This window comes from Camellia sinensis, chromosome 9 (assembly GCF_055761805.1).
Source record: "Camellia sinensis isolate YWXY chromosome 9, ASM5576180v1, whole genome shotgun sequence".
Classification (NCBI taxonomy): Eukaryota; Viridiplantae; Streptophyta; class Magnoliopsida; order Ericales; family Theaceae; genus Camellia; species Camellia sinensis.
The window spans coordinates 197,901,832-198,046,010 of record NC_138969.1 but is presented as its reverse complement, the minus strand read 5'-3'; the positions used below and the strand labels follow the sequence as shown (position 1 = coordinate 198,046,010).

The 144,179-nt window shown below is 34.8% G+C and overlaps 7 protein-coding genes, 1 long non-coding RNA gene and 1 pseudogene across 12 annotated transcripts; 6 read left to right on the top strand and 3 right to left on the bottom strand.

Annotated features, from left to right (window-relative positions):
• Nucleotides 1-4,309: 4,309 nt before the first annotated feature.
• Nucleotides 4,310-8,701, top strand: LOC145798955 (uncharacterized). The gene is made up of 4 exons (XR_014340883.1): nt 4,310-4,437; nt 4,524-4,581; nt 8,428-8,504; nt 8,637-8,701. It is a non-coding gene; the product is annotated as an uncharacterized LOC145798955 (long non-coding RNA).
• Nucleotides 8,702-18,665: 9,964 nt separating this feature from the next.
• Nucleotides 18,666-21,484, top strand: LOC145800043 (uncharacterized). The gene is made up of 4 exons (XM_082889704.1): nt 18,666-18,973; nt 20,140-20,307; nt 20,554-20,843; nt 21,291-21,484. Exons 1-4 carry the CDS (start codon nt 18,666-18,668, stop codon nt 21,482-21,484), a joined length of 960 nt encoding a protein of 319 aa, XP_082745830.1.
• Nucleotides 21,485-39,862: 18,378 nt separating this feature from the next.
• LOC114267587 (uncharacterized) lies at nt 39,863-58,365 on the top strand. Of its 3 annotated transcripts, none has more exons than XM_028208644.2 (7): nt 39,863-40,256; nt 41,040-41,335; nt 50,722-50,816; nt 50,892-51,014; nt 51,101-51,919; nt 55,829-56,045; nt 58,008-58,365. In XM_028208644.2, the coding sequence occupies exons 2-7, from the start codon at nt 41,041-41,043 to the stop codon at nt 58,157-58,159; spliced, it is 1,701 nt and encodes a 566-aa protein (XP_028064445.2). In that variant the 5' UTR covers nt 39,863-40,256; nt 41,040; the 3' UTR covers nt 58,160-58,365. The 3 variants fall into 3 exon arrangements, with proteins under 3 accessions (XP_028064445.2, XP_028064436.2, XP_028064451.2); XM_028208635.2 differs by lacking the exon at nt 58,008-58,365 and adding an exon at nt 57,116-57,911; XM_028208650.2 differs by lacking the exons at nt 39,863-40,256; nt 58,008-58,365 and adding exons at nt 48,323-48,390; nt 57,116-57,911.
• A 1,924-nt stretch (nt 58,366-60,289) lies between these two features.
• Nucleotides 60,290-62,031, top strand: LOC114267596 (serine acetyltransferase 1, chloroplastic). Its single transcript, XM_028208656.2, has one exon. It carries the CDS (start codon nt 60,777-60,779, stop codon nt 61,785-61,787), a length of 1,011 nt encoding a protein of 336 aa, XP_028064457.2. The 5' UTR covers nt 60,290-60,776; the 3' UTR covers nt 61,788-62,031.
• A 16,663-nt stretch (nt 62,032-78,694) lies between these two features.
• On the bottom strand, nt 78,695-79,309 carry LOC145800042 (protein FAR1-RELATED SEQUENCE 1-like). Its single transcript, XM_082889703.1, has one exon. The coding sequence runs from the start codon at nt 79,307-79,309 to the stop codon at nt 78,695-78,697; it is 615 nt and encodes a 204-aa protein (XP_082745829.1).
• A 9,628-nt stretch (nt 79,310-88,937) lies between these two features.
• On the bottom strand, nt 88,938-92,302 carry LOC114267153 (uncharacterized). Its single transcript, XM_028208162.2, has 8 exons — nt 92,186-92,302; nt 91,863-91,943; nt 91,643-91,736; nt 90,834-91,415; nt 90,209-90,274; nt 89,813-90,115; nt 89,209-89,684; nt 88,938-89,114 (listed from the first exon to the last, which is right to left on the bottom strand). The coding sequence occupies exons 1-8, from the start codon at nt 92,300-92,302 to the stop codon at nt 88,938-88,940; spliced, it is 1,896 nt and encodes a 631-aa protein (XP_028063963.2).
• A 2,858-nt stretch (nt 92,303-95,160) lies between these two features.
• On the top strand, nt 95,161-98,378 carry LOC114267146 (premnaspirodiene oxygenase-like; annotated as a pseudogene).
• A 3,161-nt stretch (nt 98,379-101,539) lies between these two features.
• Nucleotides 101,540-106,034, top strand: LOC114267581 (uncharacterized). Of its 2 annotated transcripts, XM_082888391.1 has the most exons (5): nt 101,540-102,295; nt 104,461-104,679; nt 104,789-104,887; nt 105,198-105,302; nt 105,443-106,034. In XM_082888391.1, the coding sequence occupies exons 1-5, from the start codon at nt 101,738-101,740 to the stop codon at nt 105,668-105,670; spliced, it is 1,209 nt and encodes a 402-aa protein (XP_082744517.1). In that variant the 5' UTR covers nt 101,540-101,737; the 3' UTR covers nt 105,671-106,034. The 2 variants fall into 2 exon arrangements, with proteins under 2 accessions (XP_082744517.1, XP_082744518.1); XM_082888392.1 differs by lacking the exon at nt 105,198-105,302 and having other exon boundaries at nt 101,614-102,295.
• A 5,885-nt stretch (nt 106,035-111,919) lies between these two features.
• LOC114267568 (protein NAR1) lies at nt 111,920-121,814 on the bottom strand. 2 transcript variants are annotated; one of them, XM_028208607.2, is made up of 11 exons: nt 121,371-121,814; nt 120,910-120,995; nt 120,143-120,296; nt 119,670-119,856; nt 119,238-119,364; nt 114,763-114,919; nt 114,591-114,640; nt 114,338-114,509; nt 113,824-113,950; nt 113,366-113,457; nt 111,920-112,573 (listed from the first exon to the last, which is right to left on the bottom strand). In XM_028208607.2, the coding sequence occupies exons 1-11, from the start codon at nt 121,494-121,496 to the stop codon at nt 112,421-112,423; spliced, it is 1,431 nt and encodes a 476-aa protein (XP_028064408.2). In that variant the 5' UTR covers nt 121,497-121,814; the 3' UTR covers nt 111,920-112,420. The 2 variants fall into 2 exon arrangements, with proteins under 2 accessions (XP_028064408.2, XP_028064411.2); XM_028208610.2 differs by having other exon boundaries at nt 120,910-120,992; nt 121,371-121,809.
• Nucleotides 121,815-144,179: the final 22,365 nt, after the last annotated feature.

Genomic DNA, 144,179 nt, shown 5'->3' with positions numbered 1-144,179 from the left:
TGCAAAAGCATAAGTACTTACCGAGTACTCCAAGCCAAAACAGAAGCTATGTTAGAAATCCATGCATGATCCTAACTATACAAAAATGCCTAATGCAACATATGCAAAAATGCAACTACAATAGGCTCGGCTATTCTACAGATGGCATGTGAAATGCTACAACTAACACATATTCAACTTGGAATTGAAATACGATACAATTAGTATGATGCGCCGAGCCCGGTGCATGCAAAACAGATGAATGATGCAAACATGCAAGCATAAGTATGCTAATTGAAACATGCCCTAATCTAACCATCATAAGCTGTTAAATAAAAGGGAGAAAGACGTGGGGTTGGAAGACATACATCACACGCACACACACTTATTACAGTTGTGTCCTCGCTCGGAGGGTCTGAATAAATAATACAGTCCGAATAATAATTACAGTCTGAATAAGTACAAAACCCTAATTAATTAACAATTTAACTAGGAAAGCAAGTAAATTAGCATGCAAATCTATGGACCACCTCAGCTTTGTTCCGAATGATGAAAGATGCATGCTCGAGTTGCCTTGCGCGGAAATCCATTGCGATGCCCTGATTCGCCTCTGTTTGCAATTAATGCCGGAATACTGTGCAAGGCTTTAGAAAGCTGTTGATTTCTGATTTGCTGCAACAGAGAGCAAGAAAGGGGCACAGCAAAGTATTTTCACATATGTATGCATGATTACTCTTCAGGGAGTGTAGTCCTCGATCCTCGTGCCACCAATCACGCATCTCGATGCATGATGGCCGAGGAGTCAAATTGCACGACTCGATATGAAATGAATGCACATATAAACAAAACAAGACCTAAACTCCATCATGGGTAATCCGGAGTGTCGGCGACCGGGAATTAAGACACGTTCCGTCACTCGGAGTACGAAACGTCCCTCGTTTCCCATGCTTGGGCTAACTCCTATCCCAAACACAATGCAAATGAGATGGCATACACAATGCGACTAACATACAACCTAGCATACGCAATGCTTGATGTAACATGGCATACACAATGCTCTAACATGCAACCTAGCATACGTAAAGGCTATGGACTAAAATGGCATACACAATGCATGATGGACTTACACCAACATGAGTGGACCTCAGCCACACTCACATCAGTGGCCATTAGATGAAAATGAGACAATCGAAATGTGTGCACACATGCACAAATACCAAGGACCGAACCTAAGGCATGGAATGTCACTCTACCAAAGCATGGCAATGATGAAACATTACATGGAATAGCATAAATTACAGCTCTAAAACAACATGAAATATGGTCCCGAAACATACAAATATGGCACACAATGCAAGCTAGGGGGCCCGGGTATCGAAACTAGTGAAGTGCGTTACACTAGAGGTACCCAAAGCAATGCACCAAAGGCAAAACCAACCCCAAAAAAACCCTAGGCAGGTCTGAAACAGTGGGAAAATGGCCTAAAATGATGGCTCGGAATGCAATGAAATGAAGTTCATTCAATGGTCGGCAAGTGAGGCATACAAGCCCGACTCTCAAACGCATTTAAGGAGTGCAAAACATGGCAATATAGCATTTATATAAACTCTGAAATTTGATGAAAAATGGCCCCAAGGCATGAAAATACCTCAGTATATGCAGGGAATGGATCTCAAAATTCAAAGCTAAGCATGGACCTTGAACTACAAGCATGCAAAACTAACATCATTCAAACACAAGACCCAAAAAAAGAGCTAGGGCAGTCCAAAATAAGCACATTATCAATTTAAGGCATAGCCAAAGTATGCTAACATGAGGGCTAAAACAACACGCAACCTAAGCTAGTAAGCATGGTTTACATGGCATGTACATGAAGCATAAGAGAGGTCACCAAACCAGCCAAAAATAGGAACATGATATGTCAAATAAACCCCAAATAACCACTGAAATGCATCCAATGTATGCAAAAATGATGAGCTCCTTTGGAAGGCCATGCAAGGGGTACTCAACACATACAACAAGAACACTTAACATGGCAAAACCAACTCTTGAAATCAATTATGACAGCCCTAAAACTCACCAAATTGGCCCTAAAATGGGTTAAGGAAGCGCGCAATGAAAGGCCCCTTTGAGAGGTCTTGAATGAAATTGTTCTACACATGCATTATAGACATAAAATATGGTCAAAGAGACTCTAGATAGAGCTAAGGCAGACCTTGAAACTCATCAAATTTGGCCTAAAAAGTGACTTCACAACATGCAAATAAGGGGCCCTTTGGAAGGCCAAAAGGGCCAACAAACAAGACAAGGAGAGAGGGGGTCACCCCCTTCTGATTTTAGCTTTCAAAAATACATCTAAGCCACTAAAAATTCACTGGATTTCAGTGGCTAAGAGGCCAAACCAAGACCAATGCAAATGCTCACATGCATAGCTCAAAACATGAGGGAATAAAGCATGAAAGGGGGTAGATGACCCCAAACAAAAAAATTCCCTCAATCAAACTTCAAGAGGGGATCAAAATAAGACCTTTTTTAGTTCATGGAAAATCTTGAAAATGCTTGTAAGTAAGGCTAAGACATCATGCAAAATAAGCCCTAAAAGAGAGATAAAGCATACAAGGATGTAGGAGACCTCAAACAGAAAAGTATCCTTAATCAAACTTCAAGAGGAGCTCAAAATAAGGCACTTTACAGTTTATGAAAAAGTCCATAAATGCTTGCAAATAAGGCTAATCAATGAAGCAAAATAATGCAAGAAAAAGGGAAATGGAGACTTACCCTTGAAGAGCAGGTTTCCAGCAACTTCTGGACAAAGATGAGAGCTCCTTAACCTCTGCAAATCAGCTCCAAGATGCTTGGATGGATGATGGAGGTGTTGTACCAAGGGTTGGTGTGCAAATGGTGCAAGAAAATTAGGGTTTGGAGCTTGGAATAGTGAGCTATGGAGGGAAGTGTGTGTATGCCTCTAACAAACTTGTTGAACCCTTACAAATGAAGACAAGCCTCTCCTTTATATAGAAGAGGCTCTATAGCTTCTCTATGAAGCCTCAAATATCCTTCATATATATGGAGGATGGTCCAAATGTCTCCCAGTTGGCACAGCTGGATTGCATTCAGAGAAGAAGCAGGCCGACCAGTTCAAGTGGCCGGCCGGCCACTCCCCCTGGTCGGCCGACCAGGGGTCAAAAGGTTCAAGGAGAAATGCTGGCTGGCCACCCCAAAAAGGTGGCCTCCCAGATAAGTGCAACACAGCTGTATGGTGGAAAACCAGAAAATGTGACCCATGAGAGAGAAAAACCAGCTTTTTAGCAAGGTTCAAAAGGGTCAAGAAGAATTACTGGTCAGCCTACCCATATTGGTGGCCTCCCAGACGAGCACAACACAATGGTGGTATGAAAAGCTAGAAATTGTGGCTCAAAAGTGAGAAAAACCAGCTTTCTGTTAGAAAAATCGGCTTTAGGAAAGAGAAAAAGAGAAAATTGGTTTCCAAGGGAAAAAGGTGGCCTCCCACCATACTACCACCTCCCTAACAATGAAAATAGGGTCCCTACCAAAAATGGACCAAGACAGATGCAAAACGAGGGTTCGGGGGCCAAAAAGCGCAGTCCGAGGCCCCAAAAACAGGCTGTTAGGCACCGGAAGTGGCGTATGACCACGAAGGTGGTCTCCTGGGCCACAGTGTCCCTCTAAAAGGAGGAAATAAGGTGTGTGCCAAAAATCGGAGCAAACGGAGGTACTTAAGCGGTCCCGAACTGAGGGACACGGCCGATGGCTCCGAAAACCGAAAACTAGGCTCCAAACGGGAAAAATGACCTACGACCACGAAACATAGCCTACGGCCACTGAGAGATGGTCTACGAGACCTCTCCCTCCCTTTAGGAAGAGAAAACAGAGAAAACAGGACCTGATTCGCACATCGAGGCAAAGCACAAAAAAGCCCCGAAGTCCGGAGGCAAGGCTCGCAGTCGAGACGTCGCAACCTCAGAACAAGCACAATATGCAACATCACCGAGCGTAGGGCTGAGCAAGGAATCCGTAAAATCCGTAATCCGATCCGGTCCAGTCCAATCCGATAGGTTTGGATTGGTTTTTTGAATCCGTGGTTCGGTTCCGGATTGAGAATTTCAAAATCCGTAGGCCACGGATCGGTTCCGGATTGAACTCCACGGTTCCGGATTGGAACCGATCCGGACCATCTAGAAATAATCTATATTTTTATACTATATACCTTCCCACACCATATAATTTCTTATATGATATAAATACTAAAATGTAAACCTAATCCAGGTCCAGCAGCCTCACCTCACTCATTCACGCCTCTCACTCTCATCTCAGGTCTCTCTATATCGATGGTGTCTCTCTCTCTTCTCTTTCCCATCTCAGACTGAGTTCTCATCTCTCATCTCTCTCTCTCTCTCAGATCGGTGACCATTTTTGTTTATTTGTCTTCCTCTTTCGGTGAGCTCCTCTCTCTCTCTCTCTCTCTCTCTCTCTCTAACACTCTGAAATAGGTTTAATCTCTAACACTCTGAAATGGTTCCCAGATCATCCATCGCAGATTAGATCGATTGTTTCATGTCATCTACAATGGATTCGGTAAATGTAAGTAGGAGATTTTTTTTTTCTGTTTTTATTTTTATTATGTTTTATGTTTTCATTATGTTTTTATTTAGATCGATTGTTTATGTTTTATGTTTTCATTATGTCACACTCTGAAATGTGATTGTTCGTGTTATTTGGTTTTGTTCTGTTTTATCTCAGACTAAGTTTTCTGTTTTTTTTTTTTTGATCCATTTGAACCCATGATTTATAGCTTGGATTATTAACCTGTTTAGATTGAAAATAAGTAAAAAGAGTAAGGTTCAAATTGATTAAATTAAAAAACTTGGGTTTGTTTTGTCACTAGACTTAAATTCTGGATTTTTTTTTATTTTTTGTAATTACCCCTTATCAATCTAGACTGCTTTTGTTCCAAAAACATTGAATAATTTTTTTCTTCTACACTGGTCATGTGCTATCTTCTTTTGGCCAAGATAAAGCGTCAATTTGAACCTTACTCTTCAAGTCAATGTAATATATTTGAACTTTGGATTAATTATATTAATGATTCTCAAAGTATCTAAATTGTTGTTTAGTCTCTAATTTTTTAATTTTACTAATTTAATTTTCAAATTATAAAATGTGAATTCAAATGGCTCCCAACACTTACACTGTCCAAATTAATTAAAGAAAATGGAGACATTTTTCATATTTTACAAGTGTAGTTGGATGTGTAGAGAAACTAGGTTTGATGGTTTAAAAAACAACTTTACTAAAGGATAAAATTATAATAAAAATAAAATAAAAATGAGTGTAATGAGTTGAGTGCATTTGTGGAAGTAGATTTACCTACTAGTTTGTTAGGATTAAAATTTTAAATTTATGTAGAAACTCACAATATATAAAAAATGACTTCGTTATTTTTGTAAAATTGAGATAACATTACATCCTAACACACAGTTTTCTCTGGATGTGCATCTCTTACTAATAAAATATAAGAATGCTTTTAATTAAAATAGGGACTTGAAATTTATTGATCTATCATAGTTGTTTACTAAGATTGGTGGTAGTTACTGATTCATGATTAATGATTCTGTTCTTAGAATGGGGTAAAAGACCCATTTTGTTTGCTTTGCACCTAAATAAATCATAAAGTATTGATTTATTTATTTCTTTTGTTTGATAGATGTCAAGTACCAGAGACACAAATGATGTAATTGACCTCTCTCATTCTCAATCCGATAAAGAACATGATCCTCAGCCTGAAACTCCTTCAGGTTCAAAGGTATGCCCCTCCTCCTCCTAAGCCAAAAGCTAGACAGTATTCTGAAGTTTGGGAGCATTTTACCAAAATTTTTAAAGAAGGGAGTAAGACTGCTGCATGTGTTAAATGTAATCATTGTAAAGCTTCTTATGCTTGGATTAGTGCAAATGGAACTAGCACTTTGAGAAAACATATTGCAAATTGTCCTAAGTCCCCTCAGAATAAAGAAAATAAAAAACAAAAGACTTTGGCATTTCAATCTGTAACCGAAGGTGAAAAAACTCTTGGAGTTTGGAAATTTGATCAACAAGCATGTAGGGATTCACTTGTTAAAATGGTAATCACTGATGAGTTGCCATTTAGGTTTGTAAAGCGTGAAGGATTCCGTCAATTTTGTAGTGTGATGCAACCTAATTTCAAAAAGTTTTCACGCTTTACAGTAGCAAGGGATATTGTGGATTTATATTGTAGTGAGAAGAAAAAGTTGAAAAATGTGTTGAAGAATGCAAACTATAGACTTTGTCTCACTACGGATTCATGGACATCTCTACAAAATGTTTCATATATGTGCCTAACAGCCCACTTTATTGATAAAGACTGGAATTTGCAAAAAAGAATTCTCAACTTTAGTGTGATTTCTAGTCACAAAGGGGAGGCAATTGGTAAGGCAGTGGAATCATGTTTAGTTGATTGGGGTATAGAGAAGATTAGTACAATCACTGTGGATAATGCAAGTGCAAATGATGTAGCTATTGCATATGTGAAAAGGAAGTTTTCAAAAAACATTGACTCTTTGATTTTAAGGGGTGAGTACTTGCATATGAGGTGTTGTGCCCATATAATTAATTTAATTGTCAAGGATGGGTTAAGTGAAATAAAGGATTCAATAACTCGAATTTGTGATGCGGTGAAGTATGTAAGGAGTTCTCCACAACGAGAGCAATTTTTCAGGACATGTGCTGAAACAGAGAGGGTAACATGTAAAAGCTTGTTGTGTCTAGATGTTCAAACTAGGTGGAACTCCACATATCTAATGCTAGATGTTGCAACAAAGTTTCAAAAAGTATTTGAGAGATTAGAGGATGAGGACCCACATTTCAAACTAGAACTTAATCATGGACCTCCTACCTCTCAAGATTGGGAAGATGCTAATGTTTTTACACAATTTTTGCAAAAGTTTTATGATGCAACTGTTCGCTTGTCTGGTTCTTTGTATGTCACTTCCAACTTGTACTTCACTGAAGTTTGTGGTATAGAAAGTGCCTTAACTGAATGGGGAAAGAGTTTAGATCCTTCTTTGAAAGCCATGGCAATAAAAATGAAGACTAAATTTGACAAGTATTGGGGAAAAATTGAAAAAATAAATATGATGTTATTGATTGCTGTTGTGTTAGATCCTCGTTATAAGTTGAAGTATGTGAGGTTTTGTTATTTTGAAGTTTATCAACCTGTCATGGTGAGTGAGCTCACTCAAAAAGTAAGAGAGACTTTGAATAACATTTTTGATGAGTATAAACAGTTTGAGACAGTTGCTTCATCTTCCAATGAAATGGTTCATGAGGTGGACATTGTTGATCAAGTAAACATTGGTGCAAGTGAGCACCAAGTGTCTCTTATGACAAAATTTCAAAAGCTTTTGGAGGAAGAAGAAGGTGATGGAGGAAAATCAGAAGTAGATAGGTATTTGGAAGAATCTTGTGAAAAGGAAGTTGTAAACTTTGACATCTTAAGTTGGTGGAATACAAATTCTTCAAGATATAAAATTCTTTCTCAAGTTGCTAGGGATATTTTGGCCATTCTTGTTTCTACTGTTGCTTCTGAGTCTACTTTCAGCACAGGAGGTCGTATCCTTGACCAATTTCGTAGTTCTCTTACTCCAAAACTTGTTGAAAGTTTAATTTGTACACAAGATTGGTTGCGTGCTTCGCCATTGCCACTTCAGATGGAAGAAAACTTTGCAGATTTGGAGGACATAGAAAGAGGTAATATAATTCTAATATTCAATTAATCATTTAAATTTCATTCATGTATTGTGTTATTTTTTACTTTAAACTGAAATTAATTTTTTTGCAGCTCTAACCAATGTTAACATAGCTGCTGGAAAGTGATTTGGTTTGCTGGAAATCACCTACTACTACTGCTATTGTGCTGCTGCTGCCACTGCGCTGTTGTGGTGCTTTTGTTTGTCATCCTTAAGTTGTGCTGCTGTCAACATGCCTTTGTTTGTTTATTTGTTTTTGTCTAAAACTACTTTATATCTGTTTGCTTAGAATTTGTGGAAAAGGGAAATGTAATGTCTACTACTATTGAATTTGGTTGTTGTTAATGTGTGTTTTCTTGGAATGGATGATGTAATGTCTACTACTATTGTTGATGTAATGTTTACTACTATTGTTGATGTGTGTTTGCTTGGAATAGATGATGTTTGCTTAGAATGGAGGATGTTTGCTCCACTTTAGAATGGAATGGATGTTGTTTACTTGGAATAGATGTTCACAGGTTTATAGGTTTTCAATATTAGAATGGAGTTGCTATTGGAATGGATGTTTACTTATATAATATTATTTACAGGTTTTCAATAGCTATGTTGCTATTGGAATGGAAATGCTATTGGAATGGATGTTGTTTATTTATATTGTTTACAGGCTGCTATTGGAATGGATGTTGTTTAATTATATTGATTACAGGTTTTCAGCAGCTATGTTGCTATTGGAATGAAAATGTAATGTCTATATTTTTTTTGTTATTTAATTATTTCAATCCGTGGTCCTAAACCGATCCAATCTGTGTTTCAACGGATTGGTTCGGATTGGTTCTACAATTTAAATGGATTGGATTGGTTTTAATTTTTCAGGAACCGTAGATAACGGATTGGTCCTGGTTTTCTCCCAATCCGGACCAATCCGGTCCATGCTCACCCCTAACCGAGCGCTCAGTTGGTGACGTCTGAGTCTTAAGGTCGGTCAAAAATGAGGTGTCTACACTGGTATATAAGATTTTATCATATTTTTTGTGTTAGTGAATGCATCTAGGAACTGATTTATTTGTAATACTTTGCAATACTTTGCAAACGAATGATCCTTTGAACTTCTAGTTCACATTAATTAGTACGAGGATCAAGATGAGATGACATCAAAGTATTCCAAGTGATTTTCGGTGGAGCTTCTGGTTGCGACTTGTCTCCCCCTAATGATAGAAAAATTGTTTCATCAAAATGACAATCCTCAAATCATGTCTTAAACACATCACCAGTTAAAGGTTCTAGATATCTAATGATTGATGAAGAATCAAAACCAATATAAATTTCAAGCCTACGTTGTGGACTCATTTTAGTGCACTGTGAAGGTGCAATAGGAACATAAATCGCGCAACCAAACACTCTAAGGTGACTAACATTTGGCGATTGACCAAATACAAGTTGTAATTGCGAGTACTCATGATATGCAGTTGGTTTGACACAAATCAAAGATGTTGTATGCAATATAGCATAACCCCATGTTAAAATAGGTAATTCGTTTCTCATAAGGAAAAGCCAAGAAATCAACTGAAGTGTAACGCCCCAACCCTTCACATGTCATTAATATTGTCCGTTTTGAGTCACACCCGCACGGATTTGTTCTTCCCAATGGGTCACCCATCTCAAAACTACTCCATCCTAAGTACGCTTAACTAGGGAGTTCTTTTAGGGATTTCACCACCCAACAAAAGGCCTCGATGTTATATAAAGTTATAGGTTTTTACTTTTATAACCTAAGAACTCCCCCTCTATTCCCGATGTGGGACATCGGGACCTTACAATCCACCCCCCTTAAGGCTGCACATCCTCGTGTAGTAACCTGCCAGCTCACAAGCCTGGCCACATGCACCGAGAGACGCCAGGGGCCCATACTCGGTACTTCGAAAAGTCAGCTTTGATACCATTTGTAACGCCCCAACCCTTCAGATGTCATCGATATTGTCCGCTTTGGGCCAAGCCCGCATAGATTTGTTCTTCCCAATGGGTCACCCATCCCAGAACTACTCCAGCCTAAGCACGCTTAACTGGGGAGTTCTACTAGGGATTTCACCACCCAGGAAAAGGCTTCGCTGCTATATAAGGGTCTAGGTTTTTAATTTTATAGCCTAAGAACTCCCCCTTCATTCTCGATGTGGGACATCGGAACCTTACACAAAGTCTCTTAAAGAAAGAATTAACTAAATCATTTTAGGTATGAGTGTGTGCAATAGAGTGTTTAATATCAATCCCAATGGACATGTAATAATTATCAAATGTTTAAGATGTAAATTCACTAGCATTATCAAGATGAATTGTCTTGATAGGATGGTTTGGAAAGTGTGCTCGCAATCTAATTATTTGAGTAAGGAGTTTGGCAAATGCAACAGTACGTGTCAAAAGTAAACAAACATGTGACCATCTGGTTGATGCATCTATTAAAACCATAAAATAACAAAATGGTCCACAAGAAGGGTGTATGGGTCCACATATATCCCATTGAATTCTTTGCAAAAAGGATGGAGATTCAACAATTACTTTTATGGGTGATGGTTTGCTAATTAATTTCCCTTGCGGATAAGAAGAACATGGATAATCACTTGGTAAAAGAATCTTCTGATTTTTTAATGGATGTCCATGTGAAATTTTAATTATTCGACGCATCATTATAGATCCCAAATGCCCGAGTCGGTCATGCCATAGCATAAATATTTTGGGGTTGGAGCACTTCTAGTGCATGACAATATGTGACTCAATTATATTTATTGTCGTATAATATAATCCAAATGAAAATGCATGAAGTTTTTCTAATACTAGCTTCTGGCTAGAATTAGTTGAAGTGATTAATAAATACTCTTCTTGACCTTTATTTATAGTTTCAATATGATAACCATTACGACGTATATATTTGAAACTTAACAGATTTCTTCTGGATCTAGTAGAATACAAAGCTTCATCAATACAAATTTTTGTTCCATTTGGTAACATAATATTGGCTCTTCCAGAGCCCTCAATTAGGTTTGCAGAACCTTAAATTGTATTGACATTAACTTTTGTCAAGATTAATTGTAGAAAATATTTTACATCACGTAAAATTGTGTGTGTGGTTGCACTATTCACTAAACAAATATCATCACCAATCATATTTGAATTAGTCAATGTATCATTATTCTCAAAACGTAAAGTAAGAAAATACAAACTATTAAACCCAAAAATATAAACTTCAAAATCATAATCATAATAGGACAATACATCATGATATCTAGAAAATCAAGTTAATTAGTGTGAACATTTCCATCACCAATTAAATAATCAATTTTTCCTTTAGAATCTTCAAGGAAATCAGAAACATCAAGATGATTAATATCAATGGGTTCATAATGAACTATGAAATGCATCTTAATTCCTTTTCCATTTTCTTTTATCGAGGCTTGATAAAGATCTACCAAATGTTTAGGCGTACAACAGGTACGCGACCAATGCCCTGTCATGCCACCTTGTAACAAGCATTTTCATGATTCTTGGGAGGTTTATTTTGTAAACCTTTTTCCTTTTCTTATGATGTTCCAGAATTATTCCACTTCTGGTGGAATGGCATGGTATTTTTCTAAACATATCCCCCACGGATTCAGTAATTATTTATATCTCGACCACGTCCAAAATCATGACCTCTTCCTCGTTCACGGTTATGAAATGCAACCTCATTCACTTCAGGGAATGGAGTAGAACCGGTTGGGCAGGATAGATGATTTTTCAATAACAATTGATTAGTTTGTTCAACCACAAGAAGGCATGAAATTAGTTCAAAGTACTTTGAAAAACAATGCTCTCTATATTACTACTACAGGAGCACATTATCAACAGGAAATGTAGAGAATGATTTTTCAAGCATATCTTTTTCAATAATTTTTTCTCCACATAATTTTAATCGAGAGATTATTTTAAATAAAGTAGAGTTGTACTCACTAACTGATTTATAATCTTACAACCTCAAGTGTAACCAATCATAATGGGCTCTTGAGAGGATTACGGTCTTCTCCTGCTCATATCTCTCCTTCAAATTATTCTACAAAATTAGTGGATCTTTTACTATGAGGTACTCATTTTTTAATTCTTCTTGGAGATGATCGCGATTGAATATCATTGCATTTACGCAATCCTGCAGGGATGCTTCATTTTCATGTTTTATAGTATCTTCAAGACTCATTGCCTCAAGGTGGATCTTAACATCAAGAATCCATGATAAATAATTTTTTTCAGAAATGTCAAGAGCTGAGAATTCCAATTTTGAAAGATTTGACATTTTACTAAATTTAACAAAAACAATATATTTAGTATCACGTAATATATTAAGAAAAGATAAAAATAGCTTTAGAATTGATTTATACTTACTACTACAACCACCCAGTAGCCTTGTCTTCTCAGTTGGTTAGAATCTCGTGCTGATAATATGTTATAAAACTAAAGGAAATAAAGAAGAAAGAGCCACAATAGAATAAAAGGGAATAAGTGACCAAATGAGAATACTAGAAAGTAAAGGGCCAAAGAAGAATTCTTTCTTTCCTTTCTTTTTCTTTTCTGATGGTTGTCAATTACGATGCATATAGGTTTGCTTTCATAGGCACTGATACATGCATACTAATGAAAACTCCAATTCTAATTACGGCATCACCTTAAACACATAGGAGGGACAAACCTCGTCATATTGTGCAAATTAGTCAAGCAACTTGGGTGAGGTTATCTACATATTACACAACAAAAGCAAAGTTTTAGTTTTGCTACTGAATAGAACATCTATGAATCTAGTAGCCATACATTGACTAGTATGAATAAAAAGATCACATAGAATTCAAGTCCAGAGAATCTTAATTCATAAGCTGTACCATTTATTGTCTATCAAAATGAAAAGTACATATCTTCTCATATTATTCCAATTTCTAAACATTTCTAAGAAGGTTGTGGGTTGATGTTGTGTTCTTCTTAGACATAGATATGCTACAGATAGTTGAGGAGACACACATGTTTCCCATCTAAACACCTATAGTAATGCTACGAATTCAAAAAAATTATCAAAAATTTCACATCAATAACTCATATTCATTTTATATGTGGATCTCATACTTCATCAATTCAATCTCCATTACACAACCCATTTCTAAATACATTCCGGATTCTAAAATTATGAAACCCTAACTTTTTTGAAACACATAAGCAACTGTTTAAAAATATATTAATGTTGTTTATAATTTTTAAGGCCACTCTAAGTAGATGGAGCATACACATTCATCTGCTTGTCCTATTTTTTTTCAACTTTCGATTTGGTGAAGTGACAATATATGAGATGTATATATGTGAGAGAAAGAATAAAACAAAAAGCGTAACTAATGATCCATACCCGAGTGGCTTTAAAAATGTAAATGCAATTATTTCTTAATGAAATTGGAAATCTTCCTTAACAATCTTGTCAAGTGAGTCTAAGGCTTACTTGGGGAATTAAATTAAAAGTTTATTTTTAAATTTTTTTAGAATTTTTTTTTTAAAAAAAAAATGTATAAAAAAAGTAGAGTGATGTGACCTAAAAAAGTCAAAAAATTAAAGAGTTGACTTTTAACTGCATTCCCAAAATAGGCCAAGTCAATGGAAAAAAAGTAACTATTTAGGTCTATTTTGGTATGTAAGAAAAAAGTCATATTATTAATTTATTTAGGTTGTATCACCTCTCTATTTTTTTTCCATGTTTTTCTAAAAAGAGTCAAATTTTTTTATTTTTTATTTTTGGAAGACCCATATGACATTATTTATGTAATGTTCCCAACGGGTTAGATCTATAAATATATTTTTTTGAGTTAATTTTTAAGAGTATATAGTATTAATGTATACATAATCATCCAAAAAATAAAAAAAAAATTACAACCAAAAAATAAAAAAAAAATCTAAGATTTGAGTCTTATAACAAAATAAATCTTGAGTTTTTAATTTTATCAATTTTAACCCGAATCACCAAACCAAACCAAGCCTTAAGTCCCATCAAATGGGGTCAATTTTAACTCTAATCTTTTGATTTATTTTTAGTCTAAACCAATTGCCTATTTTCATTATAAAAAAAAAAAGGCAAAAAATGAGATTTTAATCATTCAATTCAATACTTTGGACATTTTTCATACATCCATATTGAATATAATGACTAAAATATTTATTTCTGTCAATTTAATTTAAGGAAAATAGGCAAATGCTTTAAATTGAAAATAATTTATAAGATTAAGGTTTAAATTGATAAAATTAAAAATTCAGAATTTATTTAATTACAAGGCTCAAATCTTGGAGTTGTTTTTTTTATAATTTCCCTCCAAAATAATAATTTATGGGTAAAATGTTATAATAACACCCACATAGAAACTACCTCTAATCCTTTTATCATATGTTTATTAAATCAAGTGAGAAATAATTTTTTATGAAATTGAAAATTCGTTAAATAAATTTGATAAAAATCTTAAGAAATAAAGCATTGGAGATTTTTTTTTTTTTTTAAATCAAATTTGATGAAAAGAAAATTTTGGGATAAGAGAAAAAAATTTAAAATGATTTTTTGATAAAATGATTAGAGAGCCCGCTACAAAACTCATTTCAATACTTCAATAGTTCATTTTATTTTTAAATTTTGTGTTTCAATATCTAGATCATCCATGAATAAATTAGATTCAATAAATGTAGTACATAATTTTATCATCATTTTTGAATGATAAGTATAATTTTAAAAATAAACTATTATTGGTTTTTTAATCATATGTCTACGATTATCTAATCAATTTGTTTTATTTATATTTTATTAATGATATACACAATAAAACTTAAAATTACCCATAAACTAGACTAGAGCTGAACTAAATCATGCAATCTGAATTGGATTTTATTGGTACAAATTTATTGTCCATATTTTTGCATGCATGGGTGGACCTAGGGCTGCATACAGGTGGCTGCAACCTAGCCCAAAATTTAAAAAATCTGTAGAAATGTTTTTTCCAGCCCAGCCCAGCCCATCCCCAAATAAGGGCCAATAGTTTTTTTTGTTTGTTTTTTAGATAGGCAGCCCAATAGCAGCCCAATACTTACCCAAAAAAATAGATAGGCAGCCTAATAGGTTTGTATTTGTTTAAAGAACAAATTTTCCAAAACAATTCTTACATCTTCCAATAGATAGGCAGTGGCCCTCTTTCCATTGTCTCCAGCAGCCTGCAGCAACTCCATTTTCCTAACATTTTTTGTAAGTGTAATTAACTAATTATTTTATTTCGTTGGTTAAGAATGGATTTGATTAATAATGGTTTTGAAATATTGTCTTTATGCAACAAATATTATATTGCTCTTAGTTTTTTTATGATGCTACCTTGTTCAATGTTCTATATTGCTTTTAGTTTTTGAACTATGAAAGAGTTTTTTTGGACATACATAAAAATAATGAAAGCTTAAATAAAAATTATTGAAGATATATATAAAAACCCTAATATTTAAAATTATTGCGAATATACTTTGGTTTAATATTAAATAGAGCTAAATTTATTTTTTTTTTAAAGTTATAAATAATGGAAGCTCCACCACTAAAAAATGGCAAAACCCTTTTCTCATTCTATCAATCAAAATAGAAGTCTAGAAGTACAACATCTAATGTTGTTGAAACCTCATTTTTTAATGTGTAACCACCTTCCATGCCTCAAGAAAATAAGCTAAGCGAATTTGATTCAACTGTTATTAAACGAGATCCTGGTTTACACTTGCAAATTTGTGAATATCCGGTTAATCAACAGGATGAGATTAGACGAGCTTATGTGAACTTGAGGCCTTATCAACCTAAACTTGAGTATCCTAGGTCCTCATTTGGAAAGCAGAATTGTTGATTCCAACATATTTGGTTTAAATAATTTTCTTGGCTAGAGTATTCTCCTTGAAAGGATAAAACATATTGTTTTTCATGTTTTTTTGTTCGATCAACCAAATAAGTCGATCTGTAACACCCTCCTCTTTGATTACTAGCTAAAGTAGAGGTTACTTTAATTATGTTCCTTTATGTGATTTATCTGCTAAATTGTATGAAAATTATGTGCCATGAAGTATTTGATGCATGTTTTGCGTAACAGATATGGTAGTGTGAGAAAAGACCTGTCTGATTCATTAAATTAAAGACCTGTATGAAAATTAGAAGGTTAACAATTAAATGTTGGACTAGGTGGTTAGAGCCTAATTCACCTTAGCAAGATTAAGTTTGGGTTAAGTTAATTAGACTATAATGGGGATTGAGTTGATTAAGTGAATCGAATTGAATTTAGTTTAAGCTTAAAATTTGATTAAAAGAATATTGGGACTAGCTCATTAATTTAGTGACTCAACTCAACAAAAGAGGAGTATAGGGGGGGAGAGAGAGAGAGAGATGGTGTTTGTTGTAGAGATAACTTAAGAGAGAGCCCTAGAAGTGAAAGAAAGATAAAGGAAAAAGAGAAGTAGGAAAGCTCAAGCCAAATCTTCACCAATTCACGCATCTAAGGTAAGAAACTTTCCTCTAATTTCAAGAATTGAAGTTGTTTACCCATGGAATCATAGGAATTAAGATGAATTGAGAAGTGGGGTAGTGTAAAGTGATGATAGGAACCTTAAAGTGAAGAAGTGAAAGTAGTAAGCTCTCATCCTTGTACTACATGGCATCTTTCATGCTTTATCATTTGCATATTGCATGAGTTTTGGAATTTGAAGAGAAAATTTCAAAGGTTTTAACTTTAACACTCAAACTTTGCATACATAGAGATTGTTCCCTTAAAGTTCATGATTTTGTGGTCTTCATTGAGACTTGAGCCTGCTTTCTTGTTTGAAGTTGGAAGTACTCAATCTATGTGGTTTTGAGGTGTTTTTTAGCCTTCTTTTGTGTCAAATGACAATGGGTTTGGAAAAGGGAAAAGCTTTCATGTTCAGCAAAAATTCGCGCTGGTTTTTTACCCAGACCGCTCGAGCAGCCTAGGCCACCACACAAGCGGCTAACCTTGTTTTGGCCAAAATTGCATTCTAAAGTTTGCCTACACAAGCAGCCAAGGCCACCACTTGTGCTGCCAAAGCCACCGCACGAGCGATTAGACCACCCACGTGCAGCCAACAAGGCCAACCCAGTTTGATTTTTCCTTTATTTTCTCTTACTTCCGGGCCTCCAATTGCATGATTTTCAACTGTTTCCATGTGCATACGCATTGTATGAACACAAGGGGAAAGAATGAATGAGATTGGATTAAAAAATAAGTAACAGATAAGTTAGTGACTAATTAAACAAAAGGACAGTATATTAAACCAATGTGCTTTCATGGGTCTATGTAGGTCAAACCTCGCATCTTAGCCACGTGATATACGGAACTAACTGTGAGTGACAATGTAGTAAAGCTATGTTTGAGTTATACTTCTTTTTGATTATTATTGTTCTTGCTAAAGTTTGATCTACAGTAATATAATTTACTGAATGAATGAGCCCATTCTATGCAATATGCTCACGTGGCCCATGCCCAGAGGTAACAATATCGTGGTTTTATTCATGTGGCCCTTACCCGGGGGTAATAATATTGTGGTCTATATTCACGTGGCCCTTACCCAAGGGTAATAATACCGTGGTCTATGTTCACGTAGCCCTCGCCCGGGGATAATAATAACGTGGCCTATATTCGCGTGGCCCTCGCCTAAAGGTAATAATACCATGGCCGGATGTGTCTGTGATTATGATTGAAAGACTGACATATGTGTCCGTAGATCCATATGATTGCTATGTTTTAACAATCATGCAACTACTATGTGACTTGACTTTAAAATTCAAACGGACATTATTTCTAACCTTTTTACACATTGTTATTCACTGGGCTTTGGCTCACAGTTTGTATCTGTCATGCAGGTGATCTAGCTCAAGAAAGGACTAGAGGGCGTCAACCTACCTTCTAGTTGTCAAGCCAACCATTTTGGGTCTAACTCCAAGGCTTTTGGGTGGTGATGAATTCACCCTTTTGTTCAATGATCACGTGTCTCATATCAAAGATCTTTTGTTTTATGAATATTACATAAGGGAATAATTCCCTAGGTATTGTATATGCTTTTGGTACATGTATATGATATGGTAGTTGATGCTTGTACAGTGATGCATATAGAGTTGTTTATTCACTTTAGTTCCACAGCTCATTAAACGATATTTTGAGATATTAATGGCTTCCGCCAGCCCCTTATACTATTGACTGTTGAGCAGGCCTTGGTAATCTTGGACTACTGGCCGATTACGTCTCTAATCCCGTGGGACGGCGGTTGAATCATGACAGAGTGGTATCGGAACACAAGTTTTACCACACACACACGTCCAAATGAGCTATAGGATGTCCTAGAAAAGAAATTAGGACATTGTATTACATGTGTGAGTGTGTGTGGACTTGATATTGGCATAAATGATATAACTGTGAGGACTACCTTGCTTATGTTTATTATTTCTTGTTTTGATATAGCCAGATGAATGCAAGAAATGTAGATGATTCAGAGTCATCTGGTGCCAGAATAAACAGACTGGAAAGTATGGTAGAAATGTAAATATTGACTGAATCTTTGAGGCAAAAAGAGCAAGTTCTACCTCATTCTCCACTTCTGGTGCAACCGGAACCGATCAAGAATGATGACATCATAGCCTTAACACAAAAGTTTAATAAACTGAAGCCGCCAACCTTCCAAGGAGGTCTTGATCCGTTGAAAGCCGAGGCTTGGATTCTGGAAATAGAAAAGTTGTTTGAGGTTTTTCCTTGTTCAAAGGTACAAAAAGTTTTGTTAGCTACTTTTACTCTTCAAGAGGAAACAAGACGGTGGTGGATGCTAGTCTGAAAGGGTAAAAATTCTATGACGTGGGCTCGATATAAGGAGGTGTTTTATGAAAAATATTTCCCCCAATGTGTCCATGATCGTAAAGTATCGAAGTTTAAGCAGTTAAAGCGGGGTACCATGTCCGTGGCTGAACATGAGGCTAAATTCACGGAGCTTGCTCGGTATGCACCACATATGGTGGACACGGATTATAAGAAGGCTCGCAAGTTTGAAGGCGGACTTGATGTGGAAGTGCTGGACAAGGTGAATGTTCTGCACCTAACAAAGTATGTAGATGTTCTTAATCGCGCTCTCATGGTCGAGGCCAATATTGCAGCATTAAAGTAAGCTAAAGTACTGGTGACTGAGTGGAAGGGAAAAAGACAAGGGTTCAATTTAAAAAAAAGGCCAAACTAATTTCCAGAATAAGAAGCAGAATATAGGGTTAACAACGAGTTCCAATCAAGGAAATAATTCTATACCACCATGCCTGAATGTGGAAGAAAGCACAAAGGGGTGTGCTATAAACTTTCCGGGGCTTGTTTTCCGTGTGGCAAAATAGGCCACATGGTTAAAGACTATCCTCTCTTATCCCAAGGCACAAACAGACCACTAGCAAGCTCGATAGCATCTGTCTCTGTACCGAGATCAACTTCTAAAGTCGCGATAGGAAAAGAAACATTAAGGCAAGGCTGAGTTTTTACTCTTGTGCCAGGAGACGTCCAGAATACAGAGACAATAGTGTCAGGTATACTCCATATCTGTGCCCAGAATGCTTATGTTTTGATTGACTCGGGGTCTACGTATTCGTTTGTTTCATCTACTTTTTCTCGCAAATTAACTAGACCCTTGGAACCGATGAATTCTTTGTTAGCTGTATCATCTCCAAATGGAGGGTCTATGATATGTGCCTATAAATATCCTGGATGTGACATTGTTGTTGGGGATATGCATTTATATATTGATTTGTTGCCCCTGAATATTGATCATTTCGATGTAATTTTGGGGATGGATTAGTTATTGAAATATCATGCGACGATTGACTATGTAACTAAGCAAGTTATTTTGCGTCCACCTAATTTGCCTGAATTTACTTTTAACAATGTTGGTGTTGTGCCTTCCCCGTATTTGATTTCATCTATGAAGGTGTGTAAACTAATGCGAAAATGCTGCAGAGGGTATTTGTGTTATGTGTTGTATACACCTGTTAGTGAGAAACAGAAGGTAGACAATATTCCTATAGTTTGAGATTTCCCAGATGTATTTCCCGATGATTTGCTTGGAGATTTGATTGATAGAGAAATAGAGTTCACTATTGAGATAGTACTGAGTACACAGTCGGTTTCCAAGACTCTGTACCGAATGTCGACCACTTAATTGAAGGAGTTAAAAATTCAATTGCCAGAGTTACTGGATATGAAATTTTTCAGGCCTAGTACCTCACCATGGGGTGCTCCGGTCTCATTCGTGAAAAAAATGATGGCTCATTGAGACTTTGCATTGACTACAGTGAATTGAATAAGGTGATCGTAAAGAACAAATATCCATTACCCTGCATTGACGATCTATTTGACCAATTGCAAGGGGCACAAGTCTTCTCCAAAATTTATCTTCGATCGGAATATCACCAATTGAAAGTCAAGGCGGAAGATGTAGAAAAGACTGCTTTTCGGACAAGGTACGACCACTATGAATTTCTTGTTATGCCCTTCGGAGTAACTAATGCACCTGCTGCATTTATGGATCTAATGAATGGAGTCTTTAAGCCATTCCTAGATGAGTTTGTTGCTGTTTTTATAGACGACATTTTGATTTATTGCAAAAGTCAAGCGAAACATGAACGTCACTTGCGACTTGTTTTGCAAACTTTAAGGGAGAAGAAATTATACGCTAAATTGTCTAAGTGTAAATTCTGACTCGATAGTGTGACATTTTTGGGGCATGTAATCACAAAAGAGGGCATTTCAGTTGATCCGCAAAAGATAGAGGCAGTTGTCAATTGGCCTAGACCGACTAATGTTGCCGAAGTCCGGAGTTTCTTGGGTTTGGCGGGATATTATCGCAGATTTGTAAAAGATTTTTTCAAAATTGCTTTACCGCTTACTCAGTTGACACAGAAAGGGGTACTATTTGATTGGACTGATTTGAGGGAATCAGTTTTTCAAGATTTAAAGACTCGGCTTGTGACTGTCCCAATTCTCACCTTACCCTCAGGTACGGATGGTTTTATTATTTTTAGTGATACGTCTAATAAAGGGTTGGGATGTGTGTTGATGCAAAATGGAAAGGTAATTGCATAAGCTTCCTGTCAACTAAGGCCACACGAAAAGAATTGCCTGACTCATGATTTGGAACTTGCCGCAGTAGTGTTTGCATTGAAAATTTGGCGACATTACCTATATGGGGCAACATGTGAAGTTTATACAGATCACAAGAGTCTCAAGTACTTTTTCACCCAAAAAGCGTTAACTATGAGACAACGACGATGGCTGGAATTAATTAAAGATTATGATTTACAAATCTTGTACCACCCAGGAAAAGTGAATACTGTTGCCGATGTCCTCAGCCGGAAATCAATTGAGAATTTTGCTTGTTTACTCACCGGACAAAGAGAATTGCTCTAAGAAGTAGAAAGACTTGAAGTTAAAATTGTTTTGCAAGAACAAGGCAGGACTTTAGCTGCTATTACTGTGCAACCGGTACTCATTGAGGAGATTAAGGAAAGACAGCAACAAGATGAACTTCTAAAGAAAGTGCTTGATGAAAGAGAATCTAAACTGAGACCGGGTTTCATTTTTGAAAGTGGGGTATTGAAATTTCAAGGGAGCTGTGTATACCCAGTGATATTGACTTGAAGAGACGACTTATGCAAGAAACCCACAGTTCAAAATTTTTCGTTCATCCGGGGAATACGAAAATGTATCAAGACTTGAAACTCAATTTTTGATGGCCGGGAATGAAGAACGACATTGCCGAATTTGTGTCAAAGTGTTTACAATGCCAACAAGTCAAAGCCGAGCATCAATGACTCGTGGGACTGCTTTAGCCACTTCCAATAACAGAGTGGAAATTAGAGCACATCACTGTGGACTTTATTGTTGGACTACCTCGCTCTACAAGGGGTATAGACTCAATTTGGGTTATTGTTGACCGTTTAACAAAATTTGCACATTTCTTACCTGTGAAGACATTTAATAATGCAAATAAATTAGCTACAATCTATATTAATGAAATTGTGAGATTGCACTGAGTTCCTGTGTCCATTGTTTCTGATAGGGATCTGAAATTTATTTCAAGATTTTGGCAAAGCTTGCAGAAGGCACTAGGAACTAAATTGCGACTGTGCAGTGCATATCATATACAAATCGATGGGCAATCTGAAAGGACAATACAAACGTTAGAGGATATGTTACGTATGTGTGTGCTAGACTTCCAAGGAAATTGGGAGACTCATTTGCCCCTAGCCAAATTTGCTTATAACAACAGTTTTCACTTAAGCATTGGTATGGCGCTTTATGAGGCTTTATATGGCAGAAAATATCGGTCACCGATTTGCTAGGCTGAGGTTAGAGATAGACCTTTGTTGGGGCCTGAAATTGTGCAAGAAACAACGGAAAAAGTGAAGTTGATTCATCAATGGTTAAAGATAGCACAAAGCTGGTAGAAAAACTACGCGGATGTGCGTAGACAGGATAAAGAATATGAACTGGGGCGATCACATTTTCATAAAAGTGACACCGATAAAAGGGCAAATTCGTTTTGGAGCCAAGGGCAAGTTAGCACCCCAGTACATTGGGCCTTATGAAATCATTGAGAAGACTAACCCAGTAACGTGTCAAGTGGCACTTCTCCCAAGTATGGAGCACATACATAACGTGTTTCACGTGTCCATGTTATGGGATTATCTTTGAGATCTTTTCATGTGATTGAGCCGACTCACGTCCTTTTGACTGACGATTATACATATGAAGAAAGACCCATTCAAATTGTTAACCGTCGGATCAAGAAATTAAGGAACAAGGAAATACCCTTAGTGAAAGTGGATTGGCAAAATCACGGTGGCATGTATGCAACTAGGGAAAGAGAAGATGATATGAAGCAAAAATACCCAGATCTCTTTCCATTAGACCCTACATTCTTTACGGAAGAAGGTATTTAAGTTTGGAGGACCAAACATCTTAACGGGGGGAGAATGTAACACTCGCCTCTTTGATTACCAGCTAAAGTAGAGGTTACTTTAATTATGTGCCTTTATGTGATTTATCTGCTAAAATGTATGAAAATTATGTGCCATGAAGTGTTTGATGTATGTTTTACATAACATATATGGTCGTGTGAGAAAAGACCTGTCTGATTCGTTAAATCAAAGACTTGTATGAAAATTAGAAGGTTAATAATTAAATGTTGGACTAGGTGGTTAGAGCCTAATTCACCTTAGCAAGATTAAGTTTAGGTTAAGTTAATTAGACTATAATGGGGATTGACTTGATTAAGTGAATTGAATTGAATTTAGTTTAAGCTTAAAATTTGATTAAAAGAATATTGGGACTAGCTCATTAATTTAGTAACTCAACTCAACAAAAGAGGAGTATATGAGAGAGAGAGAGTGGGAGATAGTGTTTGTTGTAGAGATAACTTGAGAGAAAGCCCTAGAAGGGGAAGAAAGATAGAGGAAGAAGAAGAGTAGGAGAGCTCAAGCCAAATCTTCACCAATTCACGCATCTAAGGTAAGAAACTTTCCTCTAATTTCAAGAATTGAAGTTGTTTACCCATGGAATCATTGGAATTAAGATGAATTGAGAAGTAGGGTAGTGTAAAGTGATGATAGGAACCTTAAAGTGAAGAAGTGATAGTAGTAAGCTCCCATCCTTGTACTACATGGCATTTTTCATGCTTCCTCATTTGCATCTTGCATAAGTTTTGGAATTTGAAGAGAAAATTTCAAGGGCTTTAACTTTAACACTCAAACTTTGCATATATAGAGATTGTACCCTTAAAGTTCATGATTTTGTGGTCTTCATTGAGACTTAAGCCTTGCTTTCTTGTTTGAAGTTGGAAGTATTTAATTTATATGGTTTTGAGGTGTTTTTTAGCCTTCTTTTGTGTTAAATGACATTGGGTTTGGCAAAGGGAAAGCTCCATGTTCAGCAAAAATTCACGCTGATTTTTCACCCAAACCGCTCGAGTAGCCTGGGCCACCACACGAGCGACCAACCTTGTTTTGGCCAAAATTGCATTCTGAAGTTCGCTCACTCGTGCGGCCAAGGCCACCGCACGTACGGCCAACATAGCCAGTTCAGTTTTATTTTTCCTCTATTTTCTCTGACTTTTGGGCCTCTAATGGCATGATTTTCAACTGTTTCCATGTATATGCGCATTGTATGAACACAAGGGAAAAGAATGAATGAGATTGGATTAAAAAATAAGTAACGGATCAATAACAGATAAGTTTGTAACTAATTGAACGGAAGGATTGTATATTAAACCATTATGCTTTCATGTGTCTATGTAAGTCAGACGCCGCATCTTAGCCACGTGATGTACGAAACTAACTGTGAGTAACAATGTAGTAAAGCTATGTTTGAGTTATACTTCTTTTTTATTATTATTGTTCTTGTTAAAGTTTGTTATACAGTAATATGATTTACTAAATGAATGAGTCCATTCTATGCAATATGCTCATATGGCCCATGCCCGGGGGTAACAATACCGCAGTTTTATTCATGTGGCCCTTACCCGGGGGTAATAATACCGTGGTCTATATTCACGTGACCCTCGCCCGAACCGTGGCCTATATTCATGTGGCCCTCATCTGGAGGTAATAATACCATGGCCAGATGCGTATGTGATTCTGATTGAAGGACTGACATATACGTCCGTAGATCCATATGATTGCTATGTTTTAATGATCATGCTACTACTATGTGACTTGACTTTAACGTTCAAACGAACATTATTTCTAATCTCTTTACACATTGTTGCTTACTGGGCTTTGGCTCATAGTTTGTATCTGTCATGTAGGTGATCAATCTCAAGAAAGGACTTGAAGGCGCCAACCTACCTTCTAGTTGTCAAGCCAACCATTTTGGGTCTAACTCCAAGGCTTTTGGGTGGTGATGAATTCACCATTTTGTTCAATGATCACGTGTCTCATATCAAAGATCTTTTGTTTTATGAATATTACATAAGGGAATAATTCCCTAGGTATGGTATATGCTTTTGGTACATGTATATGATATGGTAGTGGATGCTTGTACAGTGATGCATACAGAGTTGTTTATTCACTTTAGTTCCACAACTCATTAGACGATGCTTTGAGATATTAATGGCTTCCGCCAATCCCTTATATTATTAACTGTTGAGTAGGCCTTTGGTAATCTTGGACTACTGGCCGGTTACGTCTCTAATCCCGTAGGGCGGGGGTTGGGTCGTGACACGATCAATCATTCTGCGCTTATTGATGAGGGGTTTAACAATTGGAAGAGAGTAAATGATGGATCGAAATGTGTTTTTTTGCTTCATGTCGGATGTATATCTTCATCGCATAGTCATTGCGTTATTAGTCATGACAATTTAAAGAAATTTTCCCAACACATTGAAAGAGTGTTGAATGCGCAATCAATAGAAGAGATTTTGAAGAATCGAACGCGGGTAAAGGCAACAATTGAAACAATTCAAGTACTTGCTTTTCAAGGATTTCGCTTTAGAGGTCATGATGAAAGCTCGACTTCATTGAATCAATTGAATTATTAAAGTTCAAGGCAAGAGGAATGATGCATTTGAGATCATTATATTAAAGAATGCTCCACAAAATGCCAAATACACTTCTCCAAAGATTCAAAAGGAGATTTTGCATGTACTTGCTAGAAAAGTTAGGAATATGACTTTTGATGAAGTTGTAAGAGGTTATTTTTGTATTATTGTTAACAAATCCCAAGACGAGTATAAAAAAGAACAAATGACCCTTATTTTGAGATACGTCAAGAATAATGGTTTGCTAAGGGAACGGTTCTTTGATATTGTGGATGTCAAAAGTACATCTGCATTGACACTTAAAAAAGAGTTATCAAATATCATTTCTTGATTTAATCTCCCTATTCAAAACATGTGTGTTCATGGGTATGATGGTGCTAGCAGTATGCGTGGCGAGTGGAATGGACTTCAAGCTTTATTTCTTAAAGATTGCCCATATGCAGAGTATGTACAATGCTTTGTACATCATCTGCAATTGGCCTTAATTGCTGCAGCAAAAGATGAGCTTAATGTTTGGCAATTTTTTTCTCACTTGAGTCGTATTGTCAATCTTGTTGCTTCTTCTCCTTAGTGAGTTAAAATCTTTTCATAGGAGTGAGGTTGAAAATATGTTGGCTAGTGGTGAGCATCAATCTGGTAAAAGAGCCAATCAAATTGGTACCTTGCATCAAGCTAGAGATACTCGTTGAGCTTGCATTATGACTCTGTTAGAAACTTGATTGATATGTATAAGGCATGTTGTGTAGTTGTTGAAAGTCTCAATAAGAGTACTAATCAACAAATTCACGGACAAGCTAATAGTGTTTACAAAGTAATGAAGAGCTTTGAATTCATATTCGTCTGGCACTTTATGGACAACATTTTGGAAATCGTGAATACACTTTGTCAAGCCTTGCAATAAAAAACTCAAGACATCTTAAATGTGATGAAATTAGTCTCCACAAAAAAAACTCTCCTTAAAAAACTTAGACAAAATGATTGGGATATTTTTCTTACAAATGTGGTGTCATTTTGCAATCGACATAACATTGCTATAAAGAGGGTACAAGTCGTTGTCGTCAACAAGATCACATTACAATTGAGCATCATTATCACTTTGGCATATTCAGCTCTACAATTGATTTTCAATTGATAGAGGTAGAACATAGATTTAGTGATGGGGTAGTGGAACTTCTTTTTCTTAGCTTGGCTTTGGATCCTAGTAGCAATTTTAGATCTTTTAATGTGGATAATATTTGCAATCTTGCAGAGAAATTTTATCCCCAAGATTTCACTTCTCAGGACATCCATGCTTTGAGATGTCAATTAATGCATTATAAGATTGAGTTGTTTGTGATCTCGAGTTTCATAAGATATCTACCCTTGAAGATTTGTGCTGAGAACTATTTGTGATAAGAAAGTTGGAGCATTACACCATGATCTACAAATTGATTCGTCTTGTGTTGACCCTTCTTGTTTCTACGGCGACTATAGAAAGAGCATTTTCAGGTATGAAGCGTGTTAAGACTGACGTTCGCAATTCAATAGGGGATGAGTTTCTTGCCAATTGCATGTCTCTCTACCTTGAATAAGACCTTACTTGAAAATTGATCTAGATTCTGTAATCGATGAATTCGAATCTTTAAAGACTCGTCGAGCACAACTTAGTTAGATTGTTTCTAATAAATAAATTTAGATATTAATCTAGATTATATTTTTAAATTCTCTCCTTTTTTTTATGTGGTTATATTTAAAATATATTGTATAATTTTACCATAATATTAGCCCACCACATCAACGAATCATGGGTCCGCCCTTGCATGGGTGGAAGTGGAGAAGATAAGTAACCATTTAATATGGGAAGGTGTTGATAAAAAGTAAATAACATTCCAATATCAATTAGAAAAATGTTTGGGAGTTCTAATTGAACACTTTTAATTTATTTTTAATGATGTGGAATGGATCCCGCTCACTCCTCATTCTTCCTCTCTCTATTTTTTCTCTTCTAGTTTATTAAATGTCTACATAAGAGTCATAAATTAAGAGATATAACACCATTCTATTTGCCAACCAATATGTTGACATAACTTAAAGGGGAAGACTCTCTCTAGCCCAACTCTGGAATGGAGAGGTGTTGTCCGAGTTGATGGGTTTCATCGAAACCCCCATTTTAATTATTCAAACTATTCATTTTTTAAGATTATTCGTGTATATCATCCAAAAAAAAATTAAATGAATTTGGTAATTGTAATATCTTCATTTTATTGCGTGTATTTTTTTTTTAAAAAAAAGGTTTATTACACTTTATACCCTTAAACTATCGTCAAATTATTTATTTAGCCCTTGAACTATCGATTGAATCTATTTAGTCCCTAAAATATATAAGTCAAAGTCTATTTAGTCCCTAAACTATCAATTATATCTACTAGTTCCCTAAAGTATATAAATCAAAATTTATTTAATCCCTAAAAAGATTACAAAAATAAAATATATGCTCATACGTATTATACATTAGTAAAAGACCCTCCCTAATTAAAATTTTATTACATAAAAAATCTTTTAAATTTTTGTTGTCCTAAAATGTATCTTATTTCATTGTGTGTTTAAATTAATATTAGGGTCTAATTTTTCAATCTTGCCAATAAATTATATGGATATTAGATATACTGAAAAAGTAGAATTAGATAATATAAATAATAATACTTCTCTGCAAATAGTAATAAAATAAAATAATACATCAATTAAGTAATAAAAAGAATTTTTTGAAAAACTTAAAAATAATCAATTAGAAATTATAAACGAAATCTGACATATAATACTAGATAAAAACAAGCACGTGCTTATTGTAAAAGATAAGTAATAAAATACTATAAATAATTATTCTCATCCTTATCCTTATAAAGGAAATTCAATATATGGATTAACACCCACTTTTTAAAGACAAAATAAAAATTAAAGATTTTTTAAAAATAAAATTTTAACTAAATAGGATCTTTTACTAATTTGTAATATTTATGGGCTTATATATTTTTTTGTAATCCTTTTAGGGACTAAATAAGTCTGAATTAAATACTTTAAGTACTTAATGAATTCAATCGATAGTTTAGGAACTAAATAGATTTTGATTTATATACTTTAGGAATCTCATAGACACAATCAATAGTTCAAGAACTAAATAAACATTTTGACAATAGTTTAGTAGTATAAAGTATAAAATCCTTAAAAAAAAATTGAGTGATTTATTTTAAAAAATACACTTATTTTTTTCTTCTTTTTTTTTTTTTTGAGACAAACAAGATAAAATGATGATATAATTATCAAATTGAATTAATTTTTTATTTTTTATTTTTTATTTTTGATAATATACATGTAGAATCCTAAAAATAACATTTGAATCATCAATACGGAACGCGAACACCTTTCCAATCTAGATCTCCACAGGAGAAAATCTTCACCCTAACTTAAATATTACACTTAATTTAGAGTAAGTGACAGCTATTAACATCTATGATGAATGGAAGAGATAACATGAAGTAAATCCTTTGTAGTTAATATTAGGGATGTACACAGTCCGGATTGGTTCGGTTCTGAGAAAATCCAAGAACCGAACCAATCCTAACGGTTCTGTGATTTTGAGAACCAGATCAGACCGTTACACTTGTAAAACCGGACCAGAACCAAACCGAAAAAACAGTTCGGTTTCGGTTTGGTTTACGGTTCCAAAAATTTCTATTTACAAAAACAAATTGTTAATATTAGCAAAATAATTACTCAAACTAATTACATTTAACTCATGATAAAAACTAATAATATTAAGGCATTACTTAATATTACATATCTATATCATCCTAATATCATTAAAATTATAAAAAACCAATTAATAAAAATAAAACTTGATATTATATATATATATATATATCTTTTAAAATTCGGTTCGGTTCGGTTCGAACCGCGGTTTTTTCATAAAATCCATTAACCAAACCGTTTTTACGGTTCTCATATTTCTTAATCCGAAACCGAACCAATTCTTAATAGAACCGAACCAAACCGTACGATTCGGTCTGGTTCGGTCCGGATTACCGGTTTGAACGGATTTTTGAACAGCCCTAGTTAATATACAATTATGCCTCTATTATTGTTCCATAATTCTCCCAATAAGTGTTACTGCACATAGGATCAGACATAGAACGAGACATAGATGCCTCATAAGAAATGAGATCCATATGTATGACTCATCATTTATGAGATATTTGTGTTTAATTTCTGTATTTCTAATATTTGCTATAATTCTCGCTACGCCCACGCCATTAACAAGATCTCCTCACCCACTTATAAATCAAATTTAGGCAATGCTAATGACAATGGCTGTGAGAAATATGTTTGAAATATATACATATTACTTTGAAAAATATGTAAAAATATTTTAAAATGTGTAAAAACTGTTTCAAAATTTTCTTGGTATTAATGGCTTTGATTAGCATAACCATTGCCAAGAGTTCATTATGATTTGAGTGTATTGGCAATTAGACTATTTTAGTTAAAAAATTAAAAAAATATTAATAAAAAAGTTAAATTTTGTCTCTACTTTTATGTCTTTTCATAAAAAGTCAATTAAAATAGTCACTTCCCAAAATAACATGTAAATCATTTATGAAAAATAGTTAATTTGATAATTGTAATCTTATAATTTTGTCATAATTTTCTTTAAAAAAATAAACAGTTCATTTCAAAATCATCCTTAAAGATGAGAAATGTGATAAAATTATACAATTATAATTATCAAATTAATTATTATTATTATTATTATTATTATTATTATTTATGAATGGTTTACATGCAAAATTCTATGAAATTAACCACTGATGAACCCAACAAACAGGAGAAATTTTTTTATGTAACATATACATTATGCGTTTGGACTGATATTATATATTCTTCTACTCGTTATTTATTCTGTAGTAAAAAGTGAGATTGAAATTTAACGTGATCGAACACTCATCTCGAACTAAGCACAAGGAAAATTCTAATCCTCCCTAATTGCGATATTTGTAATATTTGGTTATAAGTTATAATTTAGTTATTAGTTATAATTTAGTTATATAAATTATGGTATTAGTCATGATTTATTGTGATATTGATTATGATATTATTTTAGTTATGATCCAAAAGATCTTTCATTATACTTTTTTATGTAGTGTTTGATTATAATTTTATTTTTTATTTTGACTCTCGTATAATCGAGTTATGGCATAATAAATAAATAAAAAAGTACATAAATAATAAATAAAAAAAGTATATCACATTAACTTGATGACGTACTTAGGCTTTGTTTGAGAATAAGATATTTCAATTAGTTTTTTAACTTTTTAGCTATTTTAACTTGACTAAAAAAATTATGTTTGGAATGATAGTCGATTTTTATTTTTATTTTTTATAGTTAATTTGATTGTTGTGAGAAAAAAAGTTTAATGATTATAGTTTGGATGTAATAATTTATCTTATTAACTATTTTAGTCTATTTTTGTGTTTATTGACTATTTTAACCCAAATTTAACTTCTCAAACATTCCCTTATTACATAAAGGGTTTAGTTTGTTTTCTGTTAGAGATCAAGATTCGACCCATCTAGTTCGTATCACAGACTCACTTTTGGGTTCCGATTTGATGATCTGAACCGTTCACAATTTAGCGTTCGTCGAGTACATAATTCATGCAAACAATCAAGTAGATCATGTAACAAAAATCACATGTTTAGTTTTATATAAACCGTTTATTTTTTCATCGTCTATTTTTTTTTTTTTTTGTATAAAATTGATTCGAACACATAAGTTCTGCTATTCGATCTAAGTGGTTTTTTATATGAATGATATATTTGACAAATCTTAAAATATGAACGATTTGATTAATCAAAATCGGATCAAAAAAATAAATCTATGATACGAACTGAATGAATCAGATCTTTTGCTTTTGAACTGAAGACAAAGTGGACCCTTCCAAGATACGAACATAACTAAACTCAAGAGGTGTGAAAATTGATTGCTGTAATAGACCTCTCAATCTTTGACTTTAGCCAAATTACAACAATCACATGAGAAATGTGCTCTGGCTCACTTGTGTGTGCTATGTAACTGTCTTTCCTTTCTCCTCCGCCTCCTCATCATCATCATCCTTCCACTGTTTGAAGTTTGGACAAATAAAGAGTGCGCAAGAGATCCAAATTAGATCTCATTTGATTAGATTAAAAAATTTAAAAAAAACTAACAAATTTGACCCTATTAATAAAATATTACATTATATATATCAATTATTTATTTTTTCTTTTATGACTATCTATTCAACTAAAAAAATTATTCCAAATATATTTATTTTTTTTACCTTATAAAAATATAAAAAAAAATTACTAAACAAATAAAGTTTCCGAATAGACATTCAATAAAAGTACAGATAGTGAGTGTCAATTTTTGAATCACAAGTCATTCTACCACAATATTCTGCTTTTTGCTAAGTATTTTTTATTTATTTATTTATGTATTTCTAAGGTTGTTTGGAAATATACTATTTTAGTAATTTTTTAATTTTTTGTCTAAAATATGAGGTAAAAAAATTAGTATATTTAAAATGACTTTTTAATTTTTTACAAAAAAATATACAAAAAGTAAGAAGAAAAGAAAATCTTTAATTTTTCAATATAAATTGTTGATTTTTATTTTTTTAATAACTTTTTAACTTTTAAATTAAAGTATTGAATTACCAAGCAATACCTGTAATTAAGCTAGCACATCTTCCACCAATACAAGCTTCTGATTATTATTAGGTCATGTTTGTTTGGCTCTATAGGTGGAGGGATTGGACTATCAATCCTGTGGGCCCTACACAGCTCATGTTCAGTTGACAAAAATAGAATGGGACTAGTAGTCTGGGACTATGAATACTCTCACATAAGAGGATTAGCTTGGCTGGATTTTGGGTGGGATTAAAAAAATAGTGAGGGGATTGAGTCTATTTTATATAAAATTTTTATTTTTTTTTAATTTTATTTTATTTTACCAAATGCACATGTTTGTTTTAATATTTGCTTTATTTTTTTAATATAGAAATAATTTATTTATTTATTTTATATAAAAATAATTTAACAATTTCATCACTAATCATCTCCTATACTATCATCAAAACAAACACATTTTTTTTTTTTTTTTAGATTCATATGAAATAAGAGAAACAAGAGTTCAATAGATATAACAGCAACAAGCCAGAGGGCTAGTCCCTCACTAAACTAACTCTAGTCATGTCATCTATAAACAGGGCAGCAACTTCATCTGGAGGGTTATCAAGGATTACAACATGCTCATTCTGAGACACTCCCATATTGGCTAAATGATCAGCAACTCTGTTACCCTCACGTAGAGTGTGACCAAGAGAGCAGTTAGTCCTCTGCAGCAGGAACTTAGTATCTTCAATGAGGGCCTTATATGGTGAGTTTAGTATCTTCAATGAGGGCCTTATATGGTGAGTTGTGGTTTGGGCCATGAAGGATTTGATTAATGGCCTGCTTAGAGTCTGATTCTAGTTGCACGTCTCTTGTATTTTTCTGGAAGAGAATGGTGAGCCCTCTATATATGGCCCATATTTCTGCCTCTAAGCTCGTACAGTGGCCTAACTTGCCGTAATAACCCCAAATCCAAGTGCCTGTTTCATCTCGCAGCACTCCTCCATAACCTGCTTGGCCTGGGTCTCCCTTTGAGCAGCCATCAGTATTCATTTTGAGTTTACCTGCAAGTGGGAAACACCAATGAATTAATTTGGGTTCTGCAGAATGTGGGCAAAGAGGGGAATGAAAAGCCTCATCAATTTCATGAACACAAGTAAAAATGTTCTTGAGATTGACCTGAATAGGGTTGGAAAGGTTATCAAAAACCAGTTTATTACGATCTTTCCAGATTTGCAAAAGTGCAACAATGAAGACAAGATTCCATTTTTTTCCATGAAGAATATTTTTGTTCTTCATATTCAAAATAACCCAATCAGTTAGAGGCGGTTGATTCCCTTCTTCCCACCAGGTAAGATTTTGAATGTGAGTCCAAATATCTTTAGAGGTAGGGCATTCTCTAAGCAAATGCTTCATGTCTTCACTATGTTGGCCATACCTGGGGCAGATATCAGTTGGGGCAATATGTCTAACAAGACGAAGCTGGTTAGTCAGCAACCTGCCCTTTAAGATCAGCCAAAGGAAACATCTAAGTTTCTGAGGGATCTTAATTTTCCACATCCACTTCCAGTCTCTATTTGTCAGATCAGAATCAGTAATGAAACTAAAGGCCGAGGCTAAAGTGAAGTTACCAGTTTAGGAAGGAACCCAGGTAGGGGCATCAGGGAAAGTAACAAATCTTGGCCTATAAATTTTGAGAATCTCATTGAGGTCTTGTTGACTAACAAGATTGGATAATGCATTAGTGTCCCAATTTCCCTCATCATCAAGGACAGAGCTGACCATAACAGAGTTATCAGCTTGGTAGTTATTGTTGTGTTGAGATAAGGGTTGTTTGCCACACCACCAATCTGTCCAAAAGGATATGTCTTTCTTATTGCCAACAATCCACTTGACACCCTTTCTAAGGACATCTCTGTGTTTGTAGATGCTTCTCCAACAATGTGAAGAATTTTTCTTCATGGGCCAAGTGTATATATTGTGATGTTTCAAATATTTAGAGTGTAGCACTTTACACCAAAGTTTATCTTTTTCACTCAGCATTTTCCAACCAAGTTTAATGAGAAGAGTTGTGTTTTGATCCCTAACCTTCTTAAGAACAAAGCCACCCTCAGCTTTATTTTTGCATGCACTGTCCCAGTTAACCAAATGGACTTTTTTCTGAGTTTCAGTATCTCCCCATAGAAAATTTCTATTAATTCTATCAATGTCATCACAAAGCTGTCTAGGGAGTTCCATTGTTTGCATGGTTTAGAGAGGGATAGTCGAAGTGACGGCTTGAATGAGGGTAGCTCTACCAGCTAAATTGAGAGTTCTAGCTTTCCAACCAGAGAGTCGAGCTTTCATCTTAACAAGGATTTCAGTGAGCAAGTTCTTAGTTATTCTCTGATGAAGTAGAGGGAAACCAAGGTATTTGCCAAGGTTAAAAGTTAAGGGAATGCCACTATGATAACTGAGGGCTTGGGCAACATTTCTAGGAACATTGGGAGAGACAAAGAGTTTAGATTTCAGGAGATTCACTTTTTGGCCTGGCACTTCACAGAATTCAAAGAGGGTATCCAAAATGGTTTCACAATTAGTATGGGTAGCTTGGGCAAACAAGATCAAGTCATCCGTAAAGAGCAAGTGCGAAAGGGAAGGGCTATTTCTAGAAGCCTTAATGCCTTTCCAAGAACCCTTTTTGACTTTAGAGTGTGTCATATTGGACAATCTTTCAATGCAAAGGACAAAAAGATAGGGAGAAAGAGGGTCACCTTGTCTAAGGCCTCTTCTATTATGAACCCCATCAATGATTTCTCCATTCCACAAAATGGATGAGCGCTGATTTGTGACACAGCTCATGATCAACTCTACCCAATCAGGGTTAAGTTTGAACTCAAGTAAAGTGTCTTTGATAAAATCCCAAGATAACCTATCGTAGGCTTTCTCTAAGTCAACTTTAAAAATCATGCCACCACATTTGCCTTTCTTATATCTCAAAGTATGTAGAATCTCTTGGGTGATGATGACGTTATCAGTAGTATTTCTCCCAGGAATAAAACTGCTCTGGTTGGAAGAAACAATATTGTCTAAAAGGGGTCTTGTTCTTCCCACAATGATCTTGGTTATAATCTTACAAGCAACATTATAGAGGCTTATGGGTCTAAATTGTTTCATAGTTTCACGGTTATCAACTTTGGGGATCAACACAATAAGAGTTTCATTAATCTCGGGAGGCACAGTTTTATTGCGAAAACAATTTTTGACAAAATTACACACAGATTGACTGATAGAGTTCCAATACTGCTTATAGAATCTGGCCTGAATCCCATCCTTACCAGGAGCTTTAAATGAGCCAATGTCTTGAACAGCTCTGAGAATATCATAATTGGAAATGGGTTTGAGAAACCCAATATTATCGTCATGGGTAAAGTGAGTTTGAGTTAGGTTAGACCAATAATCCAGATGAGTGGTATCTTCATCATTAAAGAGATTTTGAAAATAGTCAAGGATAACAGCCTTAATTTCATTAGTCTCAGTAATCCAAGAACCATCATTATTTTTAAGGGCATTGATTTTGGTTTTCCTTCTCTTAGAAATAGTGGAGATATGAAAGTAATTGGTATTTCTATCACCAAGCGTAATATGTTTGGCCCTAGATTTCTAAAACCATAAGATTTGTTCTTGTAACAAGGTAGAATTATATTGATTGATGAGATCTCTTTCAAGAGCATAGAGATTGTGGGAAAAATAAGTAGCTAAAGCTTTTTGGATGCCCTTAATCCTAGCAAGGAGGTGTCTTTTTCTTTTGAAAATATTTCCAAAAACTTCTTTGTTCCACTCTTTAACTTTACGAGTGAATTCAATAATAGAATCAAGGAGGTTATTATTCATATCAGACCAGCTGGAGTTCACAATGTTTATGAGGTCCGGATGGGACATCCAAGCCACTTCAAATCTAAAGGGCCTATTAGAGGGATTCAGAGTATGCATACCTTGGGTGTAAATGACAAGTGGTGAATGATCTGAATAGGTACGGGGGAAAACTCTGACGGTGGCTTCTGGAAACATTGTTCTCCATTCTGGGTTGCTGAGAGCTCTGTCAAGTCTCTCCATAGTATTAGCCAAACCTTGCCTATTATTAGTCCAGGTCATCTTGGGACCAGAGCTTCCCAAATCAATCAGATTACAGTTGTTCCTATCTAAGAATTTCTGAGATCTGTTAGAACTCTGAGATGAGGTGAAGCTCCTTCTTTCTCCCTGACTTGCATAGTCATTAAAGTCTCCCGCTACTAACCATGGCTTATCTATGTTGCCTGCCATGTCCTCCAGTTCAGCCCACAGATGCTCCCTCATAACTGGGTTTGGGCTTGCATAAACAGCAGTAAGGACCCATTCTTTGAAACCTTCCTTGTGTATAGTTGCATGAATAGCCTGGGAACTAACTAAGGATGCCCTGACGTTCACTTGGGTTGGGTCCCAGATAATCCATATTCCTCCTACTCTTCCAATGGGATCTACAATGGAAGAGGCTGTGAAGCCTAAACCATTGAAGACGTTACCCATTTTACTGAAGGTCACTTTAGTCTCCATAAGAATAATAATCTCAGGTTTATGGGCACGAATGATTTCCACAAAATTTCTTTTAAAATTATTATTGTCGGCTCCGCGGCAATTCCAAAAAAGTAGGCATAATAAATCCATAGAAAAGTAGTAGAGGGTTGAGTCAGTTATCAGATCCTTAACGATGTATCCTCCTCCGATCTGCCTCCTCTTATCTCATGGAGGCTAACTGGAATGAGTGAAAAGGCTTCAGGTGGGGTTCCTCCCAGTTTGGCTCGACTATCAATTGGATTTGTTCTATCTACCAAGCGAAAGCGACTAGGTGAATTGCTTCGCTCTCTGGTTCTAACAATAGGCTCACATTGTGGGTCTGATTCTGATGTACTGTCACCTCTCGCAATGGTGCCTCTGTGTTCTTACTGTCTTCCCCATCCATTGTTGGTTTCTCCTGGGTCTTGTGGTTTTTTGTCTTGATCTAGTAGTGTTGCTGCCTTGAGAATTGTAGTAGTTTTTCGTATGGTAGCAGCTACAGGGGTCGAGTTAACTTCAACCATGGTTGAGTCGTTTAGACCTAGAGTGTTCTCCAAATATAGATCATGTCAGAAGTAGTCTGGTGCACTTGATTTTCACTGGGTAGATTGTTCACTTTAGCTTGTTCACAGAGTGGATTCTCTGGTGGGAAATCTTTGGCGTGCGATGTTAAGCTCTCCCCCATTGGCTTCCAGATAGACTGATTCCTCACAGATGTGTCTGATTCATTTGCTCTTGTGTGGTTCATCCCTAATTTAGCTTTACCTTTAGAGTCTTTTGCTTGAGTTGGGCCTAATGGGACACTAGGCTCACCTTGGGCCTTATCCACACCAATTTTGTTGGTCTTCTTTCCTCTGCTATTATTAGTTTGGCTGTTATGGCTCCCTTCCAAATATCTAAATGAATTGGGGTTGGTAATTGGGCCAAATGGATCTTGAACCCTCTTGGGTTGGGCTGTTTTCCTATAGCGTTTAGTCACAAGCATCCATGGGCCAAAGACTTCATCTTCAACCCTTTCTTGTTGCAGGTGACCGTTATCCTGCACTGTTCGATTGTCAGAAGTTCCGTTATCGGAAACAGCTAGATTTGCCTCCGCTAGTAAGGCACCCGGTGTCTTAAAACGACAAGCTTCCTTTCTATGGTCAACGCGTCCATAGAGGAAGCAGAATGAATGAAGGGACTCATATTCAATACTGTAAAGCTTGCCTTCCAATATAAATTTTGGCTTTAGAGGTTGGCTAAGATCCATTTCTACACAGATGCGAGCAAACTTTCCTCTTATAGCCATAGCCGTGGTCCAATTCATTTTGAGTGGTTTGCCAATAGCTTTGGCAATCGCAAATAGAACTTTTTCTTGGTAGTATTCAATCAAAAGCTCAGGAAATCGAACCCAAACAGCGGTTGTGGTTTCAAAGACTTCCGATGGTTTAAAGTTTGGCTCCCACATTCTCACAGTTAGATAGTGGTCCATAATGACCCATGGTCCCTCCGTGAATACCTTAGTACAATCTGTCTGTTTAGAGAATTTAAAGAGGAAATAGTTACTTCCAGGTCAATAGCATTAAATTTTCCCTGAAGACCCCAGATAGTTTTGACTCTGGAGCAAAGCATGTTGTAGCCAATGTTTTTCCCCAGCAGTCGAACAATTAGTGCATTTTCCCATGGTTTCTTGATCTTAGCTAGAAGCTTCTTAGGTAGAGAGATTGTGAGAAGTACTCTGAGTTCTGGGTAGATGGCTTGGATCTTAGAGTTACCCTCTTGAACATCATCATCTTCCTCATCTGACGAGAGGATTTCTACTCTACTATCGAAAGCATAAGAACAATTTCTAGTAGTGGCCAGAGCTTCTTTGAAAGTTTTGGTAGGAGGAAGACCCAACACTAGAAGTTGTTGTTCTCCAATATCTGCTCGTGATATCTCCGTATCCATATTAACTGTATTATCCATATTAGTTTCCTCAGATAAATCTGAGTTTTTGATTTTCTTGGTGCTTTTCACCAGATGGTCTTCTTCTTCGGAAGACTTTCCTTGGTTCAGTGGAACTCACAGGTCAATAGGATTTGATGTGGTATTACCGGTGGTATTGCCTGAGGGATAACTCATCTCTAAATTAAACAAACACACTTTTACTTCATCCCTTCACTAACAATTCCTATATTAACAATCTCTTTACTAACAATCATTTCACTAATAATCCCATCCAACCTAATCCGCCAAACAAACGTAACCTTAATGCATTCCCCCCCAACCCAAAGGGGTAAACTATTAATAGGTCCTAATAGTTTGACTTAATTTTTATCAAGTCATATTAAAAATAAGTCTTAGTAAAATTATTGTTAAAAATAATTTTTTTGTGATAATTTTTTACATACGGCGCTAAAAATTGATAATTAGTGACTTTTTTTATCATAATTTTTATAAAATGTCGCTAAAACTCACAATTAATAACTTTTTTTTGATAAAATTTTCTTATAAGACCTATTAAATAATAATCTATTTATTAAGATTCACATGTAAGTGAAAAAAAAAAAAAAAAAAAAGTTATTCTACCCCATGATCAAGATCTCCCTCGTCAAATCAATCCCTAAGGGCTTACTATTTGAATAACATTTCTATTTTTTATTTGAAATTTAAAAATAAAATTCACTAAGGTCTTACTATTTGAATAACATTTCTATTTTTTATTTGAAATTTAAAAATAAAATTTTGTATAGAATATTTATTTTATTTAAAAAAAATGACAACATTATCAAACAAAAAGTTTAAAGAATAATGATACATTTTTTTAATTTTTGAACTGTAATAATATAACAAAAAAAAATTAAAATATTACGGCAAAGTTTGACTAACCTAAAAAAATGAACTTATTTCATCTTTTTATTTTTTTTTGAGTCACATCAATCAATATCTCCTCTCTACTTTTTCTATATATAATATAAAAAAAAATTAAAAAATACACTTATTTAATCTTTCTAAACTTGACCGTATTCGGCTCGGTAGAGTAAGGCCAAGTTTGGCATCTTTCAAAAAATCCAAAAAGTCAAAAAGTCACTATCCTATTTAAGTCACATCATCTCTCTAACACATCACTTCAAACCCAACCCAAATCCAACCCATATTTCATAAAAAGTCAAAAAGTACATTTATTTAGTCTTCCCAAACTTGGCCTAACTCTCCATCATTTTTGAAGTTTAAAATTGAGAGTTCATTTCACGCGTCCAATTAGAGGGACAATGGACTCAACTCAAGTTTATGGTGTGAGTAATATATACACAAGCACTTTGTAATTTACAATTTTCTTGTGTTTCTCTCTTTCCAGTTCTTCCTCACCAGATGTTACTGAGGGGTCACCCAACTCTCCAACCCTGAGTGTGGACTCTCTCTCTGGTTGTCTCATGGCATCTAGTCCCCCTCCTTCTCTCTCCTCTTTTCTCTCTCCTCTCTCTACAATCTTCGTCAGTCTCCCATTCACCTCCAAAAACCGTTACCACAGATAACACAACCCCACAACAACCCAAACAACAAACCAACTGGGCTACTCTGTGGCTCTCTCTCTCTCTCTCTCTCTCTCTCTCTCTCTCTGTGTCAGTCAATCAGATTGTGTTCTTCTCAGTTCAGGTATGAACCATTCGATTCCCTCTTCTGCTTTTAGAGTTCACTTCGAAGTTAAAGCCCTAAGTTTCTATGGTTGTGACCAGTGAATGCTGTTCGAGTCTCTCGGTCGGACTTCGAAGTTAAGCTAAACCCATTTTGTTTTTGACCGGGGTTTCGGTTTTAGAACCCTAGTTTTTACTCTTTCTTTTGATTTTGATTGTTCTTGGTTTTATGTTCTTTTATGTCTGATATACATTTTCTTTTTTCCTCTTTTGGAGGGTTTTAAAAACCTCCTCTTTAGTTCAGAATGATTAATTCCACGACTCTTGAGTTTTACTCAATTTGGGACTCTCTACTTTTTGTGTGTTTTTTTTTTTAGTGATTTGTAAGTTTTATGAGAACCTAGAATTATCTTAGGGCTTCTTGATTTAATGTTATTACTGCCAATCTATAGCTGGGTGAGTTGAACTATGATTGATAATCACTTGAATTGGGCATTTACAGGAAGGGTTTTCTAGAATTTGTGTGGCTTAGACTTGTCCCACACTGCCTTTCTAAGTGGCCCAAGCTTGGTCCATGTACTCTAGAAGCCTCTTCACTCAATGCCAATTGATTTTGGGTTGGATGCCTTCGAAAGGGCTTTCTAGAATTTGTGTGGTTTAGAAATTGTCCCACATTGCCTCTCTAAGCGGCCCAAGCTTGGTCCATATACTCGAGAAGCCCCTCCACTCAAAGCCAATTGATTTTGGATTGGATGCTGCAAAAATTCTAACACTTGTATTCTTTTCTGGTTCTCTTTGTTTTCAGGATGTCTGCGGATACTAATGTTTTTGTGGCTTGGGAAGAGCACATCATCTCCCAGGAGAAAGGAAACCGCATGGTTCACTTCTTCTTGAAGAATGCATCTGGAGATTCAGTCCTTGCTGTTGTTGGGACAGAGAGGAGTATAAGGCACATGATCTATGTTGTTGCAGACGAGTACCTGCAGGCGTATGGGTCCGAGGGATTCATCAATGCCACCACGAAATGGAGAGCTAGACGAGAGGTTGTGGACTGGCTCACATCTATGGTTTCGAAGAATCGCCCAGCATTAGATATTTCAAGTATGTACTGCCCATATCTCAATTCTAGAGATATCATTGCTTTAATTTTCCATTCATCTGTGTTACATGCAAATGAAATTCTAGTCTTATTTTATTGAGTTCATATTTATCATGGAAGTCCATGGTAAGCATTCCACCATTGATTTGTTCTGACCAAATTTGCAACCAGGGAAAAAGACTTGTTCTTGAACCAGCAGTTTAAGAATAAGAATTGCATGGACAATTATGCATTACTATGATAATTCTTTTTACTTGTTTAGTTGGGACACCTGTAATTGTGCAAGTATGAGGTTTAATACTTTGATATACATTGATGGTTGCACATCACTACAAAACGCCATTTTGTTGATTGTTTTGTTACTTTTACGATTAGATCACATACTATTACCCTAGAATTCTTGTATTACTGCAAGGAAAATGGTGGCATTCCATGTTAAAGCTCTTTAATTGATTGTGCTCTCATTTCCATAAGTCTTGAGCTTACCACAGGTCTTCTAATCTAGGCCGTTGGGTCAAAAGGATATCTCCAAGAAAAAGGTAGGGGTTCAAGACCCTTTAACTTCTTAATAGAAGTGTTATTATGATAATGTAATCATGTTTTTGATGATACCAACAGGACAAAAAGCCTCAAGATTTAGTTAGTGCTGAAGTCATTGTATTGTAGATCTACTTTGAAGAAATTGATTGTAAACTATGCATTTTGTTTCAATGTTTCATAAATTGCATTTATTAAATTTATTTTTGTTTATCTTTTTGGAGGATGGGAAAAAATACGGAGTATTGTTTCTTTAATATATCTTTTCACAAAGTATTTAACGCCTTTCCAATTATAATAAGTATAAGGACCCAACTCTAATGCAATGGAAATGATGAATATATAAAAAATTAAGTTCTCCGTCATTGCTATAATAGTATGGTTTGTTTGACCCTTTTGTAATCCTAAGAATTTATATCCTCTTCCCCTTGAGATCTCCCCTTGAAATTAGAAGCGATATCAACGTACATAGCTGCATTTGAACTTGATGCTACAAGCATGCAAGGTTATACTTTCTATCCTTTTTGTCTTTATAACATTGTAGCAAACTCTTTATTATTACCTTATTCTTTTTCACTTCTTGTTTGTATTTCTTAGTCAGTCGTTCTTCTTCTTGTTCCTTACCTTTTCCTTATTTCACTCCCTGAAAACCTAGTTAGCTCAAAATGCTCACTTTTTCAGCTCATCTAGCCCTTTTTAATTTCTCAAAGCTACCCTATCTTGTCTTGTAGGATATGAAATAGTGCGGACGTTTTCTTTCCTTTCCAATCAAATAGACTTTGTTGCAATTGCATGTAATTGGATATAGCTTAGTAGTTAGTAATCAATGAAAATATTTGGATGAATTTATTCTTCCCATATAGAGGGTTTCACTTAGTCAGGATATTCTTCAAATATTTTATCAACTTTTTAAAGTGGAAATCATGCATTGCCATTTTAAACTCGTCACTATCTAAGAAGCTTGGGCACATACACAGACACAATACATGAAAATTTAAAAAAAATCAAGACACAACATGTGGAGGACATGCACAAAATATATAGTTTTTATAAAAATATTATGTTACATATATGAATATTTTATTCAAAGATAATACTAAAAAAAAAAAAAATATCACACTAATTTCTGAAGTTTAAACGAGGAGGGGTTAATAAGTATAAAGCTATATTGGCCTTGTTTGGTTTGTGTTTCTCAAAAAAATTTTGGGAAAAATTCTCTACAAATAAGTTTTCAAAAGTAATCAAACCAAACAAATTTTTCCAATTTTTTTTTCCAAAACTTGTTTGGTTTACAAGTTTTCCAAACAAATCTCTCTCTCATACACATCAAATCAATCACTTTTTTCAAAACCCTCTCTCAAAATAATTTTTCAAAACATCTTTTGAAAAAAAACCAAACCAAACAAATTTTCTTACTTTTTATCTCAAAACATGTTTATCAAATACAAACCAAACAAGCCCATTATGTTTATTTTAGTTGATAAAAAAATATTCTCTTTTGATTATTGAATCTCAAATTATTTTGTTCAAACTTGCAATGTTTTCATTTGTGTCTAAACAATGGACACGCACATGTGTTTCCCTCTAAGTGTCCAAAGCATGTTCAAATTTAATAAATAAATAAATAAAAATACAGATACATGTTTGGATGTTTGTCTACCACATGTCGGGAAGTGTCTAACATGTGTCTGACGTGGGTAGATGTGGTGGTTAACAGTTTATTAACAAGAGAAATCAATTTGGTGATGTTAAGTAGATGTATGGAGTAGTGTGTCAAGTGTGGTACTGGTGGTTGGGGTGAGTTAGGTTAGAAAAATGTGTATTTATTTGTGGCCATGTCCGCACCGTGTTCGTGTTGTGATTTTTTTTGAAAATTACCTTGACAGTGTTCACATTGTTTCATGTGTGTCTGTCCGTTCATGCTTCTTACCAAAATGTTTTGTTCAAGGAACTACCGTTGAGATGATGTGAAAATTGAAATTGCAACTGTTAATTCATGTGCTTGTATTGGGGTGAAGTCTTATTGAATTATATTTATAACAACTAACAAACTAAGAGGAAGAATATTAATTTGCAAATACTACTAGGAAATATTGAGAAAAAAAAATGGAAACATATGTGACAGTATATTTTAGGGAGGAGCTGCATCTATATGGTGGATTTACTGGGTGGGTATATACTTTTTGGGTGCGTCTTTGTTTCCTCCAAGATATATCCATAATTTGGAAAGATACATTTGAAGTTCCGAAGTTGTATATATTACTTCTTGGGTACATCTTTTTTTCTCTGTTCTCCTTTTTTAATGAAGGTTTTCTTTTGTTGCTGATCAAAAAAAAAAAAAAACAAAAAATCTTGGGTGCTGCAATGCATGTGAACACACTGATTCATTATGTATGGATGATGAGATTTCATTGGTACAGAGCCAATTCCAATGTGGACTTATTGGAGGGTCCTATTGGCGTGCATCCAATAGAAATTGAACCTATGATTACCAAATATAGTTGGGCAATTTAACCATTCAACCATGGATGCTGAATTACACCCATATCCATACCACATGATTACCAATTATAGTTTCACCCATATGATTACCAATTATAGTTGCACCCATTTCCATACTATATATTTTTTCAAGAAAAAATCCATGTCATATTGTATGATAAAGAATGTCCCAGAATAGAGAGCTTGCTATATAATCGTTTCGCAAGAATTTTGTTAAATTTATGATAAGTTTCCTAATCATGTGTCAATAATGGCTAATAATTATTTTTATTTGTCTCATGGAAGTGATAGGGTCATAGCTTATTTATCAATTTGGCTGGTCAACGTGTGCAAATGACACAAACATAGGGTACAAATCAGAGTTTTTAAAGGCATGGGTAACGCGAGTTGTATGCCTCAAGGCGGCTGAGACATATCATAGTGAATTTTGAATTTTTATATCTAGTAAAAATAAAATTTGTTTAAAAAGCAAAAAAAAAAAAAAAAAAAAAAAAAAAAATTAAAATTTATTACAAAGGTGTAAATACTTTTCTCTTTAAGGTGTAAAATTTTGCTTTAGAGAATAAGGTTTGCCCTCATCGAACGTGAAACAATGTTCTTAGCTTCAGTCATTGAGTTTCTCACTTAAGCCTTAGCTTTGTGTTTTTTCTTAGTTGGTCATTTATTTGATTTTTTCCCCATACAATCTTTTCTTTTCTTATATATATAAATATAAATATATATATATATTTATGTAAACCATGAGTTAGACCAAGTTTAGCAACACTCTAACATAACCTTTTCATATGCATACTGTTCATATATGTATGCATATAATTCGTACAAGGCATATGCCTTGGAATGTGATGTGTAAGCCTTTTTGGAGTGTCGCCTAAAAATCAAAGCATCGATGTGAGCATCAATAAATCTTCTTAAAACTTTGGTACAATACAAATACAACACATTAGGGGGTAGCCCTTATGATAAGCTCTAAATCGAAAGTAATCTATACATCTATATATATATATATACACCCACACACAAATAAAACCATTATATGAGTATGTGATTACTCTTAGTTTATGACTATACTATGTAGTTCACATTAAAAAAAAAAAACCAAAGGTGTTGTTGGTAGGACATAGGTTTTGAATTAGATCCAACATGATTTCATCTTACCCTTCAAATAGTGGTCCTTAATGGTGATGAAGGGTTACAAATCTGCTATAGGGGACCCAAATGGAATTCACTTCTGTAACAAGGTTGCAACACCTTTAATGGATTTTATGATCCATAATAAACTGTTATGGCACTGTAACGGACATAATGATTAGTGGTTGGTACTTTTTTTTGTTCGATGAGAGAATAAGAAGGAAAAGGAGAATAAATGAAAAAAGTGAATAATTTAACATGTTCTGCTGACAATTGTTGTTTATGAAGCACAGACACACCAAAATAGGTATTGTAGTGGTGTCGGACACGGGGACATGGTGGGGATACATAGTGGACATGCTAGCTAGTGTGTCCTTTAATTAATTTGTTTTTAGGGGATATGTCAGGGATACACCAACTATTCTTTTTCCTTTCTTCTTTAGTTTTTTTGATAGATGTTGGATGTTTATTACTTTTTTTCTTAGATTATATAATTAATAGATCATTTATGAAAAGAACATATGCGATAAGAGTTGAGTTAAGAGTGGGTTTTTTATTTTTATTTCTATTTTTACATTGAATTAGTGTTAGTTTTTAAGTTTCATTGTTTGTAGAAGTAAATTACTCTACATAGCAAATAAAAATATATAAAAATGTATTTTTTTATTTATCGTGTTCCCACTGTGTTCCTGCCCTCATTTTTTTTAAAATCACTATGCCTTGTGTCCGTGTTTCTTAGGTGGTCATATTTTAAGTCTTAATCAACCTTTTGCAATTTGCACCATCCTTTTCATTTCCATTTGCTTGGGTTCTCGTTTTGCCTTCTTTTCAATTACATTATTTTCATGGATGACAAAATCAACTCTCTCTCATGTTTGTCTTTTCATATGATAAGTGTTGTGCTATTGAGAATAGTCAATGAAATCTTGCCATGCCATAGGGACCAATTAGGCTCAATTTTTTGAGTGGTGTGAAATTGAATTACCCATTGATTATATTCCCTTTTTCGACCCTTCTACATCTTTTTACCATCTAATTATCCATATAAAAATAAATAACAAATAATAAAAGAATCATTTTTTTTTAAAAGAGTAGATAATACCATAAAAAACTTGACAATATATATACATAAATAGTAGTTTAAATTCTTCAACATTTACAAATTAGCTAAAACCAATTTGATGGAATTAAACATTCAATTAAGTTTATATACAATAGATCTCATTTCTTAACAGACTTTTCATATAAATAATGTGACATAGTCTCGAGTAAGGGTGTTGGGTATGTGTATTTGTTTGTATTGTATTCATCTAATTCGCATGTCGATGTCAGGTATTGTACTTTTGACATGGCAGAAGTAGCACTAATTGAAGATAAGTTGAGAGAGAATAAGCTAAGATGGTTTTATCATATACAATGAAGACCTTTAGATGCAACGCTAGAAATGTTAAGAGAGAGGGAAAGACTTAAATTGACATGGGAGAAGGTAGAAAAAGATATTAATTTATTTAATTTAACTAAGCATATAGCCCTTGACAAAATAGAATGGCGAAAAAAAATTCATGTAGCTGACCTCTCTTGAGTGGGACACAAAGCTTAGTTTGGTTTTGGTAAACATAGTTTTAAAAACCAATGGAAAGTACCTTATGCATAAAATGAGAATCTATGAATAATTATATAGTTAACATGATTATTTAGGCATAATTAATATAATAAACTAGATATGTTGGACACATATTGGGTGTTCGATATGGATACTAATGTAACATGAAAGTAAGATTAATTTAGCCCTATGTTACATGGACTCGGGTACGAGTGTCGGGTGCGGGTGTGTATCCAAGCGTCAGACCTTCATAAATTTAAATCTTAGGATCTTGGGATATGTATCCAAAATTGGATATGGATACGGGGACACGTCATATGCACATATATATTGTATATTATATAATATTCTCGGATGAGATGATTTAAATTATGTAGAAATATATTAGAAATTAAATATGATTTAGAAAAAAATATGAAATTTCTATATCTAATTCATGTGGGAGCCTAAAAATATTGCTTTACTAACAAATGCAAGTTTCTTTTTCTTCATGTATTGTCACAAATTAAAGGATCTGAGTGTCTAAATTGGGTACGAGCGTCGGGCACATATCCCACACCCTTATCCATGTCATATCCGGTGGACACGGGTATTGTGGGGGAAATAGAAGAGTCCATGTAACAAAAAAGGCACAAAATTAAGCACACTGCAATGAAGGATATGTGGCCGTGACCCTTGACAAACCCACAAGGTTATCACGTCTTGACCTTTCCCTCAAATGACCTAATTCAATCCTTTTTATATACTTCAAAACCTTAAAATGAAAAATTACAAAATAGCCCTTTCACAAATTTACAAAATAACCCTCCTCATACAAAAATTACATTCTAATTCAGTCCTATTTATAGACTTCAAAACCCAAGATGAAAAATTACAAAATAACCCTCACAAAAATTACATAGCATATTAGGGCGCCAATCTTTTCCTATGGTACAATATTGCATCAAACCCTTGTTGAAGAAAACTCGTTTGAGGGAGAGGTCAAGACGTGAGAACCTCATGGTTTGTTAAGGGTTGCGGCCATGTATCCTTTCCTTTTTGTCCCTTCTCTATTCTTCTAAGCCCCCTACTAGACTCTAGGGGTTTCCCCTTTCTTTCTCTATCTATTTTTCTTGTGGATTCAAGGCCTCTAGTGGATTCTAGGGTTTCTTCCCTTTCTTATTGCTCTTTGTTCCTCAAATTTTCCGTATATTGTATCCATATATATGTGTTCCAGTTAAATCAAAGGCGGCAGTGTGTTTTATTGGGCTAAATCATCAATGAGTGTTTCAACTTTCTTGCTAGGTATGTCACTCTCTCTCTCTCTCTCTCTCTCAATTGAAGCAATGAGAAGAATTTATCCTTCGGCTTTTTTACGGCTGCATGATTATTTATTTATTTTATTTTATTTTTTCCTGGTTGATTTCATTATTTAAACTGATCCTGAACAGAGATTGAACCTGAACAAGATTGGCTATACTCATCATGAGCCTGAACAGATCTTGTACGTTACCCTAGGATGAGAGCACCAAGCCGAAATATCTTAGTACATAACCTTTTGATATATTTTATATATGGATTCAATGGGCTTTGAGAACATTGATCAAAAAGAGAAGGAATAAGCTCATTTGTCATCTTTTTATGTTAATACATACCGCCTCTAAATATTCTAAAAGATAGAGCAGTACGGTTAGATTTTCAATGTTCATTATCAGAAGTTTCCCTTTATAAGAGTAAAAATTGTTACATTCTTTTTCTTAACTAAATGTTGCAACTCAATGGCATTTCTCCGTCTAAGATTTTGAGTTTGGCATTATTTGTTTCACCAAATATGGCAGGTACAGTACAAAATGGCATGTTCTTTTATTCCTTTTCTGTTTATTCAATGCTATTGTGTTCATTGTGCTCCCATTGAGAGAGGCTGCAATGAGTTTTTTAATCAAGTATTTTGTGTAACAATTCAGTTTATCCTCGTGAATAGGTACAATGCCCTACCTTAAATCCTCTTTGCATAATTCATTTTGTGTTACTGTCGATGGTTGTTGTAGCTTTCTATTTTGGGTTTCTAGAGCTTGATGTGGGTTTGTCTTAGATTTCACATTCAGATTCCTAATTTCATTTGTATCCCTTTTATTTACGCTTTCGACAAGTTAAGTTGAGCCAATGGTGAATCTGTAGTTGGGACAGAGGACCTGTTCACCTGATGAATTTGTTGAATTTATTTAGCAAAACAGTATTGTAGTGTATTGAACTAAATATCCTCCTGAGAAAGCTACATTAAAGTTGTGCTTATTCATAATTTTGTGAGAATTTCATAGATTAATTTAATACACATGAGAATCACTCATTTCTAAGTGCAGTGTGATTATTTTATATTTAACTGTAAAAAAGAAAAAAACACTACTAGTAGAAAGAATTAATTGATTAGATGTATTAGGCATTCTTGGACATGTTAAGAGGTTATTGTTGTATGAATTGGTTTTTTGAAGGGCAGTTGATTCCTACATATGGAGAATAGACCATCAACTTTTTTGAATGCAAAAGTTGGTAATCCCTTGTTGTAATCAGTATGGTATACATTTTGTCCAAATAAGATTCGCAAACTAATGTTTCCTTGAAAGTAGTTTTTATTAAATTTCAATCTGTGAAGCAGGGTTGATGAGGATTTATATTTGTTCTTTTTGCGTTTTGGAATGGAAATGTTTCATAATTGGGGAAATTGACACATTTGGGACTTGGTTTTCCATTTCCTATATGTTGCATTATCTTCCAATCTGCACCAAATTCAGTTGACACTCCAAGGCTTCTTATTCTTTTTCTATCCTGCCCTGCTCATCATATCATCTACCACCAGCCTTTTCATCTTGATCTAGTAGTATCATGTTTATATGGACGCCAACATTGTTTTGAATTGTTTATACTGAATTTTGTCTTCTTCAAATGCAATACCCTTACAACATAGTTATTACTTTTTAAAGCTGCATTTTATACTATACTTTTTTTTTTTTTCTTTTTTTTCCCCCATGCTCTCCCTTACCTGCTTTTTAATTGCATTTATTTTTTCTTGCATAAGTCTTACATTCTTAGTAATTAGTTGTATTGCATTGACCTGATCTAATTTTGTATTACATGTCCTTTATGATCTTTACTTTCTTTTGGATTGTCAACATAAGATAAAAGGAAATGTTTATTATTAGGTGTAGCTTCACCGTCAACTTTTACTCTCCCTTTATGTTTAACCTTTGATTTGGAAACATTTTTAGCCTTTATGTAGTGAATTACTTTTTCTTATATACAAAGTTTATAATTCTAAAATATTGCCAAGGTTATCACTTAGCAAATGCCCATGCCCTTTGTAAATGACGTGCACAAAACTCCTCCCTAGTTATCCATTTTCACTACTTGTCATTTCCAAACCTTAACCACTTCTCATGATTTAGCATTGGATGTATGGGTTGCGTTCCTACTTAATTGTCTGGCTGACATACTTGCCTTAAACTTTGATGTGAAATTTACGGTGTCTGTATGTGCTAACTCATGATTGAAAACAGTGAATAAATTTTAATTTATGTTCTTTGTGCACCATTTGCCTTGTTTTGCTTTGAAATCTCAACAATTGTAGTTTTATTTCAACAGATGTACAGACAAGTGACTCAGCACAAGCTCTGGGATCTCGGGAACGCTCAACGGCTGGTACCAGTGCTGTTCAGATGCATATACCTGATCATATGGTATTCTATCAAACCATTAAGCCTGGCTATATAATTTATAGTTGTTTTGTGATCAGTGTTGACTTTTTATTTCAGATCCAGGTTCCGAGGAGGTTGAAAGCTCAAAATTCAGATATTGTGTGGTCAGGTGTTGCTTGGATCTGTAGTAAACAGCTCAAGCACTACCCAGCTTTTTCTAGGAATGAAATTATCATTACTGTAAGCATAAACATGGTTTATATCGTCTCTTTCAGTGGCACTCTGTTCCTCAAACATTTTTTTCTTCATTTTCTATTCGATGTTAGGTTCATTCCTTTGTACTTGTCATGGCTGAAGAAGAAAGTCACTATGTTGGTTACTTGGAAGATTTGTATGAAGACAAGAAGGGTCAGAAAAAGGTTAAAGTGCGATGGTTTCACCATAATCGGGAAGTCAAGGACCTAATACCTCAGCTGAATCCTCACCCCCGAGAAGTTTTCATCACACCTCATGTTCAGGCTATCAGTGCAGAGTGTATTGATGGTCCTGCGATAGTTTTGACTCCTAAGCATTTTGAGAAATGCTTGGCTATTGCTTCCCATGCTTTGTCAGCTGGAATTCATATGTGCTTTAGGCAATTTAAAAACAATAAGGTCAAACCCTTCTCTCTAAGTAAATTGCGGGGCTATTCGAATCAAGCAATCCTCTCCTCTTTAGGTTGCCCTGTTGGCCCCAAGCATAGAACCAAGGGCCATAAATCAAATGGGGAAGAAGATGAAGATTTTACCCATGAAGGACGTGGTGCCAAGAGAAATAGAAGTAGCAGAGGGAATCAGAGACTTGAGGCTGGTAATAGTGGTGCTACAAATTCAATCCCTGGCAAAGAGATAATAAAATCTCAACCGACATATAAGAAGTTGAGGATCAAGCTATCAAATAGGGAACTAAGTAGCTTTAAGCTTGTTGGGCCGTCTCAGCCCCCGATTCGTGCTTCTTTTAAGGTTGATGAAAAGATAGAGCTGCTCTGTCAAGATAGTGGTATCCGAGGTTGCTGGTTTAGGTGTAAGGTCTTGCAGGCATCACAAAAGCGTCTGAAAGTTCAATATGTTGATGTGGAGGATGCTGAAGGGTCTGGCAATCTTGAGGTATGTAAATGCTTAGACTTAAATTGGACAATGGTACTGGAAATAAAAACACATGGTGGCACAGACACATTTGTTTTGACTGTTCTTTCTTCTTCTTTGATTGTTCAGTTACAAATCTTTTGGTTTGAGTGATTTGGTGATAAATGATAGAAATAAAGAGAAAAAAAAATCTGTTTTCTCGTGTTTGGTTTGTAGGTTAAGTGAGAAATGGTGAGAAACAATGAGAACTGGTGAGCAAGAGAACTCTCGTATTTTATAGGTTTCATTTCAATCCAAAAGTCGTGAGATTTGTTGAGAAACAAACTGATTGATTATGTATTTTGTAAGAATTTATGTATTATTGATTGATGTCTTGATTGATAGATTACAAGATTCCTATACAATCTATATATAGAAGAAAATGTGGTAGTAGGTGTAGTGGAGGTGATAGTGGGTTAGGTGAAGTGGAGTGTGTAGTGGAGTAGGTGAAGGTAAAGATGGGAATATAGAAGAAAATGTGGTAGTAGGTGTAGTGGAGGTGATAGTGGGTTAGGTGAAGTGGAGTGTGTAGTGGAGTAGGTGAAGGTAAAGATGGGAAATTCTAACAGCCCCCCGCAAACTCAAGGAGGAGAGAAACTAACCAACTTGAGTTTGGAGAGAGTAACAAAACAAGAAAATACATAAAAATAAAAAAGGATAGGAGACACTGTATGGTCGTGTCAGACCGTTGGTGAAGACACTGAAAGGTGGTGTCATAACGTGGTAGAGGACACTGTATGGTGGTGTCATAACGTTGTAGATGACACTGTATGGGGGTGTCATAACGTGGTAGAAGACACTGTATGGTGGTGTCAGACCAATGTAGAAGACAGTTTATGGGGTCATGTCGGACCGTTGTAGCAGACAATGTTGTGATAGTTGTTGTGACAGTTTACGGAGTCTTGCTGGACCCTTGTAGAAACTAACCAGAATCAATGTCGGGACAGTTTACAGAGTCTTGTCGGACCCTTGTAGAAACTAACCGGAATCTATGTCGGGACAGTTTACAGAGTCTTGTCGGACCCTTGTAGAAACTAACCGGAATCTATGTCGGGACAGTTTACAAAGTCTTGTCGGACCCTTAAAAAGTTGCACCCTCAAAAGGTGTGCCCAATTTTGTCAAAAGGCGTGCCCAATTCATCAAAAGGCGTGCCATCAAAAGGCGTGTCCACTTTGTCAAAAGATGTGCCATGAAAAGGCGTGCCAGTTTGTCGGGCGGCAAGAGGCGCGCGATACGCGTGGCTGCCTCGGCTATTTAACCAAGACGAAGGCTGAGGCTGAGGCATACCATTCTGAAACCTCTGAAACCAACCCTTCGCTGAAAAAACTCTGCCTCTGCGGAGAGAGAAACTGTGGAACACTTTGTTGCCATTCTGTCACCAACCCTTCCGAACATTACCAGTCTGAAATTGCTATTTCGCTGAAACACTTAGCAACCCAAAAACATGGCCTCTTCTTCCCGTCCAGCTACCCAGAACCTGCTCACGCTCTTTCCAGAACTGAACGAGCCCACAAGAGAAATAACTGGTGCGGTGGCCAGTGAACCTCAACCAAACACCTCTGGTTTTGCTCCATTGAACTTTCCGATGCGGTCGGTGGAGCAAAAAATGGCGGTGCAAACTGATATTGAGGCTAATCAGTATACTCTGAAGTCATGCGTGGAAACCATGACGGCGGTCACAAATTTGTCGAACCGGCTGCAGAGTAGGACAAATGAGGTGCAGCATTTAAATTCCCAGCTGGCTCTGCTCCAACGCATGTATAAGGATGCGCGAGCAGAGATAAGTGTGCTGAAAGCAGAAAATAAGGAGCTGAAGCGGAAGGCCACTGTGATGTTCCGATTTGGAGGTCCGCCGTATGCTGCAGTGGAGGAGTATGGAGGAGTGAATGTGCTCGGCGGCGTAGGAAACACGGAGGCAGCACCGTCAAGGGCCGCCCAGGACGGAGGAAAGAAGAAGAGATCTGCAGCAGAGTAGAGAAGAAAAATCCCACTGTGGGTGTTGGGTGTGTTATGGTGGTTTTTTTTTTTTTCTCGTGTAAAATTATGATCGGGGTTGATCCTGACATGAATAAAATAAGTGTGTTTGGCAAACTCGAATGGTAGGTGTGGTAAGGCAGAAAAATCAACTGGAATGAATTTTTTTTTTTTTTTTTTTTTTTTTTTTGTGAAAATAATAATAATAATAATAATAATAATATTAATATGGAAATCATGGAGTGGGCGGTGGTACAAAAATATTGTGTAGAAAAAGAGGGAGATGGTGGAAAAGAGAGGCCACTCATGTTATTAAAATAAATTAAGGAATTAAAAAAAGTGATATTGGTTTTGTTTTCAAAAAAGATGGATTAAAATAAATATAAAAAAAGAAAAAGAAAGTGGAGACCATGATGAAAGGTGGGAACAAGTGTGCTGGTGCTGTGTTGTAATGGTCAGAAAGAGAGATAAGAAAATAAAATAAAATAAATTTCAAGGTGCTGTGTTGTAATGGCATTGAAATATCCACCATCATAAAAAGTATCAGTGGTGCTGCATATGTTTATGAGCATTATTTGAGGCCTTTCTTTCTTAACCCACAGCAGACTGTTAACGTCTAGTATGTCCCAAGGAAGAAGGACATCTTCAGTAAGCCAGATGACATTCTAACTGCTGCTGAGAAGTACATAGAAGAACATGGCCCGGAAGCATTTGAGAAGCTTGTTAGCAAGGATAGGGAAACCAAGTTCAGGAGTAGCAATTACACGTATTTTGATGAGGACCACAGCTATTGAGCCTTGTTTGGCTGAGGGAAACACCTTTTTTCCGCTGCTGTTAGGAGTATCTTTCCGGTGGAGAAGCTGCTATGGACTATTTGGGGAGAGTGATGTCGAAAGCCGGAGCCTTGGATCTCGCCACCGGCGTCGGCGGAAAGATCGAGAAAGACGATGTTCTCTCCGCTGTCCAGAAGTATGAGCAGTATCACGGCTACTATGATGCCGAGAGAGAATGAGATGTTATGAAGATATGATGAGGAGGTAGGTATGTAGTAGACAATTCTAGCGGACTAGGTTGAGGTCCGGCGGGCGGCCAAGGCGAGGTTGCCGTCCGCCGGTGAAGCGAAAAAATATTAAATTCTTAACCTTGCTCTGATACCATGTAAGAATTTATGTATTATTGATTGATGTCTTGATTGATAGATTACAAGATTCCTATACAATCTATATATAGAAGAAAATGTGGTAGTAGGTGTAGTGGAGGTGATAGTGGGTTAGGTGAAGTGGAGTGTGTAGTGGAGTAGGTGAAGGTAAAGATGGGAATATAGAAGAAAATGTGGTAGTAGGTGTAGTGGAGGTGATAGTGGGTTAGGTGAAGTGGAGTGTGTAGTGGAGTAGGTGAAGGTAAAGATGGGAAATTCTAACATATTTTTCATAATACTGAGATTGCCTATTAAAATACAAAACCCATATACCTATATCACGTACTTTGCTTTCTTTCTCATCCAAACATGATAGTGAAAAAACTCAACCATTTCTTTTCTTTTCTTAAGCAGATGAGAGACCAGTCATTTCTTTTCTTTTCTAATCCTGCAATCCAAGCGGACTTGTTGGTAGATTTTGGCCTTGGTAGAACATTTTTTTTATTTCTGTTAAGATTAATGAATTGGTAGCAGGATATTTCATGATGGTACAGTGATTGGTGATGTGGCAAGTGTACTGATCACAATAATAGCAATACGGTTGTTGGGCTTGGAAGCATGCTGCAGGTGGCCCATAGACTTGTGTAATTAGTTGTCTGGATATGTACATGTTTGAAAACTGTAGCCTATTCTATTTCGAGAAAGAAATTGTGTTTTATGGATTTGAAAAACAATCCAGGAGCAAAATACTTGTCTTGACATTTACTTTAATGTGCAGGAATGGGTTCCTGCTTCGAAAGTGGCAGCTCCTGATAAACTGGGCTTGAGATGCTTGGGCCGCCTTACTGTCCGTCCATGGCCCTCTGAGGATTCTTCAAACGGTTCAGTTGAGGTTGGAGCATCAGTTGATGCATGGTGGAGTGATGGCTGGTGGGAAGGTGTTGTAACTGGAGTTGATGAATCTGGAAATGATAGTCTCCAAGTTTATTTCCCTGGTATGCTCTGATTCATCTCTGTGTCTCTCTCATAACCTAGTCACAGACTACCAAAGGCCTAACTGAATGAACATTTAGTATTTCTGTAAATTTTGAGGGCATTATTAAATTAGATAAAGGAATTATTTAATTTCTTTAACATGATTATCCCACTGACATCCATTCAGAGTAAGTGCATGAGTAAATGAAATGGAACATTCACTATCCTTTGTTATACCATTCTAGGCTCGAACACAAAGGGAGTACAAGATTTTATATTAAGAACAACTTCAAAGCTTTCAAATATCATGCCTTCCATTCAACTAAGCATAGATACAACCTCCATGTCTATTCACATGAAAAATGCCTCAGACCCCCAGTGGGGGTCACTGGGGGTTATGAATGGTGGCTTCTCATTGGTTAAAAAAAAAAACTGTTTTTTTTTTTTTTTTTTTTTTTTTTTTTGTGTTTTGGACGAATGAGGGGCTGCCACCTCACTGGGGGTCGACCCCCAGTGGGGGTCTGTAGCATAACCCCTATTCACATATACACATAGCTTCAAATATACAACTTTCAGGCAATATCATCCTCACATACATATATAGGGAAGAGGGGGAAGTAAAGCCCAATGACTAGTGATATATCAAAGACATGATAATCATGAATATACCAATAGCTTGATAGCTATACTTGCATTTGAAGCATAAAATGTCTTATACATTTTCATTTCCAAATATATAGTGATAATGCTAATCTAGAGGGTGTGTATCATATCATAACAATACATAACCAGGTTGACTCCGATTAAGACAACCACAATCTAGTGGTAGAACTCACAATACCAAAACTATTAGTGTATTTTAAGTCTCCTAATAGCCATTGGGACCATAGCTATTAGTATATTTTGAGATAGCCACTGGGACCCAATATTATTAGTCTCTCTCTCTCTCTCTTCGCAGGACCAAATCATTTTAAGTCAATAACCTAGAAAACCCCTGCTTATTATTTTTGAGTTTTCTAAACCAGATTTTGGGCTGGTGCTGTTCATAGGTTGCCATGAGAAATTAATGTTGTTTCTTTTGTGATTTTAGGTGAAGACCGGTGTTTGACTCTTCAAAGAAAGAATATTAGGACTTCAAGAGATTGGATTGCTAACAGATGGGTAGATATAAAGGCAAAGCCTGATATATTGTCTTACATATCTTCCATTAACAGCCCAACCATGAAGTTCCCAAAATGCACCTCAAAACTTGAACCCATTAAAGAAGTTAAACAAAAACTATCAAGTTCAGCAACATCCAACGACCAGGAAATTATGGAGGGGGTCGAGATGAAGCGACTTTGTATCAACGATGAAGGTAAAGTTGATAAAGGTGGTGATTGTGGTGGTGATGGTGTTGGTGAAGAAGCCAAGTTGGTTTTGGATGTTGAACCTGCTAACCAGAAATGTGAAATAGAAGAAATGGAAGTGGTACCTTAGAAGCTGTATCATATGAATCAATGGTTTGGCGCAGTGGAGAATTTTTGCTTGCTAACTAGATCTGTGTGGTGCGGCCATTGATTTTGTGTAAATAGTATAGAGAGGTTTCGGGATAGGAATATGCAGAAGAAGTTTTTCTAGTTTTCTCAACTCCGGTGGAGTTGGCGGGCGTAGAGCAGCAATTGTCTGTATGACTTGCTATCTATCAAGTTAGGTAGTAGTGTCTCAGTCATCAAAACTCTTAGAAGTCAGGTTCTATTACTCTTCTTGTGTTGTGTCTATATTAAAGTCTTATAATAGTCCTGTGCATTGCATAGTTTTATGGTTTAAACTATACCCTTGTGTCAATTGTAAATCTTGTGAAATTTCTCTGTTGTCTGGTGGAAAAAAATTGGGGGTTGTTGCCATCTCTCTCTCTCTCTCTCTCTCTCTATATATATATATATATATATAAATTTGGTGTATGAGGTGTGAAGTCGAGCCTATTCTGAAATTTGTTTCAGGGTTAGAGGAGTTTTGGTTTTGGATTAACACCTCTCTTCAGAAGAGGAAGCTTATTCATGTATTAAGAAATATGATTCAAAGGCTGATAGTTGATGGTAAGTTGTCTGCTCCATTACCAGATGGCTTATGGGGTACAGAATTATGCTTTTGATGAGGCTCTTTCCAAGAAACTTGGAGATGTTTTACTCGTTTAATTCTGAGGAATACCCATCTTGTGTTTTTCTTTGAAGACAAATCTGAGCTATCGGTAGCCGAAAATTTGAAGTATATTCCATGGAATGAGGTCAGACAAGCTGTATAAAGACAAGGGTGAAATGGAATATATGAAAATAAATTTTTGTGTTCGTCCTAATGAAATACTTTTATTCTATTTTTAATTTATCTTTCCCTTATCAAATTTAAAAAATGACTTGACTTCTTTCATTAAAAAAATAAATAAATTGCGCCTTAGTAATGTTAGGCTCATTTCTTCAATTGACAATTTTAAGGTGCATAAATCTCACCAGATAATTCAATTGAGTGTTTTTTAATATGGAATAGAGGAATCTAAGGGTTGGTTTGGGAAGTGGGTTGACTTTTTGGCATTTTAGTTTTTTTGGCTATTTTAGCCTGGGTTAAAAAATTTAGTTTGGCAAAAGTTTTTTGGTTTTTTTAACTTTTTTTGTGAGAGAAGAGTGTAATGATTATGGGTTGAATGTGAAGTTTTGTTTGTTGCGGATAAAATAGCCTATTTTGTTTTTTGTGGCTATTTTAGTCACAAATCATCTTGCCAAACGGAACCTAAGATAGCAATACTTGCACAAAATAAAATATATAAATATATAGGGATTGGACTCTCTCCTCTTAGAATTTTAGGCTCATTTTGGGACTGTCGCAATAATTCAAATTATTTTATGTGCAGGACTCGTCGAATATTGATCAGATGTCAATAATCATTTGATTAGATTACTTTCGTGTTAGTACTTTATTTTTAAAACTATACTTACTGTTGACACAAATTTGAATAGATTAAGTGGCTATTAATATTTGATTAACGTAATTTTTTATAAAAATAAAATATTGATATTCGATTAATATGAGTTTTGTGATGAGTTCACAGAGGGTAAGCACTCTCCAATCTGAGAGAGAAGTGTGAGCCAAATATATATATAGGCCTATTTTGGCAACATAATTAAAAGTTAATTTTTTGATTTTTTTAGTCACATTATCGCTTTATTTTTTTGTACGTTTTTTTTTTTTTATAAAAAAATCAAAAAAAATTTAAAAAAACTAAGGTAGCGTTTGGTAGAGTTTTGTAAATGTGATTTGAGAGTATGAGTTCTATTTTGAGTTTGTGTGTTGTGGAATTATGATTTGAGTGTAGAAAATTTGTTTGGTAAAGAGTTTTGAAAATAGTTTTGGAAAAGAGGTTTGATTTGAGTGGGGAATTATTGATGTGACATTTGATATGTGATACAAAAATTTACAACTCATAACTAAATATACAATTCAAAATTATTTTAAAGCACATAAAAAATTTAAAAATTTTCAGAAAATATTTGTCCCAATTATGTAAATCAATTGCAAAAAAAAAAAAAAAAAAAAAAAAAAAAAAAAAAATCTGGAAATCAGCCGGACATCCGGGTGGACATCCGGGTGGTCTACCGGGTGGTCATCCGGGTGGTCTACCGGGTGGTCATCCGGTGGACAGAAAACACGCCTGTGTGCGCAGAGTTCTCTGCAGAGAGCGTAGAAAATTGATTTGAAAACGTAACCAAACATGATGCTCCAAAACACACGTAGAAAATTGATTTGGGAATACAAACAAACAGAGCCTAATTTCAAACCTATTTTCCAAAATAAATTTAAAAAAGAAAAGAAAAGTGACCTAAGTTATTTTAGGTGTGATCATCACTACCACAACCACGTCTTGATTTTTGTGTGTAGATTTTTATAATTTATTTCCGTACAAATTAATTAATCTATAGACCAAAATAATAATAATAATAATAATAATAAATAAATGGAGTGGTGAGCAAGAAATGGGGCCAGTGGACTACCGCAATGACTTGGGAGATGACTCCAATTGTTTAGGTCTTGCCGTTCGTCACATACCAGATCCCAAATTTAAATCGTCATCCCAAACGTCACTCTCTGAACCATCAACTATTAGTCTGGGGTGGTCTTGTGAGACATTTGATTATTTATTTAGTAAAAATTTAAGATTTATAATATTTTTTCTTCTATGGAAAAAAAAATCGAAATATACAAATTTAAAGATGAAGAGAATAAACTGATACTCATCAATAATTATGGGGTTTGGTGTACTTAAACCTTTATTTATACCCGACTGTGATTGGTTTTAAAAGCCTAGGTATATCATATTATTATATGCTATCCCGAATGCTCAAATCATCTTCTTCATCATTTTATAGCAGTTTCACTATAATGGACCTGGTCTTTGCAACACAAAATACCATGTTACTTCCATGAAATTTCTGGGGCATAGTTTAATCCTTATCTCTCCTCCCTAATTATATAAAGAAACTTCACTTCCAATGCCACCACAACTTCAAGCCTCCTCCTCCCTGTCTCTGTCTCTCTCTCTCTCTCTCTCACACACACACAATTTGCTTTGCAATCTCTCTCTCTCTCTCTCAGTTTTCTTTGCAATCGATGAAGGAAGGGAAACAGAAGCTGTACTTGCAACGGTAAGATTTGAATTCAAGCATCACACCTAATAAAGGAGCCTCTTATCTCTCTTAACTTACGAAATAATATTGAGTGCAATGGCGACTTGTATCGACGATTCAAGAAACCAAGACACAACCAAACCTTTTCCTTCCTACAACCAGGGATGCAAATTCAATAATTCTCCATGCAGGCTTTTCAACTTCTGCAGATCCAATCCTCCAAACCCTGTTTCCAGCAGTTCCATTAGTCATCAGCATACTCAGAAAACCACTGATCCTTCAAAAGTCACTGAACCAAGCTCTGTATCCCAATCAAGTGAGGTCGACTACATCAATCATTTTTCGTCATTCTGCTCAATTAAAGATGACGTATGGCTCAAAATAAGAGAGGAAGCTAAATCAGATGTCGAACAAGAACCAATCTTGTCAAACTACTATTTTTCTCTGATTCTACTGCAAAATTCACTAGAAAGTGCTTTGGCAAATCACTTGGCACAAAAATTGAGCAATTCAATCCTCGCCACCAATACAATTTACAAACTTTTCTTGAGTGTGCTAGAGGAAGATTGTAACATCCAAATTGCGATAAGAGACGATCTCAAAGCAGTGAAGGATCGTGACCCAGCTTGCATAAGTTATGTCCATTGCTTCCTAAACTTCAAGGGCTTCTTAGCAATTCAAGCTCACAGGGTGGCACATAAGTTGTGGTCACAGGGCAGGACAGTTCCAGCACTTCTAATCCAAAGTCGGGTTTCGGAGATTTTTGCAGTTGATATCCATCCGGGTGCGAAGATTGGACGTGGGATATTGCTCGATCACGCCACCGGAGTTGTGATCGGAGAGACGGCGGTAATCGGTGATGATGTGGTGATTTTGCATAGTGTGACATTAGGAGGGACAGGGAAGGTGGAAGGGGATAGACACCCTAAGGTTGGTAATGGGGTTATGATTGGGGCAGGGACTAAAATTTTGGGCAATGTTAAAATTGGAGATTTTGCTAAAATCGGTGCCGGGTCAGTGGTGTTGAAGGCGGTGCTGCCTGGAGCCACCGTGGTGGGCAACCCTGCTAGGGTAGTTGGAGGAGGAAAGGATAGGCCAAAGATGTGAAATTTCTAGTTTCACATCATTTGTGTACTCATATACTTCCATTTTGTAGTTGTGTGATGATAGTATTGCAATTTAACAGCAATACTATGTTATTTTGTACATATACGATTTGCATTTAGATATGCAAATCCTGCTATATATGTTAGAAGAAATGCTATGTCACATGTGTATGGATATTTATGATTGGTTTTCTTCTTTTGAACTAATTATTGAGTAATTAATGAAAGCAAATAACATTTTACTATATAATGTAATGATATAAAATGGTAAAAAAAGAAAATAATATATTGCAGTCCTCATATATGTTTGGTGATTGGTCTTGTGGTAGTGTTATGGGTAGTATTTTTGGCAATTTAAAGGTCAATTCCCCATCAATTTGGGGTTTGAGCTTGCGTTGACATCTTTTGACATGGGTTGAATGCAGGGAGGTGGTACATGTTGTTCAATTTGATTTAGAACTATAATTTTAAAACATATTATCATTGTTCATAACATGACTAAGCAATATTGTTCACAATTTAAAAATTATTTAGATAACGGTTTACAACTAATTTTATTACTATACAGACTCTGTTTGGTAGGGTTTATTTCTAACTTATTTCAGCTTTTAGCTTAATTTAAGCTATTTTGATGTGTTTGGTTTAGTTTAACAATACAGCTTATAACTTTTTGTAATTCAAAAATCAATTTATTCTTTGAGTGGGGGAGGAAAAACTTAATTTATAAGTAAAAAATCAGCTTATGTTCACAACTATAACCTATAAGCTATAAGTTATAATCACTTTCTCACAACTCTACCAAACAAGGCCACAATAACAAACTTAATTACAAAAGTGAAAAATCACAACTTATATATATATATATATATATATATATTTTTGATATTAATAAGATATTTGAATATTTACGATAGATAACAAATTATATATATATATATATATCTAAACTGTTTGGATTTCAAACCGGATCCATAATTATAAAACTATAGATGGAATCATGAAGCATGATTTGTCTATTTTACGAATCAGGACTGAATTGTCTATTAAGAAATTGATTTGTGATTATTTTTGATTTTTACGCTCAGCTTCATAAAATGGATTTCACTAGTCATGTGTCGTGATGGCAAATTGTGACACACTGTCTTGTTAGAATGACTTCTCAACATCAATATGCGATAATGATATTCTAGATGGAGCAGATTCCTTGTTTTATTCTCTCTTGTCCAATTAGAAGCTTATGCTATTATGTACGGTTGGCTATTTGGCCTTCATCTTGGAAAGAGCAAAAAAAAAGCCTATCCCATATTACCCATTTTGCCTTCTTTGCATATATGAAGCCTATTAATACTCTAGATAAAATAAATATTGAGTGTAATAGTAAAATATTAATTGTAATAGAATCAAGTTTATTACAGTTTCTTTTCTTACCTTTTTAAAATTACATCTCCCTTCCTAAGATTTAAAGTTTCATTTTAAATTACTCTTTCAGTTAGTTAACTGTTAAGTCAACTAATAGATTTTGTTGATGTTAGCAATTTAATTTTTTTAAATACCAATTTTGCCTTTACTAGGTAAATTACAGTGACACCCCTCACATATTAGAAATTACAATCATCTCCCCAAGGTTTAAAGTAACATTACCAATTGCCCCATCGGTTAGTATTAGTTGAAAAAAAGATTAATTGAAAAAAAAAATTGTTAGTCAAATTTTTAAATTTCTATTTAAAAACCAACGTAAACTCATTTTTTGAATTTATATTTTTTTTCCCAAACTTACAAACTGAGACAACCATTTATAAACTAAAAAAATTATCAAACAAGTTTTTATAACAACTTTTAAAATTTTTGTAAATATAAATTGAAAACTAAAAACGAAGTAGTTATCAAACAGGCCTCATATGGTAAAAATGTCATAAAATTAATAAATAATTAAATAAATTACCAACGTAAGAAATGACTTACCAAAAGATTCTTAGACTATGTATAGTTTGATTTTTAGAAAAAAAATTTAAAAATTAAAAATTAATTTGGTTAAAAAATAAAAAATAAAAAATAAAAAATATTTTTATATAACTTTTATCTTTCGAGTGGTTAGAAATAATTTTTTACAAATTAAATATTATTTTTCATATTTATGTTTATTAAATTAGTTTTTTTTTTTTTTTTTAAATGTCAAGGTGGGATCCGTATTAAATTGAAATCTCAGGGGGTGTCAATGTAATTTACCATTTAAAGTACATGTAAAAGTTAAGGATAAATATGTCATTTTAACTTAATAGTTAACACCGTTAAATAATTACATTGACAAGAAGAGTCAGTATAATTTTTCAAATGTGAAAGAGGAACTGTAATAAATATAAACATCAGAAGGTGTCAGTCTAATTTACCCTAGAATCATTAAATGCTGTTAAAAAAAAATGGGGCCACTATTTTACTTGAAATAATTTGTCAATAAACTATCATAATGAGATTAGGTGGATATTTTTTTTTTATCTCTCATTAATTCAATCATGTAATCTCAATTATCGCAAAATGAATTTCTCATTCGTTGGTAATACTGCTCAATAATATTATTGTTGGACTATTTTAATATCTTTTATTTATTTATTTGTATATTTTGTTCATGAATCTTCCTTTTATCTTGTTCATGAATCTCATCTTGTTTATAAATGGAGATTTATTATTTTGGTGACCTTTTATCTTGTTCATGAATGGAGATTAATTAGAATTTATGAATTTGGTGGTGAGTTAATATTTGGATTCATTCTCTTTTTTCTCTAGGTTTATGTTATTTTTTTGATGTATTTTGTAATGTTCTAGCGGCCTATAAATAGTTCTTCTCTTCTACTCTTTTCTACACCAACACATCAACTATTTTCTATACAAGAGAGATTACTAGCAAAGAAGGGTGTTGGTGGAGCTTTGGGTTCACCATCTTGTGCAGAGTTGGCCTGAACTATACGACAAGTGATCAGGCTGTTGTATCCTGGAGGGAACAAGTCATAGTTTTGTGACTATTGCATTAGTATTTGGATTCTTTCTACCGCAGTGGGCTTGATCTCCTTAAAGAAAACGAGATATCCGTGCCTTAGCCTGATCTATTTGTATCTCATTTTCTTTACATTATTTATCAATAAAATATAATTTTTTCTGGTATTTTCACCAACAATTTTAAGGAGATCAAACATGGATCAAGTACCAGAAAACACCAATGATGGAATTGGAGATCTCAACAAGCCTTTCAAGTTCAAGAGAGTTCATTTTAAGAGGTAGAAAGGAAAAGTTCTTTTTTACTTTAACTTTTTGAAAGTTGCATATGTTCTTACCGAGAAGAACCCAAACAAAATCTCAACCGAGGAGATAAATGATGAAGAGTACGAGACACATGAAGCAAAAGTGGCTTCCTATAATACAGATGAGTATAAATGTCATTCTTATCTCTTAAATTTCCTTGTTGATTAATTTTTTGATTATTACTATGACACCACTTACACTTTGTCTTTTATTAATTTTTGGCATACGCGCTTGTGTCATAATAAAAGTAAATATGTGGGAATCATGAGTAGTTTAAGATTAATTCCTAAAGTGACAAAAAATTTTGAGAAATGTGAAATTTACAGTAAAGCAAAAATTACTAAGAGGCCTCATAAAAGTATTAAAAAAAATACTGAATTACTAGAATTATTTTATACTGATTTGTGTGAGTTTGAAGGAATTTTAACTCGGGGTGGTAACCGATATTTTATCACTTTTATTGATGATTTTTCAAAATACACAAACGTATATTTATTAAAAAATAAAAGTGATGCTTTTGAGAAATTTAAAGAATTCCTTCTTGAAGTGAAAAATCATTTCGGTAAAAATATTAAGAGAATTAGAAGTGATAGAGGCCGGGAGTATGAATTTTTTGGATTCAACTCTTTTGTTCAATCATTGAGAATTATTCATGAGACTACTCCACCATATTCACCTTCATCTAATGGCGTAGCTGAAAGAAAAAATATAACATTAATTAACTTGACGAATGCTATGCTTATCGATTCAGGTGCTCCCTCAAATTTTTGGGACGAGACTATTTTGACAGCTTGTCATGTGATAAATAGAGTGCCACACAAAAAGACTAAAATTGTACCTTATGAGTTGTGGCGGGGGCATAAACCAAATCTAGGTTATTTGACGGTTTAGAGTTGTTTAGCTTTTGTGAGGCTTGCAGATCCTAAACGACCTAAATTGGGTGAACGAGCTATTTGTGCTTTTCTTGGGTATGCGTTGCATAGTACAACTTATAGATTTTTTGACATGGAAAATAATATTATTTTTGAATCAAGTGACGCTATTTTTCATGAAAATAAATTTCCTTTCAAATCTAGAAATAGTGGGGGTCAAATAATTTCTGAAAATATTTTATCCATGCCTAGCTCTTCTACTCCTTCTCAAGTTTTTCAAGAACAAGAAAAATTTCAAATCCAACCAAGAAAAAGTAAACGAGCTAGAGTTGAAAAAGATTTTGGCCCTAACTATTATCTTTACAATGTGGAAGAAATTCCTCTTACAGTGCAAGAAGCTTTATCATCACCTGATATTATTTTTTGGAGAGAGACTGTAAATGATGAGATAGATTCACTACTTTCAAATAAAACATGGAAGCTAGTGGATTTACCTCCAGGTTGTAAAACTATTGGGTGTAAATGGATCCTTCATAAAAAAATTTAAACCGGATGGAACTATAGATAAATATAAAGCGAGGCTTGTCGCTAAAGGTTTTAAGCAACAAGTTAATCTTGATTTCTTTGATACTTTTTCTCCGGTTACTAGAGTTACATCCATTAGATTGTTGATAGCAGTGACTGCAATTCATGATTTAAAAATTCATCAAATGGATATGAAAACAATATTTTTAAATGGAGATCTAGATGAGGAGATTTACATGGACCAACCTAAAGGCTTTGTGGAGCCTGGCCAAGAAAGCAAGGTGTGTACGCTAACTAAATCCATTTATGATTTAAAACAAGCTCCTAAACAGTGGCATGAGAAATTTGATTTCTGCATACTTGAGAATGGCTATAAGACTAATGAATGTGATAAGTGCATATATTATAAAACTTGTGAGAATGCACATGTGAATATTAGCCTATATGTGGATGATCTACTTATCTTTGGCTCTAATTTGCATATTATAAATGAGACTAAAAATATGCTCAATAGCCACTTTGATATGAAAGATCTTGGTGAAACCAATTTTATTTTGGAAATTAAAATTACCAAGACTAATGATGGTATTTTTCTTGATCAGTCGTATTATGTTGAGAAAATTTTACAGAAATATAACTTTCTAGACTGTAAACATGTTGCTACTCCTTTTGATGCAAGCATACATTTATCTGTTGTAACAAATGAAAAAGAAGTGATTAATCAAAAGGAATATGCTAGCATGATTGGTAGTCTGAGATATGTTACTGACTGTACTAGACCTGACATTGCATATGCTGTTGAAGTACTTAGCAAGTTTACTAGCAAGCCAAGTCAAGATCATTGGCTAGCCATGGGAAGAATTATGAGATATTTATCTGGTACAAAAAATTATGGTTTGTTTTATAACAAGTATCATGCGGTATTTGACGGATATAGTGATGTCGATTGGAACACTTTGTCAGGCGATTCTCTCTCTACCTCGGGTTTTATTTTTACCTTGGGTGGTGGTTCTATATGTTGGAAGTCTTAAAAACAGACTATAATCGCTAATTCTACTATGGAAGCTGAACTTATAACGTTAACTTCAGCATGTGAGGAAGCAAATTGGTTGAGAGATTTGTTACATGAAATCATTTTTTGGGAAAAAAAACTAATTCCTCCTGTACTAACTCGTTGTGATAACACTACTGCTATTGGTAAAGTGAACAACCATTTTTATAATGGTAAATTTAGACCTATTCGAAGGAAACACGATAATGTGAGATCCTATTTGAGTAATGGCACCATAACCGTGAATTATGTAAAATCTTGTGATAATCTTGTGGATCCGTTAACCAAGGCCTTGGTGAGAGATAGGGTCTGGAATACATCGAGGAGGATGGGTTTGAAGCCTATAAAATCATAAACCATGTATGAAGATACCCAACCTAGGGACCAGAGATCCTGTAACTAGGTTCAATGGGAAGAACGAATCATATGGTGGTTGTAAAAATACACTCTTTAATATTTTGTTATCCATCCCTATGATGTAAGTGCATTTGTCCTGTAATGTTGGAGGGTTGAGTTTTTATACTCTTAATGAAATTCTATAGCTCTTGTTGAGTGGGATGTGTCAATTGCAGGAACATCCTTGACAGATTTCACCTATGTGAGCATGAAAGTGGAGCCGCTTTCTATGAGAACAAGGCTTATTCTCAAATATGCTCATGAAAATTGGGATAAGCACAAGGCCGTAATGTGCTAGTTATTAAAGCTCATGTCAACACCTAGATTATTATGTGTGAATAGTAATAGTTTATTTCCCCTAAGCAGTCATAGTTCAAGTCTGAAACCACCACTGACTCTGGAGTAGAGGTTGTTGTTTCACTAATGAAGGTTCAATGCAAAGCACACCTTCATGATGCATACTAGTTTATCTTTGTTTGGTAATCTCTCTTGTTCTTGTTGATATTAAAATGAGTGAGGGATTGTTGGACCATTTTAATATCTTTTATTTATTTATTTATATATTTTGTCCATGAATCTTCTTTTTGTCTTGTTCATGAATCTCATCTTGTTTATAAATGGAGATTCATTATTTTGGTGACCTTTTGTCTTGTTCATGAATGGAGATTAATTAGAATTCATGAACTTGGTGGTGAGTTAATATTTGGATTCACTCTCTTTTTCTCTAGGTTCATGGTTATTATTATTTTTTGATGTATTTTGTAACGTCCTAGTGGCTTATAAATAGTTCTTCTCTTCTACTCTTTTCTACACCAACATATCAACTATTTTCTATACAAGAGAGATTACAAGCAAAGAAGGGTGGGTGGAGCTTTGGGTTCACCATCTTGTGCAGAGTTGGTCTGAACCATACGACAAGTGGTCAGGTTGTTGTATCTTGGAGGGGGGACAAGTCATAGTTTTGTGACTGCTGCATCGGTATTTAGGTTCTTCCTACTGCAGTGGGTTTGATCTCCTTAAAGAAAACAAGATATCTGTGCCTCAGCCTGATCTATTTGTATTTCATTTTCTTTGCATTATTTATCAATAAAATATAATTTTTTTTGGTATTTTCACCAACAATTACTATTATTTCCAATATTTTACTTACTTAAATAAAGGGTTTAAAATGCTATTAGTTATTTGTAATGGAGAAATCTAATGCATAGAAACAAGTAGGCTCATGAATATTATCTTGGCAAGTGCACCAAAAGGGAAGGCATTATAACTTCTCTTGAGATCATAGTCCTAAAAAAATTTTGGTTGGATGAATAATCTTTCTAGATCACTCCATTAATTGGTCTAATACCTATGCATGTATCATGTGTGTCAACAACACAAAGGGGATCTTCTAATCTTATTTTTTCGTTCTCTTTGATCCCTTATTTCAAAACCAAAAAAAAAAATAAAAAAAAATGCTTAGAAGGATTAATTTGGCACCAGGAATTCACCTCTAATAAAATGGAATGAATCATGTGAAGGGTTGGACCTGCACTTCCCTCTATCTCTTTATATTTTCTCTCTTCCACGTTATTAGGATAGATTAGAGATACTATATTGGTGGGATGTAGCATGGTTGTATGTTAAATTACCTTTCTATCTCACAAAGAGTCAAGAGATGACGTATGACTTTTCATTCTTTTGTCCTATTGCATACATGGATGGAGGTGTTTGGTGGAGATTTTTTAAAACTAAAAACTGATAATCAGAAAATAGAAGGTAAAAGCACTATTCTTTCAGCTTTTGAAAAATTAGTTTTTTTTTTTAAACTTATTTAAGTTATTTTTGCCTAACAACACTGCTACAGCCACACAATTTATTCCACCCGAATGCATACAATTAAGACTCTGACCGGGAAGAAACCCCCGTTTTGAGGTTTCTTTTTGGTTAGTGTCTCAACTGTATATATTCGGGCAAAGCAAATTGTGTGGATGAAACATTAATTTTTTGCCTAATAAGTTATAAACAGAAATTACACCAAACAATCTACCACAAATTTCCAAATTAAAATAAGTTATAAGTTACACGTATAATCTCTGCCAAACAGCATAGATGTCAACAAATCACATCAAGTTTGGTCTGATTTATCAACATGTTATTTATTTATTTGATACATGATATTTTACAAGGCTAACTACTAGATAAGGTTAGAATGATGAAACGTAGGGTTACAAACGAGTCGAGCCGAGTCGAGCTTTGCTGAGGTCAAGCTCTGCTCGTTTGCTTATCGAGCTTATTTATTGAGCTTGAGCTTGTTTATTGAGTTTGAACTCAGCTCAATAAGTGATTTCATTCAAATTCGGCTCGACTCGTTAATATTAATGAAACTCAAGCTCGACTCATCTCAACTAGATAAGATTTTTTTAAAATATTATTTAATTTATAAATAATGTATTTATACTATTGTTTATATATATGTATATATATAATATATAAATAATATATTTATTATATAATTTAAATAAAGATAAACGAGTCGAACTTGACGAGCAAAACTTATTCGAGCTCGAGTCGTTTACTAAACAAGTCAAACCAAGTTGAATCATGCCGAGCCCTTAACGAGCCAAACCACGTCGAGCCCTAGTGAAAAGCCAATTCTTATATATATATATATATTCATGTGATTGAAGTTGCCTTACTATTTCTTCAAAACTTGTGCCAAAAAAATAAAAAAAAAAAGGTTTATGTTTTTGTCAGCAATTGAAAAGGAATCTATTCTCTTTTCAACATAGGGTTATTAGGAGATGTCCAAAAGGAGTTCAGATCCTCTCCAGCCCTCCTCTCTGGCCTCTCCTACGAGGGACGGCCTAGATTGGGCCACATCAGCCAACTGAAAACCTGTGGCTCAGATTAGCTAAAAAAAAAAAAAAAATTCAAGTTTCATTCAGCAAAATAAAGCCCAAAACGTGAAAAATGAGAGAGACAACAAACAAAAAAAGAGAGAGGGAGAGGGAGAGGAGATGCATATTGGAATGATCCCAGATACCATCGTCGTTCTCCACAGCGACCACCATCCACCATTCTTTACCGGTGACCACTGTCCATTGGCCATTGTCGTCAGCCGAAACAAAGAAATCTTTTTTTTTAGATCGTCGATCTTCATCCATTGTTGTCTCTCATGCTGTAGATTGAACCAGGTTCCTTCTCTAAACTCTAAAATCTAGATAAGTTCCTTCTCCAAACTTTGAAATCTAATTTTAAATCTAGATTATAGAGTTAGGGTTTTGATTGAGAAAGTAAAGTAGATTTGAAATTTAAAAAATTACGGCTTTGATTTGGGGCTTTAAAAAGTTAAGGTTTTCATTGTGCATGATAGTGGTCCTACATTGAATATATAAATGGTGTTCTAGTTTCATATTGTTCAAGGATTTATAATTTCATGTAAGATTTTTATTGTTGTTTTAGTAGAGTATTTATATTGTTGTTGTTAGTGTATTGTTAATGAATACAGGGACTCATCCTTGTTAGTAATCTACTTAATTTGATTTTCTGTATGTAAAGTTCAACTCATATTGCATTGAAAAACTCATTCAAGTCTTAATCTCACCAACCCTGCTTATATGCAACATTATGCAAGACTATTTTGTAAGTGTCTCCACATTGATAATATACCTAATAGAGTGATTATACACATACCTATTATTGACTTCTAGAAAGAGAGGAACAATATATATATTCTCCATTGCATGGGTATAAATTTAGCAAAATCCGTAAGGAAAAGAAAGTGGGAATATTCTTTTATGATCAGAAAATGAAAATGGATAGGCAACACCACTAGCCCTCTCTCTTAATCCATTGGATGAAAATAAATTAGAGATTGCTGCATAAAGTGGAGATTATGCAAAAATTGGAGATTGTTGAATGCTCTTTGCTCTCTTAATCCATTGGATGAAGATAAATTGAAGATTGAGGATTTATTAATTGAGAAGAAAAAAAAAGACAAATAAGAATGAAATTTGTTCACAAACCAAATTAAGTCAGTAAGAGGCTACTCTTTGCTTTTTGCTTCTTTTTACTCTTTGCTGAATCTTGAAGGTAGGAGTGTAAAATGGCCCGCGGCCCATGTGGGCCTGACCCGATTAGGCATGGGCCCAAGCTTAACCCAAGACCCTGGGCCATCATTTTGAAGCTCAGCCTGACCCATGGGCCCGCTCAATGCCCACTCAAAGCTCGACCCGCTCGGTCTGTCTGAGGCCTAGTGTCATTTTTGGTAGAAAAATTATAATTTTGATGAAAAAAATAGGAAAAAAAAATGTTCAAGTCCTACCCAAGCCCAGGCCTAGGCCCATCGGCCCGTCCTGAGGCCCAAATACCCCTGGGCCTAATTTTCTGGCCCGTGGATGGGGACGGGCCAGGCCGGCCTGAATTTTGGCAGGAGCCCGCGAGACCTAACATGGGTCGACCCGAGCCCAAGCCCGAGCCCAAATAGGCCAAGTTGGGCCAAATTTATACCTCTACTTAGAGGTTGGTTAATATTATAAATGATTGTTGCTATTTGATATTTTTTTGTAGGTTAATGTCAATGTCAATGTTAAATGCAAGTATGGCCAGCATTCATGAAGTTAGATTCGACAACCGCAATTGTCGATGTGGCAACAAAGCTATGGTTAAGGTTTCTCAGTCAACGGATGACCCAAATTGCTTATATTTTGTATGCCCCCATTCTATGAATGGTTGTAAGTTTTTTGAGTGGTGGATCGTCTACATATGCAGCATAATTTGAAGGTGGTCGAGAATGGTATTCTTGAAGAATGCATGGATGTCTTGTCTACTCTTAAAGAAGTCATTATCTTGAATAGGGAGCTCAAAGACATGACTGTGAAGAGTAGGAAACAATGTATAGACTTGGTAATGGTGATTGAAAGAGTTGTGTGGATGCGCTCCCGGGAACTCTCCAAAATATCCGTGTGCCTGCGAGGGGGCGCGAATTCTCGTTTTGTTCTCTGAGCTACCACAGTTCGAACTCAATGTCACGGTTCTGAATCTAATCTCACAATGTATGATGTGAGACCGATAAATCACCAAAGAGTCCAAATCCGGCAAATCGTTTTGGAAAACTGATTTTAATAAAGAAGTGTCAAACATGGACTGCTTTACTAGATACAGAGTCGCCACCTACATATTTTATTTTGGAGAAATTTAGAAAACCCTGACTCGTGCTTAAGGCCACGTATCCATCATCACCAAAGTTGTCTCGGCTCAGGAACTTGGGTATGAGAGGGGAAGGTCATGCAATGAGCACCCCCGCTCGCCCAATCAAAGATCGGCCTGTACTAAGCATGATATCTTGTTTTCGAAAACACATGCGCTCTTATTCCAGTTAATTAGCTAATCTTACTATGTGATGCACACAGTAAACAAGTATAAACTCGATCGCCTAATTTGGAACAAAACATTGCATGTTTATTTGAAAACGGTTTGAAGTTTGCTACTCACAAGTAGGCTAAAATAAGGATTTGATGAATTGTTCCAATTCAAGTAATCCAACCTTCACCCACAGGCATTCAGGCAGTTAATCACATAAGTAATTAGCCTCATGGCAAGCATGCTAACATGGCAGCATTAACACACATACAGTATGCTAAAGCGTAAACATTCACAGTGTACTCCGAGCCAAAACAAAGAACTAGTTAGAAATCATGCATGATCCTAGTTCATGTTAAGATGGCTAATGCAACACATGCGAAAATGCAACTAAAATAGGCTTGGCTATTCTAGAATGTCATGTGAAATGCAACAATTCAAGACATGTATTCAACTTAGAATTGAAATACAATGCAGTTAGTATGATGCGCCGAGCCTGATGCATGCAAGACAGATGAATGGATGCACGCATGCAAGCATAAGGTATGCTAATCGAAAGATGCCCTAAAACTAACCATCATAAGCGGTTAAGTAAAAGGGAGAAAGAAATGGGGGTTAGAAGACATGCATCACACACATGCACACTTATTACAACAATACGCCCTCTCGACAGAGGGACTGAATAAGAAGCTAACTAGCTAATCTAAGCTAATTAAACTAATTATTACACAACAAATTAATTAACTAATCCTAGTTAACTAATTATTACAAAACAAATTGAAATAGCTAAGCACATTAACTATTAAGGTACAAACCAAAGCATAAGCTAGCTATCTAAGCATGTCAGCTAAGGAAAGCAGTAAATTAGGAGTCTTAGAGGGAGAGGAATGCATGCAAGCCCGGTCGCGTCGTTCGGAAATCCAATGCGATGCCCCGATTTGCCTCTGTTTTCAATTGTCCTCAGAACACTACACCAAGCTCCAGAAAGCTTAAACTTCACCTTGGGAGACCTGTGAGAGGGTGGCCGACCACTTTTGGTCTCTGTAGCCACCTGCCGACCACTTTTTGTGTTAAAAGCCAAAAAAAGTGGTCGGCCAGCTAGTTTTTCTGGCTGGCCAACCAGTTGTTGTTGCTGAATTCCAGTTTGCTGCAACAGAGAGCAAGAAAGGGCATGGCAATGTATTTGTAAAATATATGTGCAAAACCACCCTCCCTATCATGTCAAGAGCTCAAAGGAGTGTAGTTCTCGACCCTCAGGCCACCGCGCATTTCAATGCATGATGGCCGAGAGGCGAAGTTGCACAATTCAATGTGAAATAAATGCACAAGTAAACACATAAAGCCTAAAACTCTATCATGTGTGATCAAGAGCGTCAGCGACCGGGAATTAAGGCACATTTCATCACTTTAAGTATGAAACATCCCTCGTTTCCTGTGCTTGGACTAACACCTATTCCAAACACAATGCAACACATAATATGGCATGCACAATGCGACTTAAGCATGCAAACATGCAACTACATGGCATACTCAATGCAATGTGATATGATTAACTTAACAAAGCTAATGATATGCGAACAATGATAATTCATGCACACGCAATACAATGCAACAAGGGCAACTTAGCAATGTTAGGAACATGCATACTCAATGCAAAGGAACAACTTGGCATACATAATGCAAAGGACTACATGGCATTCACAATGCAATGTAAATTGGCATACTCAATGCAATTAAACAATATGGCATACTCAATGCAATATACATGGCATACTCAATGGACTTAAACCAAAAAGGGTAGACCTCAGCCATGCCCAAATCAGTGGCCATTAGTGATGAAACCAAAGCACAAAAGGTAAAGAATGCATGCACCATGCATTGGCCATCCAACTAGGCCCAAGAGCATAACCCTCAAGAAGGCTCAAAGAGTGACAAATGTGCAAGTGTAACAACACTAAATGCACTAAAATTAGACAAGAAATGATGCCAAATCATTTAATCAACACAAGTAAAGCATGCTATGGTGCTCAAAGCATAAGACTAGCAAAGAGGACTACAAAGGAGACATGCAATACATGGCAAATATGCACGAACTAAGCATGGACAGAGCTCAAGTAGGTCTTAACAAAGACCAAAACATGCTGAGATGAGGGCCCAAATACCTAGGCATGCAAGCATACAAGCTAGGCCATAAGTAAGGCAACAATGCACAACACTTAAAGGCATTCAAAGCATGAAAGAAGTGGGAACATGGCAATGCTACACACTCTGAAATGAAGTATTAAATGATGCCAAATCATCTAAATAGCTCAAAGATAGCATGCATGAGTTAACAAAACACAAAGCTAGCAAGGCCAATTGCACTATAGCTATACAAAGCATGAAGCATGTGACCAAGGCAACCCAAAATAGTCCTAGACCATGTCAAAATAAGTCTAAAACATGCATGGAAGGAAGCCAAAACAAGCTAGGATGAAGGGCATAAGGCATGATGCATACAAGGCAAATAAGGTGGTTTACACTACACCTATTAAGACCAAGCATGGGATGACTTAACCAATAAAAATAAGAGTTATATCATGGCAAAATAACCCCTAAAACACATTGAAATGATGGCTTGCAAGCTAAGGCATGAAGGCATACGCAATGACTCATGTTAAGACATAAAGGGGCAAACCCTCCAACGCATTGAATAAGTGACAAATGTGAATACATGGACATGAAACATGAACTGAAATCATATTACAAATGATGCCAAATCATTAAAATAGTCCAAGTAAAGCATGCTAAAGGACTTGCTGCACAAAGCTAACAAGCTAGATTGAACCATGGCTATACAAAGCAAGTCATGCATGGCCAAAACAACACAAATCAGAGCTAAAACATGTTAAAACATGGACAAAAGCTTCTTGAAGTTAAGCCAAAAGCATGCTAGAATGACATGTTAAAGCATAATGCATGTTAGGCTATTTCATGGAAATGCACTACAAGTGCAAGAGGCATGCAAAGACCAACCAAACCAAACCAAAACAGAGTCATGACATGGCAAAACATCACCAAATACATGCTGAAATGGACTCAAAACAAGCTAGAATGACATGCTACTTCATGAAGCATACAAGACTAGTTTAAGAGATTCACACTACAAGTGTATTAGGCATGCATGGAGTGACAAAACCAAATAAAAACAGTGGCATGTCATAGCAAAATAAGCACAAATACAAGTTAAGATATGGCCAACATAAACTTAACAAACATGCTCACACATGAGGCATATGAAGCAAGTATTGAAGACATAAGGAGAGGGGATGACCCTTTCCTTTTTGGGACCTCAAAACACCCTTCCCACCATTGAAATTCCTTTGAGTTTCAGTGGTGATAAGGCCAAAACAAGGTGGTCCCAAAGGCTTAAAAAGAAGGCATAAAAGCAAGGCCAAACAAGGCCTAACAGGGGGTAGACAAATCCAAACACGAAAGTGACCTTAAACAAAGATCTTAAGCACCAAAATACAAAACTTTTTCTAGTTAAGAGTTAAGCTTAAAACAGTATGCAAAAGGGTTCAAAAGCTTAAGCAAGAATGGGGGTTTAAAAGGTTAAAGGCTTACCCTTGAAGACCACCTTCAAAACCAAAACTCCACTAGCTTTTTCCAACCAAAACCAGTCCAAAAGCTTCAAAAACAACCTCAAGGGACCTCAGCTCCAAGAGTATGGTGTTTGAGTGTGTGTTTGTGTACAAAAGTGAGAAGAAATAACACTATAAGGCACAAAACAAGAGAGAAATGAAGATGTATAGATATAGATTATATGTATGGCTCAAGGAACTCTTTTCTGAACCTAGAGAAGGGAGGGGGAGCCTCTCTCTTATAGAGAACAAAAGTGCCAGCTTCTCTAAGAAGCTAAGGCTCAAACCAATCCCTCCATACACGTGTATGGTGGATGGCTCTGGTGCCCTCCAGCTGAAAATATCTTCAGAAAGCTGAAGGAAAGCTGCCGACCAGAAAACTGGTCGGCCAACTACTTTTACTGGTCGGCTAGCTACTTTTTCTGGTTTTTTAGGACAAAAAATGGTCTCCAGAAAGAAAAGTGGTCGGCCAATGGCTGGAAAGGCCAAAAGTGGTCGAATAGGTGTCCAAATTGAAGCCCCAGAAGTTATCTTTCCAATGGCACCAGCCTTGCATCAAAATTCCAACTGTGCAAAAAGTTATGCCTGTTTTGGTGAAGCCGCGCAGTTTTGATCCAACTGGATTGATGCCGAACTTCTCCCAAACTAGTTTTCTTCTCCCCTTTCCTCTTTTATTCAACTCTAAACCCCTAAATAAAGTGTTTTGAAAGATTTTTCAAATATTTCATCTCTTTTTCATTCATTTCCACTTTGTCCTCGCTTGATTTACCGAAAAGCGCAACATTTAATGAAATGCGAGCCTCGGAACATCGTAGGAACTTTGTTTCAAAAATGTTTTGAAAGAGAGGGTTTTAAGGTCTAAAAACCATTCAAAATAGATTTGGTCCAAAATGAGGCGTAAGGTTGGGATTTGACTCTCCTCTCACCGAAGAAACCGAACCTTTGCACTGCATAGCTTTCAACACCAAGTAAACCATCAGTAACGCCTAAGTCTTAAGGGCGGTCAAAAATGGGGTGTCTACAAGTTGGTGATAAGTTGAATTACACATTTGCTTTTATTGTTATGTTGTTGGTGGTAGTTGTCATTCTAATGTATTTGAAATAGTGTATGTAATATAGGGTAGAATGAGTATGACTTGTATTGTAGGTTGAATGTGTATGTAATGTATGGTGGACCACTACTATTTTGTTGAAGTGATAATGAATGTAATGACTTTTTCTGTTTAATGAAGTGGTAATGATTTTTTTGTTTAAGGGTTGAATGTAATGGCTTGTTTCTTCTTATTAGTTATAAAAGGTTTAGTGCGTTAACAAGGAACAACTAATATCAATGAGAAGAGGGACACCTTGTATGAAAGAAATTTTGGCAAATTTTTTAAAGGAGATTGATAAGAATATGATATTTGGAGATACTAGTTAATAATTGATATTATATTAGGCTTCATAACAAGATTACATAATCATATTATACCCACACACAAAAACAACAACAACAAAAAAAAAAAAAAAAAAAAACACTAATTGATAAAATCTAACTCACATTATATGTGAGATATATCAATGGAGGAGCAACTGAAGTACCACCCATGGCAAAGGAATGAGGAGAAGGAGGAAGAGAAAGAAGAGGATGAAGAGGAGAAACATTTTCATAAATGTAAACATCTCATCCAACAGCTAATGGAGAAGGTCTAACTGTTGGAGCTACAATAGGTTTTGAAGAACTCACAGATTTAGCACAGGATTTCTTTTTAAAGCTTGCTTTCAACACTTCACATGGACCTTTTGATCCTCCTTTTTGCCCTTTTTAGTTGGGTGTTTTTTCTTCATTCTTGTTGGAATTTTCTTCACAAGCCACTTCCAAGCTTTGCAGTTGATCATCAATACTTACTTCATTTTCAGTACAAAAATAGGCACTTAACTTGCTTTCAACATTTGCATCTAATGCAGCGACTTGTGAAAATGAAAAATCATAAGTTTCATGAGTTTCAGCAACTCTACGTGCTATTACTCTAAATGTGGTCATCAATGTCTTATACCACAAGGCTTGTTGGAATTTGACATCTACTTGAATATCATTCCCTAACTTTTCCTTCACAGCTTTTGCTCTTGCTTGTTTGGTCCACCTCTTCATCCTGTATTGTAAAGGAATTTCTTTCAGTTTCAATATTTCTCTTAGAACCTTCAAACAGTGACTGCACAAAATCCCTTCCCTTTCAAACTTTGTACGATTACAAGCCAAAGAGCCATCCATCTCAATCTTCACTTTCCTTGCATTTTTCCCAATAGCATCAACAATTGTGTATAGGGCACAACCATCACCGTATTCAATTGCTTGTATGTCTGATTTAACAGAAAAATACTCACCTTGAAACTCCTCAAAAGTAATTTTAGTGTACACATTACCTATTTCACTTAACATTCTAAATGGCACTCTCACCCTTGTCAACCTTTGGCGCAAAGCATATCCTGCTTCTAACTCCGTGTACCACTTTTCACAAAGTACTTTTTCAAAACAGTTGATGTAGAACAAGTAGCCGAAGACTTCTTGGAACAATTGGACCGACAAAAGGCAAGAAAGATGTAGAACAAAATTCTATAATTTTTATATTTCTTAATTTTAGTCTCTTAGGTTTCCAAGCTAGGATTTTAAATAGTTTATAATTTTTAGTCTCTTAGGTTTCTTAATTTGTGTTGATTTAAGTTTCCTAGTTTATTTTGGAATCACTTTTCCTACAAGTATTAGGTTAAGTTTAGTTCATTATAAATAAGCCTACAAGCATATGTAATTGATTCATTCAATAATATTTTAAAGAGCTTTTCTTCTATCTTCCTTGTGGATTCAGGGGTGTTCTTGTGGATTCAAGAATTCTCGTCTACTAGAACGATATCTAGTCTCGTGTGATTTATTCCGCTGCATCAAGTGGTATCAGAACTAAAAGTCACCTGGCTCAATGGCACAAGACAGAGTAGATCATGAAAACCCTACTGGCGGTGATCGTGGGGTCGACGCCCTGTGGGTAGCATATGAGAAACAACAAGAGCAGTTGAACGAAATTCGTGATCTGCTTATTGGCCTGAATCTCAATGCCAACAACAGGCCACCAGTGGTTGATAGGGTCCGTGTTGAGGGAGTTGCCTAAGGCCAACCTGTTAACCAGAACAGAGTGCGCACCGAAGGATTCGCCTGAGGTCAACTTGTTCAGAATGCTCCTAGACATCCCCTTTGTTGTCCATCTGATAGTGAAGGAGTCTGAACCAGAGTTTGAACCACTTCCAGCCAACTATCAACCCAGAAGGCAACAACAACAAGGGTTCGATGAGTACCGGATGAAGATAGATCTCCCCCAGTTCAATGGAAATCTACATATTGAGGATTTTCTTGACTGGCTTTCAGAGGTGGAACGATTTTTTGGGATGATGGATGTTCCAGAATCAAAGATGGTGAAATTGGTGGCGTACAAACTAAAAGGAGGTGCTGCCGTTTGGTGGGATCAATTGCAGAAAAATAGGCATCGACAAGGAAAAGAATCTGTACGGACTTGGCGTAAGATGAAACAACTCCTTCAAGACAGATTTTTACCACCAGATTATGATCAATACTTGTTTCAATTGTACCAAAATTGCACCCAAGGAAACCGAACTGTATTTGATTATACAACTGAATTTTGCCGACTTTCAGATCGCAATAATCTTAATGAGACCGAAGAACAGCGTATAGCTTGGTATCTCAATGGGTTAAAATTAACCATTCGAGAGAAGATGGGGCTATCAGTAGTGTGGACTGTGGATGAAGCACATAATATGGCTCTCAAAGCCGAGCTAATGGAGCGCAAGACAACCGATTCTGGATATCATCGGAACCTCCCTGATTCATCGTTTCCTACTAGGGAAAAAGGAAAAGGGGCTACCCAACCAACAATTCCAGTAAATCAGCAGAGGAGTATCGCTGGTGGAGGAGGAGGAAAGCAGATGACTGGATGAAGTAGTAGAGAGGCATCTCGAAACTCAAATCCTTATGCCAAACCAACAACGAATAAGTGTTATAGATGTGGTACGCCTGGCCATCGCTCTAATGTGTGCCCAGAAAGAAGGACTGCTAATTTAGTTGAAGAAGAATATGAAATTGGGGATGATGGAGATGCAGAATATGAGGGTGATCAGTATGAAGGTGCTGAACTCGCCAGAGAAAAAGGAGAACGAGTCAATTGTGTAGTTCAAAGGGTTCTATTTACACCAAAAACTGAGGACCTCAGTCAACGTCACAGTATTTTTTGCTTTTGTTGTACCATAAATCAAAAGGTGTGTGACCTTATTGTGGACAATGGAAGTTGCAAAAATTTTGTGGCTAAACGATTGGTAGCACACCTGAAGTTGTCTTCTGAACCACACCCCTCTCCCTACAGTATTGGCTGGATCAAAAAAAGGACCTGCTGTCAAGATAACCGAAGTATGTAAGATACCTATTTCTATTGGCAAACATTATAAATCCGATGTATTATGTGATGTGGTTGATATGGATGCTAGTCATGTATTACTTGGAAGACCTTGGCAATTTGATGTGGATATTACATTTAGAGGGCGAGACAACACTTACGTGTTTAATTGGGGGTCTCATAAAATTGCTATGAGTCCCTTAAAGCAACACAGTGCCTCCGAAAGTCGAAGCGAAGTCTTTCCTCACTATAACCAATTCAGAGGCCGAGTTTGTGGCAGATGCGAAAACTTCACAAGAGTTATATGCTATGGTTGTGAAAACAATGGTACCTGTGGCCAAGGAGAACACAGTCACACCAATCCCTTAGAAAATTCAACCATTGTTGGAGGAATTCCAAGAGCTTACTACTGACGAATTGCCAGATGAACTTCTGTCCATGAGGGACATTCAACATCAGATTGATTTCATACCAGGAGCAAGTCTGCCAAACCTACCACACTATAGAATGAGTCCAAAAGAGGATGAGATCCTGCGGGAGAAAGTCGAAGAATTGCTGCGAAAGGGACTTATTCGTGAAAGCCTAAGTCCATGTGCTGTTCTGGCATTATTAACGCCAAAGAAAGATAGAAGTTGGCGAATGTGTGTAGACAGCCGAGCCATCAACAAGATTACCATCAAGTATAGATTTCCCATTCCCTGACTAGTTGATATGTTGGACATGCTAGAAGGATCAAAGTGGTTTTCAAAGATTGATCTGCGAAGTGGGTACCATCAAATTCGAATCCGTCCTGGGGATGAATGGAAAACAGCATTCAAGACTAAGGATGGTTTGTATGAATGGTTGGTTATGCCATTCGGCCTTTCTAATGCTCCCAACACCTTCATGCGAGTTATGCATCAGGTATTATGACCTTTCACTGGGAAATTTGTCATGGTTTATTTTCCTGACATATTAATCTACAGTAAATCAGAGGAGGACCACATGGCCCATTTACGAGAGGTGTTGACAGCACTGGAGGTAAGCAAGTTGTACGTTAACCTTAAGAAGTGCAGTTTCCTTACAAGTAGTTTGCTGTTCTTGGGTTATGTGGTTAGTTTAGATGGCATTCATGTGGATTAAGAGAAGGTTCGAGCCATCCAAGAGTGGCCAACACCCAAGACCATTAGTGATGTTCGGAGTTTCCATGGGTTAGCTATGTTTTATAGGCATTTCATTCTAAGTTTCAGCACTATTGTGGCACCAATAATAGAGTCCATGAAGAAAGGGAAATTCCTGTGGAGTGATGATGTAGAAGAGAGCTTCTTGTTGATCCAAGAGAAGTTGTGCACTGCACCAGTGCTAGCTTTGCCCAGTTTTGAGAAGATTTTTGAGGTAGAATGTGATGCCAGTGGTGTGGGCATTGGGGCTGTCCTATCTCAAGAACATAAACCAATGGCCTTTTTCAGTGAAAAATTAAGTGAAGCTTGGCAAAAGTGGAGCACTTACGACCAAGAATTTTATGTAGTGGTTCAAGCTTTGAAGCATTGGGAACATTACCTAATACAGAGAGAGTTTGTGTTGTATACTGATCATCAAGCCTTAAAGTTTATCAACAGCCAGAAGCACCTAGATAACATGCATGTAAGATGGTCTACTTTCCTTCAAAAATTTTCTTTTACTATTCGCCACAAATCAGGGGTTTTGAATCGAGTCGCGGATGCCTTGAGTCGACGGGCTAGTTTATTAGTCACGTTGACACATGAGATTGTGGGGTTTGAGTTCCTGAAAGAACTTTACCCTGATGATGATGACTTCAAGGAGATATGGGCAAAGTGTATTCAAAGGCAACCAGTCACTGATTTTCACATCACTAATGCCTATCTATTTCGAGGAAATCGCTTATGCATCCCCCGTAGCTCTTTGCGAGAGAAACTAATTCGGGATCTCCATGGTAATGGCTTAAGTGGACATTTGGGCAGGGACAAGACTATCGTAAGTATGGAAGAACGATATTTCTGGCCTCAGTTGAAGCGAGATGTTGGCAATTTTGTGAGGAAGTGCTACATTTGTCAAGTATCCAAAGGGCAGTCTCAGAATACTGGCCTCTATATGCCTCTACCTGTTCTTAACAGCATTTGGGAAGACTTGTCGATGGACTTTGTGTTGGGACTCCCTCGTACCCAACGTGGAGTTGATTCTGTGTTCGTAATGGTTGACAGGTTTTCAAAGATGGCGCATTTTATTCCTTGTCGAAAGACTTCAGACGCCTCTCATGTGGCTCGATTATTCTTAAGAGAAGTAGTTCATTTGCATGGAGTCCCTCAATCCATTACCTCAGATCGTGATGTCAAGTTCCTTAGCCACTTCTGGGTGACTTTGTGGATGATATTTAACACAGCCTTGAATCATAGTTCAACCGCGCATCCTCAAACAGATGGTCAAACAGAGGTGACTAATAGGACTTTGGGCAATTTGGTTCGCAACATTTGTGGAGACAAACCAAAGCAATGGGATCTTGCTTTGCCTCAAGCAGAATTCGCATATAATAGCGCAGTTCACAGTGCCACAGGAAAGTCACCATTCTCTCTAGTGTATGTCAAGCCTCCAAAACATGCAGTTGATTTGCTTCGTTTGCCTCGGGGTCCAGGAGTGAGTACTGCCGCTGAAACCATGGCCAAATAAGCCCAAGCAGTACAAGAAGAAGTACGACAGAAGCTGGAGGAAACAAATACCAAATATAAAGCAGCCGCAAACAACCATCGGCGCTCCAAACTGTTCAAGGAAGGAGATTCAGTAATGGTGTTTTTGTGCAAAGACAGATTTCTAGTCGGCACATACAACAAATTGAAGCCTCGCAAGTATGGTCCATATAGGGTGTTGAAGAAAATCAATGACAAGGTTTATGTGATTGAGCTACCAGACGACATGAAGATTTCCAAGACTTTTAATGTAGCCGATTTATATGAGTATCATGTTCAAGAACCCCTCTATCCAGAATCGAACTCGAGGTCAAGTTCTCTCCAAGAAGAAGGGACTGATGTAGAACAAGTAGCCGAAGACTTCTTGGAACAATTGGACCGACAAAAGGCAAGAAAGATGTAGTACAAAATTCTATAATTTTTATATTTCTTAATTTTAGTCTCTTAGGTTTCCAAGCTAGGATTTTAAATAGTTTAGAATTTTTAGTCTCTTAGGTTTCCTAGTTCTCTTAGGTTTCTTAATTTGTGTTGATTTAAGTTTCCTAATTTATTTTGGAATCACTTTTCCTACAAGTATTAGGTTTAGTTTATTCACTTTTCCTACAAGTATTAGGTTAGGTTTAGTTCATTATAAATAAGCCTACAAGCATATGTAATTGATTCATTCAATAATATTTTAAAGAGCTTTTCTTCTATCTTCCTTGTGGATTCAAGGGTGTTCTTGTGGATTCAAGAATTCTCGTCTACTAGAACGATATCTAGTCTCGTGTGATTTATTCCGCTGCGTCAAGAGTGGTGCTATTAGCACGCCAAGAATTAATTTGGACCCCCGATTTCTTTGAACTCCCATTTATAATTTTGAAAACCCTAGAAATTTCTTTACACCCCCCAAATAATACCAAAATTATTCTTAAACATTACACCCAATTGAATGGACACCCCCACACACACCCCCTCCAAAAAAAATGATCTCTGTTAAAATAAAAATAAAAAAACCCTAACAAAACCTCATCATTTTCAAACCCACGAACAAGAAGAACAAGAAGAAGAAGTAGGAGAAGTGTAACTCTGACTTTGATATGCTCTGTCTTTCTCGCTGTCCGTCTGTCTATCTCTCTGGCATGTTTATTTTTTTGGTCAGAAAGACGCATGTAAAGCACCAGTTGATTTGAGTTGAGTTCTATATTTAGTCTTATATTTTCTCTTTGTCATTATTTGGCTAAGTTTGGATAGTTGGTAATAGGCATAATTGTTATGGGCTAATGTAGTTGTATTATTATGTTAGTGTGACCTGATTTTGGGGCTTTGATTTTGGCAACTGAAGCCCTAAATTTTGATGTTCTATAAAGGGTTATTAAATCAATTTACTCAATATGCTTCTGTTCTGTGTTAACTAATGGATGTGGATTTACTCTCTTAATATGCAAAGATTTATCAAAAACTCTTGCAAGCTGTCACTCTAATAAGAAGAAATACAATCTATTGGTATGATTCTCCTTATCATACCTACATAACCTGCTATTAATGTGTAAATTATGTTAGTGAGGATTTCAATTGTAATGCAAATTACAATCATTATTAGCCATCATTCTAGTTCTTCATGTTCAACCTTGCTGGTTTTTTAAACTGACAGGTATCTTTGAGTGGTCATCTGTTTGATCAATTTCTGATAAATGAGGCTTTGAATATTATCGAAGCTGTAGGTGGCTCCTTTCACTTAATTAAGTGTCAAGTGGGTCAAAGTGCATATTATAGTAAGTAATCTTGTAGCCTAGTTTGATATTGGGACCAAAAGGAAAATATTACACATGGACACACATGAACATCCACATCATAGTACCGACAATATGCACTTTGACCCTCAATTTTTGTGTATCTAGGTTTCTTGCCCCAACTCTTATTTAAATATCTATGCCCTTGTAAAATTTTGTACAATTTTGTGCAGTTTACATATGAACTATCAATATTTGTATTCTATATTTTTTGAATTTTGTTGTGTAACATAAGCATTAATCATTAAAATTCGTTGAAAAATATTATATATATAATAAATATGTATTGATATTCTAGTAAGTGAAATGATATCCATAACAATTACGCATTATTTTACATGACAAATTAGATGTCAATGCTTTATGATTTTGAATCAATTATTACAAAATTAGGATGTAGAAAATAAAGGAGGGATAATCATTTGAGATGGTATGACAAAATGTAATAGAGATCAAACAATGCACCTGTAAGAATTCAGGTTTGAGAATGCCAAAAGACAAAGGGTTAGGCTAAGAAGGACATAGGTTGAGTTGGTTCCAAAAGAAATGATTAACTTAAACTTGACTGAAGATATGGTTTTTAAAAGAAAAAATTAGAGAAAAATTATACAATAAGTAAACCCCAAAGAATTGAGAGTCAAGTCAGGTATGTTGTGAATTTCTTTACATTGTACATGTTAGAGGGACACTAATTTTAGATTTAGCATATAGCTATAACATATATAAGGAGCCTAGTAAGTGTGGTACACTATTTTATTCTCTTTCACTTCTCTCTTTTCACTCTCTACCTCTCATCTCTGTTCCTTATTACCTGAGAATCTAACAAGAAATTGGGACTAACGCTTCTTGAGTTAAGATTTATGTGAAATTCATTTGCAAGTGCACTGACAGCTTCTATTTTTGATGTTTATGAGCTTGGGATATTCTATTTTGTTTAAGTCAGGGATGACACATAGTTGAGTAACGTGATTTGGAAAACTTGAATTTTAGAGACCAAAAGAAGAAAAAGAATCCTTTGACCTAACTTGCTTTTGATCATATACACAGCTACATAGCACTGCATGACCACAAACAAGCTAACTTTCTTTTCATATACAACATGTTTGCTCTTGCATATAATCATATTATTTCTTTTCATTTTTTCCTTCCCTAATAAGTATGTTTTCATTTTTTTTTAATTGCTATACTTGTCTTACCTTGTAAATATTGCGTCTTCCAAATGATGCAGCTAACTTATGGACATTAACAATATAACTCGAAAGCGGCAAACGGCATCTTTGAGATGTAACACAACCCAAGTACCTCAAAATGTCGGTCGGAAACGTCATGCTCGTAATGTTCAGGTTGACGAATTTGATGGTGCTGAACCCAATGTCAATGATATTGGTAGCAATGAAGAGCAAACGAACATTCCTATCATTGACCACCACACGGACATTCCTGATGTTGACCATCCCACTGACATGCCTGGTTCAAGTGAAGAGCTTGCTACATCATTTCCCGGGGCCTAGTTGATCATTCAATTCTGATAAATTTTAGTTGTCATGTAGCAGCCAAAGTTTGGAATAATGAGGTATAACTTACAAACTATTGTCTTGTTTTAATAATTTCAATAAAAAAAATGAGAGATACATGACACCGTTGTGATATGCAATGATGCAGGAACGAGATTTGTTAAGATGCTTGAACCATGGCTCTAAGGTTGCCGATTGGTCTTTAACATCGGAAGGAGTTGACAACTAAAAATTCATGATCATTTGTGAGATAGTATGGATGTTTTGTTATTAAAATGAATTTTTATGTGTATTTTCGTATTACTATGGATGATTATGGACCATCCTTTTGACTTAGTAATATCATGGATGATTTTGTCATGGTTGCTTTAATGTACGACAGAAGTTATGTTCGCACCATGGTTTTCAGTTAGTAATTTCATTAATGCTTTTGAATTATATATGTCGTGTTTGATTGTTATGATTGCTTCAAATTTGTTGTTGTGTTTTTATCGTTATATATACATCATCATTGAGTTTAAGAAGTCTCTATGTTTGGGCTTGTATTCCCGAACATTACATAGTTGTTCAGGAACACATTACCAAACAAATAAGTAATGTCCGGGCCTGTATTCCTGAACATAAAAAAATACAAACTTCTGGGAGCTTTAAGAATTTTGACAGTTAAAAGTGTTAATAAGTCTCCATGTTCGGCCCTGTACTACCAAACATTACATAGTTGTTCGGGAATACGTTACCGAACAAATAAGTAATATTCGGGACTGTATTCCCGAACATAAAAAAAATGCAAACTTCTGGGAGCTTTAAGAATTTTGACGGTTACAAGTGTTAAGAAGACTTCATGTTCGGGCCTGTACTCCCGAACATTACATAGTTATTGGGAACACATTACTGAACAAATAAGTAATGTCCGGGCCTATATTCCCGAACATAAAAAAATGCAAACTTCTAGGAGCTTTAAGAATTTTGACGGTTGCAAGTGTTAAGAAGTCTCCATGTTCGGGCCTGTATTCCCAAACATAAAAAAATGCAAACTTCTAGGAGCTTTAAGAATTTTGACGGTTGCAAGTGTTAAGAAGTCTCCATGTTCAGGCCTGTATTCCCAAACATAAAAAAATGCAAACGTCTAGGAGCTTTAAGAATTTTGACGGTTGCAAGTGTTAAGAAGTCTCCATGTTCGGGCCTGTACTTCCGAACATTACATCGTTGTTCGGGAACACGTTACCAAACAAATAAGTAATAAGTAATGTCCGGGCCTGTATTCCCGAACATAAAAAAATGCAAACTTCTGGGAGCTTTAAGAATTTTGACGATTGTAAGTGTTAAGAAGTCTCCATGTTCGGGCCTGTACTCCTGAACATTATTTATTTGTTCGGGAATACGTTACCGAACAATTAAGTAATGTTCAGGCCTGTATTCCTGAACATGAACAAATGCAAACTTTTGGGAGCCTTAACAATTTTGACTAATGAAAGTGTTAACAAATTTCCATTTGGTCAAAGTTTAGCATTTTTGATTAAGATTGGAATTCTTCAGATAATAAAATTGGACTTCACGTTACCAACCAGTTTCATAAATAAACAAAATTAGAATTCTTCAGATAATAAAAAACATGTTATAAACATGCACATCTACTTCGTTAGAACTTCATATGTCTACATCTAACTCTATTGTCTCAGTTGTCGCTACACTCGATCCTACGAGTGAAGTGAAATGTTGTACTTGGGCATTGTAAGTTGTCTTCCATCCTGCAGTAGCACGTAAATGGTAACGCTGCCAATTTGTTGCTATGGGTGGCATCGGGTGACCATGCACCAAAAAGACCTACAAATATGAAATAATGGTAAATTACAATTTACTATTGTATTGCTAATAACAAAAATAAATTTGTTTTAATAATGGGCCTCATAATGAGTACCTGAATGAAATGGTTGTTGTTGACGAACCTGATACATATCTCCTTGCGAGATGCAATCGGCATTGGGATCGTTCTAAGAGGGAGAAAAGTAAGGCATTGTTGAGAAGATAAGTGAAATAACACAACATTGTAAAAAGATGATATCAGATGACCCATGTCAGGCATTGTCATCCAATGACTATATGCAGCATTTGATTCAAAATACGCTAAAGTAGTAGTTAACTCATAAACTCTTTCTTGACCCCCAAATAAACTCTTGTAGCGATCTATATGGGCATGTAATTCTTGTAGTAAATCTTTCCTCACTTGCAACCATCCATCTTCCCAAAATCCCATCAATCCAACAATGGTTCGAAATCCACAATTACCATTAGCATTAACATTCTTCACGAGTTGAATATATGGCCTCAAATTTGAAGGAAATTCACCTACGAAAGACAAATTGGTTTTTTTGTTGTTGATCAGTGTGGGTATACCTACACACATAGCCAAAGTTAGTTAATACATGTTGTACAGGTATAAACATAATTAATCGGTTTGCAAACCCACACCTTTGGTCGCTGCATTGATTTTAATTTCTTTGGACACATATTTTTCTTCAAACCTACACTTGGTGAATAGCTGTCCTGTGTAGATGAAACAAACTTAAAGGCAGAGGGCTCACGACGAGTAGAAGTATCAATCTTCAAGGATGGTCGACCTCGTGGGTTAAGCTTCACTTCAGGTTCAATGAAGAATGTACTCTCAGGTGTATGTATCTCCCTCAACTTCTTTAATATTTGAACCTGCATAGTTCGATCTACCTCTTCGTAACGTCGAGCAAACATATCCAACTCTGATTTGTAATCCAAAAATGAATTTGATTTTTTAGGAGTATTAAGCATGTCCAGCTTGGACCAATGTGGATCTACAGAAGTTAGAGGAATTGGTCAGTTTTCTCTCATATAATCTACTATTTCATGCGCACACGGTAATCCATGTGTATAACGAACAACACAACCACATGTAACAATGTCAATGCCGACAAAAGATGCTCGCTTGGACTTTGCCAATATCATTTCCAATGCTACAATAGACACATTCCCACGAAGATCTTTAAATTGAGCAGGCTTGAAATTATGTTGCACATCTATCTTGCTTTTCTCAAAAGATGATTTGATGTCAGTGTGTTGCAACTCAAGAAAATTGTGTATCCTTGACCAATTTGACTAAAAACTCCCTTGACTTGATCCAAGATATCTCTTGAGCTTTGCATATGAATTCTCTACCCTATATATGTAAACCATTACAATGGTAAAACAGGAAAATATACATTTTTTTTGAAAATAATTGAATTTACCTGTTCGTTGTTGAATTTTCCAAGTGCATACATGTATTTGTCCATGCAGCTACAAATCTCTCCTTATATGTATCCAACCAAGAAGATGTGACATATTGACGTGCCGCTACATAAAAGGCGAACTCATTTTGTAGTAATACGAGTCGTTGCATGTACACTTCTTCAAAAGATGACATAACCAACATATTCCAACTTGTTATAAACATATCCCATTTTTCCTTTTTCTCAAACAATTTTTTGCATTTGGCCAACACATTTTTATTAATATGCCATCTACATAACAAACTTGTAGCGTATGGAAATATCGTTGCAATAGCATTCATTAGACTCAATTCTCTGTCTGAAACAATAACATTGGGAAGACTATTCTCATCCATCAAACTACGCAAAATACCAAGTGCCCATGCATAATTATCCTCCCTCTCATACTGGCGGTATGCAAAACCCACAGAAAAAGTCTTTTCAGTGGATGTTACTCCTACAATCTCTAAAAGTTGCAAATGATATCGATTGGTCTTATTTGTACAATCCATTAGTAACATGCGTGGGAATGCACGTAGCAAATCCAAACTAACTAGATGTGCAAAGAATAAATCGGTAACAGTCTTAGTATCTTTACAGTTCCTATGCCATTCTATGTATTTGTTCACCGCTAACTGACCCAATAGTAGCTGCATTTCAGATCTCCCAGCCTTCTCAAAAACTTTATGCCGTTGATGTGCATTGTAGATTGTTTTCATTGTGGAAACATTTTCACTATTGCGTTGTTTAAGTGTGACTAATATCTCACTTGGTCGTACCATACTCTTTGACATATCAACCAACAAAGAAGTTTCCTCATGTGATAATTTCCTAGCATAAGAATGACCTTCAAGACAAACCGCAGTAGGATGATTATGCACACCACATATCACGATCAATGTCCAATCATCGTTTGTATCTAATTTTTTAGCTTTTAACAGAAAAGGTGGTCACATTTTTTACTACCGGTAAGTTTCAATTTTTTTCCCTTAGGTCTAGTGTTTTTCCTAGTGTCCCTATAACATCCGCTCCTCTCACAAGCAAAAGTGAGTCTTGGTTTTTTACGATGAGTACCACCCGCATATGATTTCTTCGCAACAATAACCAAACCATTTCTCCTCCTAACGTCACGTACCCACCGAATTAATTCATCTCGAGACTTGAATATCTAAAATTGTAAAAATAAAGTAATGATTTTGTTACCAATATACACATAAAGAAATAAATTAATGCACATTAACAATATACATTTGAAAAATATTCATATATAATTTTCAATGCGTTCGTATATTACCTCATGAGTCACAAATTCATTACTATAATCTATTATGAATTCTGAGCCAACTTTGCTGCTTTTATTTGACTCGCCATCATCCTAAAATAAATAACAATACAAATTAAATTTTAAAATTTGATCAGTAAAACAGGTCCGAACCTATGAATAACGTTCGGTTACATGCTTCCGAACAAATAATAAATGTTCGGTTACCAGTTCCTGAACAAATAAACAATATTCGAGCCTGTGTTCCTGAATTTCGGTCAAATGTTCGGGAGTTCAGTCCCGAAAAAATGATGAACATATTTTATAATTTTTTTCATTTTTTTCAAGAAACTTACCCTTACAAGCCCAATCTCCTCTAAGCTAAAAACAACATCAAAACTATGAATCTCCTCTGCGCTATCGTACTCTTCTCGTTTTATGGAATTGTAGTTGCCTGAAAAGCTTCCACTCATTATTATTACCGGATGAGTGTAGGTAATCAAATTGTTGCCAAAGGGTTTTCAAGGTTTTCAGTGTGAGTAAGTTTTGAAGGTGGGATTTGGGGAAGATGAATGAGTGGTGATAGAGGTGGGTGTTTACATAAACCCTAATTCATGATATAATGGGTGTATAGGTTTAATTGTAAGATGGGGTGTCCCAACATTAATGATGCCCTTTTTCGTAATTTCATTTAAGGTTATTATTGTAATAAAAAATAAATAAAAATTGGGGGGTCCAACATAATTCTTAGGGTGCTAATAGCAGCACTCTTACAAAATGCATGAAGAATTTATTTAAATTAAAATCAAAATGAATGTAATCCTTCAATAACGCATTAAAAGATTCACTGAGTTGTGTTGTATTCATTCTCGCAGCCCATGTTGATCTAACATATAGCCTATCCCATTTTTCCTTCACCCCAAAAGTCAACTTCAACCAATGATTATCATAAGCATCATATGCATTAAGCATTTCCCCCCACTTCATTTTTCATTCATTTTCATCCTCAATATCAAACATAAATTTATTTAATACACTTTTCACCCCCTTTATCTTGAAAAAGACAATTAACATGCCTTAATGCATTTTGCATCAAATGCCAAGTGCACAAACTGTGACTCGTGTCAGGCATCACAATGGGTATGGCCTTAGCCATTACAGCGTCTTGATCGGCAAACAAAGTTTTTGGTGCCTTTTTTGACACAGCTTTTTAAAAAGTTTGAAATAACCATACAAACGTTTCGACAATCTCATCATACAACAAAGTTGCACCAAAAACAACTGTTTCTCTATGATTGTTAAATCCCACAAAAGATGCAAATGGCCTAAGCTCTTTATTTAACTTGTAGGTATTATCAAATGTAACTACATCGCCAAATCGGGCATAATCCATGATCATTTATGCATTAGCCCAAAACATTTTCATTATTTGCTCCTCATTATCTAAATGGAAAGCATAAAAAATAGATGGATTTTCCAAAGATTTTTGTTGAAAGTATTGCAATACATTACCTACTTCTAAATGGAAAGCATAACTTTTTTGTCTTTTAGTTCTTAAGTAATTTTTTTTGATCTAATTTCATAAACCCAAGAGACTGCCTCCCACCAACTTCCTTACCCATGAGTTCAAAAGATTTCCCTAAATGAAGACTAGACTATGAAGCTAAGTCTAATTGAATTGCTTGGTAGCAGATATCTTTCTTTGCGATGGCAACATATGGGCACAATCAGGAGATACAAGTTCATGGTTGTATTTTTCTTTGAAATCAATTCACAACAAATTTCCCAGTAGTGACATCCAATTTAACAAAAAGACGGGCCTCACAACCATTCATAGTTTCAGCTGTAGGGTTTTTTTGTCAATGGGTCTTGCTTGTCAACCTTCGAAATCCCACCTTGTTGCAAACAAAATTTCTAGAAATAATTTGTTTAGTAAACTTGTTCTTCTTGCAATATTTCCTTCTTAGGCTAAACCCCATTCTTTTGCCATATGCATTATAAAAATCATACGCACTTTCTTCCAAATCAAAGGTCATTCCTTCTTTTGGGTTCCAAACACAATCGTTGTCAGGTTCCATATCCATATGAAAACACAACTGAAAAGCAAAGGCAATGAAATGAGAGAAGTATCAAAATGCCATTCGTTATAACTTTGGTCATTCCTATAGAAACTCTTTCTTCAAACACAACTTAGAAAAAAAAAATTGAATTTATTAGTAATTAATTTGATTAAAGAAATGGTATAACTGGTTGTCTTATACATTAATTTAATGTATACTATTCATTCATACATTAATTTGACCTTTACAAAAATCACTAGAAAAGACATTCCTATAACAAAAACTACCAACAATTTGACAAATAAAATCAAGAACAAACCAAACCAAATCTCATAGATTACTTCCTATACATTAAAATCATTTCTATAAAAAAAGCCTTCTTCACACATAGCTTTAGAAAAAAAAATTGAACCTTTAAGAAATCAAACAACAACAATTTCATGTCTTATACATTAATTCATCATAACTATGAAGAGTTATTCCTATAAAATCATTCCTATTTAGAAAAAAAATATATATAAATAAATAAATAAATAAATAAACCTTTAACAACTCAAACAACAACAATTTCGTATCTTATACATTAACGTTTAAAAAATCAAACAAGAGCCTTTAACTGGATGTCTTATACATTAATTTCATGTATACTCTTCATACATTAATTTAATCTTTAAGAAATCAAACATCAACAACTTTACAAACAAAATTAGCAACAAAATAAAAAATTTGACAAAGGACAATTTCAAAATACCAGTGAAAAAAAATCACTGAAAAAAACATATTACCGTAGGTTTCAATTTGGTGAAGATAGCACATAGAAGGGTTTTCTTGTCGGGGATCTGGTTCGTAGTGGAAATCTTGAAGGAGATGAAAATGAGGAGATGAGAGTAAGGATGATGAGCTGAGGGAGATGGAGAAAGAGAGGCAGAAACCGAGAAGGATTTCGAGCCACTTTGCGAGAGTGGGGTTTGGGGAGGGGAGGTCACCGTCAATGTTCGCTGTTGATCGCACGAGATAGAGTCGTCACTGGTGAAGAATTCAAGAGAGAGGGAAAAAGTGGATGGAAAGATATGGAAGGGAAAATTTGAGCTCAGTTTTGCTAAATGAAATTTGAATTTTTTATTTTTATTTTTTATAGCTAATTTGAGTCGCAAGTTTTTAGTGGGGTGACGTGGCCCAATCTAGGCCGTGCGCAGGAGGGAAGGCTGGAGAGGATCTGAACTCGTCCAAAAGCATCTCTGCATAAGAAAGAGTCCAAAAATAATCGAAAAATGCTAACCACCCTCGTTGGTTAATATTGAAACATATTTCTAACATCATTAAAAACTATTAATTAACTTGATGATTTATTAATAAAATGAGCAATTTATTATGAAATTAGAAACCTTAGAGGATGGAATGTAATTTCCAGAACCACAGGGGATGATTCGTATTTTAATCAAACCTCAGGGGTGTATTTGTAATTTACCTTTAAAAATTTGAGGTTGAAAAGAGAGCACCCAACAATACTTTCTCAATACTCTGCCTTGTTTCTCTCCTCCTTACAATGGATCTCCAATTTCCCTTCTCTCACCACTTTTTTCATCCTCATTTTCTTCTTGTTTAAGTTAGTCAAATAATTGAAAAGACCCAAAACCCATAACCCAACTTAGAAATTGCCCACAGGCCACGGAAGCTACCTCTCATTGGAAGCATCCACTACTTGGCCGGTTCACTACCACATCACTCTCTACAATACTTGGCCAAGAAATATGGACCCCTTATGCACATACAACTTGGGGAGATCTCTGTTATTGTCATATCATCGCCAATAATGGCGAAAGAGGTGTTGAAAAAGCACGATTTAGCATTTACAAATAGGCCTAATCTTTTAGCAGGTACCATCATGACCTACGACAAACTAGATAGCGTCTTTTCTTCCTATGGTGATTATTGGCGACAAATGCGTAAAATTTGCATCTTGGAACTCTTGAGTGCCAAAAATGTCTGTCATTTTGTTCCATTCGGGAGAATGGGGTCTTGCATCTCATAAAATCAATCAAAATGTCCTCAGGATCACTTATCAATCTTACAGAAAAGGTTTTCACATTGATGAATGCCATAACTTCAAGAGCACCATTTGGAAGGAGATTGAAACAAGAAGATGAACTGATACACTTAGTAAAGGAGTCAGTGTCGTTGGGAAGTGATTTTAATGTGTCTAATTTGTTTTCTTCTCTCAAATTTCTTCATGTTCTTAGTGGAATGAAGCTTAAATTGGTGAGTATGCATAGGAAGATTAATGCGATTCTTGAAAACATCATTCATGACCATAAAAAAACATGGCAAGCTCGAAAAAGGGAAACGGTGAATCAAGGGAAGAAGATATTGTTGATATGCTACTTAGACTTATGGAGATGGGTGACCTTGAGTTTCATATTGCAACCAACAATATTAAAGTTGTCATTCTGGTTAGTATTTATGCTTACAAATACATATACATTTCTTTCGTTATTCTCCAAAAATATTTTCATACAAGTATCTGGTATGAGAAATATGTATTCGGTAATTTTTAAAAGAAATCGAATGTTGGGTACTACTGGAGTACAACAATGGGTGCGGTTTGGGTACAACATGGGTACATATCGAATAGTTTTGTTGGGAAAAACCTAGAGACTAGAATAAATATAAACTCCAAAAGTACACAGTATTTTTGCAAAAGGTCATAAATTTGAGAGAATACTTAGACTGTATTTGGATCAACGATTTGAGTAAGAATTTGTGAAGAAAAACAAATGAATGGAATATAATTTTTTTTACTATTCACTTCTCTTTTTCTTTTACTTTGATAAATCTTCTCTCAAATCCTTAATCCAACCATGGCCTTAGGGTTCTTCTTAGTCTTTACAAATTCAACAATCATATTTCTCTATCCGTTAAGATTTTGTCTCTCTCTTAATGTAATCTCTTTGTCGTTGACATTCAACTCTAATGTGAAACTTTCTTTATCTATTTTTGCAGTTAATTTCTAATTGTTTTACATCTATGTTACTACAAATTATAAAAGTATTTTTTTTTATAAATGTATTTTTTTTTATAAATGTAAAGAGTTTTACTCTTCTTTTTTTTTATCAGAAGAAAATCCATTGAAAGAAGCCAAATCGGCACTTACAAAGACCATCCAAAAACAAAGCTTACACCAAACAAAGTAGAGATATTACAATAAGCATACTGGAGAAAAAATATGAATATATTCAGATGCACATTTCGTGCTCATGCTCGTAGTACAAAGTAGAGCCGATCATAAGGCTCGACAATAGAGTATGTCTAAGATAAAACATATGTTTCATAGTAGAGTGGGTAAGCCACAAATAAAGCACTGGTGGACTCAATAACCATAACCAAAATCAAAGAAAACATAAAAAGAAAAGAAAAGCTAGAACCTCAGACCCAAGATCCGTGATAGATATGTTGGAGAAGAGGTTGTAACGGCTTCAAAGTGATTCGGCTAAGGGAGTTGCAAATCTTAGTCCCAGCAAGCTGAGAACGCAGCGGCTCTGGAGGAGAAGGATCGTGGAAGCGGCAGAGAGCACAATCTGGAAGATCCGGTGAGGCCCCAACTAAGGAAGTCAGAAATGAGAGGAAATGAGATGAAGAGTAAAGATTCACAATGAGGGGAAAACACCTCACATAGAGGGAGAAGATGGGAAGACTGGGCTCTCAAAGCTTATTGATCCAAATAGGACAAGGAAAATGGAAGAGAAAGAGGGGTAAAAAGGAGGAGAAAAGCGGCCGGAGGACTGAGCCCCCTCCACCACCCTGAGCAACACCTTCAAGAGTAACCCTAGGAGAGGTAAAGAGAGAGGCTCTCAGTTTTAGAGAGAGGGAGAGATGCTGTTGAGCCTTACTCATATTCTATATTTTTTTAAATGTTGCCATTTCAACATACCTGTAATGTATTTGTACCAAAACAAATTCAACAATGAAAAACAAGATATGTTCTCAGCCGGCATTAAAACTTCTTCAACAACATTGGAATGGGCAATGTTAGAAATCATCAAGAAACAAAGAGTGATAACAAAAGTCTAAGTTGAACTCAGACATGCACTCAAGGGGAAAGAAAACAATTAATGAAACTAACATTCAAGGCTTAAACTACTTAAAATTGGTAATCAAAGAAACTCTAAGGCTTCACCCTCCAGCTCCTCTCTTACTCCCTAGAGAATGCAGAGAAGAATGTGAAATCAACGGATACAAAATCCCCTTAAAAACCAAAGTCATTGTGAACACGTGGGCCCTTGGAAGAGATCTTGAATACTGGCACGACGTTGAGAGTTTTTCGCCTAAGAGATTTGAGGACAATGATGTTGATTTTGTGGGGACTAAATTTCAATATATTACATTTGGGACGGGAAGAAGAATGTGTCCTGGTATTTCTTTCAGTGTGGTCAATGTTGAGCTTCTTTTGGCTCAATTGTTGTACTTTTTTTTACCGGAAACTGGCCTATAGGACTAAGCTGGAAGATATAGAAATGACCGAGTCATTTGGAGCAACTGCTAGGAGGAAAAGGAGCTTGTGTTTGATTAGAACTCCTTATTCACTTGATGATGATGATCAATCATGCTAAAAGATCTAAACAAGTCTTATGTGCTGGGTTTATGGAGCAAATTAGTACTGTATACCTTACTACGTAATCACGAATCTAACTATAGATGTAAATAAATCGTAGCATACATATATTGTTGTTTAGACGAACAATTAATATGTGCTCTTTCAATATAGTCTAATGGAAAATGCTATATGCCCCAAATTTTCTATCAAATAAATGACCAAATGTCTCACATGGGTGTGGGGGTCTACAAAATTGCGGATCCCACACCCATGTGAGACATATGGTCATCTGTTTGATAGAAAATTTGGTATCCCTAGCATTACCCTAATCGAATTGGTGTCAGTTGTGGATGTGAATATTCTTGTAGAACCACATATAATGTGTCAAGTTTTTTTTTTTTTTGGTGATTGATTGTTCTTGTTATTGTGTGTGTAGTTTATTATGCAATAACCGCCTTCATTTTCTTTTAGTTTCTTTTAAGAGCAATGCTAGATATCCAAAAAAATTATTCAGAAAAATACTTACAATCTAATGGCAGAAACTCAAATCTATACCCCGCAACAAGCTTAAATCTATATTGTACATTTTAAATTGAAAGTTTTTCAAAATAGTTAGTATTTTTTTTTTCCTTTTAATTTTGTCCACTCTGTTTATGGTCTTTTCAATACTATACTCGTATGACATGAATAGGTAGTGCCCTATCCAATTTGTGATTGGTGGTGAATAGGGTGAGCTAACAATTTATTGTTGGCATGGAAGGCAGAAATGAGTGAGACCTCTAAAATTAGAGCTCTAAAAGGGTATTAATTTGTCCTTCCCCCCCTCTTGTTTTGTTTTTTACCTCCCTCTATTTTTATTTTTTATTTTTTTTTAAGGGTGACAGCTCATTAGAGCTGCTTTTAAGCAGCTCTAATTAGAGCTCTCTAGTAGAGCCCCATGGAAGGGAAGGGTTGGCCTTCAAAGACAGTTATTCCTACCCTACTGGACTAGTATATGTTTCTAATATTCCTCTTGTTTTGGAACCTTATTACTTATTCCAATCAATAGTGCTCACATTGGACCCATCCATCCATGGCACACCTTTCACATTGAAGAATCATCTCAAGATAAATGATATTAGGCCTCGTTTGGTAACAGGTTATTTTAATAATTTTTTAACTTTTTAATTAAAATATGAGGTAAAAAAAACTTGTATATTTGAACTAATTTTTTGATTTTTTATGAAAAAATGCGCAAAAAGTAGAGAGAAAATGAAATTTTTGACCTTTTAGTATAAGTTATAATTTTTTTTTGATTTTTTAATAATGTTTTGACTTGTAAACTAAAATTATCACTTTCCAAACGAGACTTAAGAACAAGAGTACTTGTCAAAAAAGATTTGGGGCTTGTTTGGTTTGTTTTTAGGAGAGTTGTTTTTTTAAAAAATTTTGGGGAGAGAATTTAGAAATTTTTTTAGTTTGTTTGGTTGTATATTTTGAGAGAGTTATTTTTCTGGGAGTTTGGGATGATTTGATATTTTGGGAGAATTTGAGTAGATGTGTGTGAGAGAAAAAGTGATTGAGAAGGAGAGAGAAGAGAGAAAAAGTGATTGATTAATGTGTAAGAGAGAGAAAGTGATTTTGAAATTTTTTTGAGAAAAACTCAAACCAAACAATTTTTTAGAAATTTTTTTCTAAAACTCATTTCCTAAATGCAAACCAAACATACCCTTGAAGTCTTGGAAATAGAGGGAAGGATTTTCTGTCTTTCTATAGCAAAATATTCACAATAAGTGAAAGATTTTTAATGTACACAAAATTCAAGACATGGCGGTGTTTGGCAAGACGTGGGATTGGATTTTTTTTAATTTTTTTTACTAAAAGACACAGTTTTTGCAAAACTAAAAAAATCAATCCAAACAAAATATTACATCCAATCCCATAATCATTTTACTTTTTTCTCTTACAAACATCACATCCAACCACAAAAAAACCCAACTATCTTTTCAAACACCAAAAAAAATTTCTCCAATAATATCCTAAAATTAAAAAAATCTACATAAAAACCCACTTCCCAAACACTCACATAATTTAATAATTATGAATATTTTAAAACAGAAAAAATGTAAAATAATTAAAAGGCATTTTAAAATTCATAAAAAAAATATATTGAACATTAGTGATTGACATGGATAGGCCCATAAGGCTTACAGCCTACAGCAAACAACCCCAAACCCATCGCTTGGGACCCATAGCATAACCCGGTTGGCAAAGCACAGGACAGTTGGAGGCCATCTGGGCATGGAGGGCCAATGACATTCGGGCACATGGCAAGTGACACACAGGCCACATCAACAGACAAAGATCTATAGAGTTATTGCTACAACACATCACCATTAATGCAACACATCACAGCATTTATTACGACAACACCTCCCCGTCAGAATAGAGCCCCCTTACCCTGAACAAGGTAAGCTACGGCACAGGCTTTCGGCGGAAGGGGGTACGTCACAAGGGACAGTGAAATAATTACCAAAGGATATAAGCAAGAATCGAAGACAAGAGGAAGGTTAAACTTTTCTTTCTCTCTCTCTCTATATACTTTTCTTTCTTCCACTACTGATTTGCTCGCCGGAGGGTTCACTAGAGGACTACCCCGTTTCCTTTTGGACTTGCTTGCAGGTCATCTGGTGGAACCATTTGCCTGGAACGGAACTTGAAGAGCTTAGACCAGCCCGACCCATCCACCTAGGACGAACTGCATCATTAGTGATAAGTGTCTTAAGATTTATAATTTTTTTTCTATGTATCGGAGTACTTGTTAACATATCTAACTTTAACTCTTTGAAAAAGCAATTCAAATATCTTGTTTTGGCAAAATAAAAGTGTATGAGATATTATTTATTCGGTTCGATTTATCATGTCATCCTTATAATTGATGTGCTAAATTAATAAAATTTTCAAAAAAAAATGATAGTTATTTTTTGAATTACTAAAAAATTGACACTTTCTTTAAAAAATTATTCATATATTTTGACTTTTTCTTCTTTAAATACTCTTGCAAATACAGCGCGCCTCTCACGCGAAAATTTGAAATTCAGAAAGCGCCAAGCGATCTCTGCCATACACGCGTGCCCTTCTAACATCTCAGATTTCATACAAAATCTCAAACTTCGTCTCTAACTCCGAAGCCCTAGAAATGCTCATTCTGTCCTGAAATTCGAACGTTAAAAAATCTCTCCGACATCCTCACATCAATCACTCCGAAGCCCCCAAACATGGCGTCGATCAAATCCTCTGCTTCGCGGTACACCTCCTACGATTCTCGATCTTCGACCCAGTCTTTCCAATCCGACCCCTCATCCTCCACCGAGCTCAAACCCAACAAACCCTTAATCAAACGCTTCATTGGCGGCTCCGCCAATCGCAACCACCACCAGCCTCCGTCTGCGGCGGCGCAGAGCTCTTCTCGAGCCATCGTGAAGGCCAAACCGTCGGATTTAGTTCAGGTGAAGCAAAAGAAAGATCAGAATTTGAGTGGATTGATGAAGAAATTGATGGGGGCGAAGCCGAAGAAGGCGGCGAATTTGGTGATTCCAGTGGATTTTATTGCGGAGGATTTGAAGAAGACAGCGAAGAAAGGGTCGAATTTGGGTGGGTTGAATCGGAAATTGTTTGGTAAAGGGCCGGAGATGAAGGCATTGACGGAGGTGAAGTCGAATACGAGAACTTTGGCGATGGTGCTGAGGAGTGAAAGAGAGCTTTTGAGTCAGAATAAGGAGCAGGAGGTGGAGATCACTGATCTCAAATTGATGGTAGAGGAGAAAAACAGAGAGGTAATATATACAATTATGTTTATATATATGCACTAATTTAGCAAAATTGTTGATTGATCTGTCCAACATTGCGAGAAAAATCAAAGCTTTGAATGTGTTAGTAACATGAGCTTACACAATGGTCTGTGTTTGTGTTGGACTTCTAGGGTTGAAAACGGGGGTTTATTTTGGTGGCATTGACGGCAAAATATTACATTTGGATGTGCCCTTTTCTTGTTGATTGATCAGTGGAAATTTAACTATTGAAAATGCACTCACTTTGCGAGAAAAATCAAAGCTTTGAATGTGTTAGTAACATGAGCTGACACAATGGTCTGTGTTTGTGTTGGACTTCTAGGTTTGAGAAATAGGGCTTATTTTGGTGGCATTGACGGTAAAATATTACATTTGGGTGTGCCCTTTTCTTGTTGATTGATCAGTGGAAATTTAACTATTGAAAATGCACTCACTTTGCAAGAAAAATCAGCTTTGAATGTGTTAGTAACATGAGCTGACACAATGGTCTGTGTTTGTGTTGGACTTCTAGGTTTGAGAAATGGGGCTTATTTTGGTGCCATTGACCGCAAAATATACATTTGGATGTACCCTTTTCTTGGAAAATCTGTTTCTCAAGAAATTGGAACTTGGAGATTATTTTAATCTTCTTGGTGGGCTAAACAAATGGTTAATTATTATTATTTATTTGTTTTCTGATGGTGTCTGTGTTTGTTTTATTGTGTAGACTAGAGAAGATGTTGATTAATATATTTGGGATTTTTGTGTATTGGGATATATAACAGAAATCACTAATTTGTGTTCACTTGATGTGAAACAGTATTTTGTGCTTTTTTGTGGACTAGCTCCGGTTTGTGTTTTAACTGTTAAAATTTAACCATTGAAAATGCACTTGCGTTGCGAGAAATATCAAAGCTTTTGGTGTTTTAGTAACTTCATGAACTTATACAATGGTCCGTTCGTTCCGAACTTCTAGCATTGAGAAATGAGCAAGGTTTTAAAAAGCGGCCGTAACCGTTACGTAACGCCGTTACGTAACGGTTATGGTCGTTACCGCCACCCGTTACGGTTGCTTTTGCGGTGTGATTGGGATTCACAGGTGTATCGGCTGTAGCGGTTGCTATAGCGGTTGCTATAGCGGTCGTAACGGTGCCGTAATGGCCGTAACGGCCTGTTACGCACCGTTACGTAACGGTTCCGAATTGCTTTTTTTGAAAAAAAAAAGTTGAAAATGGGAAGAGAGATAGAAAGAGAAGAGGAAAGATGAAGAGGGAAGATGGAGGAACAAGAGATAGAGAGAGAGAGAAGAGGGAAGATGAAGAACATGTTATTGATTTGTTAAAACTGTAAGACTTATACTATTATATTCAACTGCTATCACTCAACCATTTTGTTTGTGTGTGTCTATCTATATATTGTTTGATAATAATAATAATAAGTGTGGTCATTATCTATTTGGCTTGATTAATATATATATATATATATATATATATTTAGGCTTTTATTTATTCTCTTACTTTTGTCATTGTTTATCTTATATATAATAGTTAGTGATTGATTTTTTGTATAATATAAAGTCATTAATTGTTAAAATAAAATGTAAAAAACTCAGTTTGTAATGATTTAAAAATATAAAATATATTGGATCAAATTAAAAAATTTATAAAAATTAATCAATATTTATTTTAAAATCCAATAAATATGATCATTGAAAAAAAATGTGCGTATCGGTAAGTTTTTTTCAAATTGTGCGAAAAATAAAAAAATTCACGGTTCCGGTTACCGCAACCGTTACGCTACGGCCTTTACACCCCGCAACCGCAACCTCTCCACTGTCACCCTTATGGCGACCGCAACCGCTTTTCAGAACCTTGGAAATGAGATTTATTTTGGTGCCATTCGCTGCAAATTATTACAATACCACTGTTTCTTGGGAAATCTTTTTCTCGAAAAATTTGTAATTTGAGTTATTTTGAATCGTTTTGGTTGGCTAAACAATAATTTTTATTTATATTTTTTTGAATTTGTTTGATGGCGTTTGGTTTTGTATTAATACGAATGTTTGAGGTGAAACAGTATTTTATCATTTTCTATGAACTATCTTTGAGATTTGGTTAAAAAATGAGGGCTGTTTCTTCCCACATTCTCATTGTCATCACTTGATTTTGTAGGTTGAGAAACTGAAGGATTTGTGTTTGAAGCAAAGGGAAGAGATAAAGGCGTTGAAGAATGCTGTACTATTTCCAGATGCCATGAATTCACAGTTTCAGGAACTTTGGGAGAAGCAAGGTTCCGAACTAAAGCAGGCAAAACAACTCATCCCTAGTCTCCATAGACAGGTCACTTCTCTTACAGGCCAACTTCAATGCCTTGCCGAAGATCTTGCAGAGGTAGCACTTTACATGTGACACTAAAACCTTCAAATTATTGGTGTTTGAAATTTGTGGATTTTTTTTTTTCTTGGCATTTGAATTTGTGACGCTAAATTTGCGTGAACAGGTGAAGGCAGATAAATATTCAGCAAGGAGGTGTTATGACAATCTTGTCAGCTCTCCGAGGACACTGGCATATGATCAAGAAGACACCCCTAATTCTCTGGTAAACCCTTCATATTAAACTGTAAAATCATAAATTGTAGCCAATGATTGTGATTCAAATTTAACCTATTTTGCAGATTATAATTTGAATTTTGTTCTAGTATTTTTGTTATATATGAGCTTTTATTCCTTTCAAGAACCATTGAGATGAATGGGCTTTGCCGAAAAGCCAATACATATTTTGACTAGCCAAAATCACAAAGGAGAAGATGATAATCTTCCCTTAAAATCAAATAAAAAAGGAGTTATAAACAAATACTAATTTATAGATATTCTATTCTATGTAATAATCTGTCTGACAATTTATTTAGGAATTCAGCTCTGGAGATCACACCACTCTTGGCAGTCCAGATGACATGTTCGTCAATGATATAAATCCCTGTTTAACACCTTATTATGCCAACACAAAGTCCAAGGTATGTAGAAGAAGATCACACCATTCTTTTGCATTTTTCACTTAAAAGTGACCGACAGAATAGAATGGAAAACTTTTTTTTCTTTTCTTTTTTTTTTTTGGGATCTGGAAATAGAACTTTAACTAGTTAATATTTTACAGGAATTTGAGGCATTGGGCTGTGATTCGCCACCGGATGAAAGATTTTCTAGAAACAATATGCAGTTGAGGCATGAGATTGGTTTTGACTTCCGTGTTAGAAAAATGTCAAGAAGTTCAGATTGTTGCCAATGTTCCAACTCATCAGGGAGCACTTCTGCCCGACCAGCGCGCAGATCAGGCGAAAGCAAATGCACATATGGAAAGCAGATGAACCATAAGTTTATATGAGTTATTTGGTGAATAGTATAAGCACATAGAAATTGATCACAGAACCGAACACAAATTGTATATAGATGGCTAAGAAATGTGGATCCACCCAACAAATTTTTAAAAATGTTATCCATTCATATAGATTTTGTGTCCAACTCTGTGATCATTTTTTGTGTTTGTAGCAGAACTGTGATTTGGTGGCCTAGAGTTTGGATGTACCAGAGCATTTTCTTTTGAGCACAATTTCTCCTTTACTCTTCGTATTGTGGTCTGTAATTCTGGTCAATGCTCTATTTGTTTTTATATGATATAAGAGGCGCTGGCCAATATGTTCATCTTCAATAAAAGAAGAGGTTGAAATTGCTCGACTTGAGAGTGAAAATAATTAGTCCTGTCAATTTACATGTTGCATACACATTATGAGAACGTGCCATGTGATTTGAACATGTTGCCAATTTTTATGTTACAAAATTACTTTACTCCCTCATGGTTAAGGGTTGGAGCATTTTATATCGTTTAAATATAAACAGAGACCTATCTTGTGATTTTGGAATTGAAGTGCAACCGTTATGATAAACAGCGTGAGGGCAAGCAATGTCCAATTTGAAGCAAAAATTTAACTATAGGACCATTGTACAATATTTCAATAATCATACTATAGATCTTTCAATTTGAATGAAAGATCGAACCTAAAGCGATAGAAGTTAACAATGTTTCATAATCAGACTGCTGTTGTCCACAATAGTGGGAGCTTTGAGCACTGGACGGTCTCTTTTGTCCTTTTTTTTTCTTTTTTTTTTTCCTGATAACAAAATAATCTCAAGTTTGTGAAACCACAGAGAAATTTTCGAGCTTGCAGAAAATTCAGCATAAAATACATGATTGAGTAAGATAGAAGCATTTTATTTTATTAATTATTGCAGTCTAAATTTTCTTTTCTTACATAATAATTTCATAAATCAGCCATCTACCCAAAAGAGTCTACATAAGACTTCATTCCCATTTCTCATTTACTCAAGCTATCTCACCACTTGTAGCCGCCCTGATCATCTGAAAGATGTCTGCCAAACAACAAAAAAAAGAGAATCATGTAAATGAAAAACTCTACAAACACATAATCCTATCATAAAAACAATCACAGATGTGAGACAAAATTAACGTGTTTGTGGGTCTCATGTCAAATATTTAGCATGATGAATGCTAAAAACATAGAAACAGAATACAAAACTAGACGCAAGCTTATGGATCCCGCACATTTTCTGGTTCCGTGTCCTGTTTATGATGGAAGAAGAATGAGAATTCTAGGAACAATACTCAGTACCAAATGAATTTTTCATATGGCGACGATGGGATTTTTAGAAACTGTCAATATATATATATATATATTCCGATTACTAAAAATGAGAATAGATCAAACAAAACTAGTGCAAAATTTGAAATTGTCATTAGAGCTAGAGGTGCTCGCAGTTTGATTGTAGCCGGAGAACTTTCAATCCGTCATCCGTCTGTCAGATTGGAAAAAATCAATCTGCATCAGTCTGCCGGATTGGCGGATAGATACGAATTGATTTGGTGGTTTAAACTTCTACAAATTTTGAATATATTACAACAACTTGTCAACATTTTTTTTTAGAATAACAATCCAATGCAATATAACCAAAAGATTATCAGATAAATTGTCAAATACCAATAATAAATACATATAAGAAAACCATGTATTATCAAAACTATTTCATTACTTTTTTTTTATTTAAAAACTATTTAATTTGATTTTTTTTTAAAAATGACAAAATTAAGCCTTATATTTTTCACACAAAAATACCGAATATCAACACTTACCATTTGATAAAAGATTTCCAAATTGAAAACAAATTGAAATAAAACAGAATATCTAAATTCTTTTTCAATTGAAAACACAAACAGAATATCTAAACAAATTAAAAATATAAAGTCTTATAAATTACTAGGAGTGCTCGCAGTTTGGTGGTTCGGTTGCAGTTAAAGGAACCTCAAATCCGCCATCCGTCCAAAACTAGGCAGATTGGAAAAAATCAATAAGCAACCGTCCACTCGTCATCACGCATTCATCCAAAATATGACGGATTGGTTCGGTTTGATCGGTTTGGATGGATCGAAATATCCAGTGAACACCCCTAATTAGAGCATTCGGCATGAGTTGGTTCTAATGTATGAAGTCACAATTTTATTAAAAACTTCACATTATGATGAAACAAATAAAGGAAGCAAATGAAAAAAAATCTAATTTAGGGGGGGGAGATAAAGAGCATACATGATCCGACAATCACGAAAACTAAAAGCCCAAGAACAATAAGTTCAACAGAGTAGTTGTATCCTTTCTTGGGTAATCCCCTCTTACTGATGTTTTTCTCAAATTTCTCAACTTTCCTTTCTGCAAGACGCTTTGAAGTAGTCTGTCCAATAATCAAAACAACAATTTAAACCCATTTTCAAAAACTTTCTCCAACTTCATTAACAATAGTGTAACATCAACAATTTAAGTGAATAACAGGCACCACAGATATAATTTGCCCATTAATAAGTGCTTCTTGTATGAAGACATTTTTTGTTTCTAGAAATATGTATGCAATGTAAAAGCTAAATGAATAACATCAATGCTTGGTAACTCGAATTTTCAAATAGCTCGAATGTCTCAAAATGATGTCGTTTTGATACATTCGAGACAACATTTTAATACATTCGAGATGTCGTTTTGATACTTTCGAGCCATTCGGGCTACACAAATTCGAGTTATCAAGCATTTTTCAATGAAAAATGATCTATATGTAGAAATGCAGCATTAAATATGACAAAAACAGACTTAAACTGAAGCTAACCCAGAAAGCGATGGTTATATACACTCATCTCAAAACAAAAACTAAACAACAACAATGTTAAGAACTCAAATCAAAACCACATAATAGACATAGATATCTAATATAGGGTCCACATGTTGTGTCCCATTCCATCTGCGCCCTTTGACTTATTAAAAATTAAAACATAAATATATAAAACAAAGAAGAAAGAGAGACGAAACAACATTAAAAAAAAAAAATGGGAACAAACTAGAGAAGCCCTGATTTTATTCTGCAGAAGAAAAACATACATGAACAACTGTTACATAATTTCAAAATTACCTGGCAGATCTAAATGAATCATTAGAACTGAAAAATTAAGCAAAAGTTTAATTAGAGAGAACAAAGAGTTTTCACAGAGGGAAAACAAGAAATTTTGTTACCATCTTCTTGTTTGGAGATCAAACACTCCACAGCCAACCTATAGAGAGAGAGAGAGAGAGAGAGAGAGAGGTCTCTATCGAAGGTACAGAAACCTAGGACCCTCAAAAAGTGGACACTTTTTAACACCGTATCAGCCTGTCGGAAGATTTTTTATTTTTATTATTTTATTTTATTTTTTCTGTAATGCCATGTCAGTATATTAAGGACTGGTTGGACCAATAACATATAAGGTATCCCATTTATTACATCATAATTATATATTTCTAATTTTGTGAAAGGAAAGAAAAATTATTTAATTTTACCACCCCCATTGGATTACATGTAGGTTTTTTTTTTTTGGAATTAACCATTACAAAACTTTTATTCCTCAATGCTAGGCTATGAACATTTATGTCGTGTTTAAGTTTTGAATTTGTGAAATGGATAAGGTAAATTTAATCGTACATATTTATTTTTATCAAATATTAACAAGCATTTTGGAACATTATTTAGTGTAGGGATTTAGGTGAAAATGTTTTGAAAATAAGTGAAAAAAGCTAACAAGTATATTAATTTCAATGAAAAATATATTAAATTTAAGGGTAAATTAGATTGACATCTCTTGAGGTTTATATTTATTACAGTTCCCCTCACATTTTGGAAATTACATCTCCCTCCCTAAGGTTTAAAGTTTCATTACAGATTGTCCCTGAAGTTTAAAGTTTCATAACAGTTCCCCCTCTTATCGTAATGATCATCAAACATAAAATTAAATTAACAAGGGGGTCAGTATAATTTTCCAAATGTGAGGAGAAAACTATAATAAATATAAATCTCAGAGGGTGTCAATGTAATTTACCCTAAATTGAATAAAAAAATATCTTATATTTTATTTATTTATTTTTACACTAGGATACTTGTTAGCCCTACTTTTTACTTTTATGAGTAATCAATACCCAAGTAAGGTTGAGTCTGGACTTTGGGTTTAAAGTCTGTCCATTGGTTATTCATGAAAGGCGAACCGACTGGATCGTTAAAAATTATGAAAGAAAAATTTAAAAATTCAAAAAATAGACCTTAAATGTCAAACCATTACGTTGAGTCTATGGATCGGTTTGCGAATCCGATCCCTTGGCTCATGAGAGGTAATCCGTTTGCCTTCCCATCAACTTGATCCGCAAGCTTCTTGTGTGAGACTTGGACCTAAGGTTTAGCCCACAGAATGACTTAGCCCGAGCCAGCCAAAGACCATGGGCTCTACGTTCGTGGCTGGGCTAGATGCCGACCTTTAACCAGGGCCAGTCCTAAGTTTTCAGAGGCCTAAAGCGAAACAAAAACGGATGCCTATATTCACAAAGAAAAAAAAAAAATCACCCTATTTCGTATCACTGCTGTCGATTGATACCAAAATAGATATCAAAATATATTTATACCAAAAAAAAAAAGCTACCAAAAATAGGAAATCTTTATTCAATTAAAATGTATTGGATATGTATTGAATTAATTGTTGTTTATGAGTGTGGTTGAATTGTTGTTTATTGAATATGTTGTGTATGAACGTGATTGCGATTGAATTAATTATTTATTCTACTAAAATCTGATAAACGAGAAAAGTTAAAAAAATTAGGACAAATTTATTTATTCCACTAAAATTGATAAAGAAAGAAAATAAAGAAAAAATTAGGGCCCTCTTTTGGGCCACTAACATTTTGTATGTGTATGTAGTATTTCTCATTCAAAGGCCATCAACATTTTGTATGCATTTTAATTTCAATTAGTCCAAAGCACACTTGTAAACAATTATAGGCTCAACCCAATATTTTTGGGTTATTTAGATTGGTCTCTAAACAACAAAAATAATTTATATTTGTAATATACTATAATACTTTTTTAAATTTGTAAACCCTATTTTAAGCCAATTTTTTAGGACCTAAGTCACAGGTCTCAATGGCATTAGCCCATGCGGGTTTTGCCTTTACCTAAAACTATTGGAACAATGCTTCCACATGAGCATATAATAATTTTTGGAAAAATTATCTGTTTGTGGTAATTGCATAAAATTATTACATATGTATGGAAAATTTTATAATTTTAATTATAAATATTAATAAATTTTAACACTAATTTGTAATTATTTTTCGACTTACACACTAATTTAAAATTTCCGCATAATTTTTTGGAGACTTACGTGTAAGTTCTAGTCGGTAAACTTATTGTCCAATTAGTCATGTTATAATTAATGACTTTTTCATCAAACATTATTAAAATAGTCATTAATTATTAATTTCTAGCAATAATTTAAATTTTTGTTACAAAAAATATCACTAATTATAAATTTTAGCATTAGTTTAAAAAAAATCATCACAAAAAGTCATTGGTTTTTAACTTTTAGCGTCAGTTTGAAAAAATCACAAAAAAATCACTAATTATAAGTTTGAGCAACAATATATAACAACCATGTTAAAAAAAATCGCTAATTGTCAATTTTTAGTGACATGCAAAAAATCATCATAAAAAATTATTTTTAACAATAATTTTGTTGAAACTTATTTTTAACAAAACTTGATAAGAGTTAAATCCAGCTATTCAAACCTATTGATAATTTATCTTAATTTTGGTTGCCATTCTTTCCTTAATAGGTCATCTATCAAACCTAATGGGTTAAATTGTCTATAAGAAAAATGATTTGGACCTCTAAAAAAATACCTTTAATGCACCTCTAATTTGTCTTTTTCTTCTCTTATTTTTGTCTTTTACTTCATTATTTTTTTTATTTTTTATTCCCGGACAGCTCATTAGAGCTATACGGACTGACCTCTAATTAGAGGTCCGTAGCAAGATTGTTGTCTATAAAGAGCTCCAAAACAAAACACCAATAGAGTGCAAACCACTAGAATTGGTTGACCTGCGAACTTGGACAAAGTTAAAACGCAACCCAGCCCAAATGTATGGACTCTTTCATTATTCATCCTTGCATTTTAACTAGGAATATCAGCTGTGATTAAGCAAGTGTTCAACAATCACACCCAGGTTTCAAGAAACATACTGAATAAAACTAGCAATTACCAGTGACAATAACAAAGACAATATAACTCCCTTTCTGCGGTCTAATTTTAAGTACAGAATATAACTCTCAGACAGTTTTTCTTGTTTCAGTAAAGGGCATTGCCCCGACTATACAGATACGAGGGATTCTAAAAGGAAAAAAAAAAAATAATAATAATTTATATAAGGTGGGGTATATTCTTGGACCCAAACCCAAAAGTGACAAAAACATGGTCCGTTCCATAAATATGTTCTCACCTGCAATGAATTATTCCTATCGTTGTCAACAAAAACAAAATAAAAAATCATATATACATAGTCAAAATTAAACTCCTTGAAAATTGCAATCCCTTCTTGTCCCAGAGACGACAGGCATTAGGATGGATAGCATGGCAAGTCCTTTAGAGTGGAATTAGATTTTGAGAAGATAATAATACGGGAAGATCTGTTGTTGAACATGGCATTGGGAGTTGATCCAGAAAACTCCTCACCAATTCTGCAACTGAGCAGTAATACTTTTTACCAAGGGGTGGTAAACTGTGTGCATCTGTTTCTTAGCTTTCTCTGAACCAGGTTGATCAAGCCATTCATTGTACAACCTTTTTATGAATGGGTTCTCAAAAGGATCGGCCTCCAAAACCTGAAAATTATGGAACACCATTTAATAGACCCAGTAAAATGTTATGCAACCGAACTTACAGGTGAAGTGCAGACATAACAAAAGAAGAATACTTGTGGATCATACACGCAAGCAATTGAAATAGCTCCATTGACTATTTGCATTGAGTTCATTACAATTTTCAAATTTTCTTAGTTTCTTCTTATGTTACCTAACCTAGAATGTGAAACATTCAGGTACAAGGAATGAGAATTGGAATGCAGTACACCACATACTCCAAAATGTAGTATGAGGGGTAGACTTCTTAATTTGACATCTAACATATTATAATGTATTTTTCTTCAAATTAATCGTTTCACAACACAATTCTATGACCATTATGATCCATTTTACATTTTGTTAAATCTAAAACTTCACTTGGATTTTAGTTCATTATATTTGATTTTTCCTTGTTAAGAACTTTCAATGAAAAAATTAAATAATAATAATAATAAAATTATGGGATTATTAAATTCCCCATTTTTGGAATGGAAGTGTATTATCTTTCGAAACATGCGTTCCAAAACATAAATTGGTAGGATGCTAGCATTTTCTGGTAACATTGGTTTCTTCTTGCGTGCATAATTACATATTGGCAGTGGGTGCACATTTCTAATACATCCTACAAAAATCAGAGCCCCTACACTATTAAACATACACGGAATGACTCCAGACTCTGGTCAAATTATAGATAAAGCAGAACCCAAGATGTAACTACCAAAGCCAAAACCACACTGAAAGAAGTCCAAGACCTGCATATCAGCCAACACTTACATTTTCCATATAGGTTGTTTCTAATGACTGAATAAAATCCTTAGGAGATTGCTCTGGCTTTCGCTTGATTTGACCTCCACCATTTAAGCACCCTAGTAAATAAAAGAAAGGAAAATCATCTGCCATATTATAGTGTGACATAAAGAGAAGGGCAAATGTTCCAAAAATAAAAAGTCTCGGTTTCTCTATCATGGTTTTCCTGCAATGATCTTCTTGTGCTTTTATCACAGGAAGACATGTCAATAAAGTATATAATCCGACAGTTTGAGTTAAAACTAAAGTAAAATCAAACTAAAACCACACGCCCTGAAACAACGTAGTTTTGCTTTAACTTTAAACATGTCATTGGATTAGCACAACAAGATCATTGCAGAGAGATTCACTGTTGAGAATCCTGATCCTATAAAAAAAATGAACTAATCTGAAAATTGAAGGAATACACACATGCATTTAAATACCTGAAGGGCATGCCATGACCTCTATAAATTGGTAATCACATTTGCCAATCTTGATTTTCCTCACTATATTCTGCAGGTTCCGAAACCCATAACATAGTGCAAATTTCAAGACAATTTTCCCCTCTACCTGCATTAAAAGGAAATGCACAATATATGACTTTTGTGTGTGTACACGTGTGTTGCGTTTGCACAACATATCACATGTAACCATAGCAGCCATAAAGACAAGTTTATGGCAATAGGATACGTGAAGATGTGGGATGGTTAGAAGACAGACCATCACTTGGTTGGTACCGAAATGGACACCCCCTAGGGAAATTATCAAAATGAATGACTATTGTATTAGAACATAATAACCACCAAGTCACCAAGACAACACTCAATTGAATCACAATTAGATTGATTAGTTCAGAGGAAGAATCTAATCAGCTAGTTCCTCCAAAATGGTAGTGCCCGTCTCCTGCCGCTTATGCTATGAATCATGCAAACAAGATCAAAAATAGACCAAACTTACTTCTAGACAAACTTCTCGGAAATCTGAATTTTTTATAATCTTGAAGTCCAAAGGGCCTTCAATTTCTTTCCCAAATACATTTTTAGCAGTATACCGAAAAATTGTCTCTGCATATCCTCCAGAGCTTCCATGAACCCCATAAAGATGTCCTTCCTCATTAACATTTGTTAGCCTACAGGGAAATCACTTATTTTCAAGTTTTCTAGTGCAAAACGAAAGGAAAGCACCTTCAAAGAATAATCTTTGTTCTTACAAATTATCTAGAGGAGACTCTTCCAAGGCCTTGAAATCTACTGACTTTGACTGCAACAGACAACAAAAAAGCAATATAAAATGGATAAACAAACAAACATATAGCCATGATCATTTATCTAAGACAATTTGTGTTAATGAGATTAACAAATATGGAAAGGTTTTGGCATTACCTGTATCAAATCCAGAACTTCTCCAGATGTCAAAACTGAATCCACCTCTGTAATCTGTAGACCTTGAGGTTCCTCTTCAAACATGAAGTCATCCCTGGCAGCCTCAAGTTTCTTGTCATAACATGGCATTATTGTCACATGGTAGACCTCATCTGGCCTGTCAAAATAAGGCCAAGTTTGGCATATTGCAAAAAAGTCAAAAAGTCAAAAAGTTACTCAAAAAGTTAAAAAGTTAACACTATTCACCAAAAGTCAACAATTACAGCTGCACAACTCCCAATCCTAATTTTTCCTACAAATCAATTTTTACAATTTTTTATTACACATTTTTCCATAAAAAGTCAAAAAGTTAACCCAAACATCCATATTTTCTTCCTCAATTTTTTAGTCCAAAAAGACAAAAAGTACACTTATTTAGGACACCCCAAACAACCCAATCAAAACTTCAATATTGCCAAGCCCAAAATTTGATGAACAAAGAGGCACCATAAGATATCAGCCAAAGACAGCCTATAAAGGGAGTTGATGATCTAAGACCAACAACTAGGCCGCATCTCAGAGATCGTAGTCCAGTAATCTGTTAGTAATTAAATCACCCTCTCATTATACGTAGAATGTCAGATACTTTGTACACATGACAGAAAAAGCTGAGATGAGCCCATAATATAATTTCATAATGTTAGGAGCAAGTCAACATGAAACCAACAGAAGACTGAAGAGCACACCTGGTTAGACTTAATTAATTATGAGAAGGAAAAAAACAATACTGCTAATTTACCAGCAAGAAATGCTCAAACACTCCAAACAACTTAGAATACAGTAATCCACTTTTCTTTTTTTGATAGCTACAGTATTCCATTTCGGGAAGCATATTTTTAAACTACAATAGATTAGAAAGTGGGAAAACGTTACACAATCAAACCACATAGCTGCACATGTTAGATATGACCAAACAATAAGAATAAGATAAGAAACAATGCAAAGAGAAAAGTGTCTTGATTGATAGGGAATCCATCAATCTGATCAACTAAGGTGATCTCCTAATTTGATAACCATATTTCCATCTTGGTCGCTTTGCATGAAAGGTCTCCATCATTGCACCGAATATTGTGACTCAGGTGCATGACAGGTTGGTAACACAAGAATGAACAAAAAGACAGAAAACTTCAAAGAATCGAAGGCATAAAATGAAGCCAATGACAAATAACGCGTCAAATTAAAATCTTGGTGTTTTTTTTTTTTTTTTTTTTTTTTTTTTTTTCCATTCCAAATGTGAGCCACTTTGTGCAAATTATGCCAAAAGTTAGGTTTGTACCCAATCTACCCCTCCTAGACCAACATCCAATGGGGTCTAAACTGGGCATATTTTACTTTACTCTTTTTTTTTTTTTTTTTTTACATGTCAAAATGGCATATAGCTTCATGAACAATATTGAGAAAAATACAGATTAATTGGGATGCATAGGAACGTAAGATTGAATGATGTTAAAATCCACCTACTCTCCACCTACTTCACCCACTTAAACCTACTCCACTAAACCTAACCCACTACACCACTACCACCTCACCTACTCCACTAAACCTAACCCACTACACCACTACCACCTCCACTTCACCTACTCTTTACCTACTACACACTCACCCTCTTCTATATATAGGAATCATGAATCATTGTAATAGAAATCAATATATATCAATCAATAATAATACATACAATTTATTCTCTCTCTTTCTCTATACATTATTTATTACATGGTATCAGAGCTGGTTTAAAACCTAGTATTTTCGCTTCCCCGGCGGGCGGCAACCTCACCTTAGCCGCCCGCCGGACCTCAACCTATTCCGCTTATTTTCTACACAACACATACCTTCACTTTGAAACCAGAGAACATTTTGCTTTCAAGCCCTCACAGTGATGCAGTGCTAAAGATTGCTGTTTTTGGTCTCTCAAGAATTTTACATCCTAATGATCACGCAGAGACAGTTTGCAGGTCTCCACTGTATATGGCCCCAGAAATTCTGCAATTTCAGCAATATGATGCCAAGGTTGACATGTGGAGTGCTGAATGTCCAGTCGTGTTCATGTCTTCCATTTTCCGAGCTCATCCCTTACGGTAATGCCAGGATGAGAGAGAAAGCTACAACACCCATCTCTTCTTTCTTTCAGATTCCTTTTCTCTCACAAGCATATGTCTCACAGACCCATCGTTCCTCACTCTTCTTCAATACCCTTCACTCTCCACACTCACTCCTCCATCACCATCATCAAAACCATCATTCACAATGGACAACTTTCTGAATATAATATAACCCACTATGTTTGTCCTCCACAATGGACAACCACCCACATGCCTTCTCTCTCTCATCTTTTCACTTTCCAACCCACTTTGCATCCACCGCCACTTTCCCCACTTTCTTTATTTTATATATATATATATATATATCTCTTTTTTTTATTATAAAAAAAAAAAAAAAAAAAAAAAAAAAAACATCATCTCTCCTCCGTTTGATTTCAAACTCCATTATTTTTATTTATTTTCTCCAAACCACTTTCCTTATTTCCCCATCTTTCATTTTTGATTTCAAATATATTTTTATTATTTCTTTCTTTATTTTTCTTTCACCTTATTTTTAATCTTTTTCCAATTCCATTCATACCATCTAGCTTTGCACACCAAACCATATTTTATTCATCTCAGGGATCAACCCCGATCACAATTTTACAAAAAAAAAAAAAAAAACAAAAAAAAAAAACAAACAAACAAACAACCACATTCACAGGTGGGATTTTTTCTTCTCTACTCTGCCGCCGGTCTTTTCTTCTTGCCTCCGTCCTGGGCGGCCCTTGCCGGTGTTGCCTCCGTGTTTCCCACTCCACTGGGCATGATCACTACTCCCTGCTCCTCCACTGCAGCATATGGCGGCCCTCCAAATCGGAACATAAAACTGGCCTTCCGCTTCAGCTCCTTGTTTTCCGCCTTTAGCACACTTATCTCTGCTCGCGCATCCTTATACATGCGTTGGAGCAGAGCCAGCTGGGAGTTTAATTGCTGCACCTCATTTGTCCTACTCTGCAGCCGGTGCGACAAGTTTGTGACCGCCGTCATGGACTCCACACATGCCTTCAAAGTATACTGATTAGCCTCCACATCCGTTTGCACTGCCATTTTTTGCTCCACCGACCGCATCGGAAAGTTCAACGGAGCAAAACCAGAGGTGTTTGGTTGAGGTTCACAGGCCACCGCACCAGTTATCTCTCTTGTTGACTCGTTGAGGTCGGGAAAGAGAGTGAGCAGACCACGGGAAGAAGAGGCTATGTTCTGGGTAGCTGAACGGGAAGAAGAAGCCATGTTTTTGGGTTGCTGAGTGTTTCAGAGAAGGGTTGGTTACAGAATGTTACAGAGAACGAAGAGGTTTCAACTGGTTTGTTATGCTTCCAAGCCTCAGACTTCGCTTTGGTTTATAAAGACAGAGACGATGAGGCCGACACGCGCTCTGTCAATCACGTGCATCGCCGCGTGTCAGGCGCCCCTTTTGATGGCTCGACGCTTTCTATCGGGCACGTCTTTTGATGAAGTGGGCGCGCCTTTTGATGGCACGCCTTTTTATGGATTGGGCACGCCTTTTGATGGCACGCCTTTTGAAAGATTGGGCACACCTTTTGAGGGTGCGACTTTTTAAGGGTCCGACAAGACTCTGTAAACTGTCCCGACATTGATTCCGGTTAGCTCCTTCATGGGTCCGACAAGACTCTGTAAACTGTCCCGACATTGATTCCGGTTAGCTCCTTCATGGGTCCGACAAGACTCTGTAAACTGTCCCGACATTGATTCCGGTTAGTTTCTACAAGGGTCCAGCAAGACTCCGTAAACTGTCACCACAACTGTCACAACATTGTCTGCTACAACGGTCCGACATGACCCCATAAACTGTCTTCTACATCGGTCTGACACCGCCATCCAGTGTCCTCTACACCGTTATGACACCACCATACAGTGTCCTCTACATGGTTATGACACCCCCATACAGTGTCCTCTACAACGTTATGACACCACCATCCAGTGTCTTCACCAATGGTCTGACACGACCATACAGTGTCTCTTATCCTCTTTTATTTTTATGTATTTTCTTGTTTTGTTACTCTCTCCAAACTCAAGTTGGTTAGTTCCTATCCCCATTGAGTTTGCGGGGGGCTGTTAAAATCCACCTACTCTCCACCTACTTCACCCACTTAAACCTACTCCACTAAACCTAACCCACTACACCACTACCACCTCACCTACTCCACTAAACCTAACCCACTACACCACTACCACCTCCACTTCACCTACTCCTTACCTACTACACACTCACCCTCTTCTATATATAGGAATCATGAATCATTGTAATAGAAATCAATATATATCAATCAATAATAATACATACAATTTATTCTCTCTCTTTCTCTATACATTATTTATTACAAATGAGATTACCTAATACACATTTTTTGGCATATTTGGTGCTTTACGATAGCTCCCATAGTTTGTTGGGGACTCTTCACCGAGGAAATATATGGCAGGATATAGGATCCAAGAGTTTTTTCAGCATAGCATATCCAACCTGAGAGTACAAAAAGATGTTCATATAACATCACAGAAAAATTCTACTAGAACTACAAAATATTTTTCAATAAACTCCCATTCCATAACTCTTATTGCCTACACATGATAAAGAATCTATCAAGTTCATACAAAAGCTGCCCCACTTTTAGTGGTCTTTGCAAGAGTGTACGTGGATGCAGTAATAATGAATCTATGAAATTCTTACCGAAGTGAACCCATTTATATAATGGTCTTTGCAAGAGTGAGTGTGTATGCAGTGACATTATACAGTGAAGACATATGATTAGGACAAGACATATATACCTGGACAAGCAGACGAAATCATTGGTAGGGATGATTTACATTTTCCATCATCAGATGAATAGCTTTGTTTGTAACGTGTCATGAATTCATTACAGGATTCAATAAGTGATAAGTCTCTACTGCAGCTGGTATCATATACAGCCTTCACTCCCAATGATTTAAGAAATGTTGTGAGTTTCTTGAAAACCTGAAAATAGGAACTGAAACCTCAACCACATAGCATGTGTGCACATAATCTTAGAACTGCTTTTGCATAATTTTATTGAGATTTGAAACCTTAATTATGAAAAATCAAGCACTTCCACAGAAGTGGAAGCTATGAATTGTGACAAAGATGTATGCACATACTGACCAAACAGGATAAAATAATTAAGATAATAATGACAAAAAGTGTCTCTGCCTTATCATTTTGTAAAGGGGAAAGTCTGTTATAAGTAAAGGCGGGGAAATGGAGTAACTGTAGTGCAACTCACCTGAAGTGGAGAAAGACCAAAATGAACTGCAAGGGAAGCTCTTGACTGGGGAGAGAGGGAGACAATAACAGTCTTCCTGTCCTCAATATTAGAAAGAAACTCATCCAAGCTTTGCTTCTCAAGCATTACTGTTTCGGCTGACGTTATGCATCCGCTGCATGGTCACAACAAATTTTGATTCATGAATTTAATCAATCTTGTACATTGCAGAAATTGAGACACTAACTGAATAAATGAAATTTCCAGTGAGGACCCATGAAATAATCATTCTGATAAGTAAATCAATTGAATGGCCCCAAAAACTATGTGTGAGCTCATAATAGGAGAAAATTTGGCATGTAAAACATTTTTATGCATAATCTCCAATCATGTATTTACAATTTGGATTATGAGAAAATATTGACAGCTTACTGATTACTACAAACTAAAAAAATAAATTTCAACCAACTTTTTTATTTTGATAAAACAATTGGAAATGGAGTAATGCTACAATAAATCATAACTATGTTATAACCAAAACTACAATGAGTCATAACGAGAGGCCACAAAGGTTATAACTGGTGCATTTAGTATACACATTTTTTGAGGTGTGTATTATAGAATTTCCCTTGGAAATGACTTCCTTAACTAGTACGTCCATTTTTTTGGGTCAAGTTTCAGAAAATAAATACGTTTTGTGTATGTTACCCTATATAAATAGTCAAACCATGGAAAACCCATAGAGAGAGAGAGAGAGAGAGACAGAGAGAGGGGGAGAGAGAGTATACCTGCATGCTAAGCAGTCCTTGAGTGAAATTTTTACTGGCTCTGTGTGCTTTGGATCAGTAACAGACACACCCTTCTCTGGTTTCTGCTATTGTAACAATTATGAAACAAAAGTTCAAAACAAAATGAATGAGAAGCATTTGTTCATCAGACGCAAGAAAGATATTTGAAATTGATGATCAATCCTCACTTAAATTCATCATACACCGCAATAAAATTTTCTCAATTTCTAGAATAATCGCTCAGCAACTATTATATAATACCAATTTCAGTTAAACTAAGATCAAGTGAATAAACAGAAAACACTTTGCACAATTAAACCAGCACTAAAACACAAGTTTGCGAGATTTCTAAACCCTAATTAAGAACCCAAGATACAAAATTCGATAACAATTGAAACCCTAATAGAGTAATATTAAAAAAAGAAAAAAGAAAAGAAAAGAGAGTATTGGTTGTTAATTACCTCAGATTTATCGGGCTTGTTGGAGGTGGCTTTGAGTCCCTTCAGAGAAACAACACAACCCTGAGACGGAGCTATGTAATCATTCAGGTCTCCAATCCTCAGCGTCGCCGAGAACTTCTCTGACATCTCTCTCTCTCTCTCTATATATATATATATAACTACAACACGCACACAACTCTGCTGAAAAAATATGTAGTTATATATGTATCCAACGGTGGAAAGTAGGAGGAGAGGGAAGGGGTGGACCGGAGTCGGAGGCGGTGATGTGTGTGTATTGGTGGGAAAAAGGTTGATTTCTTTTTTCCGGAGAGAGCATGTAGCTTGGTGAATTGCCGAATAGGCTGGCGAGATTGTGTGGAAAAAGTGAAAAGTCAAAGTTAATTTTGTTTGGTGCAGATTATTGAAAGTTAAAAATTAAAAATCAGAAATGAATAATGTTGAGATACGTTTGTTTTCAGAGTTAGGGGGAGGGAAATGATAATGACAAGGTTAACAGTGAAATTATATTTATTTTGATGATAGTTATTTGTGTGAGAATTTTTAAATTATTATCTTATAAAAGAAATCGGGTTGAAGAGTTGTCCAGACCCATTCAAATTGTGTTTAGAAGTGTCCAAGCCCACCCAAGTCCAACCATCAACTCGAGCTTGGCTATCCAAATCCGAACCAAGTTTCATAATTGCTTCATTATTCTATACAACAAATTGAAATACTAAATATAAATCCATTAGTCCATACAACAAACTTAAATATCATCCTAGCCACAAATACTATTACAGATAAAAGTAGAATATCATAAAGTTGACATGATAAACATAAACTCAAAACCACAAAATAAAAAGAAGTGATCCAAGCAGCAGTCCAGTAGAAACTTCAATCCAACATAAATTTCATATTTTGATCTTCACATCTTCATCTCAATGCAACCATATCCTATAAACAAAGGACATAATTACAAATAACTTAAATAAAATAATACAAATTAAATGAAATATTAAATTATTCTTACCTCGTGGTAAAATTTCTTTCAAACATTACTTGAGCTTAATATAGAAAGAGTACCAATTTCATCTGTTTATGGCTTCGAAAATTAAAAACTTGAGATAATATAATAATATAATAAGATTTGTAAATTAAAAATAAATCACAAGTGTAAAGACTAACTTACTTGACTCTAGTTTCTCAAGGTCTTCTAATTTTTCTTCAATATCAATCGGATTTGATGGACTCCTTAACCAATCTCGTTTACAAATCAAAGACTCCACAATTTTAGGAGTTAAGAACTGCGAAATTGATCAAGTACTCGACTCCCGGTACTAATCAAAGACTCCACAATTTTAGGAGTTAAGAACTGCGAAATTGAAGTACTCGACCCCCGATACTAAATGCGGATTCTGAAGAAACAGTTGATATAAGAATGGATAAAATATCACGTGCCATAAGATAAAGCACACGATATGTAAATGCTTTCGTTTTCCACCAAGCTAAAATGTCAAAATGTTTGGATTCACTTCAACCCCATCTTCCAAATAACGATCAAACTCGAATTTAATGGCCACAATTTCTTCAGCTTTCAAGAATTGATGCCAATCTTGTTTATGCATATCAACCCCAACGCTTAAAACCCCCAGATCATCCATTCTAACATCATTCCACCTTTAGAGACACCCATATTTTCCATAGATTCTAACATAGAGGCGGAATAATGTTCATAAAATTGCTTCATGACAAACTTTACTTTTTCAATCATAGCATCAACATCACTAATGGAATAATACGTTGTGAAATAAAACTTAACATACTTTAACTTGTAACGCGGATCAAAAACCACAGCAACAATCAACAAAGGATTAATCTTCTCGATGTTACAATACTTCTCAAACTTCAATTTCATTTTAATAGCCATGTTAGAAAAGAACTTGTTCTCATGATTTGCCCAACTCAAGAGGAGAGCTTGAATCATACTTGGAATTAGAAGTCACATACTTGGAACTAGAGACACGCTTTGTTATTAAATAAAAGTTCTCAAGGAACTTATGAAGACTTTTAATTGTCATCCAATCCTCCTCCGTCATAACATTCTTAACCTCGATTTTGAAACACACATCCTTATCCTCCAATCTCTCAAATACTATTTGATATTCAATTGCATTGTTTAACATAAGATAAGTTGAATTCCATCATGTTTGTACATCTAAACACAAAGCCCTCTTACCCAAAATTCTTTCCACCTCGGCACATTTTTTGAACAATTGCAATTGAGATGGGGAACTCCTCACATATTTCACATAATCTCTAAGAGCCAATATTGAACTCTTAGCCTCCTCAATTCCATCCCTTACAATCAGATTTAGGATATGAACATAACATTTCACACGGGAAAAAAAAAATCACCATTTAATAACAACCTATCCCTCTTAACAAGCTTCCTTTTTAAACTTAAAGCTACTATATCATTTGAGCTTGCGTTATCTACCGTAATTGTGCATAATTTTTCCAATTGCCTCTCTAGTAAGCATGTTTCCACGGCTTGTGCAATTACCTCACCACGATATGGACTTGGAAGAACACAAAAATTGATATTTCTTTTTTGTAACTTCCAATCAATATCAATGTAATGTGCTGTGAGACACATGTACCCAAGTTTTTTAATGGAAGTCCACAAATCTATGGTGAGACAAACTCTTGAAACTGAACTTTGAAAGATTGCTTTCAAAAGTTTCCTTTCAAAATTACAAATTTCTATACAATCTTTGGTGATTGTGGTTCTTGAGACGATGGTGGTATTTGGTACAGCTTATTGTAAGTTAAAAGTTGATAATCAAAAAGTAGAAATCAAAAGCACTCCTTTCCCAGCTTCTAAATAAGTAGCTTTTCTCAGCTTATTTAAGCTATTTCTGCTTAAAAAGCTATAAGTAGAAACTGCACCAAACATTCTGGCACTGATTCCTAAATTAAAATAAGCTATAATCATCCCCTATAATCCACATCAAACACCCCCAATGTGAAATTTGGTTGCAAGGCATTCACAAACCTTTTAAAACCCTCTTTCTTCACAAAACTATAAGGTAGGTCATCAATGATAATCATACAAGCGAGTTCCCTATAATGTTCTTGATTAAATTTCCAATTCACAATTTGAGCTTGACTATCAACTGTTGATAAGAAAGACAACTGTTGTTGGGTTGGGTCCTTGTTACTGTCATAATAAGAGCATTGCTTAAGGTGTCTCCAAAGTGTGCTAGTACCTAAAACACTTGGACAAGCAAATTCATGTCCACAATAGTTGCAATTGCTCATTCTGCTTTACTCTCATTAGTTTGTATAATCTTTGTAAAATGATCCCACACTAGAGACTTGGATTTATATGGTTTCTTGCGCTCACCTTTCTTTGGTTTTGTGTCACCCCCAACTGGATTTTTGTCTCTATTATTTGTTCCATCAGTTTCCTCCATTATGTCTGACATACAATCTTGCAAAAGCTTCCTGTATAATGAAGAAAGAAACATAATGCATTCAAAGACATAACATAATGCATAACATAACCAAAGAAACAACATATGAGTTTACCACATCTACTTGAGTTCACAAGACTCAAATTTGATTAAAGTTATATATATATATATATATATATCATTTAGAGGCACAGAGCACAAGCATATCACAGGCACAAAGTATATCTAAATGAATACAATATTTAAAAAAACACAAAAACAAAAATTTACTGAATAATATATATATGTATCAACTTGGAATCAAACACATGCAGAGCACAAACATAGCCCATGGTTGGTATTTCTAGTTGGTTCTCTGCATAAACACACTCACTCTTTCTCTCTTTCTTTCCATAATCAAACCTATTTCTCTCTCTCTCTCTCTTTCTCTCTGAATGCAAGGCTACCTCAGTTCTCATGGCTTCTGAGAAGAACTTCGTTGAGTTAAAAGACTTCTCTAGACTTGAGAACACGAAACAGAGTGGAAGAAGAAAGTCGAAATCCAACAAGTCAGTCCCAAAGAAGAAGAAACAACCACAGAGAGGAATTGAAGAAACAACCTCATAGATTCACTAATTTTGAGTCGTAATCGAACGACGAGTGACCAAAAAATAGACAAATTGAAGCATAAATACAAACACATAAAGGGATCTACCAGTTTTGTGTTGTCGCAGTCACACTTCGTCGATAGTTGAAAGGGTGGCGTCATTGTTGGTGGCTGCACTTCGTGTTCGTGGTCCTTGTTCCTCTCTCCGCTGTTCTTTAACTCTTTGATGAAGAAATCAAAGTCTGAGGCAGAGAGGGAAAAAAAAGAATAGATAAGCTCGGGTTTTAGTCTTTAATTTTAATGTAATGTTCCAAATACAAGATTCTATTCCAAGGGCCAAAGCCTAGCCAAAAAAAAAAAAATCTAAGGACCACCTATTTAATTTATACATATATTATATAATTTATATAATATATTAAATGCAACTGGGGTTCAGGTTGCTTGGGTTACCCACAGCCTCTGCCCAGGCCCGGCCCGAATTACAATTTGAGCATTAAAAATCTGTCCAGGCCCGCCCAGATTACAAGATATTGTTGCCCAAGCCCTAAAAAAAGTCGGGCTGGGCATGGGTTGTTCGGGTTGAGCCCCGTCTGAGTTGCATCCCTAATTTTTACTTAACAAAAAATACAAAAACATTAAAAATTAATGTTAAAAAAAAATGCCCAACATGTAAAAGTAAAACTAAAAATAATAAAAATAAATAAAAAAATACTAAGCCGGAGGACTAACTTCTAATACCAACTCTCCCCCTTCCATTTCAATCCCTTCTCCATGGACCATCTAATCAAGAAGCCCATCTCAATCCCCTCTCCATTTCCCAAAACAAACACAACATTAGTAGGTCCCACCTCCATCTCAATCTCAATCACTCCTCTATCTTCCAAAACAAACAGGGCCTTAGAGACTTATAAATTTAATCTATAAATTTATCTACAGTAAAGGAATTGGACACTTATGTAGGACAATCTTCACTGTATTTAAAAAGATTAAATTCTGTTGTGTACAAAACAACAACAAGAATATAAAGAAATAAATAAAATAAGAAAATTTGTTTGATTACAAAAATCAAACTCGAAATAAAAATAAATAAATAAAACCACAGATTTTATTTTGTTACAAAAACAAAAATAAAATCTGATTAAATAAACAAATAAAAAACAGAATAAAATTAAACAACTTACTTGGTTAATTTATTTGAATAACTTTTTTGATCAAGTCCAGTGTTTAACACTGTGTCCTTAAGACAAATTCGTCCTCTCCACGGTGCTTTCAGAATTTGGACGTCTATCTCCCATGATGAAATGATCTTACCACAAACAATAGCAGCACTACAAATTGTTTGCCTTACGAACACACTAAGTGTTTACACTCTTTCTTTCAGAAATAAAATGCAGCAAGATGAAGAATAGAATAAGCAAAGGTGAAATACGAAATTTCTGAATGAAAAAGATCAAATGAGGGTGGTCCTATTTATAGATGTAAAGGTGGCTCTTGGTTTTAAATTGAACAAGTATGATACCTGTTGGTTTTGAATTCAAACAGACTTGAATCTGTTGATAATTCAAACAGATAGCAAAAAACGGGAAGGGCCTTGTTTGGGTGTGCATTAATTCCAAACTAGTTTATTTCTGTTTGAAAACGGGAAGGGCCCTGTTTGGATGTACAGAAAATCCAAATCAGTTTAATTTGAATTCTGGATTTTATTTTACCAAAAATAAAATTAAATTCAAATGTTTTTGGTCCAAAAAGATTAGTATTGGGCCGAACAAGCCCAACCTAACCACACACCACGCACCGGCGCCCAAGCCCAGGCCCAGCCCAGCCCGCCCGACCGGACGGACGGCTGCAGCGGCGCGCGTGTGTGTGGTGATTTTTGGTTCCAATGGGTCTAGCCCATTTTGCCCATAACCTCTCCCTCTAAAACACTTGGGTACCTCTTGGGGCACACCCCAAGTATCTCACCCAAGCCTTATAAACCCTTTCAAAACTTCCCACCAAATCAATGTGGGACAAGCCAATTTACAACCTTAAGGAATTTCCACCAAAACTCCATTTCCATGGAGCACACTTTGGCTTCAATTTCCCATTCACTCGGTAATGGTTTTGAGCAACCAAATATACCACGTGAATCACAACGCGGCATAGAACGCGTTACCACTTTGACCCGAGTAAATCGACACTCGGGGCCCACCTAAAAAATAGACCAAACTTGAGTATAACCAGAATTTTTCTACCATTTCCAACAATCCCCCACATGAATGGAATTTGATGACAATGGAAATGCAACAATATGCAGACTTTAACGAAAGAGTATAAGTCGAAAATATCTTGCATCAGGATAGGTAGTTTTCGGCCTTGAACCGTCCCTAGTGATAACCTATCGGACTTACTGGCTAACCAATGGACGCGATGCCTTGAATTGTTCAGCCGTTTGTGTAAGCCAAGACAATAGATTTCACACAAAATATCTTCTAACACATCGTGGTTCTCACTGTTGTGTTCATTTTGGCCTTGAACGCGCCTGGTTTTCATAAGTGTTTCTAGAGAATTTAGCATTTTCATTCTCATAGAACCGGCCCCAGTTCAACACTCATATAGGTGATTCTTATTGTGAGTGTCTCCTTATACTCGTCTTGATTTTATACCTTAATCAAGATATAAGTAATCATTAAAAGCAAAGCTTATCCTTATACCCCTGCATACAACATATGTTGCAGATATCACTCTCACCATAGGAATGGGTAGGGAATTTTTAATCCCTTGGTGATTTCTGGTGAGCCATACATAACTTAGTTGTCCCTTTGAGCTTAGTTCTTGGGATCTCCAGTCATATAAGTAGGGTTACCATTATGACGACTCTTATGTAATAGGCTTTAATCCCTTCCCCTTCGATGAACTATACACTAGCTCTTTTGTCAAACTTTTTGTTAACGGATCCGTAATATTCTCTTTAGATTTTATATAATCTATTGAGATTATTCCGTTTGACAACAATTGCCTTACGGTATTATGTCGACGACAAATATGTCGTGACTTACCGTTATACATGTGATTCTGTGCCCTGCCTATTGCAGATTGACTATCACAATGAATGCAAATAGCTGGCACATGTTTTGGCCACATTGGAATGTCTTCTAAGAAGTGACGAAGCCATTCTGCTTCTTCACCTGCTTTGTCTAAAGCAATGAACTCAGATTCCATTGTGGATCGTGCAATGCAAGTTTGTTTCGTGGATTTCCAAGAAACAGCAGCGCCTCCTAGAGTAAAGACATATCCACTTGTGGATTTTGAATATTTAGTATCTGATATCCAATTTGCATCACAATAACCTTCAAGTACTGCTGGATATCGAGTAAAGTTCAAACCAAGATCACGGGTGAATCTTAGATATCTAAGAACCCGAATGATTGCTTTCCAATGGTCTTCTCCAGGGTTACTAGTGTACCTACTCAATTTACTGATAGCATAAGCTATATCAGGACGAGTACAATTCATTAGGTACATTAGGCTTCCAATGATTTGGGAGTATTTTAACAGAGACACTGCATCACCTTTATTTTTCGATAAATAAAGACTGATGTCTACAGGTGTTCTAGCTAAATTCAAATCATCCTTGATAAATTTATCAAGAATTTTTTCAATATAATGAGATTGAGATAATGCATATCCGTCAGATGTTTTAGTAATTTTCATTCCTAATATAACATCTACGACCCCCATATCTTTCATATCAAATCTTTTGTTAAGCATCTGCTTAGTTGATTTGATCATGTTTTGACTGCTTCCAATGATAAGCATGTCATCCACATAAAGACAAACTATGACATATCCTTGGTCAGTATTTTTAACATAGACGCATTTGTCACATTCGTTTATCTTAAATCCATTAGTAAGCATTGCATGATCAAATTTTTCATGCCATTGCTTAGGTGCTTGTTTTAATCCATAAAGGGATTTTACAAGTCGACAAACTTTCTTTTCTTGTCCTGATACTACAAACCCTTCGGGTTGCTCCATATAGATCTCTTCATTTAGATCACCATTTAAGAAAGCTGTCTTAACATCCATTTGATGTATTTCTAAATTAAACAACGCTGCTATAGAAATAAGCATGCGAATGGATGTTATTCTTGTCACAGGGGAATATGTGTCAAAATAGTCCAGACCTTCATTTTGCCTGTAACCTTTAACAACAAGTTTTGCTTTATACTTGTCAATTGAACCATCTGCTTTCATTTTTCTCTTAAATATCCATTTATATCCAAGAGGTTTAGAATCTGGTGGAAGATCCACCAATTCCCAAGTATGATTTTGCATAATAGATTCAATTTCATTATTAACAGTCTCTTTCCACAAAGGTGCTTCAGGACCTGTCATTCCTGCCTTAAAGCTTTGAGGTTCATTTTCTAACAAGTATGTCAGAAAATCTGGACCAAAGGATTTTGATGTTCTCGCTCTCTTACTTCGTCTTGGTTCATCATTAGTTAAATCCTGTTGGTCAAGACTATTACTAGTCTTTTGTGTTTGATTGTCATTAGTCTTTTGACTTTGTGTACAATCATAAGTTCTTTTCTGTGAACTTAATTCCTGTCCTTTCTTGTAAGAAAAGACATGTTCAAAAAACACAGCATTCCTTGACTCTATAATAGTGTTCACATTTATATCAGGCATTTCTGATTTATAAGTCAGAAACCGATATGCACTACTATTCTGAGCATAACCAATAAATACACAATCTACTATTTTTGGTCCAATCTTAGTCTTTTTAGAAATAGGAACTTCAACTTTTTCCAAACACCCCCACACTTTTAAGTATTTGTAGGAAGGCGGTCGGCCTTTCCACAATTCATAAGGAGTGCTGTTGGTTTTCTTGTGGGGTATTCTATTAAGAACATAATTAGCAGACAATATTGCTTCCCCCCACAAGTTCTGTGGTAAACCTGAACTTAGTAACATGACATTCATCATTTCTTTTTGGGTTCTATTCTTCCTTTCAGCAATTCCATTTTGCTGTGGAGAATAAGGGGCTGTAGTTTGGTGAATAATGCCATGTTGTGCACAAAATTCATTTAATGGTGCATCATATTCACCACCCCTATCACTTCTAACCATTTAATGGTTTTACCAAGTTAATTTTCAACTTCTGTTTTGTAGAGTTTAAACATTTCTAAGGCTTCATCTTTACTTCTAAGTAAATAAACATAACAATATCTTGTGCAATCATCGATAAATGTTATGAAATACTTTTTGCCTCCTCTAGTTTGAATAAATTTTAAATCACATACATCAGTATGAATTAATTCTAGAGGTTTGGTTTTTCTTTCAACCGATTTAAATGGAGCCTTAGTTAGTTTCGCTTCTACACAAATTTCACATTTATGATTAGGATTAATTTCAAACTTTGGTATTTGATCTAAACCAATTAATTTACGTAAAGCATAAAAATTCACATGTCTTAATCTACCATGTCATAAATTTGACTCAAGAATATAAACAAAAGATGTGTTATTCTTATTCATAGCTACTATCGGTACAACTGTCATTACATTCAACTTAAAGAGACCATCACTCATGTATCCCTTACCAACATACATACCACTATTTGTTAATACAAATTTATCAGACTCAAATACAAGCCTAAAACCATTTTTACTTAACAAAGACCCAGAAACTAAATTCTTCCGGATGTCAGGTACATGCAGTACGTTGTTGAGGGTTAGTTCTTTCCCTGATGTCATTTTCAAGATCACTTTCCCTTGTCCAGCCACAGTAGAAGTAGAAGAATTTCCCATAAAAAGTTGTTCACCATTTGTAGCCTCATTGTAGGTAGTGAACATTTTCTTGTCTGCACATATGTAACGAGTTGCTCCAGTGTCAACCCACCACTCTTTGAGATTTCCAACCAAGTTAGCCTCAGACACCACAGCAGAAAGGTTGATGTTATTCACTCCGTTAGAGATGTAATCCAATTCTGTTACATTGGCCTGATTGGTGGTCTTCTTACTTGTACTTCCATGACCCTTCTTAGAGCGGCGGCAGTCAGAAGCTCGATGTCCAGTTTTGCCACAGTTATAGCATTTTCCTTTGAACTTCTTGCTACTATCGCCTTGTTTAGGACCATCTCCAGTAAACTTTCTCTTTTTGTTATGTGGTTTATGAACTTGTTCAACCACATTAGCCTTGGACTCAATGGGATTTTTCCTATTCCTCTTTTCAGCCTTTCGATTATCTTCTTCAATTCTTAATCTTACAATCAATTCATCCATAGTCATCTCTTTGCGTTTATGTTTTAAATAATTTTTGAAATCTTTCCAAGCCGGTGGTAACTTTTCCACTAAAGCAGCGACTTGGAATGACTCGCTAAGAGACATACCTTCTGAATGAATATCATGCAAAATTATTTGAAAACTTTGAACTTGAGAAATTACCATTTGGGATTCTACCATTACAAAGTCCAGAAATTTATTGACGACAAATTTCTTCGTGCCGGCATCTTCTGTCTTGTATTTCTTCTCCAAAGAATCCCACAATTCTTTTGCTGTTTTCAGAGGACTGTATACATTATACAGCATATTGTCAAGGCCATTCAGGATGTAGTTTCTGCACAGGAAATCTGAATGTTTCCAAGAATCTACAGCGGCAACAACTTGCCGATTACTTTCACCCTCTTTAAGTGTTGGAGCCTCTTCATGGAGAAACCGGGCCAAATTAAGAGTCGTAAGATAAAACAGCATCTTCTGCTGCCATCTCTTAAACTCGGTACCGTTAAATTTTTCCGGTTTTTCTCCATGATTGATTGGTACATGAACATGGTTCTGGATAGGGACCGATGTAGGTGTAACAATAGGAGTACCACTGCCAGATGCAGTTTCAGTTGTAGTAGCCATAATCTCTGATTACAAAAATCAGAAAAAATTAAAACACAAATTAATTTTCTAGTTACTAAAACCAGAAAATAAATTATAACAACAAAATAATTTTATTTTCCTTGTTACTAAAACTTAGAAAAATAAAATATCACAATAATTTTCTGTAATACCAATTAATATTCTGCAATTGTTAATGACACCAGTATATTACTACTAGTTGTCAAAGAAAAGAGACAGTATATTACTACTATCTGTCAAATAGCATAAATCACTATTTATTTTTCCAACCAGAATATTACTTTGAAAACACAGAAAATTAAATACAATGAAGATACCAAAAAAGGTTTATGTCTTAAGATAGTAGGACAATCTTCACTGTATTTAAAAAGATTAAATTCTGTTGTGTACAAAACAACAACAAGAATATAAAGAAATAAAGAAAATGAGAAAATTTGTTTGATTACAAAAATCAAACTCGAAATAAAAATAAATAAATAAAACCACAGATTTTATTTTGTTACAAAAACAAAAATAAAATCTGATTAAATAAACAAATAAAAAACAGAATAAAATTAAACAACTTACTTGGTTAATTTATTTGAATAACTTTTCTGATCAAGTCCAGTGTTTAACACTGTGTCCTTAAGACAGATTCGTCCTCTCCACAGTGCTTTCAGAATTTGGACGTCTATCTCCCAAGATGAAATGATCTTACCACAAACAATAGCAGCACTACAAATTGTTTGCCTTACGAACACACTAAGTGTTTACACTCTTTCTTTCAGAAATAAAATGCAGCAAGATGAAGAATAGAATAAGCATGGCCCAAAAAGATTAGTATTGGGCTGAACAAGCCCAACCCAACCACACACCACGCGGCAGCGCGCGTGTGTGGTGATTTTTGAGTCCAATGGGTCTAGCCCATTTTGCCCATAACCTCTCACTCTAAAACACTTGAGTACCCCTTGGGGCACACCCCAAGTATCTCACCCAAGCCTTATAAACCTTTCAAAACTTCCCACCAAATCAATGTGGGACAAGCCAATTTACAACTTTAAGGAATTTCCACCAAAACTCCATTTCCATGGAGCACACTTTGGCTTCAATTTCCCATTCACTCGGTAATGGTTTTGAGCAACCAAATATACCACGTGAATCACAACGCGGCATAGAACGCGTTACCACTTTGACCCGAGTAAATCTACACTCGGGGCCCACCTAAAAAATAGACCAAACTTGAGAAAAAATTCTAGTTTTACCCAAAATTTTTCTACTATTTCCAACAACTTAATGATGAGATGTATAACAAATCAGACACCTTTTCTAATATACTATTGTGGATAGAGGTCTCTTTTGGTTAAAAGATTAAAAGTCGTTTTTTAGCTTTTAACTTTTTTTATAGGTCTTATTAACTCTCTATTTTTTTATATATTTTTTCAAAAAAAACTAAAAAACACCAAAAAAATTAGCTTTTAATATACTTTTTAAAACAATCCAAAATTGTATTTTTTTTTTGTTGTTGAGAATTTCAAAGATTTTTCAATAAAAACAAAAACACAATTTGAAAATGCTTTTCTCTCAACTTTTAAACAATTTTTTTTTATAAGTTTATTTAAATTAATTTTGACTAATAGGTTATAAGAACAATTTCAATTATACTCTTTATTTTTTATTAGCTAAAATATAAAATAGTTAGTATTTTTTATTTTGCCTAATTTTCTTTAATCTATATACTCAAACACTATTCTTTATTTTTACCTATCTATACACATAAACTGTTTAAAGAGTCTTCCAATACTCTTCAAATGCAACCAGCTTTGAAGAATTTTGTTAAAATAACTATTGTAATAGGTAGTCCATTTGAGTGATTAAAATATGATAATATTAATTATAATAGTTAACATGCCTTAAAAAGAGTTCATTGGAAATGCTCTAAGTAGAACACTAAACAGTCTGATATAAACTCTCATATTAAAATAAGTTATAATAAGCTTCTCTGAGCTACAATAAAATTTTGATTTTTCATTATTAAAATATAATGTGTGTATTTTAATTTATTTTTCAATGTTCTAAATAATTTACTAATGACACATATTTTTATAATAAAAACTAGTGAAAACTCGTGTTATGCAAGGGATGTGAAAAAATTAATAAAATACATTTATATAAAATAATATAAACAGTTAGATTTTTGTATGTAAATTACGAAAACAAAAAAATATTGAAACTTACAATTTAAATTTTATAATTTAATCAAAATTTATGTATCAATTTTTAATTTATCACAATTTTAATCATATAACTTTTCAATCCCCTTACTAAAGTTGTAAATTTGAGCAAGTTGAACCCAAGCAACTCGAGTCAAGACTACAAATTTTTAAAGATTGGGAAACATAATTTTAATTCGGTGAGAATTTATATAAAATTCAAAATTTTGATTGGAGCTAAACAAAAATACTAAATAACCTGAGCAATCGAAACAAAATTGTATATATAAATATATAAAATTATTTTTTTAATAATAAATAAGATTAATTAAAAATTTAATATTAATGAACAAAAACAAATATACTTTTTAGAAAGTGATTATCGAATAAGTTGATATTAAAAAAAAATACATTTTATAATGGCATAAAATTATTTAAATATGATTTTTCAAAAATTATTTTTAATTTAAAAATTACAATAAAATATTTAAATATAATAAAATTAAATTTGTTACAAAATAAAAGTATTTGGATAAAAAGAAAAAAAGGTAACAATAAAATTTAAAATGGTATTCTCATTTGATCTAAAAATAATTTTAGATGACTAATAAATTATCACTTATAACCCTCATTTTTTTTAAATAAAAAAAGATATTTCATAAATCATCACTTTTATTAGAAAAATAACATTTATTTCTATTTGTTTTAGCAAAAGACACTTTTTTAGCAATTTGAGCCAAATTGTTTTTTTTTTCATTTTTTATTTTAGTTTGTTTAATTGACAATTGAGATTTTAAAAAAAAATTAACAGGATCCACCATATTTCCCAAGTGCTAAAAAAATCTAGATGAACAATAAGAAAAAAATGTTTGAAACCCACAAAAAAAAAAAAAAAAAAACTCATAATTGTATCCACAATGATGTGGTATCATATGTATCAACTCTTGATTTGCTATACGCTGCTCAACTCTCTTGCCACATCATTGTGGGTGAAAGTGTGAGTCTATAGCATTACTGGAACAATAAATTGTCACGTGCATCTCCCATTTTATTTTTTTATTATATAAAAAAAAATAAGTTTCACCAACTATCATTTTTAATAGAAAAAAATATTTATATCTATTTGATTTTAGCAAAAGTCACTTCTTAACTAATTAAGCCAAAAAAATTTATTTTTTTATTTTAATTTGTTTAATTGACAATTGAGATATAAAAAAAAAATTAATAGAATCCCTTATGTTTGGCAATAGTTAAAAAAGTCGTTCTTTTGCTTAATATTTTTGTCTTTTGTTAAAAAAATTATTTGTATTAAAAAAATTTATTGTTTAAGTCCTTGTAGTTTAGAAAGATATAATATATATATATATCTATATATATATAATTTAAAACCAAAAATGACAAAAATAAAAATATAAACTTTTAATAGTGATTAATAATTTGAATACGTGTATTTAATAATATATTATGTTTAGACTAGTAATGTTATGATATATCATTATGACAGATGTGAATATTGATCTCATTTTAATTGTAATAACATAATATAAAAAAGAATTTAAATTTCAAATTTTATTTTATAATTTAATAAAAGATGCATAAATTAAGGAATGGATATTGATCTTATTTTGTTAACATAATTTAAGAAAGAATCTAAATTTAAAATTTTATTTTAAAATTATAAAATTAATTTATAGAACAAACATATTGTGACATATATTAACAAAAAATAAACAAAATAAAAAAAATAAAAAAAATAAAAAGAATTGCTACTCTCAGTTTCAATAAGATAACAACGTTTTGTAATTATAATAGTATATAGACTTTATATGAGGTTTTGAAACTCTCATAATATCTTTTCTTAAGAATATTTTTTTGTAAAATATATAAATAATCTCAACGGCACTCTTATTGCTTCTTATTACAAAAGTTATAAGCTAATTATGATAATTTTAAATTTGTATTTAAAACTTATAAATCATGGGATAGATCATTATAATTTTAAATTTGTATTGTGCTAATTTTAAATTTAAATTAATAGATTGTTTTCCATATTTAGTGACCCTCAAATTTGAATTTTGAAATGGATTAATATACTTTTTATTTTATTTTTTTATAAGTTTGATATACTTTCCATTTGAAAGTCATAAATCAATGGACATTCATTTTTATTTTTATTTTTATTTTTTTGCTTGAATAAGAGTTAGTCAATAGAAGATTTTTTTAATTTTTAAAACTCAAAAAATCATGAAATTTAGATTGGGAACTTGGAGTTATAGGTTAGAAAACCGTTTTTAGCTTATATAATAAATAGATAGATGGTCATGTATAAAAATAATTTTTACCATTTTTGCTTAATTTATTTTTATTGTAGAATATATATATTTTTTATAAAATTATTTAAAACTGTATGTGAATTCTTTCTTATACCAAATTGACCTGACTAAATTATACCATAATGTTGTTTTGATTTCTCAACTAACAAAATTGAAAATTTCAATTCAAGATCAAATGGAAGCCATACCTCCTAAACAAATTCCTAAATAAGGTTGTTTGGAGTGTCCTAAATAAGTGCATTTTTTGTCATTTTGGACTAAAAAATTGAGGAAGAAAATATGGATGTTTGGATTAACTTTTTGACTTTTTATGAAAAAATGTGTATTAAAAAATTGTATAAATTAGTGTGTAGGGAAAAATTAGGATTGAGAGTTGTACAGCCGTAATTTTTGACTTTTGGTGAATAGTGACACCTTTTTAACTTTTTGACTTTTTAACTTTTTAACAACTTGTCAAACTTGACCTAAGTATAAATTATCTTATAAGTTGGACTTATATCCTTGATCTACTCTTTAAAATGTGTTGGATCATTTAACTAATTTCCAAAAATAACGTTCCACTAATTTTTCATTTAAAGAAAGAGATTGCTGGGTTGGACCGGCAAGATAAGTAAAAAATAAAAATTCAGATATAGTGAACTAATCAATAATAAATTTATAAGTCAAGATTAAATTTTACTTTTCAAATATAATTATTCTGACACATATAAAAAAGAGATTTACAAATATAACTGCCCCGCCACATATAGAAAATAAATGTCAAAAAATTATTAAATAGTGATACTAATAGTTTTGTGTCAACATTGTATTAAATTTTTTTTTATAAATAAGAACTTGGATTAGTTATCGATTAGCAACTAAAGATGAAGTTTTTGAGGGTTATTTTAGAAACAAACTATTTTAATTGATTTTTAAATTTTTTACGAAAAATATAAAATAAATAAATAAAACCATTGACTTTTTATGATAATTTTTTAACTTTTTAAGTATTGCCCAAGGGTGTAATAATGGTCCGGCCCGGCCCATTCAGGCTTTGTGGGCTCGCGATTTTTTAGCGGGCCGGGCCAGGCCATGGGCTAAAATGTGGAGTCCAGGCCCAAGCCCACTCATAATAGGGCCGGGCCTAGACTTGGGCCTTGGCCCGCGGGACGGGCCTAGTCGGCCTTTTTTTTTTAATATTAGAAATAATTTTTTTTAAAAAAAATTATACTAAAGTATTTTAATTACGATTAATGAGATATTTTATTTGATTATGTAATATTTTATAGTAATATTTAAATTTAATTATATATGACTTATGTTTTTTTAATTGTGAACTTATAATTAAAAAAGTATGCAATTACGTAAATTTTTTTCTTTTGAGATGAATAATTTTATATATATGAAATTGAAACTTTCAATTTTACAATATTAAATTATTTATATAACATTTATTGAATGAATAATTTTTATTTAAAAATGAAATAAAATATTACAAAAATTGATATTAGTAAATAAATTAGGTGTAGATTACTGATGATGGTATAGCAATTGCATCATTATAGGTCAAGTACATCCCAATTAGGTTGGCACCTACTAGCCTACCAATCATTTGCATTATACTCTACCTCAATAATCTAATACAAAAAAAAAAAAAAACAAAAACAAAAACAAAAACAAACACCAAGAAAAAATGAAATGAAATGAAATAGTAAAAACTAAATTGTTGATCAATCATCGGAGGAGATAGACATTTCAGTCGTGTTGCCCGATGATATGTCATCCAAATCATATTGAATTCGCTCATTTTCACTAAAATTTTGTCTTCTTGTAAGCGCATGCATATGATCCTTGGATATCATCAATGCCGCAAACATTTCGGGTGAAAGCTTACTCCTGTAGTCACTCAGCACCCGTCCACCTGCACTAAAAGCTGTTTCTGAAGCAACTGTAGAAATAGGAACGGTTAGTATATCACGGGCCATCTGTGAAAGCACAGACCACATAGATTCATTTTGGTTCCACCATTCCAAAATGTCAAAATTATCAGACTCATCCACTGACGGGCTTTCCAAATAACGTTGCAGTTCAGAACTACTTGCACTTGTATGTTGAGATATTCTTCTACTTTTTATTGCTGTGAAAATACTTAATCTCTCGCCTCGAGATTGTTGGACTGCTAGTGTAGTGTGTGTAGGTGTATTTACAGATGCAGATGCAGCTGCAGCTGCCCTGTATTCTTGAAATAATCTGTTGCATGTTTGCATAACAGGGGCAAATTGTATTTGATCATCGAAAATACGCTCTAAAAATTCTTGTAAACCAACTTCTTTACACCTAAGATCAATTATTATAGCTAAACCTAATAGATGAGGCAAATGATGAAAATATTTATCAAATTTTTCTTTCATTGAAGTAATAATGGTTACATAAAGTTCATTACCCATATATTTTATGAAAACTTTAATTATTTCTACTAGCATATGTAAAACAAATGGTGAAGTAGGAATATATATAAGAAAATAATTTTGTTGAAGTATCGAAAACTTTTAAAAAATCTTTATACAAGGTTACTTGGCGTCAATTAAGTTCAGTGGGTGTCAGTACTCCTCTTATTGATGTTGTTGCAAAAAATAAATCTACTGCTCTTCTTTGTTTACAAGCTATTTTTAACATATTATATATTGAATTCCACCCATTATTTACATCTAAAATTAATTTTTTAAATGACATATTTTCTCGTTGACAAATTTTTCTATATTCTGAAATTCGATTACTAGAAGACATAATAGTAACAACTGCATTTTTTATTACAAGTACAGAAGTTTCATATACATGCATAGCTTCTTTAACAATCAAATTTAAAATATGGGCACAACAACGAACACGAATAAATCACCATCAACAAGTAATTGTAAAGTTGATTTTAAATAGGTTACAGTTTAATTATAATATGATGCATTATCTAAACTAATCGTAAATATTTTATTTTATAAAGCCCACTCATATAATACATTTCTTATTTCTACACCAAGCGAATGACCAGTGTATAAAAGTTCAATTAATTTAAATGAAATAATTCTTTTATTTAATTTCCAATCATTATCAATAAAATATGCAATGATACATTGATATTCAAAACCATTATTTGACCACAGATTAGATGTTAAACAAACTCTTCCATTCAAATTTTAAAGATATCAAATAATTCACTTTTAATATCCTCAAATTTCTTTAAAATCTTGTTTCTAGTAGTATTTCTTGAAAAACTTTGATATTGCGGTACAAAATTTTCGTGAATCATTTCGATAAAATTAGGACATTCACTAGTACTAAAAGGTTGTTCTTTTTTAATAATATAATCAACTACAGAATTTTGTGCACGTATAAGATCATATGAAAATGTTTGCAAATTACCAGTTGATGAAGCCCCTAATTACATTTGTCTTCGAATATCAGGTTTTTTACTTTGTAAATGTTTGTCAGAATGCCTTTTTAAATGACTTGTACCCCCTGGAGATGCAGCACTAAGTAAACGTGCACAATATTTACATTTTACTTTAAATGTAATTGTGTCATCAGGATTATTTATAGATATTTGTTCAAAATGTTCCCAAACACTACTACTTCTGCTCCTAGATGATGATGCAACTGTTCGAAGAGGGATATTAGAAGGAGAATCAACAGATTCATGTGGTGCAGTATATGTATCAACATGGACATAAACATTAAGCATATTATGATCCATAGTAATGCAAGTAAAATAATATATAAGAATTAACAATTAATTTAAATAATGTGTAAATTCAATCAGTAAAAAATAATAATTAATATATGTGCATAAATAATTAATGAAAAAAATGAGTAGTTAATAAATTTAATTAAACTAATTAATATTACCGACTGACGAATGCGATATAGAAATTTTCTTCTTCTGCTAAAAGTTTCTTGTTGCACAATTGCAATAGCCACTTAGGGATGACACTTCAAAATTAATTGAAAGTTGAGAGAGATTGAGAGAGTTGAAGAGAGAGAGAGAGAATGATTTGTTGTGAAATATATTTTGAAAACTAAAATATATTTATACTAGTTTAAATTTTAACCTTTTGAATTATTTTGACCGTTTTATATATATCCGTTTGAGTTGTAGAGGAGATGCAAATTTGCAATGCAACAGCTCAAAATTGAGGCTAGGCTAGGAAATGGTTGCCTCCTTTTCGGGCAACTATTTGGACGGTGCTCTTTGGCTAGTGGGAGGCATCACGGGTCCCATTTTGCTAACCGGAACCATTCAATATGTACAACTCGCCGAGTATTATATGTTTATAAAAATCACGTTGATCGGATATCTATAACTATCTGATCGGATTAGTTTTTTTTGTCGACCATTAACTATATCACCATGCATTTTTATACCAAATTGATTTGATCATGTAGTTAGCGATATCTGATTAACGTGATTTTTTACTGGCATATAGTAATGGAAGAGTTCTACACATTGAACGGTTCGGATTATCAAAATGGGACTCGTGATGAGCCCCCACAAGCCCAATATTACCTTCCAACTTAGTATATATATATATATTATTATTATTTTTTTCTTTCACGTGAGCTTAGTTGTACTTTCCCATCAAGTTAGGTGCACTTTTCCATGAAACAATCAATGAAGTAAGAAATTAAAATAAATAAATAAATAACACCAGCCACACACACAGGCTGTGCTGCTGTGCACAACCACTGCCAGTGATACATCATATCATCCTTTTCTATTAAATAATTCTTAATTTGATTTTATTTTAATAAATTATTATTAAATTTTGTTTTATTACTAAATTATTAATGTTATTTATTTAATTATATTAATTTTTTTTATGTTTTTATTTTTATAAGATCAATCTTTTTATTTATTTAATTATTTTATTTTTTTTATTTTTATAAGATCAATCTTTTTATTTATTTAATTATTTTATTTTTATAAGATTAATCTTTTTATTTTTTTATTTTTATAAGATCAATTATTTTATTTTTATACGATCAATCTTTTTATTTATTTTTTTAATTATTTACCTATTGTAAGTTGTTTTTTATTTTTATTTTTTGAAATTTGATCATTGGTAGAGAGAGGGATTGATGGTTGGGCCGAGCCGCCCGCAGGGCCCAAAATTTTTTGGGCCGGGCCGGGCCCCAAAATGGAAGGCACAGGCCCAAGGTACTGGGCTGGGCTCGGGTTTGGGCTTAACCGGGCCGAAACGGGCCGGGCCTGCCCCAGGTTTCGGGCCACCCACGGGTCTCGGGCCATTTTTACATCCCTAGTATTGCCAAACTTGTCTGCAGTGGGCGTGGAAAGACACATGCCCAGCACAGTTTTTCCTTGACAAGATCAACGGCATGTCATTGACTAGGCCCATTTGGGTGGGCAATGGGCCGACAGCTGAAGGTTGGGCTTGGGTGGAAATTGTAGGCTAATTTACAAAAAGGGTTTGTCCAATAAAAGTAAAAAATAAAAAATATTAAAAAAATTTGAAGGCTCCATGTTAAAGTGTGGTTATTGATTTTTTTATTTTCAATTTACAAAAAATATGAAGAAAAAAAATTATGTGGTGTATATAAATATTTTGAAAATAAATAAAACAAAAATGATGGAATATTACTAGAGGAGTGATGGTTGACGATCAAAGGATGATGGTATAGTGGTCAACTTGTTGTTGGAAGTCACAAGGTGACCAGAGGGTCATTAGTGGTCATGGACATTGACCGTTGAATCTCCATAAGAGGGTCGTTGGGCGGTAGCTTGTGGTCATCGTTTGAGGATGGACAATGTGGTGGCTAAAGTATCGCCGAAAGTCACGAAATAGTCAGATGGTCATTAGAGATCATTAGCAATGATTGTCCAATTTAGAGCCCGTCAAAGAGTCGTTGGAAGGTAGCTTGTAGCCAACTAGCTCGAAGTAGCCAATACTAACTAATGGTTGAAGGTATGGATAAAAGGAGGAAAGGGTGAAATTTTACTTTCATAACAAATGAAAACACTAGTTTTTTTTTTTCAAATATTTTGAAAATTTAGGAATTAGTTTTATTTTTTTTTGAAAAAAATAATATGTCATACAAGTTTTCATTTCCAAGTTTTAAAAGAAATAAAAATGAAAATAATATCACACACATTGTTAATTTTGACAGAAAAAGTTATTTTTACAATTTGATATTAATCCTATGGTAGTTCCTTGTTACAATTCAAACTTTAAGGGGGCTCTATGTTTTTGGGTCTAACCAAAGGGCTAAAGTGTAATTTAAACTTTTTTTATTACAAAAATTAAAATTAATTGGTAGAAATTCAAAGAAAAAATAGGGGTGTTATTAGGATCTCACTTCAATGAGAAATGCAAGCTGGTGTGAGAAACAACCAATCTTACATGGTGGATGTAGATAGGGGTGTAAAATTAGCCCATCGGCCCTGCAGCCCACCCGTGACTCGGCAAGCCCAGCTCGTCTGAATTCGACTAGGCCCGAGCCCGAGCTTGAGCTTGAGCCCAAGCTTGAGCTTGAGCCCAAATCAAGGCCCCAGGCTTGGGCCCTCTATTTTGAAGCTTTACTCGGCTTGTGAGATCGACCCATTTGGGCCAGCCCATTGGCCTGCAAGGCTCTTTTTGAGGCTCACTTGAGGCCTAATGTCTTTTCCAGGTTATTTCGATAAAAATAAAAATAAAAAAATATAAAAAAAGTATCAGGCCCAAGACCAGGCCCATACCCAGTCCGCTCGAGGCTCGAGTACTCCTGGATCTAGGCTGAGATTTTTTACATGTGGCCTAGTTCGGCCTAAAATTTGTTTGGAACCCGTGAGGCCTGATTGTGGACCAGCTCAAGCCCAGGCCCGGGTGAGCCAAGCCTGACTGAATTTACCACCCTGGATGTGGAACATCAGCCCCTAGACCTTTATAAATAGATCACCAGTACAAGCCTATAAGGTTAGTGCTAATTGCCCATCCTATTAGACCCCCAATTTAATATGCATACTGTAACAACCCCAAAATGCGTATCAGAAATTATCTTTATTTAATTATGGGTTAATGTGCCTTAATTTAATGATATCTGTTTTGATTGAGGAATTATCTGTTGAGTTATGAATTTAAAACTGAAATTGCCGACCTATATAGGTTCAGAAACTGAAATTGAATGCATGGATATGCTAATGGAAATTTTTAAAGCCATTTGGGAAAGTTAATTAAAAATTTGATTTGTCTGATTCGTTAAGGTATGTTTGAGTGGTTAACTTTGCACTGCAAATTGAAGGTTTTGGAGGCTTCAGAAACCAGAACGGAATACATAATTATGATCAGTATAATTTTTAGAGTCATCTGTGAAGTTTAATTGAAAATTAATTTC

Excerpts from the sequence above, each read along its gene's own strand:
- LOC114267596 (XM_028208656.2), top strand. The coding sequence starts at position 60,777 with ATGGCGACTTGTATCGACGATTCAAGAAACCAAGACACAACCAAACCT.
- LOC145800042 (XM_082889703.1), bottom strand. The coding sequence starts at position 79,309 with ATGTTAAGTGAAATAGGTAATGTGTACACTAAAATTACTTTTGAGGAG.
- LOC114267153 (XM_028208162.2), bottom strand. The coding sequence starts at position 92,302 with ATGAGTGGAAGCTTTTCAGGCAACTACAATTCCATAAAACGAGAAGAG. Across the intron at positions 91,737-91,862 it reads ATGAATTTGTGACTCATGAG|ATATTCAAGTCTCGAGATGA; the intron begins GTAATATACGAA and ends TTACAATTTTAG. Across the intron at positions 90,275-90,833 it reads GATATTTCCATACGCTACAA|CATTGGAAATGATATTGGCA; the intron begins GTTTGTTATGTA and ends TGTCTATTGTAG.
- LOC114267587 (XM_028208635.2), top strand. The coding sequence starts at position 41,041 with ATGTCTGCGGATACTAATGTTTTTGTGGCTTGGGAAGAGCACATCATC. Across the intron at positions 41,336-50,721 it reads CCCAGCATTAGATATTTCAA|ATGTACAGACAAGTGACTCA; the intron begins GTATGTACTGCC and ends TTATTTCAACAG. Across the intron at positions 50,817-50,891 it reads TGCATATACCTGATCATATG|ATCCAGGTTCCGAGGAGGTT; the intron begins GTATTCTATCAA and ends TTTTTATTTCAG.
- LOC145800043 (XM_082889704.1), top strand. The coding sequence starts at position 18,666 with ATGACGTGGGCTCGATATAAGGAGGTGTTTTATGAAAAATATTTCCCC. Across the intron at positions 20,308-20,553 it reads AAGACTGCTTTTCGGACAAG|TGTGACATTTTTGGGGCATG; the intron begins GTACGACCACTA and ends CTGACTCGATAG. Across the intron at positions 20,844-21,290 it reads AATTCTCACCTTACCCTCAG|AACAAGGCAGGACTTTAGCT; the intron begins GTACGGATGGTT and ends TTGTTTTGCAAG.
- LOC114267581 (XM_082888391.1), top strand. The coding sequence starts at position 101,738 with ATGGCGTCGATCAAATCCTCTGCTTCGCGGTACACCTCCTACGATTCT. Across the intron at positions 104,680-104,788 it reads TTGCCGAAGATCTTGCAGAG|GTGAAGGCAGATAAATATTC; the intron begins GTAGCACTTTAC and ends TTGCGTGAACAG. Across the intron at positions 105,303-105,442 it reads ATGCCAACACAAAGTCCAAG|GAATTTGAGGCATTGGGCTG; the intron begins GTATGTAGAAGA and ends AATATTTTACAG.
- LOC114267568 (XM_028208607.2), bottom strand. The coding sequence starts at position 121,496 with ATGTCAGAGAAGTTCTCGGCGACGCTGAGGATTGGAGACCTGAATGAT. Across the intron at positions 119,365-119,669 it reads GATTTCGTCTGCTTGTCCAG|GTTGGATATGCTATGCTGAA; the intron begins GTATATATGTCT and ends TTGTACTCTCAG. Across the intron at positions 113,951-114,337 it reads TCCGAGAAGTTTGTCTAGAA|GTAGAGGGGAAAATTGTCTT; the intron begins GTAAGTTTGGTC and ends CTTTTAATGCAG.